Consider the following 144,179-nt stretch of genomic DNA (forward strand, 5'->3'; position numbering starts at 1 on the left):
CAACTACTCATGTAATAGTATTTGTTATTTGTACAGTGATGGATGTAAAAATCTGTATTGTAAGTATCCTTGCAAGATTTAATTTAGAAAAAAATACTTGTAGAAAACTCAGTGCAGAAACAAGTTTATTTGAAGAAAGAGAAAAGTGCAAAAGGAACAGTCTTTGATACAAGTAAAACTAAAGGTGTTTCGGAAAAAAAAAAAAAAAAGAAAAAAAAACCAATAATTTTAACTCTTTTAATATTATTGCTTTAATAAATGTATAAATTTAAATGTAATCTGGAAACTGAACAGATTTTATAGCCCAATTCCATTATTTAAACCACTCTGGGCTCTGACATTGAAAGCTACTATTCTCACTGGTGTCAAATTGTAAGGATGAGTGATAATTTCGTAACGGAAACACTGACTAATCTTAGAGTATATGGAAATTAATGGTGCCCCATAATGCATTAGCCAGCATGTTGCTGATAAATAGGAATAAAATATTATTGAGTAGTCTCAAAGATCAGCACAGGAAAGATCTCAGTTACAAAGTATCACAGAAAGAGCTAATTAGGTTTTCCTATTGCCTAAGGCTGAGCTGTGCATAGGTTGTTGTACCAGCAAAGCAGGAAAGGGTTGTGTCTGACTTCTGAAGAAGCAGTGAAACCAGGTCTCCACTGGATGTTCAGAAAGCAGGACAAAGGAGGAATCTTCAGCCTCTGCTATTCTCATGGTGTCGTTGGCTGAAATTTGTTGCTTACCTCAGCCCCCTAAACCCCAGCAGCTCAGCAGCAAGGACAAAATTACCATCTTCCCTGTGGACTCTGGCAGGCTGAAACGTGTTTCAGGTTGCACGTGAGGATTCTGCTGTTCTGTTGGGATGTTCACAGCAGCCAAATCTGTCCTTAGCACTGCTGTCCCACTTCTGGGGAGAATCAGACACTCCTGCCATACACTTTCCAAAGACAGGCATCCCTCGCTGTATGATCTTGAGAGCAAAAATGCAAATATCGTTGCGCCTCTCTCAAATGCGATTACAGTGACAACTCTCCTACCACCTACACACACGAATGGCATAAACAGAGCTGCTGATGCACAACAAACAGATGATAGAGATGAAAAAAGGGCTCTCTCACGTAACGTCTCTTCATAAAGCATATAATGTTATGGGCAACGCATGGTGACTTATATTGACTTCAGGCTGATTATTTTTATAATTACACCTGCAATGCAGCTTCCAAATCACTTCTGGTATAAGAGTGCATAGTATGGATACTTCATACTTATATGAGGGGCTTTGGAGATAAATAATCTCCTTAGAAGCGTAGTTATTATTAAAATAAAGATTGCATGATCATATATCAGACTCTTATTTCTGATTTAAACACAGCCATTGTTCATTAAGGTCTGGGTAGGGCCCTCGGCAGCCTCATCTGGAGAGTGATAGCCTGGTCCATGGCAGGGGGGTAGAACTGAAGGATCTTTAAGATCCCTTTCAACACAAAACATTCTGTGTTTCTACGCTAAATTTAGAATAGCAATGGCATATATTTATTGTAATCTAGGGAAAAAAGAAAAAAGAAAAAAGAGCAGGAAATTAATCTAAGCTATATCTGCTAAAAAATAAGTAATAATGATTAAAAAAATAGGGTATTCACATGAAGTGAGAGATGTAAAATTGCCTTCTGCAGCAGAGCTGACAGCTGCACCAAGCTGCCATCTTGCCTGTTGCTGGGCTGTGCTCCATCAGAGCTACACACACAGCCCCAAGCAGGCAGGTTTAGGGGACCTCTCCCGTGAGCAGGGATGTAATCAAAATTTGCTAGGGCACTGGTAAAAGCTGTTCAGCTCAACATTAGTTATTTAAATAAAATGCTGCGTGTTCCCGACTGATTATTATTTGAGAAATTATTCTTTCATTTTTGAATTACTTTTTATACCTGTGTCCTGAAAAATAAGAACGCTTCTATATTCTTTGAAGTGTCAGTCACCTAATTTTACAAAACCAACATTTTACCTAGGCTTCTGAAAATTCATCAAACTTTGTTTCTTAAACTTACGGTCAGGAGAGCCTAGTGGAAATGCATACACTGAAAGCTGCTGCAGGTTCTCTTTAAAACTGCTGTTCTTCAAGAGAGCTGACCCAGAAGTGACTTAGTGAAGTTAATGTCAACCCAGTTCATTGTTTCTGATACAATTATGAGTATACTACGTGACAGCTAGCATTTATTAGGAACTGTCATGTCTTTATATGTACAAGCCAATTCCAGATAAAGCAAAAGCATTTCTCTTTTTCTTGAGGACAGAACATTGAACCTGAGAATTCTGTTGCAGAAGGTAGCTTGTTGTGGAAGGTCAAAGAATGTTTTTTTTATGAATCCTCTGAGCATCCAGATTTTCAATTTCTTCTCCAGCTTGGACCTGGAAAGTGAGGATGAACAGGAGAGAGGAAGATTTGTAGTCTCCTTTCTGTTTCTTTTCTTTAATCTTTGATGGAAGACCTTTGCATAAATGCTTCCCTGAAAGTCTGACTGTTTGCTGCCTACCAGCAAATATATAATTAATATACACCTGTGTCAAATATAAATAGCAACATATATCCTCATGTAGCATTGATCTGCATTTTGCTGCCACCCACATGTGGATTGCTTTACTTCCAGCTGGTTGGGATGCACATCTATTAAAAGAACTCAACTCTGCAGCCATATTTTTCCTTGTGAAAATAATCTGCCCTGTCTGATAGCAGAAGTGTAATATTTCTAGCATTCAGTCTGTCTGTTTAAAACCTCCTTTTTAAAGCATGGTACAATAAAAATAAATAAGGAAAATAGAAGAGGAAGGGTTGGGAAAAGCTGCCCCCAGAACTCAGTGATGGATAAAACCATGAGGGCATGTTGTAATCCTAAAAAATAAAAATAAAAAAAAAAAATTGAAAGATCGACAATGAGGATTATGATTTCCTCTGCTTCAAATCTGCCTTTAATCTTGGTGCAGGCAACAATTTACCCTACATTTCTCTCCCTCTGTTTACTTTTTACTTATTCCTTCTTTTTCCTCTGTCATTTCCGGCGGTAAGATCGTAAATCTGTAGTAATATCTAAGTCTCAATTTTAATAACAATAGTAGTTCTAGATCTGACTTTCCCTGACTTTCCTGAGCACTTCTCAGCTGAGAAAAAAAGAAAGAGATCCCACTCTTCAGATGCTGAAGATATTGAAGACAGAAGGAAAAAATAAATTGTGACCTTATTGGCAAAAAGAAGCTATACCTATTAATCTGCACAGGGTCTGATGAAAGATCATGGAAGACACAAGAAAGTCGGAGGCAGAGAATCCTAGGCAATATGAGTACATCATAAATTTCAAGGTTTTCTCAAATTGGGGCTGGTAAGGCTTTAGCGATGAGTTCTAGACTTGCAAGTGAGTTCACTGATCAAGAAAGAGATCAGAGAAGGTTATTAGTCTTTCAAATAAAATGTTAATAAGAGTTTGAATAGAGGAGAATGTGCAGGGTGGTAGGTTTGAAGGAGTCACAGTTGTACTGGGAGCTGACAGCAGAAGAATCAATCTGGGCTGTTCTGAGAGGAAAAGGACAAAGTCAAGAAGAAGGAGAACTGTTACAAAGTGCAGGAAGTCTGCAAAATGAGTTTTCACACTTAGTTCAGCAGCAGGAGGGGAAGAGCAGGAGGAGAACAGACCCCAGGACGCAAAGACACCGTGATGTCAGGAAGAGAAAGGACACTGTGTCAGAGTGGACGTGAGAAATGGCATCAGTTTAAAAAGGAAGGAGAACTGTGAGAGATGGATGCAAACATGTCTGACAGGGTGAAAGGAGAAAGCTGGTGAGACTGAATTAAAATAGGTGATGAGTTAAGGGAAATAATTCAAAGAGTGAAAGGGATAGTGAGTCTATAGCAAGAGTCAGGGCATGCTGAACTGATGGAACGATTTGAAAGTGAGGTCAGAATCACTGACCTCCAGGGTCAGTATAGAAAATGAAGGATGAGGTAGGCAGCCCAGAGGTCTGCAGTAGGCGAGCAGCCAGAAGCTATCTGTAGTACCATAGGAAGGGGCTCTGCAGTGGGAGCCAGCTGGATGATAGTAGCAGCAGGGCAGCGTGCCCCTCAGCTTGCAGGCACGTGTGGGCCTTGAGCATACAAACTTGAGTAAGGCTATGGTTTACTTTCACTTGCTGAGACAAGTTGGGCTCTCCTGGCCTATAGCATGCACATGCAACTGCTCAGAAAGATCGAAACAAAACAGTTTTTCTTTAAATAAAAGCAAAAGACTTGTCTTGGGAAACGTTCCCTAGGGTGTATCTATAGAGCAGAAATGGTTTATTGTGGTCTAATTGTTAATTAGATCTGCTGAAGATAGTAGCTCCTCATAGTTCCTATGAGTTTTGTTAGTGGTCTTCTAGGTATTACCATAGGATTTTCCCTTTTCCACTGTGACATGGTTTCGAATTGTATTACTGACTTTCAGCACACCCAGTCATTATCTTGAATAGATAGGAATTAGTTTAAAAATGTGAATTTCTTCATGCATTGAATATCCTCAGCTAATAAACACTGCCTTAAATTTCTTCCGTTTTGCTTCTTTTTTCAGTTCATTTTAAGTGTCACTTCTTTACCACATCTTGACATTTAATATGAAGCATTTCATCTACCAGAAATACATCCGAGTTTTCAGTTCAAGAGTCCAATTAAGAAAATGCTCCCAAGTGTATTCATTTTCCTTTATTGAACTTCAAGTTCTCTGCAATGTCATGTACAAGTTTAAAATCAAGACGTTTGTGGAAGAAATAGTTCTAATCTAAAATATCACTGTGTCTGCCTCACTATGTTTCCCTACCCCCAACACCTGAGGCAAAATAGATACTGCATCATCGTCCAAGTTTGTCTTACTGCCCCTTTTTTATTTTTTATTTTTGTACAGGTATTTACGCAAGTATCACAAATGCTTGTATATTGGTAAAAGTGTTGATATTCTTTTTAATCCATATAAGGATAAGGACATATAAAAATGTAATATTGTTTAATGCAGTCTGTTAAAAAAAAAATGTATAAAAGTTTTGTTTTAATGACTTTCATACTTGTGTTAAACGACGGTTGGTGGACAGTAATGACAAAGATCAGGCTTTCTCCTGTGGGTGCTGGAACAAACTAAAGATACACAGCAACAAATAGGTAATCTATTTTGTAGAAAAATCTGTGTTGCTGTAGAGGAATTGTTGAGTCAGGGCCTGAACAACTGATCTACCACTTGTGGCAAGCATTGAGTCAGCTGTGGGAGCACAGGTGAAGGCAATTCAACTGTGTGACCAGAAGGGGTGGAGCCTGGCTGCACCTCTCCTAGACTCCATTTAAGTGTTGACTTCAACTCAGGAAGGGTTTCTCTCTGGAGATTCTTTTCTTGTGGAGTATTTTCTATGCACCTAGGATATGGGTAAATGTTTCATTTATTTTTTATTATTTCTTTCCATCACAATAATCTTTGTAGTTATAGAACCTGTAAAATACCAGCCTAATCATGCCACTCTGCTAATCGTATATTTGTTGAGTGTACAGTCACAAACTGATGCGTTTTCTAAAGCAGCTTAGGTATTTCTTCTGTTGTTCTGACTCTCTCCTCAGGAGACACAGTCTATTGTAGTACTCTGAGCGTGATAACATTTTTGTGTTGCTGTGGATTTTCATGGAAAATTGCAAAAAATAGGAATTGAAATACTAAAACCTTTCAACTTGAGAAGTTGTCGTAGTAGAGAAATTGATTATTGACTTGGATTGTTGCATGCAGCTGAAGCAGCTGGATCTCTTAGAGGAATTGGAACACTTTTAGTTCCCTTGGTATAATGTGTCCTTTCAATATGAGAAACCCATAACTTGTTCCACCAGGCAACTGACCATCCTGCCTATGGTACAAGAAGTTTCATGAAGATTCTTCCAATTGAATAATGCAATATCAGACAGGAATGTTTATTTGTTAAAACACTTGGAAACATTGAGGTTTTTTGCTTTAGCCTAGTATTGTTAGGATGAGTCATTACTTGTAGACTATTCTTCTGGGATTCAATATTATGCTTTATTTTTCATAAAAATAAAAGTTGGTAAGTGTGACATTTTACGAGTGGATGGATGCAAAATATGAGTGAAGGAATCTCTGTTTTCAGATGTATAAACAGGAGAGCATGTGGCAGTCTCATTGTCATTTCCTTGGTCCTCTGACCAGTGCAAACAGGAGACAATACATGGAAGGATGGCTATACGCTGAAGAAGAAGGGGAAGTGAAATACTGGTGAGTAGAACTTATATGTAATATGAAATTTTATGAAAACTTGATTTTGTAAATTGCTCTTGACAGTTTCATTTTCTTTACTGCTAATGCCATGTATTTCTAGAGTAGAAAATCTCCATCCTGTTTCACTGAGTGGCAGGGTGTTGGTTTGTTTTTTTTTTTCTTTTAACAGAGTTAGATACCTCTAACAGACATACAGGAGTAGAAACTCCATTCATGGCATGTGAGTTTTGGGATTAGAAGCCTTTGTCTTGATTTAATTTAAGGAGTTAATAGCAAGATTTGGTGGTAACAGTGCTAGTCCGGCTCTGAGGCCTTCCTTTTGAATGAGAGTTTACTCAATGTAAACACATGCAAAAAAAGAAAACTATACAAAATCAATTTATATGCAGTAAAACATTTTTTACATACATTTCTTTGGAGTTCAAGTCAGCGATGAACAGTTTAGGTCAGAATATATTCATTCAATTATTAATTTCTATTTATTTCTTTTTTATTTTTTATCGTATTTATTTTTTATTTATTAATGAAAATCTAAGTATTGGACTCAAAATTTAGGAGAGTCTTTTTCATGGTAAATAAAAAGCTTGTTACTGCTGTAACAAACAAACCTTTTTTAAGTGAGACTGTGTTAATACTATACTCTTTCTAGAGCTTTTCTAGTGGTTGCTAGCTGTTCAGGACTTTTAGCAGTTTGGCTTAGGGTAAACAACATAGCATCAGAAGTTCAAAGCTTGTTCAAGCAGTTTGAAATTGCAGTGATTCAGGTAACAGAACAATGTAGAAACCACTTGGGGTGTTCAAAACCAGACAGAAACAAGTGCCAAATGAATTAGAAAAGAATTTGATTTTACTCATTACTCCTTGAGTGACAATTTAGCTGAATAAAAAGCTGCTTGCTTTTTGCAGGCCAACTCAATTAGTACTCTGCATTGGCTGTGTTTTTTTCGCATACACAACCCATGGCTACCTGAGTGCAATTGGAGGGATGATCTTTGTCTTCCCTTTGTTGTTTGTGTTGATCAGGGTGCATACTTCCACTACCTGCCAGGCTCCTTTATGTCAGCTTCCATGAGGAAACAGTGTTAACTGTTGACTCGTGCGAGCTCTCTCTCACAGCATTTTCCCTGCCATATTTCAGTGATGAGAACACCTACTGTGGTGCGTTGGCTGCTTCATGCGCTTGTGCTCAGTTGCTTTGCCAATGTCTTCTGCCTGTATCTGGTGTCTAATGCAGCTTCTGGGAATCTGAAGGCTTCAGTTCTCCCAGCTAAGCTGGAGTGCTTCCATCCATGTTCTGTATGTTGAATTTTCATTAGAATGGGAGAGTGCTCTATTTTCTGAGTGTCTGCTCAGTTGCAATTCTGCTCAGAAAGCAGACTAAGTAACTTCTCCCTTACTGGACCATATTAGCCTCTGCATAAATTTTATTCACTTTGGGATGTTGAAGCTTTTATTAAGAGAACTTTGCTTTTCTGTAGCTATAAATCTATTGTATTAAAAGGCCAGACTAAGTCGTCTCTTGCATTTGGGAGGAATTTGATGTCAGATGACTTGGGAAACTGACTTGTGAAAGGACTGGCTTCGTGTAAGATGAAAAACAAATGCAATATTGTTTTTCAGTTCTTAATGGAGCTACCAGGTATGTTGGAAATTGAATTACAGTAGATTTACTGTGCTGGAGCATCCTGTGATACCATTAAAGTATCAGGATCTTTGTTCCCTTCCCCTAAAGGAAGATTAAAATGAGTAAAAGCCCTGGTACTATAAGGTTGGAATGCAAGTCTCATCTCTTCTACAGAACGTTCTTTGGTAACTGGAGCAGAAGCAGCAGCCTGCAGGGCCCTCAGGGCTGCAGGCAGACAACAAACCCCAGAGCAAGGCAGAGATTTCATTGCCCCTTAGACAGATTTCATGGTCCCAAGCAGCAGGCTGATAACATCACCTTCATCCAGCAGCAGTAGGAGACCAGGGGACTAATAATGGATGGTGAAACAGAGTCCAAAAGTAGCTGGACACTTAGTAGTACTGTCAGTATCTGGGAAAATAAAGAGCTACCTAAAGCACAGGTTTAACATGCAAGAAATAACTGTCATGACACGCACTGAACAGATTTAAGAGAGATTTGTCCCCTAATGATTAGCATGTCATTCAGTTTGTAAGCTCCAAATTCCAGAATGCTTGTAGGATACAAAAACTTCTGTGATACACTGGGCTAAAGCCAGATGAATAGCCTCTATAGTGCTGTCTGCAGCATTTGATCTTTGTAGCACACAGAGTTGAAAACTGGCTGTCCTTTTGACACAAACCGAATAATCCATATTTCTCATGTACTCTACAAATTTCTTCTTTGGCCTGAACTTTTCAAGCACCAGCTTTGTTGCTAGCTGCAAACCTCTGTGTTACTTTAGACCTCCTGCATGTTGTGATGTGTGGAAACCACACAGTAGTCTTGGAGCTCTTCACTTGTTTTGGTGTTGTCTTCTAAGCTAAGTGGATAACTCAGAGACTCAAGGTGCTCCAACTCCAAAGAGATAGCTTCTGTTCCCAAAATAGCAGGGAAAATAATGTTAGCAGCACGTCTCCAGAGTCACCCTATGGAAAATCACGCTAATGAGCAGCAAGCCAGAGGGATGCCCCCACAGCTAGGATGCAGGGTGTCAGGTGACCATTTCTACCCTTATTCTGCTTGTTGGGAGCATTTGTAGCTTTTCTAGAAGGTTATTTCTGTGCATGGGCCATCACAGGCAGCAGCTCTTCGTGGTCTGGCTTTGCTCATGACAGACTGTGTGAGGCCCACTCACTCATTAAGTCTCATGGAAAAAGATACAAACCTTTTATTGGCCATCTGGCGTGGAGATTTTCCATCCTTCGTGCCTGCATAAACTAGGCTGTATTTTAGTTTCGCTTCTAAAGTTCTCAGACTGTAATATCTTTCCTTTATTATCAAATATATATTTTTAATTTGGACCAGGGCTTCATCTTCTAATCTTCAGAAATTTATTTTTATTATCAAGTTTCACCTTGGTTGGTTCCTGCTGTTCCTTCCTCTGAAGTCATTGTGCTCTTTCTCATCTAGCCTTTTTCCATCTGGTAGATTTTCATAATTCACTGAAGATTTTTTAGAGCCATCTGAGTTTTTTGCATTCTCAGCCTTGCATGGAAGCACCTCAGGGTGTCCAAGGTCTTCCATATGATCCAGCTTAGCAGAAATGTCTTCCTGCAATTTTCCTTTAAGCTAGCTATGGATTTTGATGCATGCTTCTATTAAAATCTTTCACACAGATGCTAGCTTCCTCTTTCCTATAAAAGCCTTGACACAGAGAGCTCCATGTTGAAGAAACAAATTCACATCTTGTTTAGCCAAAATAGCTGTCGTGTCCGTTAAATTTCATGCAGAAAATGCCTTTTTAGAGTGAAACATAATGAATGGATGGTACTGCAGGCAAGGAGTTGTTCCTGCTGATCCTGCCCTGGGTGTGCTCATGGATTTGAAGATGAGAGTGGCAAACACTACCTTAGCAGCGGGCAGCTTCCCTCCTATGTGGGCACTGCTGTGCCAAACACAGAGGAGCACTTCTGAAACATATGTAATGCGAGTTTCTTTCTGTCCTTGAAGCCATAAGGCTTCTAATAAAGTGAAACGTGCATCCATGGATGGTAAATTTTTCTTCCCATTAAAGTATTTAGGACCTTGTATTAATAACACTATCCATTTCTCATGCTATTTCATGCACTGACACCCAGGTGCACTCTATTTCCTTCCTGAAAGATATCTCAGAGGTGTAGTCGTAGCTGTCATTTTGGATATAAATTTTCTATGTTGAGAGAGACAGAACTCTTAGTGTGGCTTCCAGATGTCCCAGCAGGGAGGGGCTTAGTGGTAGCAGCAGTATGCTGCTTTCAGCAGTGAGGGGAGTTCCCCAGAGAGGCACCACATGGAACAAAGGTATTCCTGCACACTCACACCTGTGTCATCAATCACTTCCACAATCCATTGGTCTTTGCTTTTTTCTCCATGCCTTGCTTCTTTTTTTGGTGCTTGAGCAATGTACGTATTTAGCAAAAAGGAAAGGGTAGGATTCTGTTTCTTGTGCTTTGCCAAAAACAAGTGTTACTGTAGAAAAAAGCCAGTTAGAAGGTTGCAAAATCTGCCTGCTTGGAAGTAACTTGCCCTGTAGGAGCCACACCTAATCTTATACATGGCTTTTTTGTTCCTTTTATAGGCATTTTTGGATACTAATTTGACCGTCATAGTCTCTGTTTAAACTAGAAGTGTTATTAAAATTATGAAATACATCATAGACTGTGAATTAAAGGGGAAAACATTGCTTAGAGGCACAGCAGCTGTAGAGAGGGGGGAAAAAAAAAAAAGAAAAAAAACCCATATTTTAACCAAGTGCAGCTCTTTGAGTCAGAAGAAACACAGAAGTGATGCTGGGATTGACCCTGGAGTTTGGGATGGATTCAGTTTCACTGAGTTCTTTTTGTTGATGTTGCAGCTCACTTTGGCACACTTAATCTCTCTCTTTGTTTTCATTTAAAAGTTCCAAAACTCATTCCACCCAAACTTGCCACTCTTCTTCCAATGAGTTGCAAAACAACTCTAGTTCCATTTTCACAAGTCCTTCCACTTATGTCTTAATAATTTTATCTATTTTCTGCAGCAATCAATGGTATATTTAGGGTTAACATTCTGTTTGGCGTTGTGGTTAATAATTTCCTGGGTAGATCTGTTGTTTATAGTACAATTTATCCTAAACTTGCTTAGCACGTTATTATTGAAATACTGTGTAAAATTAGTTAATGACTCTTACCTTGCTGTTTTCCACTAATGAAATAAAATAAAAAAAAAAGTATATGCCTGTACCTCATATACACAAGTCCTGCTTGAACACACAACACAATGTTTGCAGGTAGACCACCATAGTGCAGTCTTTTATTTGCTTATGTATTGGCTTCAAAAAAGCTTGAGATGTTTTTAAGGCCAAAAAAAATGATTCTTACTAGAATTCCTTCTTGGCTTGGCCTTAATTTGCCACACTTGAGGACAAGCAGGTACAGCCCACATTTCTGTAAGGATTAAATATTACTGCTGAGCTGCTCTAAAGTCTGTTTAGTCCTATAAACCATCACCGGAATCACTGGGTAACTTTAAGTTAGTAGTGGAAGCTTAGTGGAAACAGGCTACTTCCATTTGCAGCCATCTTAAAGATTTCTGAGGTTGCCCCACATTGTGGCTGTAGCAGCCTGTAGCTTAGAGAAACAGCAGTGCTTCAACACAATACAATTCATTTCTTCTAACTGTATCTAATATATATATTTCTATATAATAAGTATTCCTCAGAAAGGAAATTACTGTGGATCTAATTGCAGAAATTATAAGCCTAATTAAAACCACAAATCCCAAAAGAGTACGTAATTTCTTCAATCTTTAACTTTTCCTTGAAATTGAATTGTAATGCGTTTCCTTTTATGACTAGTATATAAAAAGTATCATTCCAAAAAAAATACAGAGTTAAGAATAAGAATTTCATACTTGTAGTGCAACAACTGTCTTTTGACTCAGAGAGGATTCGTTTTGATTCAATTAATCTTGGCCCAGCAAGTCTTATTCTATATGTTAGTTCATGGAGTTAGAATGATTAGAAAAGATGTTTGACACAGGGAGGCCAAGATAGTAAACTGACCAACATCTTCTGGTCTTTCCCCCCAATTGTTAGAAAGCAGCCTGTCTTACAGTTTTATTATGTAAAAAGAAGTTCTCACAAGGCGTAGAAAGCAGTAACATACTTTCTCCTACACTGTGAAAGGACTGTTTTTTTTTTTTTTTTTTTTTTTTTTTTTTTTTTTTTTTTTAATTAGGAGCATTTTTACAGTCAGGGAAAGACAAGGACTCTGGTATTGGCTCAGCTGGTCTCAAAGCTATGTGATGAGATTCCTTTTCTGCTGTTTTAAAAGAGTCATGGATCTCCATCCTTCCTTAATGAAACCTGCTCGTGCTGTAAATACTCACCATCTCCTTAGTAAACTCAAACATCAGGGTTTCAGTAGTTCTGAGGTACTACTTCTGTTTCTGTGGCTTACATACTGTTAAGCAATTTTGTTTACAAATTGTATCAGTCAGCAAAATGGTTTGTAATATCTACTTTTGGAGGTGAGGCTTATAGTAGCATTTGCTGCTTATGATACCATCAGAGCAAACTAAATTTTAGCACCTTGGAAGTAGTATTTGAGCTAAGTGTAACGTCTTATGATGAGAGAAAAAATTAGGAGTATAGTTAGTACTTTGTCTACATCGAGTCCTTCTGTTTGAAATTCTGGTTTTAAATAGAATCCCTTTGGTTGCCTTTCCACAAGAAAACTGGAAGTGGTTCAGTTGGATGAAATCTAATGGAAATGTAGACCTGCTTAGAGGAGAATTTGTGTAATGACAACCTGGGAAAACCAACCACTAATGATGAAAAAGAGTTTGAGTTGATTATTATTCAGTAGTGTAACAGGGAGAATCTTCTTAAAGTCATATGATGATGTGTAGCACAGACTGATAAATCAGACCTACTTTTACATTGCTCATTCCAAGGCCTAGAGAGATGTGCTCAATGCTTTCTCTTCTGATTTTATTTCTCTCTTGAAGCATTATTCTAATCATTTATTGACATTTTTTCTCCATGTTTTCATCTCCTCTCGTAAACGATCGGTTGTAGTGTAATTATAAACACCTTGATTTTAATACTCAATAAACAGAGGCATAAAAATGTAATGGACACTTGAGTGTTGTTATCAGCAAGAGAAAGAGAAAGGATTACTAATCTGGATCACTTTGTGCTCTTTTCTACAAACTATTGAAATAAAAGAAGTTTCATCCTGTTCAAGAGCAGCTTAAAATGTAGTGCTAGTATGGGGGCTGCTCCAAAATTAACACCTCTTTTAAGATGTTGGCCTACAACATCAGAAATGGATGTTGGTGTTATGGCAGTTGAGGCTGAATCTTCCCAACAATGTTCCATTACTTTTTGTTGCTGTGTGACAGATGGCAGCAGTAAAGCACTGATACCACGGTGTCTGACGTGGGAGTGTATGAAGCTAAGTGAGATCATTGAATTCCTCCATGCAGAAAAAATGGTGCACATTGATGTTCATTGACACTTGCCAAATGTTTATGGAGACCAAATGGTGGATATGAGCACAGAGAAACAGTGGGGGGTGCATTTCAGCAACAGCTGAATGGTTCACCTCCAGTGCTACAGATTAAGTGCATGGCATGCAGGTTCTTGCTCATCACTGGTGAAAATGTGTAGCTAAGGGTGTTGATAATACTGAAAAAGAATGCTTTGTAGTTGTGAATCTGCTCTATCGAACAGTGTTATTGTACTCTCTGTATCTATTGTAGTTTCCTCAGGAATAAATAGGAGGCATTACTTTCAGAGCAACCTGTGTAACATTTTCTTCCCATTTCACATGCTTTGCATGTTCGTTATGTATTTTACTCTCGTTTAAGGGGTAGGTGTGAGAAGTTGGATATTTTCATTCTGAATCTAGACAAGATTATAGATCAGTCATTTCTCAGCTGTTTACAGTGGGGTGTACTAGGTTATAGTTTCGTGCCATTAGGAAAACACTCATCCTTATATACACAAAATGAGAATCTCTCTCCTCTTACCTTGATAAACTGCAAGAAAATCTTTTTCTTATGAACTGGTGCTTATATTAAGTGCAAAGCTGTATCGCTTGTCCCATGGATCTGTATGTATTTCTAAGGCACCCATTACATTAATTGATGCAGTAAATGAATCCGATTCCGGAGACATGCAGAGCACAGCATGTTGTTGTTGAAGGATATTCTTTCTGTTCTTCTAGCTATGGTAATTATTTTAAGAACAGACATTTTCTTTAGTGCTCGATGTGTTATATTTAGACTCCAAGAGATGAAATATCTTACTGGAATTCTCACCACCAGGGCTACTGTCCACAGATCGTTTGTCTTCTGTGTGTCTCTGAAGTTGTCTGTTAATTATGATAGCAAAAGAATATGGAAGCTCAAATCTGACTTACCAAGAGATGTAACATTTGGAAATTATATCAGCTCTTTAATGACTTATTTTTGAATTAACTTCATCATAGAGAGAGGGAGTTTCAGGAAGCCTTCGAGTCTTGAGAAATGATAATTGCTTGTGGCACAGGTTAAAAAAAAAAAAAAAAAAGTGAAAGAAATTCCCTACCACAGCTAAACAAGTTGAGCTGGAAACAGATCAGAGAAAAGGGAGAAAATGAAAGCACCAAATAATGAATAAACAGGGGTTGTTGTTGTTGTTGTTGTTGTTTTTATATCAAACTAAAAGAATCCATTAAAATCTAAAGCATGGGAAAATTTATGAAAGCAAAATACTTCCTTAGACCAGAGAAAAAACAGATTGTGTAAACAGGCAAACGAGAGATGACTATTTCACATTCTTCTTACTGGAAAAAGAAAGGGGGGAAGGAGATTGTAATGTTTCTAATCACTGTGTATGCTCAAAATGTGATTTAGCTTATGGAGAGATGGAAGCTGTCTCTGTAAAATATTTAAAAAAAAAAAAAAAAAAAAAAAGGGAATGAATAGAGAGTCTGAGCAGAAACGGTTATCCCACTGGGAGAAAGATAAGCATGCATATAGTTGTTATATGTCACTTCCATAGAGAGATTTCTCATTCATTACCTCAGGTTAGAATAAACATTCGTGTAGACAACTGATAATATTTATTTTGCTTTCCAAATAAACAAAGAGAGGAGTCACATTGTTCCTTTCTGCCCAAAGTCTATTACACTTGTTTCTTGAAATTTGTTTTCTTTGTTGATTTAGGTGTGCTTTTCAAATTGTGAGGGGCTTCAAATATTTCTGCCCAAGGCCCTGCTTATCAAAATGATTAGTCAGAGGAGTTGTTTTTTTGGGGGGGAAGTAGTTAAATAGCACTCTCTGGCCTTACTTCTAGGAGCACACAGTGATGCACAAAGGTTTTCCCAGTGAGCTCCTCATTGCGTTACATCTTCATTGGCGGTAAGCAGCATGCTGTCCTTGCATCTTATGCCCATTTCATTTTGGGCACCTCTGAGGTGCCATCAGGCTGCAAGGGTGTCGCCTTTTGTGGAAAATACTCATATCTCTTTTGATAACTCAGGTAATTGGCTATAAGTACTTGTATTTTTCGGAGTTCATTTATTAAAAAATTGAGTTACGTATGCAAACTTGTCATACTGTGATTTCAATATTGCTTTGGCACTTTTTGTAGGTTATTCTCTTCTGTACTTACACTAGCATATCGTTTGGATATATTCTGCTCAGTTGTTGTCATTAAAATTAAACTAAAATAATCACCGTTCCAAAAACTGTGGCCTTTTGTGGAAAATCATGGGTTAAGAAATTTTCTTGGGCTGATTGAAATATTCTGATGGACATGTGAGGTGAGCAACCTAAAAGGATTTATTAATCCAAATGGAACATGAAGCTTAGCTGCAAGTGCAGGTTGGAATATAAAACTTCAGAACAAAATACACTTTTCTTCTCAGCAGTAATGAACCTTTAGCCTTGCAGTGTCCCAGGGGTGTGATTATCTCAGAAAAACTGTTTCCCCAGTTACGTCTTGTTGCATAAATAATCATCTCTTTGATGCAAAGGATAACTGTGGGAATTATGTAAGTTAAATATGTTCTCCAGCAGTCTGACTTGCAAGGGAATAAACAATTTGTTGATACTTAGAGTGCTTAAACCACTTCCTTTGGTTTCTGGGATTTTTATGCATTCTAGCCATACAAAAATAATCTAAATTTCATCAATAGTATTAATCTCTCTTTCTTCATGTCATTGTTTCTTATGTTTTTTGTTTTGTTTTATTTTATTTATTTATTTATTTATTTTTTTGCTAGATGTATGCAGCCAAAACCCTAGTTAATACTGTTGCTATTTAGCTCATATAGCTTTGTAACTTCACTTCAGCCATCACAGCACTGGAGAAAAGTGATGTCCTGAATATGGCAAAGCCAAACACGACAAACACATTAGTGCTATCACTATCGCTCTCAAATGAAGTATATTACCTAGGTGAAATCCATCTTGGTATGGAGAGAGCATAGAAGGCAACTTCATCCATCAGAATAATGCTTCAAGGAGCCATTACACAGCAGCTCATTTATACGTGTCCAAGCTATATATAAACCGGCTGCCTTGGCTACTCCTAACAGCACTACTGGTAGCACAAGCTGCAGAATGCAGCAGAGACAGGAATGTACTCCATGTGCTTCTTTCAAGCTCTCTGATTGTGGTAGCTCACTTTTGCTAAGTTTCCAAACTAACTAGACAACAACAGATGGATTCTGCATCCATGTCATCACTCTGTTCAGTGTGGTAGAGTTGGCTTCCGTGAAGAGGTTCCCGGGCCTCATGGTTCTCCATCCTCGGAATTGAATTGGTGAGAAACATCTCTAGAAGATCAGATTTTGAGTCCAGAGATCACAAGTTAGTGGTAGTGAGAAAAAATGATGGAGTCTGAGGACTCAGTCAGAATTGCCTGCACTTCTAATTTTATAGTGTAGTATTAATTCTCAAAATCAATTACAAAAATGTTTGAGTTCATAATGAAGTCATGTTCAGTGCTAGCAAGTCCCTCCTCACTTCTATGACTCATATGGTGTAATCATAGCTTATAGTTCCAAATTTCTCCACTCTGAGTTTCCAGGAGGTTTAAATAATAAATTAAAAGTTAAAAAATGCATCCCAATGTCTTGAAGTCTCTGAGCTGTAGAGATCTTTATTCTGTCATAAACATAAAAATGACATGAGTTGCCTTGCCCAACCATGTTCACATGTAACAGCATTTTGTATAAGTTACTCTGTTGTATTCAAGCTGATTCTGTCCCTAATTATTTACTGACCAACTGTAGCATTGTTCTCATTTTATAGGTCTCATTATATTCTGGTTGTCCATTCATACTTGTGACATTGTAACATCTGCAGTTTTGCAGTTCACAGAAGATACAAGTATTTCTATGAAGTTATCAAGTTTGTTTTCTGAGTGATGGATATTGCTTAGGTAGACTTGGTTACAAAAAGGAAGAAAAAGATACATTGGTGGAAAGGAATGATGAGGCTTCATCTGGCTTGAGAAGTGATTGTAAAAGCAAAACTCTTTTATTTTCCATGCTTCCCTGCGTAGTCAGCTTTGTTCTGTCCAGCAGGAGTAGGGAGTTGGTGGAAGAGAAAAGAGAATCTCAAGGTCAAAAGTGAAAAGGATTGTTAGTAGTCAGAAGGGACCAGGAGGTCTGTAGATGAGAGGTTAGAAAATTATCCAGGGAATGTAATGCCGATTAGTACATAGCAAGTTAACAGTGAGATTTGAGAAGTTTTAGGTTAAGGAAAAGCAAAATGTTGGTGGAAGATGTTTGGAAGAATGGTGTGGCTTTGGAGAAGTTCAGTTCTGTAGCTGCAAGAGGCAAGACTCTTTGAAATGAGCTTTGGAAATATTTAGTTAATAAGGCGGTGGGAGAAGGAATAGGGGAGAGTCTCTAAATGTATACAAAAGAATCAAGAGTGTTTAGCAGTGGCAGAAGAGGCAGATGGGGGAGTCTAGAAGAGCAGATGGTGGCAAGCAGGGAGGACAGAGCGAGCTCCAAGTCTGGGACTGCAGTCTCTCACAAAGCATTATTGGTTGATCTCACTTCTTCCCATTCTAGTTGTAATCAAAACAGTGAATCTAACTCCTAAGCTTCCCCTTGTTCTAAAAAGGAAAACATCAGCCTACACGTAAGAATGCATTGTGCATAGGGCAGGCTGGAATCACACACGTCCTTCCAGTCCTCTTCTAATTAGTGTGCTGAGAGTGATAAAGTCATGGTATCTCTTCCCAGATATGTTCAACTGAAAGAACATTTGCAGTGCCCTCTCCAGAATGTCTGGATTGTGGCCTAGAAGTTGAAATGGCAAATGAAGCTGATCATGCCTTTCTATATACCAGTGTATATATCTTTAGTCACAGAGCTTGGTTTTTGTACCTTTCAGATGTATGTTTGATTCAACCGTGTAAATCGGCTTTGGTGCTTCAAAGACATCTTGAAAAATGTTAGACTAATAACATTCCCTGTCTAAGTTAATTCTTTTCATAAAAAAGGTAACCACACTGTATTTGGGGAAGTATTTAGATTACCATATTAGACCAGAGCAGCAACCCCCCGTGCATGCAAACTGTTCTCCATTTCTTCTGATGCTAACAAAACTCCTTGTTTCTGTCACTTTTTCCATCCCCCACAACTCCCTAATTCCCATATGCCTCATTCTAGTGACTAAAAAAGAAACCACATGCATAATTCCTTCATTATTTTGGAATAATTCGAAAGCGTGTTTATAAGATCATCAATCACATTATTAAATAACAATAGGATTATAAAATCTCTTGGAGGAGTTAATTTTTCCAGCATAAATTCACTGAAAATTCTGGCATTCCTCTTCCATTTTAAAGTAGAGCTGTTAAACCATTTTATAATTAGGGGCCACTTGGATGGCCAGTGGCTGCTAAATGTAGATTAATACGATGCAAACCAGGTACATGCTGAAGCCATTTACTTCTATAGAATTGTTAAACTAGTTAGTGAATATGAGGTTTTCTAGATTATGTATCAATTAATGTTTGTTTTAGTCTCTGATATGAAAAGTGCACACTTGGAGCTTCTTCTGGTATCAATTTGATCCGGATAAGGTATGCTAACCAATATTTTTTCAGGCCAGCTTCACTCTTCGTATTCATACTTTGTAGACTTGGGGATGCATGATCCATGTTGAACTTGCAGAGACCTTCCAGAAAAAATGTGTTGGGATATGCTTGGACTCTCATACCCAACCTAAGCTTTTTAGAATTTTATTGCAATGTCTCCAGGCAGTTTTGATCCACCATGAGACATCTTTATTAATTCACGATTTCATGGAGCCACAACCACAGTGCATCCACAGGGCTTCAGAAATTCTGTGTTGATAGGACTTGGAAAGAATTCCTAGGCAGGATAATGGTTTCCTGCTGTATGCATTTTCTTATATACAGCACTACAAAAGCATAGCATCTGCATATGTCTGCAACTAGTAAACTGTTCTTAATGTTTCTGTTCAGTGAATTTCATTGTAGTTTCCGATCAGTCCACTTTTATCCTTTGGAAAATGGGATTTAAGCTACTATGTTGTTTTTTAGCAATACGTCACTGTATTTGCTGAAGAGCATAGAACATCCACTACGGAAGATGAAAGACACTGTCATGCTTTTGAAATGGTTAATTTTGTCTTTGTCAAATAAAAATATACATGCTTCTAAGCAAGCTGAATTTGAACAAGTGAGACAGTATCTATTGTGCTCTTGATCATTCTATTGTGACCAAGCACAATCTGCTCTGGAAGAAAACATTTCTTCTCTTCCTCTTAAATAGAAACATTTGATTTTTAGCTATGTGTCTTTAAATAACTTTAAATGTCATGGTGCCTCCTTTGAAATCTCTGTTCCTGCAGCCTGTGTTCCTGCCTTGCCCATACAGATCTTGTTTACCATGAGTAGTTGCTATTAGTATTCATTATGTGGTAGTTTCTAGGTGCTAATGGCAGTTACTATTTCGGATGTATTTAGCTTATTGTGTGTAATAATATAATTACTAAAATTAAAACCTTTTCTATCGGAGGTGCACGGGTATGAAGTGAAAAGCTTTGGAAAAGGAAGTTAAATCAACAAGAAGTGAGGAAAGTTATTCTGACAGCGAGACATTTCATATGTCAGCAAAGCAGAAGGAGAGGAAGGTGTAAATGTGAGAAGCCAAGGGAGCAGCAGGGTACTGCATTTGGTGTGTGAGATGACAGGGTTTAGCAGTAGGGGTGGTGAGGGAGATGGCTGGACGTGGAGATGCTATATGGGATGAATTGTCTGAATTTGCTAACAGCTTGTATGTTATGACAGAAATAAACTGTTGCAATCTTTTTTTTTCCTTTTTTTTCCCCACTATTGGAGTGGGCACATGTAAATTTCATATGGTGTTTGCTGTCAACTTCATCTTCTCAGCTAGCACCTTAGGATGTAAGCAATAACTTCTTCACCATATAAAATCCTCTTGTCTTAAATATCCTGCTTTTATTCTTTCCTTAGAGAGATAGGAGAAAGAAAGAGCACTAAACCTCACTTCTTTGTTTCAAGTTCTGCTTGTAAATATGCAGAAAGCTACAGAAAGTGGGAGGCGATGGAAGATAATAATCTACAGAGAAGAAATGAGACAATGTCAGCAAACCTTGGTATCTTTCAGGCGAGTAGGCAACCTGACAAACATAAATCACGTAAACTGTGCCAGCATTAAAAATGCAACTCCTTCTGCTTATAAACAGATCTGGATTGGTTTTGTTTGTGGCTGTTGGTTGGTTGTTTTTTACATTATCTGTCCTTTTAGAAAGGATAAACAAAAAAATCAGACATTTTATACTTATTTTTTATTTTTTTTAGCTTGCATTTCTCTGCTAGCAGTCTATTTGACTGAATTGTTTTGGAAGCTGAGTCAGAAACAAATAACTCATCCAATAAAGATCTTTATCTGCTGCCTATAATTAGCATTATTCAAGTATATCATGGAAATTCTGTCAGAAGGTGCCTAACAACCAGTATTTTGCAAAAACTTCAAGAAGGGATTGTGAGTATTAATTATATTTAAGCAAAATCTTTGCAGATTCTCATTACTTGGAAAGCTAATAAACCAGTTATTGATTTGTTAAAAACAAACAAACAAAAAAAAACCACAATACAACAACCTTCATTTGTATAGAATGTGAAATGATGAGATTGTTTGTAAATGATAGTGATGCAAGAGAGCTGTAAAGCAATTACAAGATATTAAGGTATACCTCTTTGGATATTCTGAAGATCTCACTTATGCAGTTTTTGCTGGTAATTTTTTCCTAAACTCCTCCTAACTCTTTGGCATGATTTGTAAAGCAAGATCACTAGAATTGAAATTATTCTGTTAGTTGATTTTAGTAACACCAATGGCAGAGAAATAGTATTTCCTTTCATACTTAGTAATTTCATGATTATGTGCTCTATGATCATAGTGCTCCCCTGTATGAGGAGCCGATAATGAACAAAACAGAGAAGCTGCAATAGATGAAAACTGGCATCTGTACACCAGCAGTTCCCTAGCAAGTCATTGGTGGTACTAATCTGTGGTGGTAGTGAACTGGGATAAGCTGAGATATCTGCAAAGTAATTAGCTGCTCTAACTGAAATAATGGCATAAAAAAGGTCAAACCAGTTCAGTTTCATTCATTAAAAGTTATCAGATTTATCCATCACATTTTTTAACATAAATCATTTGAGTTTGCCCTTATACTATGACTACCACCATTTTCCATGCAAGAAAATAAATGAATCTGTACTTACATTAAATGCATTTAATAGATTAGAAAATTAGGTTTCGTTTGCTGTCTGCTGGTGAAATAACTATCAGAACACGCAATAGTCCTTTCAAATGTAGAAAAAAGGGGAAAAGGTGATACAAAACTTAATTCTTTCATCTGGTATTAGTGCAACATATATTTTGAGTTTTAAAAAAAAATCTTTTGTTCTGATGATTGGTCATGTGTATATAATTTTTCAGTTAACCGAAAAAGAGATTTTTAGGAAAGGTAAGAACTATATCAGATGTAGAATAACTGTTGGTTTAATGCCTTCAGTAAATAGGCAGTGGTGATTCTGCCTTCACCTGGCCTACTTCTGTTGCTCCAGAGTCACGTTATGCTTAGCACAACCTGTAAGACAAAAATTGGGGCACAAATCTTTTTCTAGCTTTGTTTAGTCAAAAGGCGAGCAGTGTTCCCTCCTGCCAAACATCTCTGAGCACAGGCTTCACTGACGTTCTGCTCCTTCTTCCTCTGACCCGGTTACTGTCTGGCACAACATGGCAGAGTGTCAAAATAGTAGCATATGCTAGAAAATATCCATAATTCATCCCATACCTCTGCTGTCAGGCAATTTGTGCATGTTCATTTGGTTTTTCTTTAACAGCATATGCCATTTAGAAGCATCATGGGCTGTGAAATTCAGGTTCTCTTTTTGGATGTGTTTCTTTTGCTGTTTCCAAGATTTGTTATCTGGTAGAAAAAGGCTTTTTTCCGCCATTTTTTAAACTTATATTTCAGGACACAGAACTGGGAAATTGATTTTTCCACTACAGTCTAAAGAGTGCAGACTTCAGACTTGCCTCATCTTTGTTCCCAGATTCCCTGTCACTCCATGCTGCAAGTAGTATCTCCTCTGTATGGCTGATGACTTTCTCCATTGCTTTGTGTGTGCTGCCACAGCCTATGTCCCCTTGTCCTCATACCATTCGGTTGCAGTCCCTCTAACAGCCACACACACAGTACATAGTCAGTCTGGGGCTGGCCTGACCCTAAATGCGGGTGTCACTTGGGTTGCTATAGGAGAAACAATCGTGTGTATGAACGGCTGTTAACAACCAGCCAGGGTGCAGAAATGAGACTTGGGAAGGATTCAAGTTCAAGTCTTCAAGTTTTCGTTCTCCTAGGACAGGTGGCAATGTGTACTTTGGTCAGCTGAGATGAACTGCCTTGGTAAGCCCATCCTGTCACTGTTTCTGTGGCACTGAGCTCCTGAGACAGTAAACTGTGACATACAGTGCTCATAATTCAATTTATCTAAGTCATAACGTGATTTTTTTATCACTTGATTATTTCCAGTCTCATTTATTTTGTAGCCCCTGAAGTAAGGGAAAGGAAGGAGGTAAGCATAGGGTTTGTGTCTTGGGAGGCCTTGGATGTGTCCCTGGAGAGAAGGGACTGAATTGCAGCTGTGAAAACAAACTCAACTGCTGCCCTACAAGGGAAGTGTCAGGGCTTTATAGGTACTGGATATTGATACAAATTCTCAGCTTAGGGAATTTAATATGTTTTGTGCTGTATGTATCTGCTTGAGCTCAGCTCTTCCTCTGCCTGAATACCTTGGCAAGTGTTTCATATATAAAGCCAGTCCGGTCCTGAGGGGTTTCATCTGTTGGCTTTCAAAGCAGTGTTTTAGGGGCCTGGTTCAAGCTCAATATTGAACAGCAGGGACAAAGCTGGAAGCACAGGTTGCCAAATTCTGCCTTTGCTTTTCACATGTAACAGTCACCAAGTGACATTGAACAAAAAAACCGGATCTTTCCAGACCTGAGATTACACCTTGGGTTACAGATTTATCCTTGTCCTCATGCTCTCTTTCACTGGTCAAAAACTTTTGCATTATCTTTTTTCTGCACAGTGAAGCAGCTTCAGCAATAAGGTTGAAGTCTGTCCATTTTCCCAGTTGCAGCATGTGATTTGTAAGCTAGATTAATTTGTGCAGAAAACTTGTAGTTGAAGGGGAGGCCTCGACTCCCAAGCACCATATTCAGAGTGGGACTGTAATTGGTCAGAGTGAGGCAGCAGCTGTTAGAATTTGCTCCAAATATTTGTAAATTGTGTTCTACCAAGACAGGCTGTTGGTCCAGTAGCAGCCATACATGCTATGGCATTACCCCATGACTGAATGCAATGAGTGATGATTTTCAGCGTGTCCACCTCTGGACTTCTCTATGTAGCTGTGTTATGCAGAAATGTTCAAATTGCCAAGCTCCCATGTGCCTGAGCATCCCAGGGAGACTGCTTGGTCAGGACTAAGGGAACACTGAAGGATCAGAAAAATTATTCCATCACTGGGCAATGCTGCTCCCTCTGGGCTACAGCCCTCATTGCTCCTATCCGCTCAGTGTTATTATCTGTCTTCTTATGGCATTTCTTTAGACTGTGTGTTTTTCAGAGTCAGGAATTTACTGAGTAGATACACAATTTCTATGTTCCAGTGAGAGCTTTTGGGTGGTTCCGTATCATGCATGACAATAAATATCAGAAAGCTTAGTCTTCTCAAGAATACATGTATACCAAGAATTAGGAAAAATTACCAGAGAACTGATCGCTTATTGTTCATTCGACAAGCTCAAACTGATCCACAGTCTTGTGTTTTTCCATATCAAGTAAGCTATATAAAAATACTGTGTTTAAAGGGATGTTCAGAATTATTCCCTTAAGAGAGAGCCCAGTAGAGGGAAAAAGAAACTTCCAGTTTGGTTTCCAATTTGAGAGGTCCCTTTGTGATCCTTGATTTTGCAGTAATAAAACCTGAGAGCTGTTTTCCATCCTTTCATTTACACGTTTTTATCATGCACAGCATGATGCTTATAAACTGGACTGTAGCCACAGTTAGAACTCCTGTGGGGAGGATAAGTGCCCATTTTCCTAATAATAATAATGCATTTTCTAGCTTCCAGAAAATTAATCTCTCAGCAACTGCACCATTTCCTATTAACTGGATAACAGTTGATGGTGTTTTAGCTAAATAGGTAGGGTTTCTGGAGAAATGGGAAGATCCATTCTAATTCTGCAGTGCTCATACATTAGCGTTCTCAGTGCCTTTGTAGGCAAAATCTTCCCTGTAAATAGGCCCATTGAGTAGTAGGTAATAATGAGGTATCAGTGCTTCATTTCTTTCATCACTGAGTTGGGCTTTGAGATGCATGACTCAGGAAATATGCACTATGAAGACGTGGTGTTTGGTGATTGAGCAGAGTGGAACATGGCTTCCTTCTACAGCATCAGTAGTAGGGCGGGCCTGTGGAAAGCATCCAGAGACAGATCTTAAAAAGTTTCCTGCTTTTCCTGGAGGCAGTAACATCTCCTGCTTGAAGAGGCTGCAAAACAGTGAACTAAAAGTAATGTAAAGCTACTAGCTTGTTCAAAGACAGAGCAAGATCAGTCCTAGTCCAGAAAGTGGTGTGAAGCTGTGATAGGAAGATACTGTGCAGAACTAATATGGGACTTGTTTACAACTGCTGGGTTAGACATTTATATCAGGTGAGCAATTACTGTCTGATTTTCCATCTACTGCTTCTAAATTAAAGTAAGAGGTGTAATGCTTTGTGAAGGCCAAAATACTTTGGTCACAATAATTCAAATATCTCTGAAAAAGCAGAGTCTCAGGTAAAGTAAGATCTTCTAAGGCATCCCAGTATTGAGAAACAGAGAACAGACCAATAAATCACAAGCCAACTACAAGCAAATAGCTTTGTTGCCAGACTGTTTCTTACTAGCTGCTCTTACTTCCTATATAAGGTGGAATGTATAGAATTTGGTCTGGATCCAGATAACGCATTTGCCTGATTTTCTAAAGGCTTTGTTCTCTATCTTCTGCCTTCACCCTTTTCAGTCTTTCAGCATATGCAGAAGATGTTAAGTGAGCCAATCTATGTATCCAGTCTGGTCTGTGCATCAGACTCCTTATACTGAGTTCTTACTGGATTCTACCATATGTAACCTAGTTGAGATGTGTAATGCACTTGGAACACTGGAGCAAGAGATCTCTGCAAGACAAATGAATAAATACAAAGTAAGGAATGACACTTCAATATATAAATGGGGGCACGTAGGTGAAATAGTGCTTGGGAGTATGACCTCGGCATAACTGGTACTTCTGATACAAATCTGGTTTTACCATTTGGGTAATTGCTTTGTTCACTTGCATAATAATTAGATGAATGTGTTTAAGAGACATAGTTACTAATTCTTTAATGTACCGTGCCATTTCAGGAGAGGGACACAAACTCCCTACATCACAAATGTGGCTTTTTTTGTTGTTGTTTTTGTTTTGTTTTTAACTGTATGTTGGCTGTTCTAAAGTGTTTTTTTATCATCAATTTAATATACTTTATCATGTTGTGGAGTATCAGTATGTTCACGTAATCAGGCAAAAATATTCTTTTGTATGTATGCAAAATAGAAAAAGTGGTATCTGACTTAAATGGCCCTTTTGGTACATCTGTGAAACACAAATGTGTGCCTTCTCAAACACTGCACTGACGGTCTGTATCTCTTACTTAAAAAATTGATAAAAAAAGAAACTGAGGAAATCAGTCTAAAGCCACAGAGGGGTACCTCTGCCAAGTATTTCACTTGCTCTTGGTTTAGCTCTCATTTGAGAGGAGCACATGTGGACTTCACACAAAATGAGAACAGTGCTGATGTCTGTGTGGACTACCATCAAAACAGAAGTTCAGCCCCACTTTGTGCCAAGCAGTTTGATCTTTCTGTTGTAAAGTCTGAATGCTGTCTGCTTCCCACACCTGCTGCACAGATCAGAACCAGCATGCACCAGGCTGGTTTTGTCCTTCCCAAGGACTTTCAGCCACACTCATTAAAATTCCTGTTGCTCCTTAGATGTACAGGGAGCCACAAGGTGTTTCTGGGGAAAGCTCTGTGAAAGGCTTCTAACAACAAGCGCTGTGTAGGGCCACGAGTCTTGCTGCCCCTTGCTGTGCAGTGAGTGACAGTTGCCCTATTTCTTGGTCATGTTATCTTCTGTTCCACATTTTATTTTTAATGGAACCTACCTCCCATTTTCTCATCACCTAGGCATCAAACTTTGCACTTGCTGCACACAGATGTGGTAATATAATTTCAGTGTGTAGAGCAGAACTGTTCTTGTGCACCAGAAAGCACTGACTCATAATGTAAAACAGACTCTTGTGTCTTAACATTTTTATTTTCTTCATTAAGTAAAAGAGATATTTATTTTTTCATTTCTAAATGCATAGGTTTGTAAATCAGTCAGGCTAGCTTTCTTAATATTATTATTTGATGCATAGGTTTTAATTTGTTTAACATTTTTTAAATGAGGGTGCCTACAGCAAGCATAAGAATGATGCCTGTAAATACTGGGGAAATGCTCTAAATACTTCAGCTTTCACTAAAAACTACACATTTTTGTCCGGGTATTTGTGCATTGACTGTTCAAAGAGCCAACTCAAGATTTTATCCCGAAAAATATTTCCAAGGGATGGAAACACATTGTGAAAATAACAAACATATGTTAGCAGTGCGAATAACCAGTTCAGCAGCGTTTTCCTGGGTGCATTTTGGTTCCTATCTAGGCTATTGCAATGTTAATTTTAGAAACTCTAGCCCAGCAACAGACACTTAGGAACAGAGTGATGTACTGCAAACAGCAAGAATTTTAACTGCAGACTATGGCTTTATTTTCTTATTTATAGCTCCCTTCACTTTGTTATGTTTTATGAAATGTGTATCTTTGAGAGGGCCTGTCTTTGCTTTCGTGACCAACGGACCTATCTCCAGATTGCATCCCCCTACTTATCTTCAAATATTGAGCTTAAAAAAAGGCAAATCATAAAAACTTGGCACTGGGTTTTAAGTGCCATGCAAGGATTATCAAGAAATACTTAATTATCATTTTATTTAACTTTCAGCAACATTGGCTTTATTTTTGCTTTTAATAAATGTATGATTGTTTAGGAGAAAGCTTGGGGCAAACACAAGGAATTATGAACGCTTACCTCTGATCTGACGTGGAAATGACAAAGTCAAAATTTAAATATTCATTAGTACTACGCATTTAATGAGCAAAATTTAAGAATGTTAGTTGTTTGCTGGGGCTGAAAAATGTCAGTGTAGACAGACATTCACAAGTGGTACAAATTACAGTAGCTATATTGATTTTGTTTTGTTTCCCCAAAGTGAAGAAAAGGTATGCTTTCCTTATTACTGGCAGTATAACAGTGTTCTGAATGGACAGGCTCATCTCTGACTTCATTTTTTTATATATTCAGGTTGCTTTGCAATCACACTAGTATTTATTGAAAGCCAAAGCTCGTATATTTTTTTGTAGATGATAAAACCCAAAACATTTTAATGGGAAAATTACTGCGCTGTTTTGAGATCAGTACCTAAAGTATGCGAACATTTACATTAGGCTTTTTAAAATAAAGATTCGTATTAGCAATTTAATATTATAATGTTTTAACTAATATTTTTTCAACAGTTTACTGCAGTTAATAGAAACTGTAGTAAACTGAAATAAGTAGTTACAATTAACTGCCACCTGTTTAGGGTGATCTTTTAAGTTCTATTTTAATTCAGTTCATTATTCTCTCAAGATTTCATCTTTTTTTTCCTCCCCCTTTATTGTTTAGATTGGAAAATTTTAATAAGACAAAAATAATTAGAGGGGAAAAAAAAAATTTCCCACTCACTTCTACTTCCACTGTTGACCTCAAAATTAAAAAAAAAAAAAAAAGCTAGACTTGCACAAGAAATTATGGACATACACAAGACTCAGACATTAATGTATATGTACCCCAGGATGCAACATCTTAAGTGGAAAATGAAACTGGGAGATTGAAAACTATTTCTATGTGGCTTTTTTATTTCGGTATTGATTCTTTAGGCAGAAAGCCCTTCCATTTACATCTTGTTATTTAGACTCATAATAAAGATGCAAGAGCAAAGAGATATTTCTTTCCCATCTACTCTGCTCTATGCAAAGCTTCTTGTGCCTTTCTGCTTCATTTGCTTCATAGTGTCCTTAACTCTTTATTGCTTTTACTGCCATTATGAATCACTTTTTCATATTCAGTGTGCTCAGTCATTTTAATACAGTTATAATTGTAAGGTGCAAAATGTAAATCCCCATAATGTGTTGGAGGAAAAATGTGTCCAAGTCCCTTTGTTACACTGACAGGTTATAAAACCAGACTAGCTCAGTTTAATCAGGTTTAAATTTTAATGACACAAGCAAAACTCAAACTGAAGTAACTATTTTTCTGTTATTATTTCAGATGATTGCCACAAGTGAAAAACGTGTTTTTATTTATTGATGGTATCATTTCAGAACTATCTCAATGCGAACATCTCCTCTGGATAAAGCATTTCTTTAGTCATTAAATACTTCTCTGATATGATATCACTGTTCAAAGGTTACTTGCCCTCCTTTCTGATGACACATTTCCCCTTTTGACCCTGTGGGTGGTGATAACTTTGTCTTTTCATACTTCTCTGACCTTTCTCTTCTTTTTTATTCCCATGTTGTCCATCCTTCTCTTTTCTTCACTGTGTTGTTTGGGCATCAATTCTCTTCTCTGACCTCCTGTTCCTCCCCATATTGTCCAGCCTTATCTTTTCTCTGGCCTTTTTTTTTAATTCTCATAGTCTTTGTCCTTCTCTTGAACTTCTATTCTTTCATTACCTTCCCTTTTCTTTCCTGATATTGTAGAACCTCCTTTTCTTCGGCCTTCTGCTCTCCCCTGCCTCCCATTTTAACTGATCCCTTCTTCTCCAATGTATTCCCATCCCCATCTTCATATTCTCAGGCCTCTGTTTTCTCAAGCACCTTCTTATTTTTATTTACATCTTCCCTGGAGTCCTCCTTCATCCTTTTCTTTTCCATCAAGTTTTCTAGCCCTCCTCTTCCCCAGCTTCCTATGCTTTTCTTATTTTCCCCTGAACCTCTCCAGGTTCCTTCTGGTTTTTTGTTCATTTGTTTGCTTTTTTTTTTTTTTTTTTCCTCCCTTGAAAGTTCCCCAGCCTGGCTTCTTTTCCCTCCTGTACTCTCCCTTTTCCTTCCTTCCCCCTTGGGCACATCATATGCCATAGCAAGGCCAAATCCTCTGCAGACATTAATTTAATGTAAAATATTTCTGCCTCTAAAACTCAGAAAACTCCAACTTCTTCATTAGGAAGCTGTTAATACTGAAATGAACTATGATTTTTAAGTGTAAGTACAAGGATTGAAATTTCAGACTTAATTAAACAAGAAATGGATAGTGGTATCTTTTGATGTCTATAACTTTCATTTGACCTTAAAGAAGTTTCCTAGAGGTTAAAAAGTTCATGTCATGTTATCTATGTCCTGAATTACCTCAACTTTGAATACTACCAACTATTCAAATAATCAGAGTGAGCAAAATGGGAAAACAAACAAACAAAACAACTCCTTTATGTTTTGTTCAGACATGACAGCTAAGAAGGTTCAACAACTTTATTAAGGCTTTTTGGTTTCTTAAGATGTGCTTTGTAAAACAGAATGGCCTTCCTGGTGCCAGAAGTTTACTACATCAGGTAAAGAGGTGCAAGCCATGTACCTCAGTTAGAAGAAGGACTAAAGGAAGTTTGTTACAGAGGAGGAAGTGTCTGTCATTTTATTTTTAAGGTGCAATTGACAGGAAATAGAAAGAAAAATGGGGACTTCGGCCCATATTCTGTGGTTTGTTTTCTCATGTATGTGCTTATCAGTGGGATATGCAGAAATATTCATGTTACTCATGTTCTTCAGATGTGTGATTCTTCTGTCACACAGATCCTTACAAATCGCAGATGACTAAGTATAAACAAAGATAAGTATGGATAAAACTGCTCAAAAGATAAGACAGAATACGTTTAAAAAAAACCAAAAAACTGTAAAGACAATTTCGATACACAAAATGAAATTACAAATCATTTTTCGGATGAAATAATGTGAAAAGCAAAAATCAAGGCAATTTTATACTCTGATATATCACTGACCCGGTGGTGAAGACCTAATTGCTGTTTTGATTTGTTTTTGAATGGATTGTATATGTAAGCAACAGATTGTCAGTGTATATTAGGCAGCAGAATTCTGGTCATTAAAGGGAATGCAGCCCTTTAGACTTCTTAAATTCTAAACTGCAGGTCTGTCCTAACATTACATGACAGCTTGGTCTTTGTCTGAAACTGAAAGTATATATACATAAGTCACTTTGAAAGCCATGCCCCCTATTTATTTCCATGGAAGCTACAACAGATAGGACGATCATAAGAACAATATTTGATAAAGCAAATTCTCAGCTACAAAACACTCTTTTTCAAGACAGTCACAACCACAAGCTCTGCATTTTCACTAGCGATGAACAAGAGCCTCCATGCTGCACTCACAAAAATCTCAATGAGTAGAGGTGATCCACTGTCACTGTCACCACTGCTGAAGTACACCATTTACCACTTTGCTCTGTTCACATCCACTGCTTGGTCTCCATAAATGTTCAACAAGTGTTTATGAATGTCACTGGGTGCCATTTTTTTCCACCTGGAGGAGTTCAGTGACGCTCCTTTGCTTCATGTCAGATGCCGTTTTGTCAGACTGTCCCTCTGCTGCCATCTGTCACACAAACTGTTACAGAATATGTGTGAGAGGATTCAGCCTTTACTGCAATACTTCCAACATCTGTATTTGATGTTGCACATTGATGTCATATAATTGGAGGCATTACTTTCAGAGAAGCCCTCATCTTCTCTGGTTCTGTGACAGAACTGCAAATTTAACAGGGAAGGATGAGCTGTCCTTTTCAACATATTGGAAGGGGGCTGAAATCTCTGTGGGGAGTGTTTGTGTACCATATGCCTATCACAAATACTCTGATACCTACTTATCAAGATAGAGTAAGTTAGATTTAGCATTAGAAAACATCTTTGCACGGTAACAGAATGTTAGACATATTAGGAAAGTATTCTTACTTTTAATTACCTTGTAATGTTCATTGTTAATATATGAGACTATTTGAATTAGCAAGATATAATAAGCATGGATGTGCAGGAAGAGGGAAAGCGTTCCATGTTTTTGCAATTTAGCAATTTCTCATGAGGATAGACTTAAAGCTTAAATTCTAGGTAAGTACAAAAGAAAGCAGTATATCTGGGAGAGCGTAACAGGAAAGAGTATGAGAAATGGTCATGAATAAACGTCCACAGTTCTGAGGGCATGTTTTACCTTTATTACAACAGGATATAGAGACGCTGGCTTTGTCTTCCTGCTCTTTCTGTGCTTGCAAGTCAGGTTCATGCTACACCTCTTCTCAAATAGATATCACAGATCTCATGTGGTGGAGGATTGGTAGTGGGTGCAGTGCAGTAAATCCTGTTGTCCCAGTATTGGGTCGCCTTCTGTCATTTATGCAAATAAAGCCTATACTGGCCAAAGATGCAAAACTAGTTACAGATTATTTGGAGAACACTTGCAAGTGTTTGAACATTTAGCTTTATCAGAATTTGAAGTTTCCTTCAGCAGCAGGGTACATGATATTTTCCTGCAAATCTGGCAATGCTATGGGAACAAATACTGAACCCTGCTACATGAGGATTTCTCCAGATGGTGGTTGGGAAGGTCGTGAAGTAAAGAGCATACACACAGAAAATCATATTTTATAGAAAAGTTTATCTTTTTTTTTCCAACCTTGAAATCAATATTTTAAGATTTGAGTTTTAAATAATGACCACAAGGATTCTTATTTTTCATTTCATGAGTGTTTGTTGAATGTAGAATGTATTTCCTGTATGTGGAACACTGTTTTGGTCTCCAAAGCCATGAACTGCAAATGTTAAACTCAGGAGAACATGTTATGTTCTTGGGTTTTAAAGTGGTATCAGCTTCACGGTAGTAAATAGTATAGTTTAGAGAATGTGGATCAATACTCTGTTTTCAAGACATTTGATCATGATGAATGTAGCCAGTGTGAATCACTCTTATGTGTGTAAATGTATACGTGTGTGTATATTTTCACCATTTGTTCTTTCTTTCTTTTTCCAAAGGCATATTCTCTGCCAGTTTTAAAAGCTCAAAAAACATAGCAAGAGACACAGAGAATTCCTTGCAGTGTAGAACAAAAACAAACTGTATTGATCCAAGAAAATTCAAGATCAATGATATAAATTTTTGACTGGCATCTACCAGCAATTTTATGTGTATGACAAGAAATAATTTTAAGTGTATGCTAGTACAGAGTACAGTAAATAATGACAGTAGTTAGCTATTCAGTTCCTTATAGACTTTGATGTTTCATTGTGTATTTGACTTAATCAATTTTTAGAGAAACACATTTCTCAAAATTAGCGGGTTGAGTTATTAGTGTTGCATTCTCTTAACATGCTCTAGTAAAATGTCAACTGGAGAATGTTAATGTCCAAAGAAAAATAAAAATCCACATCAAACTCTGAAACCTAAGTTACCTTTTCTGTCTTCAGATAATGGCTTTTGTGTCCTCCAGTCCAAAGGCCATCTTTTCCAGTTGGAAATTCTTGGCTTAGAGGAAGGGAATCACAGAAGAAAGGTTTTCTGTTGTAGCTATCGTGACTTATAATTTACTCACAGTTCTCTTTCTATGTTCAAGTAAATCCATTGTTGTCCTTTATATATATGTATATATATATATATATGTATTATTAAAATATGTCTAATGTTATTCTTTCTGAGGTATTATAAATACAGTTGAACTAAAAATCTTAATTCATCACATTTCAAATTTGCAGTTTTCCAAATACTGATATGATAGAATTGCTTAGAGTAAAAAAGACAAACTAAGGACAAATGTAGCATGTCACCTGTGGTGGTTTTGATTTAAAAGCCTTTTTCAGGATCTTGTGTGATTTTATCATTCTTTTTAGCTGTTCTAAACTAATCATTCAGTCAGCTGCCTTTCTTCTTAGAAAACGGGGGAAACAACCTCTGAGAAAGCTATGAACAATCACCAGTAGGGGAAAGGTGACTTAAAATTAGTCCTTGCTTGTGATTACATCAGCATGTTTGCCATACATGACATTTTTTTTTTTTCTGAAAGTCATGTGAATATGAGGTATGATGATTCCTTAACAACTCAGCTCTTTCTGAATGTCTGAAATTCTCCACATTAGCCTGAAGTCTCAATGCAACATGTTAGGAAAAGAGCTTTCTTATGAATTTGTCTCTTCCTGTGATTATCTTATGACCAGATATTACAGTTCTTCCAAAGGATGGCAATATATCTTCTCCAGGACAACAACTGAAAATTCTCATTTTTTTTGTTGTTTTCTAAATAATTAAAATACAGTTGAAAATATCTTAAGTAAATTAACATAGCTAGTTCAAAACTGCTGAATGGATTAAACTGTCGTTCTTAGATTTCCATAGTCATCCAAAACAAAGGCATTTTCTTTTTTCTTGATTTTTTTGCACAGTCAGTATTTAAATGAATTTTGCTTTTCAAAATAATATTTACAGCACTAGAACAAAATGAAGTTTATGCAACAGTCATAAAAAGGTAACCTTTTTTTTTTTTTTCACTTCCACCTAGTTGATACATTCATTATATATTAATTTTGGTAGTTTATCTTGAAGGGAGTTCATAAGCAAGAGGAGAACTGACATGTTAAGCAATCTGATAGTGATAGAACAAAGGGGAATGGCTTTAAACTGAAAGTGTTGACCTAGGTTAGCTGTTAGGAAGATATTTTTACTCAGAAGGTGATGAGACACTGGAGCATGTTGCTCAGAGAGTTTGTGGATTTCCCATCCTTGGAGGCATTCAAGGCCAGGCTGGATGATGTGGTGGTTGACAGCCCTGTCCATGGCAGGAGAATTGAAACTAGAATTGAAAAAGAATTGAAATCTTTAAAGGTCTCCCTTAAATGATCTTAACTGAAAAACAAAAACAAAAACAAACAAAAAAAAAACCACAAAAACAAAATGGAAACAATTTGTGCAGCATTTACAGTGCAAAAGCTCAAAAAAAAAAAAAAAAGATCATTTGACGCATATTTTATTTTTGAAATGATACTACCTGTTTTCTTTTTTCCTCAAAGCTAAGTTTTGAGATTGATACTGGGAATAACAAGGATGACTGTATTTGTTGGATCTAGTTTATTCCACTGCAAAGCAGTGTAAATAATTATTGGCAGAATGTCAGAAATTCTTTGGGTATTATTACTTAAAGGTGACCAAATACGTTTTGCCAATTTTTCTTCAGATGTTGTCACTGAAGAGCTTAGTAGACATTCATGCAAATAGAAAGCCTCAGATGGTTTGAATCTTTCAATTCTCTGATTGTGAGTGCTTTGTATGCAGAATAAACACATGCCTAGAGTGTCTTAATCAAATGCGCTAGCCAGAGCTTCAGAGCTGTCAAGACATTTTTACTCCAGGCGGTGGTGGTCCTACAACTTGGTGTCTCGTGGTCCACAGTGTCAGAGATGACACCTACAGGGACTCTTTCCCACAGCTGGGCAACCCTTGCAGATCAGGTGCTGGATAGCCATGAGAAAAGTTCTTGTGAACACCACCACTCTTAAATTGAGTTAAAGTTCATGCTAAGGACAAGGAAGGCCATGTAGTTCCCGTGTGTTAAACCAAACCTTGTCTATGTGGCACATCTGATTTTATTACAAAAATTCATTAGATCCTGCTTGTCTTGTTTAATTTCTTCTTATTTGTGACCAAGAATTCGGGCAATCAATTCCTGTCAAGTGAGATAGCATCTGAAACATGCCACCTATGAAGCAATTATGTGAAAGTTACTCCTTCAGACTTGCTTTGCTTGTTGGAATCCCCATGAGAAGAGCTATAGCTCCAAAGTTCATAGAAAATGAGCATATTGGATGCAAGTACCCTTAAAGCTTTGCTTTCAAATTTTTTGTTTGATTTCTCCGCCTTACACATTTAGTTTATATGAAGATCATAGTAATTTATTTAGTTTGCAATACCAATTTGTGATTTTTTTTTTTCTTTTGAAGAACGAAAATGTTTATAATATATAAGGTATATATATAGTTCGACTGTTAGATGTGTGCAAAAGAACAAGGCTTAGCTGCTGTTTAGCCCACTGCTGTAACAGCCTCAGCTGGGTGTTTATAGACACGAATTCGTACTCTGGTGTGTAATCCACTTACTCATTTGGTCTTGCAGCTTTGTGTGGGAGAATCACATTTTCTTAGTGATTTTGGCAAGTAGATGTTCATTTCCTTTGTGGGAAATAAGGTTTGAAAATCTTCAACCAAGAGTTTACTTAAATAATAAAACACAAGCAGTTTCTGGAATTGAAATGATTATTTAAACTGATTAAACTGTGTGCTGCTGCTTATCAGAGTTTTGGAGTTTTTTAGTTAGGGAATCTATTCTTAGCAGCCTAAAGTTTGCATCGGTCAAAAAGACTTCATGTGGTTCATATGTGTGGGTTTTTTTGGAAAAAAGAAAATGGTAAATAAGTATCACTTGATTCTGTTTTGAGAGATTTTTCTTTGTGGTGTTCGCTAACAGTGAAACATCTGCAATAGATTTGAACACCGTCCCTTTTGCTGCATCACTATTGCATTAGAGGTTCAAATTTTTTGAACAATTTTTGGAAGGAACAGCTAAGTTTTTTCTGTGAAATGGTGTCTGAGGCAATGAGTAACTGTTTTGTATGAATATACAGGGATTTTATTTAGTGACCACAGCATATGAAATGCTATTTGAATGCCTTCTTGGATTCTCTGGGAGAAATGTGTGTATACATGTCTACGTGTTATTTATGACAGCTGGCAAAATAGTGATGGTAGCTTCAGGTTCTCCTGACATCCTGACAGGTATTTGCTCTGCATCGAGAAGCAGAATTTTTCAGACTAACATTTCTTTTGCTCACTGTGCATCTTCTGGTGCTACAAGAACAACCACAATCCAAAATAATGGCTGTGGAAGTGATGCTGTTATGCCTTCGAGAGTAGCTGCCCAACAAGACAAATAACTTCTAGAGTTTCTTAGTGACCAGATAGCCTCCAAATATGTGGCAGCTCCAGAAGGTGTCAAACAAATTGAGTTTTGGTGGCTTCCAGCAGAGTCAACAGTGTTTTAAAAAGTATGAAGGCTTTCACATGTTATTCCTATTCCAGCTCCATAAGAAGAAACTGCTTTTTCATAATGCCTAGCCCTAATTTCTCATGTTCTGTGGGAAAAGTCTATGTAATAAGGCTGCATGGCAAATAAATGCAAGGGGAATTTCTTTTTTTTCTCAAACAAATCAATACTCAAATTTGTAGCCCAAATCCACTCTCAGTGCTTTAATCAGAGGGTCCCAGATATTTCCCCTTTTACCTGATCTAAAATTCTGGAACTGTTACTATCTCGTATGCTTTACCTTTAGCTCAAACTGTCAGGTCTTCCTCAGCTAAAGGCAGCCCTTAGTAGAACCATCAATGGAAAGACCTACCAGAAAAGGGATAAAGGAAGAGGAGAGGCACTTGGAAATGTATTTTCTAATTTCATTAGGTTTCTTGGTGGATAGAATTGGAGGAGAAAAGTCTATCATCTTGCCTTCATCTAGATTTCTCTGCGTGTTGTACGTTTATGAAGGTGGCCGGTGCAAAGGAAAAATCCTCCTTGAGAACTCTCAGAAGAGAGAGATTTGTCGTCTTATTATTCTTGTAGGAGAGAATAATTTTCTTCTACGTGCAGGGCAGAGTCAGGAAAAAATCAAGTCAGAGTACCAGCTTCCAGTTTTCTACTGCCTTGAATCATGCAGTCCCATACTCAAGAACAGAGTAGAAATCCTTTCACTTTCTTAGCAGCAGCTTCTCAGATACATCCAGTCCCAAAGTGTAAATCTTCCTTTGTCAAATAGTTATCTCCGAAAATTGGATCCATTACTGGGACTACTAGCAAATGAAAAAAATATATATTTGATTCCAAGTTTCACACAGATTTTGAAAACAGACATCTCAGTTCTTCATTGTTCAGAAATAATAAACTTTTTTCCCAGATAGCTCAATTTTGATTCCACAAATACATGCTGTCTAGGGACAGCGGTTGCAACAACAGGTAAAATATTCAACAGAAATGTATATATGCTTGCAAAAATGTAAATCAAAAATGTTTGTATTTCCTGTGTTAGCATTGCTTCTGGAAGAAATTTTCTTGAATTTGGTGATGCTGAATGGAAAAGAAAGGCAGTTGTTAAATAGGCAAATGTTTGTATTTATGATAGAAGAAAAAGCAAATTCTGAAAACGTGCAAATGTTTATGAAGAATTAAGTAAGATCATGGTAGCTGCTAACAAGGACATTAGAAATTATTCTTGACTGCAAATATTACTACCTGTTTTCTGGAGACAGCATAGGCCCTCCTGTGCTTACTTTTAGCCGCATAACTAATTCAAACAAGTCTGGTAGGTTTTGATCAATGGCACAATCGTTACATAAGCATAGATGACTTCTAAAAGGATAGTCTACAAGTCTTTCTCTGCAACAGTCACTTGTTGGTGTGTGAGTGCAAAAACCTTTTTTCAAGTCAGTATTTAATTTTATCCTCAGTACCTTTCCAATATGCACCATGTGCAGCTGCAATCAAGAATTGTGAAAACTTTTCTCCTGGGACTGAAGTGCTTTAAAGAAAATATTGGTGGTCTTTGTAAGTAATAAAGGCAAAGGAACACAATGGCTAATCAAGCATTTACTTGGAATTTTTAACAGATTTCCGACTTAGTTAAAAACTTCATGAGCTTTCCATTTTTGATGGGAGCTAAATATAGGTAACCATGATGATGTGGCCCTCTAGTGCTTTGGAAAGGGTTAAGAATGTTCCAGCACCAGAGAAGTTAACTCTCAGGTAATTCAGAGGTAAACTGCAGCTGTTCCAATATTGAAATTGCTCAATCCTCAGCACTTCAGAGACATCACTCATTGAAACGCATGAACAGGTTTACCTCAGCTGCTTTATTTTCACAGTACATAAACAAGGGTTCGAGTAAGGACCTGCTCCTTCTTCCAGCGTGTTCTTCTGATGTGTGTCATGTAAGGGTTTGCCTGGTGCTCATCCCTGAGCTGTGTCAGGGAGTTAACAGCCCCAGTGCAAGGACTGGGTGATGCTGCTTTTGGCATACTGAGTTGACAGTGCAACATGGACAGGTTTGCAGAGCTCTGCTGACCAGGCTTTAGTGACACTGCAGCCAAGAGTAGCAGGGAAGGAGGCTCCAAGCAAACATACACAGGCATCCTGCTGTAGCTCATTCTGTAACAAATATCTCTGTGGCTACAGTAAGAATTTGAAGTGCATAAGGATTCCAAGAGCATGTCTGAAGTTAATGAGTTTAGAATGACAGAAAGATCAAATCAGATATATAAACATATATTTGTTAAGTATACCTGTTAAGTATATATAAACGTATACTGAACTGGTGAACACACCTTGACTATTGCTTTTAGTCAAGGAACCCTAAAATAAAGTTAGGAATGTTCTATGGCATTGGCAATACCTTGGTGCACTCTCAAGTTTTGTTTTGTTTTGTTTTTTTTAGTATATTTTTTTGTTGGGGTTTTTTACATTTAATTTTTTTTATTGGAACAAACTCTTTCAATTCAGATTAGGCAGAATATGCTTGGAAATATACATGCCTAAATAATTATTGATATATAATGTATAAGTACATTCTTTTGCATTGCTTAAAATAATATTGTACGTATTGATTTTTTAATTTAATTTTTATTATTTGTTAATGTATAACTGTACAGATATCATGTCAATTCAGTGGGTTGATACAATTAGAGAAACTTCTTTGGCCTATTGAACACAGCCGTTGTCTAAAATGACTGGCTCTGTTTCTCAGTAAATAGTGTTTGAGAAATATGAGAGTGGAAAAAAAAGGAAGTGTTGCTTTTTTTTTTCTTTCACACAGGCAAACACAATCTTGAAACAGAACTGTAACTCCAGCATAAACTAATGAAGTAAATAAGAGCAGAATTATGTCTCTCCTGACTGCCTACTTAATTCATGCTGTTGCTGTAGAGGTTTTCTTCTAATTCTTGAAATGTAAGAAATCTGAGTGAAGGATTTAGGTAATGCTAACTCATCTGGGTTTTAGGAGATTTTCACTCTGCTTAAATTTTGTAAATACTATTTTAATTAAAATAGATTATATTGGAGATTACTGGATCAGTAGATTACTGGAATTTATCATTCTTAAAACCCTTGAACCTGCTCATTCATAGGTAATTCATAAAAGGGAAAATAAGAAAATAAGGAAAAGGAAATAATTCACCTCATACGGTACCTAATAATGCCAATTTTATACCGAGTGTGATTGTCCAGAACAGGTTGTATATGAATGTTTTTTATTACTTTTACAGCAGTAATACAATAAAACCCCATACTTCTCTAAGAAATAGCTAAACATAATCAAAATAATAAGAAAGAAAGAAAAAAGAGTTTTAAAGCTGAAGGATGTAGTAAAAACCCTCTGATAAAGCCAGTAAAGTAGAAGTAATAGCACATTTTCGGTTTGAAGAATTCCGTTTTCTATTCAGAACACTCTTAAATGACAGTTTAGGACAGGCCTTATGGAAAAAAAAATAAATAAATAAAATTACTCTGCATACTGATATCAGGTAGCATGAACAGTGTTGGAATGGGTAAGGCGTGGTTATGCAGTTGAGTGTGTTTAGAGGTAAGATCTGATGTGCTCCTGGGCTGACCAGCTGTACCAGCTGTGCTCAGGGAGCTTAGCCGTGGACAAGGGACTAGGTTGGGGTTACTAGAGGATCTTTGCCCCAAAAATCTGTTGGACCAAAGAGTCTGCATCCAAAGGCCATGAAAGCTGATCAGTGACCTGCAGAGCTGCTCCTTGTCACATTCAAAGAAGGAAGACTCATCTTCAGAAACATTCAAAAGATACTACAGCTTCCTTTCTTCCCTAGGAAAATCGAGGAGGGAGTCCTCTTAAAGCATGTTTCTGGGTAGGTGCAGGAGAAGGTGGCTAGGAACAAATAGCTGGTGACTTAGAAGACGGAGTCTGGCTCCTTGCATTGGTACACAGTGGAGAGAATAAGAGCACTAAAGCAGGAGTGGATCTGCATGTATATAGGAAAAAACATATTCACCAGTTAGAGAGTCCAGCAGAGGCAACAGATTGTACAGTAAGTTTCTCAAGGATTTCAAGACCAATCTGTGTAAAATCCAGAGGAGCCTGGCCTGGTTTCAGATTGTCATTGCTTTGGACAGGAAGTTGAGCTGCAGACCACCTGAATTCCCTTCTGCCCTGATTCTCTTATTCAAGGAAAGGTACAGAATGGTCAAAAGATTTTGAAATCAATTTCCTATGAAGAAGTTGCCAGTAAAGAACTGAGCTAATGATATTTCTAGAAACAAATGAGAATAGAGTTTTCTTCTGGAGTGTTTTACGTGTATTGCTGGCCAAAGGGCAATCTGTAGGGAAAAGACTGTAACATGAATGTGAAAAACAAAACAACCAGTTGAGCAGACGTTGTCTTAGTCTAATCTGTTGTGTGAGGAGAAATAACTTGTAAGGTACAGTCTGTGGGTTACTTCTTATGTGATTTTTGATAAATTTTCCATACATTCTCAAATAAGTATGCTTAAATCAGATGTATTTTTTGAGAAAAAATGACTTTATCTGTGGGTAGTAAAACCAGTGTATCAGTGACTTCAAAAGGCTTTTTAAAAAGCTTTCTAAATTTTGTAAAATGTGGATTTTAATTCCATAGTTTTATAATGTCTCATTTAAAAACAGTTGGAGTGATTTTTAAGAAGACTGTAGAGCTCTGACCGGGAAAGAATGGCAAATGTCAAGTTTTCTTCAATGGCTTAGGAATCTGTTCATATGGCAGTTGATCCACAGTGAACAGAGATAAGCAAAGTATTCCTCATGTTTAAATGTCCAGACTTAAATATACTAATGTATTAGGAACAATTCTGAAATCTAAGAACAGTGGAGGTACAATTTTTCGGAAGCAGCAGTGTATTCTTTAAACTGTCTAATCCTCTTTGACTCTTCATTCCTTTGTCATCTTTTCTGGCCTCTTGTTGAACTTCTTTTAGGTCACCAAAGTAGGGCAATTGAAAGGGAAGGTGGCAGAATAGGACGAGCAAATTAGAGAAGAGAAAGAAAGTCAAGCAAGAGGCTGGAACTAATGAAATTTGACTCTCTTGCTTGGCTATGGTTTATAGGATCAGCCCTTGGGAAGTCTGCATTTTGCTGCTCCCTTCCGCACAGTGACAGGTTTATACTGCATTACTTCAAAGACATTGTAAGGATAAATACATTAGTGATTATGAAATACTGAGGCCCTACATGCCTGTATAATGAGACACGTAGGAAAAACGTGCGCAGTGAAAACAAAACAGACAACGGGATGCTGGGGGGAGGTAGGGAACAGTACTGGTAATTATGTCTAAAGAATACAAATGTACACTCCTATTCCATCTAAAAGAACAAAATTGTTTCTTCCAGTCAACAGCAACTAGTTATTAGTTAGCACTAATTCTGATCTTTTTTTCTGTCCTAATCAATTACGCTTTTAAATTACTTAAGTATGTCTTCTGCCTCTCATAACATTCTTTGTTGTAGAATGTCTGTTCCAAAAGAGTGGATCTTGAACCCTCATTCCTCTACTTTTTATCTAGGAAGACAATCTCCTTAGGAAGCATGTAGTCTATACTAAGTGAAAAAGCATCAGAAGTTACTTGTCTCGTAGACAGTTACATTATTTTGGGAAAGTAAAGCTGACCATCAGTAAAAATGAATTTTGCAAATTATTTTAACTACTTCTGTGTGCTCTGTAGTTTCAGTGGGGTTTTATTTCTCTGTTTAATTTCTTACGAGTTGTGTGTATCTGAAGTATGTGAAAATACTGCTTAGGTTTTCTCTTCATAATTTTTCATGATGTTTTTATAATTTGTCCATCTTAATGTCTATGGCATATCTATTAGGCAATTGGCAAGATGTTGGCAATGACTGCTCGCACTTAGAAAACTTAAGTTTCACTTAAGTTCTGACTTTCTGCCCATTTTATTTCTATTGTTGCAAGGTCACATTTTCTCTGATTTTTATGTGCAATTTGGCAGTACATTTAATGAAGAAGAAAATTTTGATCAGTGAAAGACACAAAGCAGAATTTAGAACTTTACCTGAAAACCTCAGTTATGTATGTAAATTTATTCCTATGTGATTATGTGTTCCTATGTGATTATACTCATTAAATTGTGAGTGCCTGTAAAAAGACTATTAAGAGACTAGGTTCAAAGTAGTATTGAATCTTTTGGTTGTTTCATCATGATACTTGAAAGGTTCTGAATCCCAATCCCATGACCTTAATTCTGAGTTTTCATTTCATTTATGTGTGCACACATGTGTGCGTATGTATTTGCTGTAAAAGAAGCCCTATAATGCCCTGGGTTGCTTTGAAATGATTTAGTTTTTGCTTATGCTATTGCTGCATACTCCCAGTTCAGTGATAGATAGCTTTTGATAAGCTAGTTTAGAAAAAGGACAATGGTTTTAAAACCTAACAACTTTGTTAAGAAACACTCTGTGCCCCCTGTTCATAAAAATATGTGCTGTCATTCATTAAATCAGGAAGAAAACTCCAAATGTCTGGAAAATAAATCTGTTTTTCTTTAGTATCTTCATGTGTTGCTAAGAACAGAAGTACTACTTATGTAAGGCTAACAGGTATTGCACTCTACTTGATTCTTTTATTTTTTTAAGTAGGTAATTTAAGCCACAGACATTGCCAGCTTTTAGAACAATGCATGTCAAATAAGATTTTATAATATACTTTCAAAAAGAAGTGAGGACTTTTATTCTTTTTGATAAGGAAATTGTATGTTTCAAAGAAATGTTGCATAGCGACACATAAAATATCTGAATGTTATTTCAAAACCATTTCCTGATGCACCACAACTGATTGAAAAGAGAGGAAAACTTTGAATGTGGGTTGTTGAATGCAGGCTGCTCAAAGATGAATCTACACTGTATCATTATTTCCACAGTTTTGGAAGAGTGCTCATTTTCTGTCCTCCTCTCAAATATGTAGTGGCTCTTAGTTACCTAAAAATGTCTTTTATGGCCATTAACATCCAAAAAATCATCAATAGGATAGTAGTTGCACAGAGTCAAATCTGTGATAGTTGCTATTGATGAGGATGCAATTAAAAGAAAGCAGCAATGGGAATCCAAAATAATAAGTGGAGAGATCACTGGATGGACATGATGGAATTTGCTCTGTGAACACATTTTTTTGATGATTGTAAGTCTGTATCCTTGAGGAAAGCTTTATTTATTAGAGATCCAACCCATCCAAATTTGTGTATCTTCATGTGTGATAAAGGGAAGTCTTAAACCACTGTCTAGTTACTGCTCTTTCACTTGGATAAGGGGATAATAATTCTGACAATAACTATCTTGTGCACAAGCGCATTATGAAGTTTATTCTCTTAAGAGAAATTTCTTGTTTCTAATCTGTGAAATTATATTAGGTACATCTCTGTGGAAATTGGAATAGTTCTGCCTTTTCAGAACCATCTCCATGAATTGAGTTGATTCATTCTATCATGTATCCAATGTATAAAAAGGTGGTAATTATTACTGTATTAATGTACATACAGACATACTTTTCCTTTATCCTCCAGTTGAAAATGTAGTGAAATATTAAGGCATAAATAGGGTGTTGGTACATCTACACTTTTGATAAGTGATATCTTCTGATACTAAATAAAGCAACCCTAAGATTTTGCATAAAAATAAATAACACGTGCTTATAATAAAGCTTGTGAACTGGTAGATGCCATTTCACCTTGTTGACAAATCCTTTCAATTACACATCCCAAACATCCAAATAAATAATATACAGCTCAGAACATTGTGTAAGGATGGAAGAAAAACAGTTTATCTGTTTCTCTTACAGGCTAGTTGTCTTTTTTTCCTTCAGTTCCATGTGATTGTTTTAGAGTCCATAAACCACAGTAATTATGGTTACATCTTTTGCTAAAATTACAAAGTAAATAAATCAAACTTGCACAAGGAAGTATCGTTAGGAGTCAACTGTTACTGTGTTGGTGATAGTGTTATAGATCATTTAAGCGAAGAACACATTTTCGACAAGATAAGGGTCGAGTCATTCAGCTTCTTTCCAGACTGCGAGAGCATCCTGAGAGTACTCAGAAAAGCCACACTTCCAGATACTTTTCATGTCCACCATGTTGTTCGCTGGCCAAAAATCTAGAAGACTTCATTGTCGTTCTATCATTAACTTAAATTTAAGGACTAGGAGGGTCTAATGTAGTAGAAGGTACATTATTATCTTGCTGGAAGACTGCTATAATTAAATTCTCCCAACTGAGACCTGTCCCCATTTTTCAAGTGAAGCATACGCTATAATCAGTTACACTAGCATTCAACTTGTTTCTCTGCAGATGACTATAAAAGTGAGCATATCATGGTTAAGCTGTGCTGTCATATGGGACAGGTCTTCTGAAACCACTAAAGCCATCAATTCTCCATTTTTCCCAACCTATTTTGATATCAGCTGATGCAGTCAATAAGAGGAAAAGATAGTGTGCTATTACAGCTTGGTTGTGCATATGGATATAAAGTATATGGATTGCTTTCAGGCTCCAGTATCTGTCTAATACCATGTTTGTCATGGCAGTCATGATTCAGTGTGCCGTCCCATGTATCCATACAAAGTCTTAGCATGAAGGGAGTTTTAGATCCACTTTGCCTAATTATTATGAAAGTCTGGATTTGCTCAAAGAAAAAGCTTGTAATGCAATGACTTTTAAAACACACTTCTTGTTCAGCTATCAATCTTTATCCATTTTGAAGGACACTTTATAGATATAAATTATGAGGTCTGTCAGGGGAAGGTTCATAGATGAATGGGTTCAGTCACTGGAATATCACTTCCTACAGGACTGACTGCTGAGTAACAGTAAATTATGTAGACTAAAGAAGTTTATAAAAGCCTGATCAATTCAATTAGCTCACTTCTGAATAGACAGCAGCATATGCAAAAACCAAGCATATGGTGTCACATCATAGGTTCAGAAATGTCAGTTTGACTATTACTATACAATTGAAAATTACTGATTTCCAATGTGGTTAAATACAGTATTAGAATAAAGCTGACTTGGCTTTAAAACTTCAGTACTTTTTAAAAATGTTATGCAGCTTCACCCAGAACAGTACACTAAAAGAAATAAAAAAGATGAAAGATAAAGCAATAACCTTTAAATTACATAAGCATTTTTTCCCACCTTGTTATCATCCAATAACTGTTCTGTGAAAGCCTTGACCTTTGTCATCTCTATCATTTTTGATCCCTTGTCTTAAATTCTCATATCATAAAAAGTATACTAGAACAATTGTGTTTTTTTTTTTCTGAAATGCTTGACCATCTGCTTTGAAATGTGTGGTGTAAGAAATAAGATTTTCATAATTTTTGCATAGCTGCCACCTCTGCTTGTAGCTGTTAGGTTCAATTATTCCTAGGCTCATTTCAAAAGCTTGGGAGACATATTTTCTCTTTAACTGTGAGCCGAGAGCTCATATGTCTACCTATGTTTATCTAGTGTTATGCAGGAAATAGATCCAAATGATGAAAGAAACAAGCCTTTGAATGCATGATTATTCTCTCCCATACTCACAGAAAGAACTTGAGATAATTTCCTTGGATGCTGTCCAATGTACATCTCAATATTTTTATTTTCAGATTTTTTATTTTTATTTATTTTTTAGATGCAGAAAGGAGTGATATATCTTACTATTTGTTATGAATAATGGTCTGTGTACGTTGAATTTCCAGCTTTCTCTATTCGAAGGTGTAACCTCGGTCTCATAAAGATGAAATATCTTCATATGCAGTAATTATTTCAGGATTACACTAGAGAATCATACATTTGATTTTCCCCAAATGTGGCTGGACTAAGTAAATCGAGATTGTAATGCCAAGGACAAAAATGAAATCTACATAGAATCAATTCCATCATTATGTATTTATTTAACAGTTTTGCTGATACACAATTTTCTTTGCACAGTCGGTGAATTTGTTTTTCTTCAGGTACTTGGGCAAATCATCATCTACTAGACATATGTGGTTTACAAATGGTGGTTGGAGGAAGACAAATAGAAGGAAAGCAAATTTCTATTTTACAGACATGGTTCAATTCAGTATTCATGTATGATTCAATTGCAAGTTTGGTTCAGTTTCAGAGAGAAACAGCATCTTTTATTTTTATTTTGCACATTTTTCTAAAGGAAAGGGATGTAATCTATCTGTAACGACTTAGCTTTCTGTTTTTGCTTAAACTTACTTTAGCTGAATACTCTGGAAGGAGTGTCTTCCTTCTACTTTGACTATAGAAATCTCAGTTGTCCTTTTATTCCCAATGGGAATTTTGTCCCTTGTCGAAAGACAGTTATTCTTCCTATTATTTTGCTTTTCTTTTGCTTCTGTTGTTTGTGATTTGGCATCAGAAAAGAAAGTGTTCATAATACATTCTTAAGGTGCAATACAAATTGATGATTCACCTGCATCTAGACTTCACTCACAATTCTTACCCCAGAAAGCAAGGCAAGGGTTTGTCGTCTTAAACTTTAAGCACATAGGAAATGCTAACACAAAGACAGTATTCTGATCGAATTTATCAGATATGTAGCCAAAGAAAATCAGCAAATGTCCCAGAATATTCTACGTAACGATTGCTTGCATATTTACATGGTTGATTTAGAGCCAATTCAAGTGGAGTCTAAACCCTATCAGTAGAGAGCCATGCACAATTTCTTAATAACAATAAAAATTGAGCACCTGAATAAGAAATTTGACCAAAAATTTTTAAAGCTCATGTACTCAGTTGTTTCATATTGAAAACTGTTGAGATATTTGCAATCAGATTTATCTTTTTTTTCAAAATCTGAAATACACTGATAATCTCTACGAAAGTTCATAAGCACATGAAGATGAGTGCTCAGACAGTTACGAAAGAGAGATGTATATTTACATCAAATTACCTTTAAAATTGCTCTAGGTAAATGAACAGGTACTTAATAATACAGGAAGAACAGGTAGTTTTCTCATACTTTTCACAATCAACTTACATGGTTTCTTCTTAATCATTGTGGGCACAGACATGGAGTTCTCTCTCATCTTTTTGTTTCAGGAAATATTGCTGCTGTTGTAGCTCAGAGTAACCATTACCATGTTATTCCTAAATGGATACTTACTTTTGCAAACAGAAATTATTTTTTTGAATGTTCCTAAAAAGATTGATAGATTTTTCTTGCTTTCTTTTCTCCCTCATACCTTAGATGAGATATTTTGTCCTTGAATTGTGTCCTAATTCCATTTAAGAAAAAAAAAAAAAAATCAAAGAAGAAAACCAGGAAAGGAAAGTTTGTGGTAAGCCCACAGCATAATATGCTTTGAAAATTGCATTGAATCGCCCACCTCAAATGACTCAACGAGTAGGTAGCAGCCCAGTCATTTCAAGTGGCTGTTTTCCAAATCAGTGATAACTTATCACATTTCACTTTGTGCAGACTTTCTTCTCATGAAAGGTGTATTTTAGAGCCTGGAGACAAAAAGTAGCATCAGTCTCAGAGTCTTGTATCAGAAGTGCTATTGCATCCCTATTGTTAAGCCCTGAATGGCAGTACAGACATAATAAACTTCACTATCTCTCTCAAAAAATACGTTTCACAAGTTGAAGGCCTGAAATGAAAATAAGCATCCTTGTGTATGGATATATACATACATCATAGTTGAAAATATGAGAATGTCAGAAACCTGTTGAAATCAGTTTAGTTGTATATTTTCTGTACTGATTGTAGTAATGTAATGCATTTTAACACAGTTCAATACTCATTGTGGTTTTTTGTATGTTTATTTTGGCTGGAAGGAATGGTTGGGGAACCTGCAATCTGGCAGTAGATCTTTTATGCTATGGAGAGTTTGTAGTAGCAGGGGATGGCCTTCCCAGGCCTCTGAACATATGGAAACATATTGATATGACTCATACACCTCTCTTTCAAGAAAAGATCTCCTCTCTGATGTGGAAACATCTCTGCATGGAGGTAAATGCACTTCTTCTATGAACTGGGAGGAGATTTCTGATTTTTTTGTTTGTTTGTTTTAGGTGATATATTTATGTAGGAATCACTTCTAAAGGATGCTACATGACAACTGAAGTCTTCCTTACACTACAATAATTTCTTTGTGTCAGGAGCTCTTCAGCAAGGAGTGTCAGCACAGCTGCTGGCTGTGTTTTTACCGGGTCTGGTTTTAAGGCAGGCCACAATTCAGATGTAAAATTATAGCTAAGAGTACGTGTGAGTGCAGTTGTTATCCCCTGGTTGATGAGGTCTCAGATAGGTGGATCAACAGGCACATCTGTACAGCCTGGTGCAAGATACATGATGAGTGGCTTCAGGAGTGTGGAGACAAGTGTTACAGCATGTTGAAGTGTTATTTTAAACAGTGCATCTTAAATTTTGGCAATAATATTTTACTTTTTTTTTTTTTTTTTTTTTTTTTTACTATTCTTGAAAGACTTTGTGCTAATATCACAAGCCACTGAGTATGATTATTTCCATATGTGATCTATTCTAATAACTGAAATCTGAATTCCTCAAATTGCTAGCACTTAGTCCTAGGATGATTGTAATGACTCTGTTATGTATCCTTCCCTGAATAATTTAAATATGATCTAATTTTTCACTCATTTTCTAATGTTGTTTTGATAGGTCATTATTGAGGCAGCCTGACACACCTAATGATAAGACAGTGATTCACTTGTCAATTGCTTTGCCAAATATTAATCATTTGTACAGAAATTTTGTATTACAGATGTCTATTTGAATACTTCTGTTGTTGTTGTTTGTTTGTTTTTGATTCAATTATGATGGTCTGTTCTTTTCCCATAATGAGGTAGAAAAGGTCTCCACACTGAGGTGCAGTGAAAATATGTTGATTGTTTCTTTGGGAATTTTAAAACTTTTAATGGTTTGGAACAATTAAATTGTTCAAAAGTTGTGCAGTGTCAAATATATTGCTTTTAGTCAAGTATTCCATCTCTCTCACAAAAAAAAAAAATAATAATAATTCAAAAATAAATAATTGGTTTTCATGAACCTAAGGATCATGGTTCATGGAATCAGTGAGTCTAGGAAAACAGGAAGGTAGCCCAGAAGTCTCTGTGGATGAAAGATCCTGGGAAGGGAAGAAAGTAGACAACAAAGAGGGGTTTCTGCTGAGACACTGAGGCTGGGAGCAGAAGGACATCCACTGCATGGATGCCTTGTTCAGGCAGCAACAATTTCCCCTCTTTGGGAGGATCTTAATAATCTTAATTTTCATTTAACGTGTGTTAAGTTCTTGAGATATTTCTGATGCCCGCAGAAACACATAATCAAGGCATGTACAGCAGGCATAAACCATACTTCTGTTTTTATGTGCTCTAATAATAGTGTGCTGTTGATGCAAGATATGTTTTTGCAAATGTTTACTGGTGTCTGAAAAGCAACAAAAATGTCACAAAATTACAGAAGGTATAAATACATTTTAAAAAGGCTGTTCCAAAAGTGATTTTATTACTTTGGCCCACAGTGTCAGAGGTGGATGTTGGTGGTATGGCTGTAGAAGATGAACCTTCTCACCAATATCCCATTACACTGTATTGTTGTGGGACAGATGGCAGTAGAGTGGCAGTCTGACAAATTGGCTTCTGAGTGGAAGTATGGATGAAGCAAAGACATGTTGCTCAATTCCTTTCATGCAGAAAAAATTGATTTTCATTGGTGCTTTCTGAATGTTTGTGGAGATTGAATAGCAGATGTGAGCAGAGTGAAAGTTGGACTGCATGGGCAACATTTTCCTAGCAAACAGTGCCATCATAGCAGCTGTGAAATGGTGGGTCACCTACACTGGTGCAGATTTCTTGAGTATGGCATGGAGGCTCTTGTTCATCTCTGGTAAAAATGTGGAGCCAGTGGTGGTGGCTATGTTGAAAAAAGAGTGTTTTGTCCTCAGAATTTGCTCTATCCAATAGCATTGCTCTCTTTGTATCTGTTGCAGTTTCCATGGAAATAAGTAGGAGGCATTACTTTCAGAGCTACTTATATAGTTTCAAGGCAGTGTGTGAACTTAGTAACGTTAATTAAAGAATAAGTATTAATGGATTTCAACATTCCTAGCGTGCTTTGAGGATTGATTAATAAGGGTAATGCAATGGAATAATTTTCAACATCATTACCTTGTCCCTTGAACCAGTCAAGCTTGAACCCTCAGGATTTGGCAATGCTGTAAAATAAACATTATTAAACACATCTGGCTTTCTGAAGAACAAAACTTTCATAATAATCAAAGTATTTAAATGTGCTGAACTGGAAAATAATGCAAAGAAAAAGGAGTAATTTAAGAAGATGGATTAGAAGAACTCTTAGCAGGAATTAGCATAATTTTCTTCAGCTTGGAAAATGTAGGTAGAAACTAAAGTTTAAGTCTGGATATGTGATGGGAAGATTGCATCTGACTGTAGCCAGCAAACTAGATAATAAGTCAGCTATAGTTACATATGTGTGAAGTACTTATAGGGTGAAGTTACTTATCAGATCTTTAATCAGATCTTTAAATGTATTAAGTATGTAAGAACATAACATGTATAGTATATATAAAATCCTTCAATATATACTAGAAAAATCATAGAATCATTAAGGTTGGAAAAGATCACTAAGATCATTAAGTCCAACCGTCAGCCCATCGCTACCATGCCCACTAAACCACGTCCCTCAATGCCACATCTCTACATTTCTTGAATCACCTCCAGGGATGATGACTCCACAGCTTCCCTGGACTATTCCAGTGCTTCACCATTCTTTCCAAGAATAATTTTTTCTTTAACGCTGTTATCTCTTGTCTTGTTAAAAACAGACATTCAGAGAGAGTTGCAAGGCAACTGAGAGGCAATCTACATGTTGTGATGCTGTACAATCATTTCAAGTACATCCCATAAGCACCTTACTACATGCACTGCTGGAGCAAAATTAGAGCAGCAATTTCTAGTTGTCTCCCCAAAGGTATCACAAGCAATCAAGTTCATGTTTCTGGCAAATACGTCTGGTAAACCTTAAAACAGGAACTTGATACAAGGATGTTCCCTTAGAAATACCAAAGGTCCGAAACCCAGGAGAACTTAGCCTTAAAGACAACTGCTATCAAATTGATTGTGTGAAATCTTGGATGGAGCTGAGGTTCTCTGAGGCCTTCCAGGACTGTGGTGATTCTGCATATGCTCATGTGGAGATATATGTCTTCAATACTGAAAACTGAAGTGTGATTCCCTTCAAGATCAGTCCAGCAGAGCATATGAATTTGGGCCTAGAATTTGGACTCGGTTTTGTTCTTTTTTTAACTAATTATCATTATGCAATGATTTAATTGTCTAACTCAGTGTCAGCACTATGCCTCTACGTAATCATGAAGATATTGCCTGTGAAGCCCAGTCTTATCTCATTATCATACGTTAGATGCTCTTACAACTATAATACTCTCAAAACAACAAAATAACAACAATAGGATCACAAAACTGCTTGGGCTCATGCAGATCGAAAGAGTATGAACTATCCAAAGGAAGGACAGGATATGGACTTTATTATAGACAGATCTTCAACAACTCTTCTGATGCTATCATTTTGCTTATTTACAAGACAGAAAGACGGGGACCATCCTGATAATACTAAAGCAAGGCTACTTGTTTGTTTGTTTGCTTGTTTATTTGTTGTATGTGCAGGTGTTTAGGCTTGATAGATGGACTGCAGATGAAAATGAGTCAGGTGGCTCCTGAGACGTTGCCTACATGTCATAAAGGCTGAAAAATCTCAAACCAAAAGCTGTGAAATGTAGGAACTGAATTCTCTCTTTTAGTGTAAGCAATTAGGAAGATTTGCTCTGAGTAGGAAATAATTCTTTGATTTAGGAGGGATATCTTTTGAAACACTGGAAAATGTATAGATATGTTTCCTGTCAGGGCTTATACCAAAGAAAGGAGGAATGATGTGTTGAAAAAATCTGGGCTTTTATTTTTCTCCTTTTCTTTTTCTCTGTACCTTTTTTTTCTTTTTCTTTTTCTTTTTTTTTTATTTTTTTTTATTTTTTTTTTTATTTTTTTTTATGCGTCTTAAGCTAAGATCACTATTAGAAAGTGATTAGAAATCTTAGAAAAATTTCACAAGCTCATAAGGCAACATTTTAATTTTTTAAATGAAATGTGAATCTTTTCAATCTGAATAGGATTATCTCACCTCTGTCAAATGTGCTACATTCTTCTGCGTTACTCTCACTTCCTCTGTGGTTTTTCTGAAGAGTATAATTCATCAGAAAAATTTAAACAGGAGTGTAATTCAACAGGAAAGAAAAATGAAAAGTGTAATATCTTAGTGTTTTATCACCATTAGAAAGAGGAAGCTTGAAAAATAAGTTGGCATGTGGACAAAGAATAGCAGGAAAAAAACTATTTTCAAATTGACATAATAAATAAATGTTATTGTAAACATAAAATAAAAGAGGAACATTGAGATATTCAAATAGTAGTTTGAATAGTTTCAATTTATCACGTGGAAATCATGTTGAAGAAACAGCTGGAATTCTTCTCTCATTTCCCAAAATCAACTTAAATAGTTGCAAGCTAATCATCACCCAGAACGAGGCTTTGCTTTAAGGTGAGGGAGACTACAGAGAACTGACACCCTTCTTTCAGAGACTTTGTTGTCCTCAATGCAGCATATCTTTTCTCTGGAAATGTCAGTCTAGTTTTTCAACTAGTTATCTAGTAGTTATCTAGCAATTTGGGAACTTGACTCTGGCCAAACAGTTCTGGGACGTGTTCAAGATCAGCCTCCAGGCTCTAAGAGTGAAAAGTCAATTGCCCTGTAAATGACATTAGCCCAAATATTACAATAATTAAAATAGACAAGGGATTTTTTCTTTTTTTAACCACAAGAGAAGTTTGGCTGTCATAAACTTTAGATGGTATGCTGTCAGATAATACGTAACAGTTTTAAGTATTTTCTGTTGTAATTTAATATTTTTCTGATCTGATCTGTCTGCGACTGGACAAGTAAAATTGTGCAGGTCCTGCCTGCTCCCTCTGCATCTATATATGTACTAATGTATTTGGATAATGCCTGCTCAAGTCTGTACATGATTTGTGTAGATTTAGTGGATTCATCTTCTGAAACAGATTTCCTGCCACCTTAGCTGTATTAAAGCTGATTTGCCTGTGCATCATAAAGTTCTCTCATTTCAGATAATCACAACAGGCTTATTACACCTCCCGTTGTAGAAACTGCAGCTGGGACTTGGCCAGGTTATCCTAAAAGTCACACATCCCTGGCAATTAAAATTGGTGGCATAGTGATGACAGCATGGATTAAAATGAAATGGCCCTTGAGATGTCACCCAGCAGTCTGCTAACTGGGCAGTCTCGAGAACAGTAAAGCTGGAAAACAGCCTGGCGTCACTCCTAAGCTATTTTAATGCCTCTGATTTATAGATCTGTTATTTTGTTTAGAGGATGAGAAAGAATAGCAAAGTAAACATGATGGAGAGGGCATCCACTTAAGGCTAAGGTCAATTACTCAAGGGAATACATGTGCGTAATTGTACACCTGATAACTAACAGCATAAATAGACTGTTGATTTATGTCATGAGTTTTAAACTGGATGCCTTTTATCCAAACAATTATAATAATAGGAGGTTGATTATTTGTGTTTGTTCCAAGTACTCGTGATGATCATCTTTGCAAAGATGCTGGAGAAAAATAGACTAGTGTTCTGCTTGGCAGATATCTTTTCTCATTAGATTTTAACTGGCATTATGGATAAACCTTTCATAGGTTAGGGCAGACAAGGAAGAATTTAATTCCCACATTCCTAGATCAGAGAATCTTCTGGCATCTCAAGCTGTTGAATAAAAACACCTATCTGTCTTGATAGTTCAGTGGCTTTTCATTAGCTGTGACGTTTTGCCATTCTTCTCTGTTCTTAGCATAACTAAAGTAATTAAGAGGTGATTTTTAAAGCTCTGCCTTAGAACTTGGGTTGATTAGGAGTTGGCAGAGCTGAGGAGGCTGATTTCTGTTAGGCAAATTAGAGGCTAAATCCCATGTTCCAGGCCAAAATCGTCACACCACTGAAATGGTCCCTGACAATGAAGTGAGAATGAAATAGAGGTGTGTCACAGAATTTTTCTATGCACCCATTGACATTCATCAACACTTGCTGAATGTTTATGGAGACCAAACGGTGAATGTGAGCACAGCAAAATGGTAGGTGGTGCATTTCAGCAGTGGTGACAGGGACAGTGAGTTACTTCCACTGGTGCAAATTTTTACATGCCTGGCATGCAGGCTCTTGTTCATTGCTGGTGACAGAGCAGAGCTAATGGTGGTTGAGAAATAGTGTTTTGTATTTGGGAATTTGTACTTTTAAACAGTGTTATTGTGCTCTTCGTATCTTTTGTAGTTGCCACGGAAATAATTGGAGATTTTACTTTCAGAGAAACCTTTGTGTATGGTAGACAAAACTTGAAATAGCTTGTTTGCTACTAATCACACTTCAGATGGATCTACCTAAGTTAGTTTTCTCTTTCTGTTTCACAGTAAGTCTTCATTATCCTTTGCAGATAAATACAGGCAGACATTTCATTGTTCTCTAATTTTCCTGTTCTGCCATTGACAAATCTGACTGAATTTTGTGTACTGTTTCCTTCAAACTCCTCTTTTCTGATTTTGGTTACTGTGACGTAATTCTGAGCTGAGTACATTTCAGCCTCAGCCTGGGTTATTCTCTTTTGCTCCAGAGTTGAGGAACATTACAGTAGTTATTACCTAGCCTCATAACACAATCACAAAATCCAGTTAAGCTTCATAACATGGTTCAGCTTTGTCAAAAACTACAATGACATCACTGTACTCACTTTAGATGGACTTCTTGAGGAACCATAAATGAAAAGAGTGCTTCTGTATTTCTGTACTCAGTATTTTCTTTGGCAGTTAAAAGGGTAACAATTCTGCCTTCCCCAGTAAAAGAGGCATTGTGATATGGGAATTATAGACACCTTTTAAAGTTTCTACAGTAGCGTGCAAAAGGCCTTGCTCAAAACACATTTTTCACTGAAACAGTTAAATGAGTGAGTGGTTTGAAGATACAGCTTTGGGAATTGTGATGTTTTTGCTGATCAAACACATTCCTTGAACAGGCCCTAACTTAATATTACCATTTATATTTGTTTGTGAGAGCAAAACAGAGAAATAGGTGACTAAATACTTTTTAGTCTGCTCTTGGTTCAAGTACAAAATTACACCTATGAAGGTGTAAGCCATGTTGAAGCCTGTTTATGCACTTAGAAAATCAGGAGCCTTTTATTCCCAATCATTAAACATATGTTTTATAAATTCAGCTGATATGTATTCTAGTACAAGCAAGAGGTCAATTTCTGAAGAGAGTGTGGTTATTACCTTAATAGCAGATTAGCACATTAAACATGTTAAAAGACAGTCCCTTGCTTCAGCAAATTGTGCATAGCTGTAGAGATAAGGTACATTTTCAGGGGACTTCTTAAATTCTATTTGGCGTGAACTGCTTCAGCTTCTGTCTTGCCAGTGGTATCTTAACTCCCTTGCTGTCCCTTCTTCAGTAAAATGCTGGATTTCATCGAGTGACCAAAGACTGAGGATGGCTCTGGAGCGATAGTAGGCAGAGAATGAACATAACCAGCTTTATTACAATTTAGACATTCACTCCTTAAGGAAGGGAATTACTTGCATACTTGTAATTTCTTCTGAATGATCCTTAACATAATGATAAAAAGCTTTGTCATTTCTCAGTTTCAGAAGTATTGCTAAATGAAATTTCATACCCACTTCTGGTCTTTCAGCAGTAAGTGTGGTTTTGGCAATGCCCATCCTGTTTCCCTCTTGCCCTACTCATCCTTCACAGGGAGTCTGGTAGGTGCCAGGCACAACTCAAAGCTTGTAGCTGCAGGTGGGGGTGGGTCAGACAGGTAAACTGCAATAGTGCAAGCTAACAGGGTGATAGGTCTGACTGCAGAAATTCCAACCCAGAGCACAGAATTAAGGAAGGGTTGCAGTTTATAACCTGTGAGTAGAATGGTGTTATGCTAATGCTTTGTTAGCAGCTGGAGATGGAAAACATCTTTGTTACTTCTTCTGAGAGTGCTTCCTAGCGTAAGTCAGCTTCTCCCATCTGACTCAGTCCTAAACCTATGCTCACCCTGCTGAAGGAATGTTTTGGAAAAGGCAAGGAAAATAAAGTCTCCAGAGAGCAAAATCAAGCAAAGGGGTGGTGTAATTCACTGACATAAGAGACTTGGTTTCAGGGGGGCTAAGCATTCACAACAAGTGAGAGAAGACAGAGAAAGCTGTGTTGCCTGCATTATACAGCCAAGCAACACACTTCTGATGTTAAAACAATGGTGGGATGAATAGGATGAGGTGCACAAAAGTGCTGCCTAACATTCTTGTAGATTACTCCACAACAAGAATTTCCCTTCTGTAAGCAAAGTCAGTGTTGATTTGGGAAGTTTCTTCAGGTTCCTAGTTTTGTCACTGTTTTCTTCTACAAGAATAAAATCTTGTCTTTTGGAAATGGCCTTTGAGGCGAAATCCATTGAATCAATTTATTTAAGATCAGTGAAAATCATACAGCTAATATCAGTGTCTGATTTTAGGAACAATTCTACCTTTCTACACTTTCCAGTGTTTTACATTACGAAATGATTGGATAAAATTCTCAGACTGTGCACACAATAATTGGAATGGTATTATCAATTATTATTTCATTATTGAAACCAGTAGGCCATGCATAAAAGGTATGCTACATTCTGCTTTGAAATCAGAAGGTCTTCTTGGTAATGAAAAAGATGGGTTTTAAAGGGCCTCATTTTCAAATTAGTTTTCAGTGAGTTTTTTTCAGTGAGGAAAAAAAAAAGTATTGACATTTTCTTTGGGAATGAAGAAATTAATCACACTGTAATATACATTCAAGGTAGAGTTGTTCATTACTTGTCTCATACAAGCTTAGCACTTCTGGTTTTTCTGAGTATGTTAAGAAGATGAAGTATAGAATGTAGACCTACTGTGAAAATCTGAGGTTAATTTTGCCCTTAGCTCAGTGTGCTGACCCATTCTTCAAGTGAAGTCCACACTTAAAATCTCTTATTTATGCAGTTAATAGAGTTCAACATTATTGTGTGATGCCGTTGACCTGAGAGCAGCCAATGGTTGTAACCAAGCTGAAGGCATGTGTATAAATATGCAGAGTTGTAGGAAGCATGCCTTAAGCCTGTGACTTAGCAAAGTCTATGAATTTTCAATGCGCTAAATGTAGTAAAATTTATTTGTTCAGAGACCAAGGCAAAACATTGAAATCTAAAGCTATTGATATCCTTTGTTTGAAATAAGAGAGCACAGTCAAAACAGACAAGTAATGTTTTAACAGAAATACAAGAGCAGCCACATACAGTCAGAGTCACCAGGGTTTTTACTTCTCATGCACTTTGGCATCACCTTTCCCTACGGAGGCATTTGCGAGTCTCAGTGTGTAAATGCAATCATTGCTCCATCTATGCTCTCTGCTTTTCACACTGCAAGGCTCTCTTACAAGAGCGGGTCATGTGAAGAGAGGCAGTTTCTCACCTCTCCCCCTCATTCTTTTGAATATGTAACATGATGGTACTTTTCTCTCTTAGTAGAATAATATTAAATCTATGAATGAAAGTTTTGGGAATATCATTCATGCCTTCTCATCATTCTGCTCTTCCATTCTTGCCATAATGTGGGTTATGGTAACAACTGTCCTGAAATATCAGCCTTGTTTTATGGACCTGTTCCTCACAAGAGCATGTGCAGAAGCTGTGCCCTTAAAGTAATGCTTCCTATATTATTCTAACTACCCATGACATCAGAGGTGGATGTTTGTTGAATGTTTATTGAGACCAAACAGTGGATATTGAGACAGCATAGTGAGGGGTGGGTGATGATGCATTTCATCAGTAGTGACTGCAACACTGGCTTACTCTGCTTGTGCAGATTTTTACAAGCACAATGTGCAGGCTCTTGTTCATCACTAGCAAAAAATGCACAGCTAAAGTGAGCTAAAGCGAGTATGTTGAAAGATGGTATTTTGCAGCTGACAATTTGCTTTATCAGTTAGTGATACTGTGCTCTTTGTATCTTATAGTTTCCATGGAAATAAATAGGAGATATTACTTTTGGAGCAACTCATGTATGAGATGCTCAGCTCTCTTCTCTTTTATGAGATGGTTTAAAAGATAGAAAGGATTGAACTCTGTAGTGAAATTCCAGAGCAAGAAATAAGCATCCTAATTTTACAACCAAACTCTTTGCTTCTCCCTGATCATTTTTTCCCCTTTATTCCCCTATCAAATCACATGTAGAAGTAATAAGAACCAAAAAAAAACAAAGTTGATTTTCTCAACAGTTCTTGTGCCAAATCTCCATTTTATTATCTATGGACTTTTCTGGCCATAAAATTTTGACCATCTATAGCTCTTCTTTTCATTTTTCTCCATTCATTATCATTAACTCATTAGTGAAAAGATTAAAACAAACAAACAAACAAGCAAAAAAAAAACCAACAACAACAACAACAAAAAAAAAACACAAGCATAGTATGGTAACACATTTCTACTTGTGAGGACCAAAAAATGCTTACATCCAACAGAGCAGCAGACACATTGGAAGCACACCAAAGGGAACAGGAGGAAGAGAGGTGTAACTGGGCTCTTGACAATGCAGAAGTTTGCCTGACTCTAATTCACTAATGGTAGGAAAGAGCTGAAATAAGGAAAAAAACACAAAAACATAGTCAAGGGAGGACTCTTTGCCTATGATTTTTGCTTTTCGTTAATGCTCAGAAAGGTCCTGCCAGTATCTATGTTTCTGTTAATCCTTGTTTAGCTTTTATTTTCTGTTAGTTGCAATCGGCCAGGTGATGTTCTAGTCATAAAAAGCTATGCTGCTTTTTAAGGGGATCTGTCTCTTAAGCAGCAAAGTCATTCATTAAAGTGAAAAATAAATAAGATAATATCTAACTCTTATGGCTGTACCTTTTCAACTTCATTCTAAGCATCCCATTCTTTTAAATTCCTTATTTTTATGCTCATGTTCATTTGACTTCCTTTGTAGGAGCCAAGATCACATGCTATAAGCAAAAGGAACTTGTGGCTGTCTCTTTGTGTGGTTGATTTCAGCTTACTCAGGTAATAAATAGGGTACTACAGGCTCTAAATCACACACAAGAGAAACTCTAGATGAGAGCTCTGACCAGCAACATTGTGTTCACATCTCTCATTTAAATCTACTGTAAAAGATACTATGAGAAAAACTGCTGTTAAAAAAGCAACAACCTCCAGTAACAAAAAGAAACAGGTTTGCAGGCATATGCCCAGCTAACTTCCATATCATAAACAGAATAATTTTAATTCATTACTTGCTAAATAGAAGGAAAGTTAAGCTTACCATAATACCTTTCTGAGTATGTGGTATATAATGGATTTCATGCTGAATGAAGCCTGAGAGATACCCCAGGAAGCAGAGCAGTAGCTTACAAAACAATGATGAAATCATTCTGTAACCTAGGAGGAGTTTATTTTTTTTTCCCACAGTTTAATTGCATGTTACAGTAATACATACAATTCTGCAATAAGGCATAAATTCAACTCGCTTCATTTTAAGTACTGTTTTTACAATTGTCCTCTGCTATTTTCTAATTATTTCACATGATACCACTAAAAAAATGCAAGATAAGTTCTTGGAAAAAGGTAAATAACTCAGCCCAGCCTAGCCTAGCATGAATATCTGAGTTATAAATGACTGTAAACTGAGAATAAAGATTTGGGAGAGATGGTTTGTATCTATTTCAGATTAGTAAATAGAAAACTTAAAGAATATTTCTGTTGTCTTGTTGTGCAGACTTAACTGGTATCAGAGATGAGATTTACTATGTTTAAATAAGGAGAAATCTTGGTGATACTGTACTGCCTTCTGGCTTATTCTCACACCTGACCACAAAAGACCAAAAGGATCTGTGTGGCAATATTACCCCAAAATGTCCTATTCTCCTCAGAAGTCCCAGCTATCAAGGGGACCTGCATGCTTGGAGGACTAGCAGGCAGCAGGCTGAGTTGGGTATTTGTGGCTATGGAAAGCTGAAAACCTGAAATGAATATTCTCTTTTATGTAGGTACTTTTGGATCTGGGTAGGGCTTTGTTCTTGGTGGTGGTTTCCTTTCTGTTTGTTTTAAAGTTGTAACTAACTTTTATAGAAAATAATAAAATTCTCAATAAGATATTAACACACAAACCAAGCAAAAAGATAGTTAAAAAAGGATATTTCCATGTCCATACAATTCTTAGCAACTCCAGAGTCAGCTGGTCGATTTTTAAAGAAGCAAGCAAAGAGCCACAGGCTTTTACAGTTACATTTGACCTAATGTGGGTCCTGAGGGTTATTCTTTTTCTTTTGCCAGAGAAGGCTTTTCGTGCATGTTTGCCTGCTGAAAGTATCACTGCCTGATCACTGCCCCGCAGCCTGGTCTAATCTTATTCATCTCCTGTGGTCCTGGATATAAAACCCCTCATCTGCTCTAATTTGAGCCCCAGGCCTAAGTCTGTTTCTCATAAGCCACCTCCCTCAGCTGCAGTCCTCCCTCCAGGCAGTATCATTACCATTCAGACACCTTTTTCTGCTCCTGGGCTATTTCTTATTAGCTCCATGTAATTCAGCACCTTTGCACTGCTCTGCTCTCTCTTGTTGGGTGGTACCATGTCAATGCTTGCTCTTTGCCTTCATTCATTCTCAGCCACTTCATCACTGTTTGACTGGCCAAGGGTTCAAGAAATTATATCTTTAGATCCTCTCTGTCCCAGATAATCCCATCAGTTTTTTAGGCAAGCATTTTCCAGAATGATAAAGAGTTCATAATACACAAATGAAGAATAGTAAATGAAGAATAAATGCCACATCATTAAACAAGCAGATGATTCACTATAACAACAATTGTTGTCAGTACTAAGGAATTACTGTGATAAGGCAATTGCTTAAGTATTTATTTAATGTTAGCTGTGTGTCATTGACTGATTGTCTGGGCTTAAAAAGTTTTCTGCTTTCAGAAGGGTTAAATAGAAACAAAGAGGTTTTATACTGGTGGAGTTGAGATAAGCAGAGATTCATCTGAGAAACATTCAATTATTCCAGACAGTAGTTAGTAAAAGAGATTAACTTTTGAACAATGTAATCAAACTAAAAAAATGCCAGATTTATCATAAATGACAAAAAAGCCCCTCATTGGCACAGAATCATGGGAACCCTTTGAAAGTCCAAATTTATTATAGGAGAGTTAAACCCTACAGGCAAAGTTAGGTCACTTATGAGAACAATTTATTTTTCATTAGCCTAAACCTGCCTGACCCGTTCATCTGTTTGTGTCCTATAAAATACCCTGTTAGAACATGTAGATGCAGTATCAGTAGAGGAAATTATATTGTCTCTTTGAACCTAAGAATTATTGGTGCAAATCAATGAAGATGGTCATATTCCCCAGAATCCCGCTGGCTGTCTGGAATGAGCTTTCAGGAAATGAAAAAGACTTGAGATACTATGAAAGATCATTCAAAATGGAAAATTTTACTCTGAAGTAGCCAGGAATGCTTTGAAAATAATGTTTTCCTTTGGTATAATGAGGAGTGAGTGCTGGAACACTCTTAAAGATATTGTAAGAAAACCAAAGTGATCTAAAAGCAGCAGCAATGACTTTGATTTCCTTACAAAATTTCCAAGTAGAGCTCATCTGCCTGCATCTTGAGGGTCAGGTGAAAGCAAGTCTCTGGAAATACCTATTCAAGAAGCTGACACCAACCTGTTCATTTTCTTGTCTGGGGTAGACTAAGGTGGTGACTCTGTATTTAAAAGTACCCCTTACTCATACACACAGTTTTGGGTTATGAAAAGGCAAAGTTCCTTTTCTTACAAATGAAAATAGTTCTTTTTCAGGGGAATTGTTTGCAGAGGTCACATTAAGCTGTTGTAAATTCTTGCTGCCCCGTTTTTGTGAATGGGAATATGTCTATTGTAACAGCTGAGGATTTGCCCATAATGCATGAACTAATTGTTGGATAGTAGCCAGGTAAGCACCATGTATTTTGTTGTTGTTCACTGCGTATAGAAAATATTCTGAAAATACTGAGCTGCAGAAAATGCTGGAAGGATTCTTTAAAACCACTGAAATTTGTAATGTGTTATGCAGGCTTATTTCTAGCACACATTGCTATTGTCAGTAAGAACTGCTAAGGACAGACATGCACTAAACCACAAACGTTTTCATGGAAATTCCTAGTCATTCTAATGATGAAAAACACATGTTTTTAGCTTACTTGTTTAATAAATATTTGGTTTCTAATAAATCTGAAAGTATTTAGACTGAGATCAAACATCTAAAGCCATTACAGCAAAGTCAGGATCCACTAATACTTACTGTGAGACCTTACAAATCCTATGGTGAACATTTAATTTTGCTGCTGCTATCATCTTCGTCATGGGCAGACTGAGCAGCTCCCCAGAGATGCTTGCTCTCTAGTGTCTCCCCAGAAGTGATTCCTTTCTTCTCTACCTTCCAAACTCAGAAGTGGAAAGGAAAGATTTTTCTTCTCTTTTCTCTGTCTCAGCCATTTTGTCAAAAACCTTTTCTTGTTGAAGATATTTAGTTTGTTTGGGCCAGGGATCTATTCCCTTTCATGTATGTGAAGGCTTAGCATCTGCTCCCTCATATCTTGGGCTCACCATCACCTGAAGCATGAGGTATGAGGCGTGAGGGCTGTTTTGTGACGAGGGAGGAGCAGCCTCAGAAACACTGAGAAGAAAAAAAGAATATAAAAAGAAGATAAAAAGCTAGGTCATGATCAAATTTTCTGGATTTTTTGGATGTTGATTAAGATCCACATTATATAAAATAATAAAATAGGCAGCCTTTTCTTGAAGTATTTCTTAAGACTGAAATGGTACAGCGTGCAGGAAGACTATCAGCATGACTGATGGGAACCTAAAAGACTCAGTGCAGGAAGATTTGTGGTATCTTCAAGGTAGTATTCCCTCTTAGGCAATATAAAGTTCAGTCTGGAACTTAGAAGATTAGAATTCATCCAACAATAGTTTATTTTCAGAGGAAGCTCCACTACTAGCATTCATCCCACCATAATTCTGCAGGAACACTGGGAAGTGAAAAATCCCAAGTGGTTCATGTGACCCTGTAAACTTGGAAGTAAGAATTTTCCTCCAAAGCTTTAAGTGTCAGGTTAAAAGAACTTCCTTTGCCAAAAGCAGATGGAAGTTGCCAAAGAGATCTTGTGAACAGTTTTGTTACCCTTCTGCTTTGGGATATTATCCCCACTGACAATGTAATTGCTGTGAGCAAAGATATGGTATAGGCCAAGTACCTCAAAAACAGATTTTGATTTTACCTCTGTGGTCCAGTGCAACTCCACTGATACTTTGGAGTCGTTTGTTACTGTAACAGTCTGAATCACATTTTTACTCCTGACTTTTCACAAAGAAATAGGAGAAATGGAGAGGTTGGGGGGTGGAAGGAAAGGAGAACAGTCAGTGCATGTGGTCCACAGGATAGTCCTCTCGTGTACTGCCACATCAGTTTGTGTTTTGTCAGGTTACAAGGGAAGGAATGCACTTCTGAAAGTAAAGTAAACATTTGTCTCTTAATTAATGGCTTCTGCTATTAAGCATTTCACACACTTGGAAAGCACAGATGCTTCAGGTAGAATTTACTATCTACTTATGCAGCACATTTCTGCTTATTTTGTTCCTTCAGATGTTTTCAGAAGGTTTAGGTTATGATTTTGAATTTCCAGACGTTTCTGCCAACACTAAAAAGCTATTCCCCAACTTTACATGAACTCCTCTGCAGTCTCTTTGCAGGAGAACAGTGTGCTACTTCATTCAAACTTAATGAGTTGAATAACTTGGCATCTAATTGGACTTTAGATCACTGCTTGTCTTGTTAATGCAGTGTTAAAACTGAAGGTGACCAGATGTAATCGCAGTAAAGTCTATTTCAGTACTCGGTATGCTACGTGAGATCATATTTTATTTCCTAATAAATAGACTTCACTTAGTGCTACAAAATCCCAAGTATTTCTTTGTGCAGGTAGCTGTTGAGCACTCCCCATGCTAATTTGTGATACAACATTAAATGATAATGAACCTAGAGTACTTAAAGTGCCAGAATACCCTGGGAAGATAGAAGGCTTCCAGAAGATAAAACTACAAGGTTTTTTTTTGTTGTTTTTTTTTTTAATTATTTTCTCTGAATTTTTTATCTATTCAACTGGTACAAGTTGGGCTTTATCCCATCTTACCATTTTGGGAACTAAATAGGTTGGCTAAATTGTATGTATTGTTATTACAGGCAGCTTTCTGTCACAGAATAAACTTTGGGTCAGCACAAGGATCTCAAAACCTATCCTAAAGAAAACAAGAAAAGCAGTGAGAATGAAAGGCCAAACCGTGATCCTGAATGGTAATGTGCAGTGGAGAGGAGTGAGAGGTGAAATGAAAAGCACTGCCAGTTTTTATGGAGAGAGAGGGAAGAATGTGGAACTGTTTGGGTTCTCTATTCGGCAGTACTCAAGCATGCGTCTATTTTGAGTGTGTTATTCCTTATCCAAAACTCAAATGTATAACATCCCTTTGGGTCTTGCAACAGGTGTAGGTCCTGCTTAACAATTTCGGTTGTACCTTGAGGCCTGAAAAACTGCTTTCTTGTTTGCCATTTTCCCAGAGCACTGACAGTGCCACTGAGTTGTTTGGGTTTTTTTGAACTCTTGCAAAACTGTGTGCCCTTGTTCTGTGCAGTCCATGCAGTGCAATTTAAGAGGAAATAGAAGGGAAAGAGACATGACTTGAACTGTGTCTGAAAGACTGATCCAGATTTGATTGCCGCCTTAACTTTTAAAGCTTTATAATCTGTTGGACAGAATACTGTAGGTGCTCATATGGCTTGAGAGTTAGATTTTGTGCCATACCATTTTATAGATGCAGTCTAGTGATTTATTCATAGGAGGAAACCATGAAGTATTAACTGTTTCAAGGAAAAAAATGTTTATATAGGTAAGGCAAGCATTTGGAACAGCAAGGCTGACTAGTAAACACCTAACCACATGCTTTGTCCTTAATCTTGGTTAAGTACTGCACCATATTTGTGTCACAGAAAAAAAATCTGAAATACTTTCTCACACTGCCAGTGATTTCTGTGCTTTATGAACTGTACCACAGGTAATATGTACAATTTGAAATGTTTGTGAAGCCTTAAGATTTAGGCTACCTAGATCTAGTGGTACTAAAAGTGAAATGCGATCAAGGTGGGACCATTCCTTTTGCCTTCAGACAGTAAGAATTCAGTCAGATACAGTCTGCTTGAAATAAATAAAAAAACCACTGGGGCATAGTCGGCAGGGTTACATTTTTCATACTTTTTCATCATTCCTCTAATATTCTATACATATTTTAAGGTGCTTGTCACTTCCAGCATCACAGAAAGTTATTATGCAGATACTTGATCTGCCCCAAAAGGAATTCAGCATTTCAAGAAAGCCATTAAATTATGCAATATCTTAGTCTATGACCATCTCTTCTTATCTCTATTACAGTTTCTGCCTATCTTCTGTTTATGCTCCCGTTTCACTACTTCCCCCCACACTCCCCATGTTTATTTGTATCTTAGTTAAAATTCAATAGGAGGATCTCTGGGAGAAGTATCAGGTCCACTCTTCCATTGATGCAACTCTGTGGTCTCTGAGAACGGAAATGAAAATAAGCTTGAATAAGAACAGTACTGATGGTTTTGCATGTGTCGTATCATATTCCTGTTAAATATTTTACTTTATGATTGGGATGAAAAAAAGTATTTTCTCTCTAAACCTTTCTGGAACACCTAGAAGAATGTTTGATCTTAAGATTTGCAAGTTCATGCAGCAGATTTCAACTGGAAGACCCTTGTCTACTAAAGCTACCAATAGACTCAAAAAAATAAACTGCTTAATTCACTTCCATAAATCATTTTTGTTCAGTCTGATTTGAATGTAAGCTTTCCTCATCTCCCCAGATTTATTTATGTGCTTTGTAGGTCTCTGTCTACCTCTACTCTCAGCTCAGAAGCTCCACTTTGGGCTTGAAATAGTTTTTGTGAAAGCTTTTGTTGATCCTGTCATTTTAGTAGCCAGAAAATAGCTATCCAGAAATAAAGGTTTCTGACAACTTTCACCCAGATCCACTGGTGATCTGGGATAACCAAGAAAAAGAAGAAAAAGAAAAAAAAAAAAAAAAAAAAAACCGAAAAAAAACCCATGGTGTTTGTAATCAATTGTTTGTAATCAATCAGTTGTTATCAATTCAGTATGAGGATCACAGAAAGTGCGGATTTATTGTCATTTGCCTAACCATTTTTAATATGCATATAATGGACTTGTGTAACTACCAGGAATCCTAGTTTTGGATAAATTAGAAATGCAACAGGAATGATGTCTCCTGGACTTGGTTACTTTTGCTCTTCTTGATCAGTTGAAAAATGTGGGGAGACTGTGAAGAGCATTTTATTCTAGTGTGAGTATCTGTGAGATGTATGCAGAAATCTCTGTGATTTCTTTGGCAAGGGCAAGGTCCAAGAGGAGCATTATGGGGTCTGTTTGAAGATTTAGAAGCTTATTATTTTCAATAAATCAGCAGTCTCCCATAGTGCAGCACCCCTCTCTTAATGTTTCTAATTCAGTTTGTTGCTTTCCCAGGGAAAGTGAAGTACTCATACATTGAATAAATGGTAGAATTATGAACTGCCTCAAAGCTTACAGAGTGGCAAGTTTTCCAGAGCTACCTGTTCTCTGTGTGGGCAGGCAGCATATGTGGCTGTAGGGGGGACAGGGTGGGAGAAGTCTCAAAGTGCCTGGCTGCTCCTAGTTCCTGCTCTTGTCTGGAGTCACTCAGAGGGTGCACGTTCATTGAACCCTTGCTCAGTAGGAATGGCTGGCACACTTGTATCTTTAGCTCCTCAACCTAGAGAAACAGGCAGTGAGAATTTGTCCTCTCCAACACTACCAGTAGAGTAATTTAGGATATTAGAATTTTTATTTATTTATTTATTTTCAGAAAGACTGGTAATGCATTGGAACAGGCTGCCCAGGGAGGTGATGGAGTCACCATCCCTGGAGGTGTTCAAGAAACTTGGAGATGTGGCACTGAGAAACATAATTAGTGGGGATGGGCTGACAGACTAAATGGTGTTCAAAGTCTTCCCCGCCCTTAATGATTCTATGGTTGTTTAATGATTCTGCGGACTGCCTCCAGATCAGATGTTATCATTACTTGTTTACCTCGTTCGTGCTATGTGGATGGAGTTTATTTTAGTTGATTTTAATATTTCCGTATTAAATCAAAGCAAGTGAATCTGTCTTCTGGTTTGTAGCGGCTGATTTGCTTGAACAGGTTTGCATGTTATTATATACATCCACAAGCTCACACAGAGAAATGCAATGTGTAATAGTAGGTCTTTCTGTCATGCAGGAGCTCTTTATCTATCTTTTTCCCTTATAATCAGTCATTGAGGCACCACTGAGCCTGATCTGTGAGGCAGAGGGACCAAATAACAACAGTGATTGCATCAGTGCCCGATACTCTCCTCTGTAGCTAACCTGAGGTATTGAGAGTTTAAAATGACAAGCTGGGCAAAGTCCACAGCTTTTGTGCAAAGATGGAAATATCTGAAAGATTTGCTGGAGAGTCAAGTGGTCCCAGAAGACCTGCGGACAACAATCAGTCTCCAAAGACATGGGTGTTTTTTGCAGATAATTGCCTGCTTAGAAAAATCAGCAATAACCTGATTCCAGGAGATAGTGCAAGCTCTAAAATGGTGGTTGGGTTTAGATACGGTGTATCTCACAACATCAGACCAAAGAGTAGGAAATTGTCTGCAGAACTCCTTTGTTTAAAGAAAAGCTTCATTTCTGTAATTTTTAAGGCTCTTCTGGGAACTGTAATGTGTGCTCCCTTTAGATTCAAAAATCTGGATACTGTTACTGAGTTTCTGAACTTCAACTTTTTAAGCAGAAAATATTGATAGGAATGTATATAGTTTGCTCCAATAGCAATGCCTCTTATTTATTTCCATGGAAACTACAGGATACAATGAGCACAATAACGCTGTTTCTCAGTTCCATGACACTACATGTCACAAGTTCAACCTCCACTGCCATATAACCAAAGATCTGATTCTGATGTTGTGGGCAAACATAATTAAAAAGGAGGCAGTACTTTTGAAGCATCCCTTGTAATTCGTACAGTAAACAACTGTCTGTGAGACTGTGAAGGAGTGAATTGTTAAAACGGCTTCAACATGTAAAGGGTGTATAAAAATCTCACAAAAGTCTCAGGTGTGAACTTAGTAATGACACTGCACAGTGCAGTAGTCTAATAGGTCCTTTATTGTAGACACCTGCATCCAAAGGATCCCCTTGGGATCATCACTTGCTTACCCAGGGAATTTTTTTACGAGTTAGATATCAGCATCCACAAGTTTTATGGACTGAAATAGAAAGGTGTTTCCTGATATAATCTTTATAGACCAACAGTTTGGTGAGCAATATAGTATTTAGTAGTACTGTTGGGGTACAGAGGGAGGTAATTTGTCAGATCCTGGCTAGAATCATCTTTTGTTGGTGTGCACTGAGGAAGGGTACAGAAGCATGAGACACCCCTGACATAGCCTCAGGTGTTAATTGTTGGCTTAAAATCATCTGCACTATTCTCAGACTTCAATAAATACTCTTAAACTGACTTTACTGAGAAATTCCAATAATATTGCATTCTATATCAAATGAAAGCAGCATCATTAATGACACACTAATGAATACCGCATGAATTAATAATAATCGGCTACTTTTTGAAGTGTCTCTGGCTTCCATCTGTTTCTTAGATCACTTCAAATAATTAATTGCTTAATGCGTTTCACCTTTGACAGACAGAAATAAATTGCAGATTAAAAATACCTGTGCTGGTAGCCAGCAGACCCAAATAAGCAGCAGTACAGCTTTCCCTGCTCATCTAGGGGAGCAATGGGCTTTGCCTTGCTGAGGTTACCTTGTCCGGGTAGTCAGACACAGATAAAAAAGGCTGATGATGTATCACTCGCTGCAGTGGGAAGCTCTCCTGGGCCCTCAGGTTTTTTGTGAATTTGATTCCCTCAACAGCACTGGATCAACAGCTCTGTAGTCCTTTTTCTCTGTAGAGTAGCTGCTGGACAACAGCTGTACATTTTTCCTTTAACTGCCCTATGTTAGTAGGACCCAAGGTAGTGAAACAAAGCCTTCTGTCCTTCCTTTTAGATGAGTTTGGGGTGTTAAATATCTTTGGTAGTGTCACCTTCCTGTTGAGAGTTGCCCTGACGTCTCTGTGGCAGATGAGCAACAAAAACCCGTGGACCTGGGGTAAATGAGAGTGACAGCCTTATGAAAAAAATGCTATAACAGAGCATTCTTTATTCTGAAAACTGCCTCGCCTTCAGAATTTTAATAATACTATTTATATTGTTTTTATGTATTAATTAAAGAACTCAATTTATTTGAGGCTGTATCTCTTTATCTGTGCTGTAAAGGTGAAGTAAATTATTCAAACAATGCTGTAGTGACCAGAGAATGCATTAGAAGCACATAAGTTTTTAATCAGTGTGAGAGTGGGCTAGCCAGTTGAGATTTTTTCATCTCAGAAGATTTGAAAGTTGCAGATTTAGTGATCTTTTCATTCCAGAAAATATGGGAAAGTGTCTGGGATAGACTGCAATGGCAGTAATCCTCTCACTAGCGTGTGTTCTGCTTCACTGCACAAGTGTCAACCTCATTAAGGGGCTGCATGCAAGAACGTTTCTTTCCTAAACACTGTAAGTGACAATACTTGTATATTCTCTAGGCAATGGCTCTTCAGCGTACTTCCATTTCGTGAATCACCAGAAAATCCTTGCAGAATGCTCCCCAGACAATGCAGACTCTCACAGGTTTAATGCTGCAAGGTGGAAGGGACAGGTCTCTGCCTGGTGAGTCTACATTCCCCAAAGGTCAGGCTGGTGGCAGCAGCAATCCTGGGGCTAGCAGTGTTGGGCTGTACTGCCAGGAGGATTCCTGACCTCCAGCCAGCTCCTCTAGCACCAGGACTCTGTGTTTAGGCAGGGATTAGAAGAAAGCCAGGTCTTAGTGGTAAGGGAGAAAAAGGCACCGGTCTGGGAGCCAAAGGATTTGCAGTTCCCATCACTCAGGTGGCATTGCAGTGGTTGAGACCTCTCACTGCTGGGCTGTCCAGCTCCATTCATGAGTGTGTGAGATCGGAAAGTAGGGGCTGTGAGCAGGAAGCAGGGCCAATGGTCAACCTTGCAGAGAAGAGCATGGAAGTGAGGAGAGACTAAACTAGGAGGGAAAGTGAAGGAGAAGGTAGTTGTGTCTAGAAAAATATATGAGGCAGAAACAGGAAAGGAAAGCAAACAAACAAAAGAATAATGGGCAAGCAAACTAGAAGTAAAGCAATAACAACATAGGGCATAAGCTCAGAAGTGTTTTGCAGTGGTATTACAAAACAGAAACTCCACTGGGGAAAGGAGGGCAAGCATTGGGTTAAGAGAAGAGGCAAGATTTCACTGTGCCTAAAAGCATCTTGTTGAGATGAATTTTCTTTATGCATCCATACCCTTTACCTAAGTGCAGTGAGAATATTTTGAGGGTTGTTGGGTATAAAATGTATTTATGATTTCCTGCTCTCGTATAAATGTGTACTTTGTTCAAAAATTGTTTTTCTTATTTACCCAGGGCAGGTACTTATACCACCAATGTTAAATGTCACTTCTATCCACTAGAAATATTTTGTTCCGGGTAATAGCCCAATGCCTTTAAAATTCAGAATATTATGCTTTAGTTAAAAATAATGGCCAATATAACTGTATTTCACAATGAATAAGTGTATTAATTTTGAGGCAAATCACACTAGATACTGTTTGCTGCTCAATTCCCTTTGAATTTCAATGAATAATAACTTGCTTTAAAATAAAGGACAATTTTAATGTATCCAACAGTGATTAAGTGAGCTAATTACAGGCAATAAATACATTTTTATTGAAATGTGAATGACTACACTTGTCATTGGCTCCCACAAGTATGCCATTCTCATTTGAATTATATACCTTAACATGTATCAACTAATTATATATTTGTGTTTCATTCTTAATTTATAAAAAATAAGTTAGGCAGGATTTCATCAGATCTAATTTTCTCAGGTCATTGAGGGTAAAGCTCCATTTGACCTAAATGGAAGCTACATTCGTTCTGCATTTTAAGGCGCAGAAACAGTTTGTTTACCTTATTTTGCAAAACATGGTGTACAGCGCTAGGAGCTAAGCATTAGTTTAAAAGGGTGAAAGCAAGGAAAGAAAGGAAAAAATAAAAATAAAAAAGAAAAACAATGCCAGCCCATGGCAGCACTAACCCAGGCAAGGTCAGCTTCTTGTCTGTGTTGCCTGAGAGGCATCCTCCCAGGTGAGCTAGCAGGCTTTAGGCTGCTGTTGGCCCCCAATTAAAATCTAGACCCTCTTCAGAGTAATGCCTCTTCTCACCCGTAGAAAGAAACTTTAGGCTGCATGCTCTGTGGAGCTCTTTGTTCTCCTAACTCAATAAATGCTGCATAAACATCTTTAACTTCCCGAAGTCGCAGAGGTGCCGAGCAGTCCCCTTGCCCACCATTGCCTACAAGAATGATGGACATGAGACAGACTTCTGTGTGGTTCACTTAAATATAACACTCATTTAATGTCTTAGGATAATCACTCTCCAGACAAAATATAGGTACAAAGTTGTTCTGTGTCCTCTGAGATTCCCTGAAGTGAGAAGAATTTAAGCCCTAAAGGCACTGAAATCAATGTTGCCGTCCCAGCCCTGGCAGCAGCTCAGCCTGACCTCAGGGGAGAGCTCGCTTTTTGACAGCGTACGTATCACCTGCAGGCACAAAGGCTGTACCATGATGCTCTGGACCTGTGATCAGGTGAAAAAAATCAGATGCTGTCATCTTAAGTTTTAATTTTGCTTGGTGTAAGTCTCAGCAACGTTCATTCAAACCTAGCTGTTTATGCGCTTATGCCTGCTAGTAAATTCATTTGCTGGAATATTAATGGAAAGGGAGCACAAAGGGTACAATCAGTCTAAGTTAATTTCAAAACTGAAATAAATGATTGTGCATAGGATGTTTTTCTTCAGAACTCACCATTTCTAATTAGGATGCAATATGACACGCCGTTTTCACATTTCATATGCTGCATATTTCAAGTAGAAAATCTAGACTCTCGAGATGATGGCTGGCAACTCGAGAGAAAGAAAAACATAAACAACTTGGAGAAAAAAATGAATATAATGAAAATAATCTTGAAAATATTCCAAAGCTAAGTCATTTCAGAAAGTGTTCGAAATATGGACTGTGAATTTTGGTTTTCCATAATACAGATAGAATCAGTGCAAGCAGAATATTGACTACAGGTTAAGCTTGCCTTATTGATAAAGAACTTTTGCAATCTCCTCCTCCTGAGATATCCATCATGGGGTTCCTATCAATCCTGCAAAAAAAAATTTCATCATTAGCAAAGTTCCATTTTTCAATTCAACAGTCTGAAAAAATTTCTCATCAACTGGGTTTCTAGGGAATCTCAGCTATTGTTTTTTTTTCAGCTATTGCCTTTTTCCTTTTCTTTAGCTGTAACAATATCAACTGATTAATATTAGTTTCTTTAGCATTATTGAAGAAGACACTATATTTAATGAATAGTACCTTCAGTAAATGCTGTTATTGAACTAAAATTAAAAAATAAAATACAGAGTCTATGAGAGATAATTTATGTACCAAAACATAAAATACCCAAACAAGAGTGAAAAATATTGGATATTAGGAAATACTTCTTCTCTGAGAGTGGTCAGGCACTGAAGTAAGCTGCCCAGGGAGGGGGTGGAGTCACCCTCCCTGGAGATGTTCAAGAAATGCAGAGATGTTGTACTGAAGGACATGGTTAGTGGGAAACATTGGTGATAGGTGGATTGTTGGACTGAATGATCTTAGAGATCTTTTCCTACCTTAGCGATTTTATGATTCTGTGATGTGTCTTCTAGTAAGAACATGCAGCACGCATTCCAAAGCACTTATCTATAGTTTGAATAAAAATAACGAAGTTAATATGGTATTCAGGTCTTATTTTGCTCTTGTAATTAACTGGTTGATGTAAAACACATTTAAAAAATAGTATTTCCCTTTGGCACCTAGCAGCTGCCGGTGTAAGGGACATAGACAAGCAGTGAGTTTATGGTTATTTCAAATCAACATTGAACTATTTCACTTGTAGATGGTAGTAACAGTCATAACAATGCAACAAAGCTCATGTTTTCCAGATACGTACTGATGGAAATATTAACATGAATTGTTAGAACTCTTCTGTCAGAACTAAGTAGGACTGAACAATCCTTCTTGCACAGGTATGGATACTTTTATCAGAAGTATCAGGAAAGAGTAGTGTCAGCAGTGACTTAAAGGCTATATTCAGCTCAGAAACTCATTTGACATATAATCAGAAGCTGCAAATCGAAACACTGAACAAATGAAACACTGCTGCAACCTTTTCCCATACATATAAAGCAAAAGATCAATCTGTTTTCAATACTTCAAGTTTAAACTATCTGTAACTCAAACAGGCGTGAAAAATCACGTCATTTAAACAGCACAGCCTCCATTTAAAATTTTTGAAGTGGTACCCTTTCATCCTGTAATCTGCAGGGATAGGAATGGTTTGTTTTTACTACATTTAATAACAGGAGAGAGCTTGATCATTAATGCTTAACTTAGGAAAGCATCAAGCTCTTCAGTAATGTCAAGGCTAATTGTGCATTTCATTAACTTATTCTATGAAAGTTGTGCAACTCATACCCAATTCAATGGTGATATTTCTTTCTTCAAGATAGTTAAATGGCAGTGTAACAAATTGACAGAAGAATTATATTTTGCCCTGAAGAAGAAAAAAGATAGGTTGTAAAATTTGTAAGAGAAGTTAACAAAGTCTTATTAGCTGTGTAGTAGCCTATGGTGATTTCGCTTTGCTGTCAGAAGGATAAATTCTTGAAAACTGTCTGTAGAATATGATCCCTTAAGAAATCAGATGTGCGTTACAGCTTGGTATGTACACGTAAACATGAGACATTTCCCCTGCACATTCAATTGAGTGTGAGTTTGAGTCTTCTTTTGCTTTCATCTTACTGGCAACTCACAAGTGTTAGTTACCATCTAAGAGAGTTTCCAGTGAGCGCAGAACTCTTCCCAGAAAAGTTTCTTTATTTGAATATCTCTCTTGCTTTCAGAATTCCCTGTCACTAAGGATTGCTGTGCATATGCTAAAAGGTTCTGGTTCAGACTTTTCATAGAATATATTCAGCTTTGAATCTCATCTGGTAATGGAATATGCTATTAACATGACAAAAGCAAACTTCATGTATTATAAAATTATGCATCACTGTGATTATTTAGAAATACAATATGCCTATAAGTGCATTTAAATTACAGTAAGCAAAACAGCTCTTTATGAAGAGTTGGGTGGTGTTGGGTTTGGGGTGATTTTTCTTTTTAATGGACTGAACCACCCACTGAAAGATTTCTGGTTTCTTGGATGATTCATTAATGCTTCCTTCATTTTCCAATTTCTATGGGACCATCTGGCCCATCTTTGAAGAAAGGCATTTAGCTGTAAATATATTTTACAGTCTTTCTCAATTTAAAAGTAGTTGCCCAGCTGCTTCACAGAAACTGTCAGCAACTGGTAAACTCCTCAGAATTGCCAGCCTTCATTAGTAATCCAATCAGGATGTAGTTTAAAATACTGCAAATCCGATTATGCTCCATTGGACAGGAATTGGAGCGACATGATGTGCCGGGTTATTTTATTTTGCATCTGTGATTGCGGTTAATCCGAGAGATGCATGCACTTTCTTTTGAAGGGAGGACACTTAGACTGAGATTGGCTGTGCCCATGTACATATGTGGTCATGCGTGTACGTTCCTCAAATTGAATACAGTTCAGGTTTTAGCCGTCTCACTGAATGAAATTCAGTGTCAGGCATTGGCAGGGTGAGTTATATGTAATATTGGCTGTGTTTTGAATTCCTGTTCTATCCGGTCTAGATTAATTAGAACTGTAAATTTGGTTGTTTTTGTTGTTGTTGTTGTTGTTGTTTTTTCTGGTTTCAGTGGATTTTAGATCGGTCTTTCTTTCTTCCTATTATCTTCTCTACTATCAAAACCATATTTCTCTAACAGCTAGCAGTGCCACTGACAGTACAGTAAAAATCTGGAGGTAAGACAACAAGGCAGATACTTGGCCATATTAAGCACTTGCTTTAGTACGTCATTTCTGGAGTTGAAAGACTCTAGTACAACATGCAGGTGAGAATATTTGTAAGAAAAACCATCTAGTTAAAATTATTTTTTACGCATAAGACTCTTATGCATTAGAGACAAGCTGTACAAGGACTTGGATAGATGGGGAATTCTGTGTTTATTTATAAGGTATATGTACATAGAAAACTTCACATTTTATAATGGACTATACTCTTAGAGTTATTAATTTCAGTAATATTAAATCTTCTCATGGAACATCCTATGTGAGTAAACCTTATCCTCTCTTGCTAGAACTTATTTCTTACAGTAAGTTTTCACTGTATTACACTCAAAGGTAACTCTGAACTTTGTGCTCCATACAGATATTCTGGCTTACTCGTTGCTATAATAAAAGAAAACAGGAAACTGAATACCTGCTACTCAGCTATAGAAATCACATCATTTGTTAAAGGTTGAAAAGTCTTTTGGTTTCTGTCAGTCAAATGCAATCAGGTCTTATGGAGCTTTCATCAATTGTGCTTTATATGTCTGTAATTAGATGAGCCTGCAGGATCAGCTCTGAAACTATGAAGGAAACATGAAAACTTTATGTAAAAGTTCTATGAAACATTGATACGCTACTTCCAGTTGAACCAGAGTTTTCTTTGGTGTGAGATATAAAGGAAAATGTTAACAGAATAATGCAGCGTCAGAGAAGTTTGTCTGGTACTTATTTTAAAGTGGAAGTTAGAAGTAGATAATAATGCAAAGATAGATTCTGACAGCTCTACACAATTGTGTCTTTGAGATCTATTCAGTTGACAGGACAGATGGAGAGTATGTAAGTGAGTAAAAGAGAAGAGAGGCAGAAATTGTTTTGGGGGTTGAAATCACTCAAATAGTTCTTCACTAGTTTTTTCCAATCTGGAAAGTAATAAAAAAAACACTAAAACCAGAGGTCTTGGTGTTGTGCAGAGATTAAAGTTTAGTAAGTATCTTTTGCTCTTGGAAAACAGCATGATAATAAATCTAATTTCCATCACAAAAGGAAATCATCTTACTGTTCATTGTTCAGTGTACTTGAATCCTTCAAGTAATATTTGTGGTTGGCACTAGGGAAGAAATCATGGTTTGCTAGAAGTGACAACTATCAATTATTGGACGTTTGTTACAGTAATTTTCCTTAATTAAATACATTGTTTATGGAATTATTGGCACCCAGCAGAAAGTTTCAAGATAGCTATTTTTCTCTTAGACAGTTGCATGGAATTATTTGAGTGTATTTGCTTCATTAAATTCAGAGAGATCTGCTCATTTTTAATTTCATGTACCTCTCCATTTTTGCCTACTATTGGTATGATCTGTGAAGACTTCGGCTTTTCAACTAAATACACCAGTTCAGTTCCTTCCAGGCATAGTTTGAAGACTCATCCTACTGGATAATTACGTATTTCATGGCATTTTTATGAGCTTTTGCTTCATAGCTTGTGGATGCCTGTATTTCATATGCTTTATAGTCCATGAAATAAAAGGGTTGTGTTGCAGTACGTTCAACAGCTTATACATATAGCCTGAATGCTAATTTTTTGGAATTGAGATTATAAAGAAGTGAGATAGTTTCCTCTTGCAGTTGGGAGTCCAGAGTGACTCTACTGAAGTGAATGGAGCTGTGCTAATGTAAAGCCTTTGAAAATCTGGTTGGTCTCTGTATGTAGTATAATTCCCAGTGGAATTTCTTCCAATCTCAATGGAATTAAATTTTTTTTGTCTTCGTATATTTCTGCTAGCAATGAGGGTACTCTTGTATAATGGGAGCACAGAATAGTCTGCAGTTACAGACTACTCTACTAAAATAAACAGTAATGTACAACAGCTTTTCTTCTACTGAAAAACTAATATGTGAAGTAGGCATTACATCAGTATGCACTCAGCTATCAGAAAAGTAAGTAAAAGGGAAATGAAAATGGTACATGAAGGGAGGAAGGAGAAAGGGAGGAAGATGCAATCCAGCTGTCATCTCCAAAAAATGATCCAAAGGAACAGCTGCTGTCAATTCTCGAGTGTGAGAAAAACAGCTCCCATGTTCATGTGAAGGCTGCTAGTCATGTTTAAATATTAGATGTACTTTTGTTTAACTATTCAGTAAAGAACAGTTATCTATTTTCATTCCTGCTGGATTTGGTGATTGATCCTTTATTCAGGTCTTCATAAAATATCCACCAAGATCTGCCACTGAGTTTGCTCTTTTGACTGTGATAGTGATAATTTTATTAACCTAATATTAAATTTAAAAAAAAAAAAAAGCACAAAAAAAACAGTGAAATGTTTATATTCAGAAAACCCTGGTTAAAACCTACGCTTCATAAGTTGTTAGATGATACTGCTATAGATAAAGCTCAGGCATTATATATGTAGAATATATTCCATATTTCTGGTGCAGACATCCTTCATGATTTTCTGCCATAAGTATAATACACAGAGACTTAATAATTTCTTTTTTTTCTCTTCTGGCCTGTTCCCAGTTCCTCTCTTTAACACCACCCAAATTAGCAGTGGGAAAGTGAGATTAAAAAGGATGTGGGGCATGATACTCATTCTTCTACTTCAACTTCTGTTCAAGTCATGACATGTTTAGCTCACAAATTAGGTATTGTTAAGGTTTAAGAGCTTTCTATTGTATTTAAGTATAAAATAAGTACATACATGCAAAACACACATACACACTTATATAATTTATAGATTTATATGCAATTTGCTTAGCAATTGATTTTCAGCATAGCTTATACAAAAATTCAAGGACATTGATTTGACAAAATGGAAAGTGTATGCTATACACTTGATAAAACACTCAAAGTAAAATTCTCTTTAAAGCTAGCTAAGAAAAAGTAACATATTTCTACTGAAATCCAGAAGTTGTGCTTGGGGAGATTGCACAAAGAAGATAAGGCTCTGTTCCAGTATTATCTTTAAGAAATTAAATGTAGCTGATTAGATATCTTTGATTTGATCCATTTTACAAGGTTTCAGCTCTCTCATGTGAGAGCCTCTGTCCTTTTGGTACTCTACAGACACAACACTGGAATGCTTTATTTAAACATTATATGAAAGCTTACTGACTTCTCTGTATATTCAGTGGACACCATAAGAAAATGTGCAGTATTTTGGCACTTCTTTCAGCTCTTACAAAAATCACAGAACATAAATAATAAAATAACCCAACGGAAAATTCTACAGAACTTGAAATTATAAAACCTCACACTTGGTAAAGATGGAAATCACTGATTTTTTTATTTTTTTATTTTTAATGATTCTTCTGTATTTTGTTAGTGAAATAAATGGAACTACCAGAGGCTGCTTTTTTGATGACTGCAGTGATAAACCTGCATGCTGTAGCAGGAGATGACCTCTGTAACCAATTGGTTAGCTGAAAGCTGACGGTCTGAAATACTGAATTTTAACATCATTTCCTCTTTGATTATGGGTGATCTAAAAGGGGTTCTAATCCCAGGTGACTTCTAGTGATAAAAAACTGTATCAAAGAAAATGAAAAGAACTTACAACATACCACTTGCAACTGCAAAAAGTCCCAGGGACTACATAAGAGAAATAAAAGCAGTTTTTCAGCAACTGTAAGCATGTAACTGGACATAAGAGTGACTTTGATCCTGATATATAAGTGGAGAAAAGAAAGCAGCTTTAGAATTCTGGACATGGTCTCTGAAATGGTTGAAATAATAAATGAAGAAAAAAAAAAAGGCATTCTAATGTATTTTTGCAACCTAACTCTTGACTTCCTTTGGCTTTACTTTTGAATGGTTTACTTTGTGTTTTTAATTAGAGTTAAAGTCTATTTTACAAAACTCCTCTTTTAATTCTGGTCTCTATTTTTATATTGATACATTAAAAGTAAATATAAAAAATCTACAGAATCAAACCATAATTGACTTAAAGTGAGCACTTAAAGTTTCTTTTTTACTATTCAACGTTTAATTTGAACCTGCGACACTTGGAAAAAAATCTGAATCTAAACCATACATAACAGGACATGCACTGATTTCTGTGTTTTCCATTTTACATAGTGGACATTGATTTGCATTCCTAATAAGGCAATTAATAACATGGTAAAAGGAAGAGTGATAGTCATCCGGCGTATCTTTAATAAGTAGGCATATCACTTATTAACTACGATGTTTTTAGTCACTTACTGCAAAATTTGCTGTGGGTATAGTGTGTACATACCTAGAGCATAGTACAAAGGAAGAGATTTTTGTGACATTTTTACTGGTCTTAATAAAAATCCGTATTTTATCTCAAATACTACTTACTGTGCCTGAGTAAGACAAGAATGTTACTTTCAAGTTTGCTAATTCTCATTTAGAATTTCTTCATTGTGGAAAACATGAGTAAAATGCGTTAGAAATTCAGTGGTGAAGTGCATTGCAATTTTATTGGCTAGAGTAATTCAGCAAGACAGCAAACACAACTTACAAAAGCAGAAAATAGCAGGTCAGAACCTCCATCCTCTCAGTGTACTTTAATATAAATAATAGTAATGGTGTTACCAGCTGGAGGGCAGGAAGAATCCACCTGAATGATGTTCTCATTGAAACAGGTTGCCCAAGGAGGTTGTGGATGCCCCATCCCTGGAGGCATTCAAGGCCAAACTGGATGTGGCTCTGGACAGCCTGGTCTGGTGGTTGATGACCCTGCACATAGCAGGGAATTGAAAGAAGATGATCATTGTGGTCCTTTTCAACACAGGCCATTCTATGATTCTGTGTTTGCAGTTTGGGATTTTGGGAATGTTCAGAAGGAATTGATCAGCAGATAGGAAGCAAATGGTATGAAAATGTGAACTGACACATGGTTACCACCATAGCATGGGTGGAAACAAAATTTTAACACTGGAAAACACAATCATTAATGATGTAAATATAGTCAGCACCAAACTTACTGCATTCAGATTCATCAAGAATCAGTGTTAACCTCTCTTCTTGTTCTTTATCCACTTACATTTTTTTCAAGATGTAGTTTGAAGTGTAAGTAAGTGTAGCATGATTATATACCAACCTATTTCACATTACTATTAAATAGATTAGATACTATGTAGATGAAACTACAGATCTCAGATGGTTTTTGATAGCTGCCTGAATTTTCTCTTCATTCTTTCTATGTTTGAACAACTTCAGGATAATTCATGTCATGGGGCGTTGCTTCTTCTGGAAATTGCGCACTTGTCTTTTTAGGGAGTCACTATCATTGTTTACTGTCACCTTCAGTAAACAGTATGCTCTTTCATTTTGAGGGCATCTGAAAGACCATCATAATTGTTTAAATAGAGTACCTCTTCTTCACATCCACAAATGTTAGTGCAGACCCTGTTTGTTCTGCCAGATCTGTACAGGCACCATCTCTATCCCTTGATACTCTTGTCTACTCACTATAGTCTCAAATAACATTTTCAATAGGAATTCTGTATTAGAATCATAAGTTGAAGACTGTTTCAACAAAACAAAATCCTAGGTTAGTAATGAAGCTGATAGGCAGCATCTGAAATTATCTGTGCTAAACTTTTTCCTGGGCCTCGTCTCTATGAGCTTGAAAAAAAAATATTTAATAAATAATGAATACTCTGTGGCAATTCAAGTTTCTACTATTTTCTGGTTAGCCATTGGTAAAGTTTGAAGACAGAGCAAGAGCAATGATGATCTCTGTGAATTAAGTGTTGCCTTGCTTCTAGGTGAGGTTTAAAGAGCAAGGACTAGTATCTTATAGAGCCATCCACTCCTCCTAGTGACCAAGGAAACTGAGACATGGCTTTCTCTCCTGTTTTCTCATGACCACAGTGATGCTGCCTTATCTTCAACCCTAGCACCCCCATAGGTATGATGATACAGGCATTTTCAAGCAAAGGTTGCTTTCTTTTCTTGCCTCTGCTCCTAATTTCCCATTTCAGATATGTTCACTCTACAGTCTTTCTCAATTTTTCTCTCGTAAGACTGCTGTTCTGATTTGTGATCAATAATTCATCTCCACGTATCTCATGTCAATTAAGCACAGTGAGTAAACCCATTTTTGTACAGAATTACTGCTGTAATTTGAGTAATGTTTGTCTCCATGTAGCAGAGTTTGAATGAATTATTAGTTTGAATAACTGATGAAATTTGCTGGGATGTGATCAGCATACGTTCCAAAAAATAAATGGATTTGTTATTTCTTCAGTACCCTCCTCTCTTTGAGAAAATCAATGAAGGATCATGTATTAAGATCTGCATCTCTACATGAAATGTATATATGTACATTTCTTTTACTTACACTCTAGAAAAATTTCAACCAAATTTGTTTCCACATTTTATGATTACTTATTATCCTGACATACATACTTGGGAAAATAACTTGATCTTGAGGTAAGGGTCCAGGCATAAATCAGTTTGACATATTCTGTCTCCATGGTTAGGAGTGGCATTGAGAGGAAGGTAACCTAATTTTAAAGTTAAAAAATAACATGGGCCACAGAAACTGAAACAGTGATGAGTAAAAATTGTTATTCAGTGTGTAAACTTGAATATAGATGAAGACATACCTGAGAGAAGAATCTAAGTGGAAAAAAAATAAAATAAAATCCAGCATCAGTTCATATTTGTTCCTTGAGGTCTGACTGTGTCCACAGAAAATGAATAAAAGAAATTGTGAATCTGTTACTGTTACAATTCCAGGCTTTTGCCTTTTAATGCACTGAGTCCAGTGTATATTTAAATACATGTAATTGGAGATCAGGAAGATTCCTTTTAATATTTCTTACCCTCACTGCCAAGTGTAATGCTTCAGTATTGGAATGACATACACATTGCTGTTGAAATCAATAGGGAATCAGGTCAAGAAAACACGGCTCTTTATATCCTAGGATGCTCTGCTTTATTAAGAGGCAATCTTGACGAGGTCGATTCCACTGTAACAAATCTGCAAAAACTTCACTTTGGCACAACATTTACCTCAATCTTTTTTTTGCTGTATGGTAGAGGAGCTGATACCTAAGATTCAGTACTACCACAGTTCGAATCACAGTAGGAATAATAAACTTCACATGCTCATTCATTTTTTTTGGATTAGCATGCTGTCATGGTAAAATTAACTTCCTTATCCTGAGCCCAGTGCTTTCTGACAGTGTTCTTTAAGTTATTCCACAGGTGGAAGGTTGAATGTATAATACAAATTCACTTAAGTTATCTGAATTCACCAATTATTTAGTTTTAGCAGTGTGATAAAGGAATGAATTGAAATCACAGCACAAGTACAAAATATACTAAGCAGAATAGCAACAGTGATATACAGCTGTATCACAATAAAATGTGAGCTTCATTACAAGTCATTAAAATATGGTCACTAACAAGATGTTGCACATCTCAGTTGGTAAGAAGGAATTTATGAGTTAAAGCCAACACAACCCTAGTGCTTTTCTTAAAGGTTTTCTGTTCCTTGTTTGATATTCATACTCTTGACTCTGGGTAAGTCATGAATACACCCATATTGCAGTCTGGTTAACTCAGGAAGACAAATATTTGACTCATTTCGTTAACTTGAAGACAAAAAATTACACAACAAGTTGATTTTTTTCAGCTGAAGTAGCTGAGAAAAACATAAATCATAAACATTGCCCTCTGGCTCCCTGAATTTTAGGAAAAATTCAGCTTCCTTTGTAGTGGCTGTGGTCAGTCACTCTGTGTTCTTCCCTGAGGACCTCACACTTGCCCATTTCAGAGACAATTGTTCACTGGTTCAACATACTCTTACTCAAATTCCTGCTGTGATAGATCCTGACCTCCTTCACTTCCAGCATAGAGATTTCCATCTTCTTCCAGTTGTTTTCTCTATTATCAGGTCACAAACATCTGTTACAATGGTCTAGTCCAGTAACAGGTGAATTCACATAGAGAGCAACTGAAATATTTAGGGACACAGTTACAGGATTTTGAAGTTAGCCAAATTGACTCCCTTTTTTCTTAGATATCTACTGCACACCGTTTAGAACAAAGAAACTGACAGTGTTTGAAATGTTTGAGATGATTCTTGTGAATGTTTTTGAACCAAAAATAAACCAAAAATAACAGTGATGAGATTATCAAGAATAAAAATCCCAAATGAAAATGTTCTGTTTTGTTTTGTTTCCTGATGAGTATTGGCTGGTTTAAATTGTTGCAGAGCAGCAAATGTTGTGCCAGTTTGGGCAAAGAGTTTATTTAGGAAATTGCAGCTGTGTTTGCCTGGAGTTCCAAGTCTCACGTCTTCCTTTGTGCTTGTAGTGGGATCTGTACAGGGAGAAAAGGCACAAGCAAGTACTACATGCACTTGTACCTGCTATCTGCATATCCAGTGTGCCACAGGATGCCATGACCTTCCACAGCGACTGCATTTCATGTGTATAGATGCTGGATCAAGAACACATGGGGGAATATGCTTGCCATCAGTCTCTGCTTATCTTCTTAGGTGGACACACGTTAAGGATTCACAGTTTTGTGTGGTTTAGTGGATAAATGTCACGGTATGCTGTCTGCTGTTACCAAGGAAACTTGTGATACAGACCTTAGAAACCACCTGGGAAAGAATTAATGAGCAGTTAACTTAGTTTTAGATTTACCTGAGCAAAATTATTTGTGTGAAAAATGAGGGTTCTTTCGCACCAAAGGCTTCTAGTGAAACCATGATTAAGGTCCATTTTAGAGTAACTTAACTGATTATTTTGAAAGATGTTTCCAAAAATTGGGGTATTTTCTCGCGTATTTTCTAACACATTGAAGCTTACAGATGTTAAAATCCAAAATGTTTTCTCTTCAGCAAGACTGTAAAAGAAAGGCTGAAAAAGACCTCTGTGTTCTTCTAATCCCGGGAGAGGAGCAGTTACAGCTGAACAATTCTTGTCCGATTCTGGTTTAACCAACTCTTGAAAATATAAATTCCTCCACTTAGCCAATTTAATTCCTTCTTTGTGTTCTCAATGATAGATTTCTCTTAATGTATTACCTAAACCTCTGCATTTTACACACATCACTTCCATCTTATTCCCCAATGGTTGTTGAAGGCAATTTATTAGGATCTTTGCCAGAGTAATGTCTTCTCATACGTATGCCTGGTGTTGTTCCTTTGTCCTTTGTTTTTTTCTTTTTTCTATTCAAGACTGAGCAGTTCTCTCCAAATTTCTTCTTTATTTCAATTCAGTCTATCCTTGCAGACAAAATCACTATAAAAAAAACAACTGTAAACTAGGAAGCAGTCCTCCACTTAGCTTTACTCTTGGAGAAGTTTTATTGAAATCTGAGACTGCGTTCTAGATTCCTTCTTGTGTGAAGGAAATCCAGCCATCCATTCAAACAGGATGTATTGCAAACCCCAGAATGCTATTTTGATAAAATTCAATAATTGATTCAGTGGAGAACATTTTTCAAATACCTTGAGCATAACTAGTCTATAACATAATCACAGGTAAATATGATTGCTTCTGCTTCTTATATCTACATTTACTGGATTACCTTTATTTGCTCTTCATTTTTAAAGCGGATTTAATTCATCTTTATTGTCAACTGCTTGTGGCTAGGGTCTTATTTTGAAAACTAATGTTTATACATCAAAGCATATAGTTATTTGGAAATGTTATATCCTCATCATTACCACTCAATTATAAGTGGAATGTTTGTTCTTGAGCAAATCATACTGAAGAAAGCAATACCAGGAGTTAAATCATGTAACTAAGCATATTTGCACTTGAGGTTCATGTTCAACTGGCTTTATTTTTGCAAAATAAAGGATGGCCTACTTTTCCAAATATTGCTATTAAAAAGAGAGTTCACAGCAAATTAAAGAAATCCCATGAGAAGTAATTTATTTTGTTGCATCTACACGTAAAAGAATGACAAGTTTGCAAGCAACAACTTCATTTTCCTATGTTGATTTTGAGGCATGTACTGTTGTATGCACGGATACGAGCCATTGTCTTGTAGTTGGGGATGCCAGATTCCCTCAACTGATCCTGTGGGTCAATAGAGAATCTCCAAGTCTTTCTCATTGGTCCCAAGACTGAAGCTCACTGGTCTGTCATGCTTTAATTACTATTGAGAACTAATCCTTTTTCATCATGATATTGTGCATGTAGGAACACCATCTCTCTGCTTGTTCAGTTCATCCAAGATGCACAAGTGTACACAGCACCAACTCCTGTCACTCAAAAAGAGGGATTTGGCCCTAGAGCTGCAGTACAGCTGAGATGATGTTCTTTCCTTGAATTGTCTCTGCAGTATCTAGTAGGGTACAGCCTACTAGAAGAAAATTGTAATATGGCCACTTAGAAATTATGGAAGCTCTTCAGAATATTCTAACATCTGCTTGAGTTGTGCAGATATTTAAGCACAGTTTAACAACCTAAAAGTGACTACAAATTTATTACTAATTTTAAAAGAGAAGGGGGTAAAAAAGCTTGAGAAAATAGATTTAAGCTCAAAAACATGTCTTTCTGTTTGGAAAAGCTTATGTGACAGGAGTTTATTACTCCTATTCTTGAATGTCTACACTGCCCAGGTAGTTATTTTTCACTTGGTTCTTCTTGAACTGGTACACATATCCTATTTAAAGCTGCTATTTCAAAGCAAACAAAACCTGTGATATTTAGAAGCAATAAGGATTTGTTCTGGGCCTAAGAACGAGGCAAAAAAAGCAGTTTCCTTAGCCAGTCATATGAGACTGACACTCTTCTCAATTGCTCAGTCTGAGAGCATTTATCGTTTCCCAAGGATTTTGTTTAAGTTCCTTTTCAATACAGTACTATGCGAGAGTGAGAAATAACAATTTTTGTGTTAAATGCACTGAGCATTGTTAGCTATGAGGCATCAGTTTAATTTTGATTGGTTACTGAAAATGAGAGACTACGCTAAATGAAATTAGCTGGCTGTGTTCCAGTAACATCCTTTCACTCTATATTTGTCTACATTGAAACAGAATGCATGTTTAAACTGGATAAATATTTATTTCATTTGTGTAATGGCTGATCTACAAATTAGTCAATATATCTTTTCACCCCTGCATCGTAGTCAATTTGTATTCTGTTTTTTATTGTAAGGGTACTTCACTGGTCATTTTTTTCTACTAAATTAAGATTAAAATAATGTGCAGGATGTATCCACACATCCTGCTGACCCAGTCAAAAGAAAAAGAATTCAGGAAGGATTTGTCACTTGAACTGGGACCACTCCTGACAGGACCCTCTGTACCTTGTATACATTTCTGTTCTAGTATGGTACAGGTCTATAACACTATGTGTTGCTGTTTAGACTGTTTTGTGGGCACTCATGTTTCTCATTTTTTATGGTTACCAGAACAACATAAACATCTTTGGGTATTACAGTGAAACATTCTGGGCATTAGAGTGCAGCAGGAGGAGCAAGAAATACGAATTATCCTCTAAAATTAAATCTCTGATAGCTTTTTCTGAGCTCTAAATATACATACAGTAACCTCCAAATACAAGAGCAGTCTTTTCCTCTGAAGTTGAGAGATAATCTTTCTTAATCTTTAAAGGCTGCGTGGTGATTTTCACCGTAATATTCCGAACTGTATGCATACATATTGTCTGTGACATGTGGCTAGATTGCATTCGAGAAATGGTGCATCCTTCGTTACTGCTCAAAAAATTCCAGGGAAATTAATCTGTTTAGACCCTGCAATGTCAAAATTACACAATTCCTTACATTCCTCATTTGCTTTCAATGTTAACAAAAAAAAAAAAAAAAAAAAACCCTGTTCTTTTAACTTCAAGGTTGTGCTAGTAGTAATGCTACTTAGGGATCTAATAGCGCACGCTCTTTTCACAAACACTTTAGCAGCATAGTGTAATCTGAATATATATCTCTGTTTTCTGTGGAAGTTTTTAAACCACGGTGAAAAGATTACCATGTTCTGGTTTGATGCATAATTATTATAACTACTATGTCTATTTACAAACTTATTTTGTCTGCTTCTAGTATAGAAACACAACATTCCAAGTAAAGAAGGAATGAAAGGTTATCCTCACATGGCTCCCAAGTTGATACTTTTCCAAAGATAAGTAATATGAAGTAGTAAAAACATTTGATCTTTAATGTAAGTAATAAGAAAAGAAACTGAAAACTGGCATTCGATTCCCTGTATCTGCACCTGCAGAGTACATTGGGAAGACTCTAGTGAATTCTATAAACTTTAGTTAGCAGTTGAAAGCATTTAAATGTCTTGAAAAGACAACAGAAATCTGGCAGTCACTCTGTCCTCTGACAAGTGAGTGAAAAGATTGTTAAGGCTATTTTCTTAATGCTAAAGGAACAGTTTCAGTATTCACTCTCCTTAACTAAAGTAAACCAATGTAAAAATTTCATCCTGAATATCAAGAATGACTGCTGGTAGGAAGATATAAAAGTCTTGAAAACTTTGGAGCAATTCACAGTCAATAAATGAATAAACTAGGAAAATACAAAGTATGACCGTGTTGCATCTCAAACCAACTAGTAAGCTTTTATCTTTGTGCAGATATTCATGATAGCCAAGAAAGAAACCAGTACTTTTAACCTTAAACATCTGCAGGAACAGAAAGAAAATGTATCAAATGCATAAATGATCTCTAAAAAAGTAAGTCTTAAAAGCAAAGTTACAATGTGTAGCCCTGGAGGTAATGGCAGAAGAATGTATTTCTTGTTGTTGTTTGTTTGTTCTTTAGCAATACCAGTACATGGTTGTCATACATTTGCCTGTACAATTAACTTGCCAGTGCCATAGGAGAAACTGTAGAATCATAGAATCATAGAATCACCAAGGTTGGAAAAGACCTAAAAGATCATCCAGTCCAACCGTTCACCTATTCCCAATAGCTCCTACTAAACCATGTCCCTCAACACAACATCCAGTCTTTCCTTGAACACCCCCAGGGTCGGTGACTCCACCACCTCCCTGGGCATCCGTTCCAGTGCCTGACCACCCTTTCTGAAAAGTAATACTTCCTCATGTCCAGCCTGAATCTCCCCTGCCGTAGCTTGAAGCCATTCCCCCTGGTCCTATCACACGAGAGAAGAGGCTGACCCCCAGCTCACTACAACCTCCCTTCAGGAAGTTATAGAGAGCAATGAGGTCTCCCCTGAGCCTCCTCTTCTCCAGGCTGAACATTCCCAGCTCCTAATGTACTTTGTGCTTTACTCATTTTGTGCTCATCGTACCAAGGTACTGATTGTCAAAGCCAGGAAAAGCATAAGGCTCTTAGTCAGAAACATTTGCTCCACAAGGAGGATGGCAATGAAAGAAATAATAAAAGTGGAATATTCTTCTAGCGACCTGTGGTATCACTTTAGAGTTTAATAGGAGATTAACTGAACTCTTCTTGGGGAAAGGGAATTCTGGTGTGAGCCTGGAACTGTGAGAGGTTATCAAGAAACACAGATTTAGTTGACAAAATATCATGCCAATGTACCATGCTCATTACTAGCAAGATAAAACGATGAACATTCTGCAGGACAGACCAAAGAAATATTCTGACCACTGAGTTTATTTGGTCAGAACGGCTTTGTATCTATCAGAGCTGATCCCTTCTAAATGAACATTGCCATAGGTCTTCATAATCTTCCACAAAATGAGGTGTTACTGTACTTGTGGAGTAACATTTGAAAAAGAATTATGCTCCCAGCAGCCTGCTTGTTATTTTTACACTAGGAACACTTTTAGCAGTAACGCTATCCCTAGGACCAAGAGACAATTACTGTCCTAAAAAACAAAGATGATCGGTATTTCTGCAACAAGAGAGCTCCTTCCCTTCCCAGGCATGCAAATGCAGGAATGGTATAATAACAGGATGATAATAATCTTGAGGTGATACCATGGAATGAACAAGTTGGAACAGTTTGTCTTAGTTCTGTCATCCAACAACACTTCATAACCCAAAGGACGTGGTATTAATCAGTGGGTCTGAAATGTAAATGAAGTAAATTCTGACAGCTTTTGATCAAAGGCAAAGAGAAGGATGGAAAGCTTCTCAGATAAGTCTCTAAGGGAGCAGTCAGAATTAGTCAGATAAACAGAACTAAAGTAAAATATATTCACATCCCAAATTTGACTAAATTTAGCTTTGACAAAAGAATCCAGAGTTTGCCTTAATTCAGTGTAATTATAACTGGTTCAGAAAGTAGCAGTGGGCTAATGCTTTTCTGTGGCAGACTTTCTGTCCACTGAAAACCTGTTCAATAAGGTGTGGGCAACAAGATGACACCATCAAAGGGATTGTGAACCCTTTGATGGGTGCCAAGAGAGACAGTTTCTAAATGGGTATTCAGTTACTGACTGGTAGTTCAGAAGAATAAGGTTAATACTTCTGCCTCTGAAAACTCTGAATTAGAGATGACTGACTAAAGATTCATTTAAAAAGCAAGCAGCTGGAGTTTGACTTTAGAACACTTTAGTGTAAGTCCCATTGCAGGTTTGTGTTGTTTTTTTTTCCCTTAGTAATGGGTTTGTTACTACCATTAAGTGCCAGACTAAAGATGTTTCAGAATCTTACATTCATAGATGATACGCCATAAAATCATCCATTTATTTTGTTAAACAACAAAACTAAACAAAGCACAAGAACTTGGGACTGTTGAACAATTTACTGTGGGAAATTGTCTTGACTGAATTGGCTTCATAACCACCAAAGTCATTACTCAATTTTTAAATTGTAAGTTAGGGAAAAAAAGAAGCAGAATTCTGTTTTCACTTAACTGAAATTTCAACGATTTCTAAATAAGTAATTTATATACTGTTGCAAACTGTATGTTATAAATAGAACATTTTAAACACTGTATTTCTGAAAGTTGCTGTTAGAATCAACTGACCTTGTTATGGAGTACATTCTGGATGTTCTACCTCTGGTAGGGCATTTTCCAAGCTGTGAAACTCAGACCATTACAGAAACTTGGTGTGACTTCAGTATGTTTGGGAGGGTTGAGGTAGTCCTTCATGGCAATCACTCAGATTGCCTTCTAAAGCTCTCACAGCCTGTTAAGCCAACAAATAGGCTGTGGAGATGGGTGTTTGAGGATTTTCAGCATCCTGTTGGGTCCCAGAGCCAAGCAGCTGAAAATCTAGGGCTTTCTCCACCTCCTTTCCTTCTTCACTCCTACTAGAAAGCTCTCAGTGAAGGAAACATTAGGGGGTGAAAGCTGATTAATGATTTTTCTTAGTTTCCATGCTGGCTATCAATGAGCAGTAGAAATAACATCAGACCTGACTACTCTGGTCAGATTAACAGAATCACAGTGATATTTCTCTGTCTCAGGTCTCTGGAGGGCAACAGGAAAACCAAGCTGAATTATGCATCACTTTTAATTAGCAGCTGCCGGGACAGCAGTTTGCCATCTGCAGGCAAAGACTGCAGGTTGCATATATGATCTTGGTAATTTCAGATTTCATTCTTTTACAATCAAAATAAGTTTCATTAAGACTTTTAGGAGCTTTGATTTTTATTTTTTTTTAAATTGGAGAATTTATTTCTATCAGGTTTTTTTGTTTGTTTGTTTGTTTTTTAAGATTAATTTATTACATGGAAAATGGGTGAATATTTTAAATTAATCCAAGTGTATCCATCCTTCCTAGGAATTCGCATGGTTAAATATGGGTCCATACACTGCTTCATAGCCTATTCATCAAACCTAAACATGTAGAAAGGAGGTCTGTATTTCAATATATTTTTTTGCTGTTGTATCAGTGCTGCATTCCCAATTGTAATACTCAATTCTCAATCTTACAGGTTTTTGATGGTTTTGTTTGTTTGTTTTGTGTATGTTTGTGCTGTGGTTTTGGTGTTACTTCTTTTTTCTACAAGCTGCACATTGTGCCTTTGAAAACACAGTAGATCTTTCAGGATAAAAGACGTAAGGAAGATACATTATTAATATTTCTCAAATATTCATTAATGAATCTTCCAGTGTACATTTAATAATAAATATACATTTACTGAGAGAAGTTCACTTCCGGTTTTTGAAAAGTGTTTATAAGAGAAAGTGTAAGATCAGCAATTGAAAAGGTAATATGTTTGCTAACGTTATTTCCTTTATCTTGGAAAAATCCTTTTATGGCATTCCTTAGTATTAGAACACAGTGCATTCTCACTGTGAAAGTGAGAATATCGGTGAAGTAACCTAAGTAGTGGAGAGACAGTGAAAAGTCCCTCACTCACTAATTTCAGTAATCATCACAGAATCAGAGAATTGTATGGTCAGAAGGGATCTCTGGAGATCATATAATCCCTGCTAAAGCAGGTTCCCCACAACAGATCACATAGGAAAGCATGCAAATGGGTCTTGAGCATTTCCAGAGTCAGAGACCTCACAGTCTTTCTGGGCAGTCTGTTTTAGTGCTCTGTTGCTATTAAAGTAGAGAATTTTTTCCTCATGTTCATATGGAATTCACTGAATTTATTTGTGCCTGTTGCCCATTGTCTTGTCACTGGACACTACCAAAAAGAGTCTGGCCCCATCCGTTTAAGACCCTCCCTTTAGATATTTGTAAGTATTGCTAAGACCCTCCTCAGTCTTCTCCAGGCTCAGGTCTCTCAGTCTTTCTTCGCACAAGAGATGCTCCAATCCCATAATTATCTCTGTGGCCCTTTGCTGGGCTCTTTCTAGGAAATTCCTGTCTTTTTTGAACTGAAGAGACCAGAAATGAACAGTGGATTCCAGACATAATCTCACCAGGGCAGAGGAGAGGTGGAGGATCATCTCCCTCAAACCACTAGCCATATTCTTTTTCATCATCCCAGGGAAACATCATCCTTCTTGGCCACAGGACACACTGTTGTCCACCAGGAACATCCAAGTCCTTTTCCACAAAGCTCCTCTCCAGCAGATCAACCCCATTAATACACGTGGTTATTCCTCCCCAGGTGTAGAGCTCTGCTCTAGCCTTTGTTAAACCTCACAAGATTCCTCTCCCAAAAAACTCTCAAACCTGTCTATGTATCACTGGAGATTAGATTTTGGCTTAATGTATACTTTAAGAATTTGAGCACTGAGAATTGTAAAAATAATATCAAGCATATCTACCTATACCATATCATGTTATTGGCTTTTTAGAATAATTTAAGATGGGCCAAATTTTTCAAAATTTGACATACATCCCTCAAAAGATAATGTAAGTTATAGGAACCTCTTCTACAAAGGTATGTAAACACAGATATGGAGTCTATCCCACAAACAGGAAGATTATTCTTAATTTCTTTGTGTCTAACTGCACTCAAAATATGCAGTTTTGTACGTTCATGAATGAATTCAAGGTCAAGTGCAGCATTTTAGTTATCGAATAAATAGGTCCTAAGGATACTTCTATCTTCTGCATTAAAAAATAAATAAAAATCACAGTATTCAATTTTAAGGGAGCAAGCATGATGTGATTTACCGTGTCTGGCTCAGAGTCTTCAGATTACCTTTCTTTTACTCTGGACAATAATTTTTCCATGGCAGCTGGACCATAAACTATGTATTTATTTTTTTTTTTTTCCTTTTGTATTTTACTCTCCATTTACTTGAGTACTTCATAACTCATTTTATATTTGTTTTGTAGAAGGCACATGTCATCAACATGCTAGAGCTCACACTTGGGAATAGTGCATATATATTTCATGTGGCTCTCTAAAATATCCAACTCCTGGGAACACCGGGCTTTTTCCTTGCTTTATAAATCCAATAATCCTGATTTAAATATCTTTGCTCTTGATTTTTCTTTAGACAGGCTGCTGTATGCCTTCTCTCTATATAGAGAATATAGAGAATCTGGAGAATATATTCAAAATTCTTTCAAGCTTCAATTTTTCTTTCAACCTGAGGTTTAAGTTACAAAATCTTGTATTAGAAGTGTGTCTTTAGGAACAGAGGTATGGAGAGGCTGGTGTGCAGCTGTATCTTACCAGGAGAGTGCCTCTGGAGACCCTACTTTCCGAGTGATATAGATGCAGCGAGGCAGGACGTTTCTTCCTGTAAAGGGGAAAGGGTTCCTGAGGAAATGAGAGTCTGTCCTGAAACAGACAAGACTGTGAACGCTCAAGGACAACTGAGCAACCTGCTTTCCCTACTTTCCAGAATATATGAAGAAACAATTTGGCACGAGTAGAGACTACATATACTCCTTTGTAGCCTTTGTCTCTGAAAAGCTCAATATATATGTTAGGATCATTTATCACTACTTTCTATAACTCCATTCAAGTCATTGTTTGACTGTGGTTTTATCTTAATTTACAATATTTTGGCTTTAGCTTGTTTCATACTAAACATCAGAGCTAGAAGAAATAAGAAAAACTAATAGGCTAAGATTAAACTGGGAGATTTATTCCTGATTTTATGTTGTAGAGAGTTAAGAGCAATAAAACAGCAGCGAGTTAAAAATAGTAAAAAAAATCTCTGCCATAAAGAACACTTGCTTTTATTTTTTTTAAATACCATTCAAGAACATCTTTTCAGTTGGTTCATAAAACTGAAGTGGTCCAGGAATGATACAACGTATAATTAGTAGGAATGGTGGATGTAACTGATTCTTTTCAGCTGTTACTTTCATTAAACTTTGTGTTCAGTTATCAAACTCCATTTTACAAAATCCTTGGAGGAGGGGGACCTTGCAGATACTTTCTAAAGTATCCAGAAAACAAATGCAAGGATATTATTGACTATTTCAAATTCTCTACACAGGTTACTGTATATCTAGAGGAACGTTGTCAGAGTGGCAAGAAAAGATGAAAATCAGCAGTGTGAAGTTAAAATTTTAGTGCAGAAATTAGTTTTTTCTCATATTTTGTGAATGTATTTTGCTTTTTAATTGAACACAATTTCCAGCTGTCATCTTTAGCATTCCTCCATTCTCAGCTGTTGTCTCATAAATGGCTAGAGAATGCTCTTTCTCTATTTAGTACTAATTAATTTTGTTAATTAAATGTCACCCTGCCTTTTTCCTTATTAGAGTTTTTGTACCAAAATGATTCCCAGGACATTGCTGCTAAAATCACTGAAGATTAAAAAGAAAGGATGGAAATTGAATGTGCAAGCACTAGGGAATTCATTAAATGCCTTGTAAGACTTGCAAAAGCCTCTTGACAAGCAGGGTGGGAACTATAAGGCACTTTCCTCCAGGAGTGAGCTCATGAGCTAGCCTTCTCTGTCAGATGCTGTGCTGGTGGGCAGCACTATCACAAACTGATGAACCCAAGAACCAGTGTCAACTCGTAATCCTATTCTGGAATTTCTTACTATAGCAATTACATTGACTGGGAATGTTGTAATACTAATTACATAGAACCAGTGGACAAACATCTTGTTATTTGTTTTTAGACCTGAAGTAGCAAGTACATGGGGGAAGAAAATGAGAAAGGAAGACTTTGCTTCCTCCAATTTGCCAGCTGTGCATCCATCCACTAAAAAAGCCTTGTATTTGTTTCTGGGGGCATGCTGATGTGTGTATGTGGCAGTTGACATAAAGATTACTGCTTTTTGAACCCTCTGTAGCCCACAGCACAGTGTAATGCATATGTTAATAATGTTTTTCTGCTGTGCTGGAGGGTTTAGCTACTTTTTGCTGGTGTGATAGCCAAGCATACACCAATTGTGTTAACATGGAAAACTGCCAGCGAGGAACATAATCCAGGATATTATCAGGAGAAACATGCAATCCTTATTGATTTCTTGACACTAGCATTAATAACAGAGGCAAGGTTTCCGTCCCCAAGATTTTAGTCAGCATGTTGTGCTAGTTCTTATTGTCATTCATCATTCTCCAAAGACTCTTGTGGGAGTAGGGAGAAAGAGGACAAATGCATCCAGCTGTGTTTCTGTGGGCTGCTTCTGCTCAGTTTTTCTCACTGCCTTGGCCTGGGACTAGGAACTGCTGCATGCCCTGCACCTGGGAGAAACACCTGGTATTGGGACCAGGCTTAGGTGATGCAGGAAGGCAGTTTTCTGTCAGTTTTCATGGCTGCTGAATCAGTTCAGAGCTTTTTACAGAGTCCACTTATGCACATTCTTGAAATGCACAGGGATGGCCTGTTTGTCAGTGGCGATATGGCTAGGGATTACCCCATGTACTAATGTACTAACAAATTAAACCTGCACTACTCTTCTAAATATCAACCATTTCCAGGCCACATCTAGAAATGTTCAGTGAGGGCTAGGGAGTACAAGCAATTGGAGTTGTTCATAGAATGTTCATAGAATCACACAGGTTGGAAAAAAACCTATAAGATTGAGTCCAACCACATTCTAACCATACTACCCTACCTCTAACAACCCTCTGCTAAATCATGTCTCTGAGCACCACATCCAAATGGTTTTTAAACACATTCAGGGATGGTGACTCAACCACATCCCTGGGGAGCCTATTCCAGTGCTTAACAACCTTTCTGTTAAGAAGTTTTTAGGTTGGATATCAGGGAACTTACCCTGGCACAACTCAAGACCGTTTCCCCTCATCCTGTCACCTGTCACCAGTGAGAAGAGACCAGCCCCTCTCTTGCTGTAAATACCTTTCAACTATTGGAAAAGGGCAATAAGGTCTCCCCTAGCCTCCTTTTCTCCAGACTAAACAGCCCCAGATGCTTCAGTCTCTCCTTGTAGGGCACGTAGTTGATATAATTTAGCTCTCTGAAACAGTATAATTGAACAAGAAGACCACATAAAGCATCTCTTGCTATCAGAAGCCTCTCTTTCTTCCCTCTCCCTCTGTGAGGAAAACATACCTATTTTGGAAATACAGCCGAGATCAACCCCATGTCCTGTAGTAAAATAGGTCTTAATTTAGATTTGCTTCTTGAACTTCTAAAATTTAAATATGTATGCATGAAGGCACAGAATCCAATGGCTGCTAATCTCATTAGTTCATTAGTGTTAGCTTATTAGATACTTTAGTTTGTATATTACTTAGTAAAGATTATGTGACACTTCTCATCTGATTCTTCAATAGAAAAAAAAGCTTGCAGTTACTATCTGGGGAGTATATGTACTACCCAGGCTGCAAGGAGAGGTTTTGTTTTGTTTTTGACAGGAGTGAGAAACCAAGGTGAACAGGAAAAACAATATATCATCAAAACATTTGTAATGTAAAATGTATAATATGAGGAAAAAATTATATATCTGGATTTTAAGTAAGATAGCCTAATTCTAGGAGTATAGTAGATTTATCAAATGAATCCTTTCAGGGGATTTCAGGATTCGGTCCTTCAACACCTGGCCAGTGAATATCCACTTTTCTTGAAGCTCCTTTCATTGCCAGCATGCATGCTTACACAGGACAATCCAAAGTGTTCTCCACAGGTTAATGAACAGCTTTGGTAAATGAAGAAGCTAAAGCAGATCAACCACTGCTATCCAGTCTATCTGCTTGCTGTGCAGATACAGCATGGGATGCATTTTTTTTGGCAAGTTTGTACCATCTTTAGAGATGCTGAAACTCGTCTCTATCAATGTCCAAATTCAAGAAAGCCAGCCCCTCATTTTCTTCATGTTTTATAAAATTATATTTCAGTAAAGATCACTTTCTATGGTTTAAATCCTAAGCAGTTTGTGAACAGAATCAAACTGAGCTAATCTATTTTGTAAGTATTTCAAAATAAAATGCCTTCCCAGAGTTTTGGATAGATTATCCACAATAAATAAATAAATAAATAAATGTGCAAGCACAAACATTTTTCAACCAAGTTCTTTACAATCAGTGTTCAGCCAGCTCTGGAGATGTGGCATTGTTATAATGGTGATCAGGAGAAAAAAATCACTTGTGAGGAGAGTTTCAAGAACATGGTAACCTTTCATGAATTAAAAAGTGGTGAAGAAAAAGACAAAGATGTAAAGCAGATTTTAAAAAAGTAATACTAACTACAAATATCTTGGCATTCCTGAAAGAAATAGAAGAAAGCTGCCCAATTATGTCAGAAAAAAGCTGGCTAATAATATTATATTATTATATAAATGTTATGTTTTTCACTGCATAATAACTTGGAAAGAACTAATGTATTGTTCATATCCTAAACTTGTATCTGGCCTGTGGTTATAACATCACTGGGAAATTACTTAGAAATAAACTACAGAATGTGTACTATTAAGATAATCTTCCTGCACTGCCAAAACCATACAGTCGATAGCATAATAGTAATGCCCTATAATATCCTATACTCCTGATGTTGACATGCTAAGGATACTGAATACCACTATGCCCAAACAGCTCTCATGGGAAGCTAATCCATGAATACAGGTGTTTGAGATAAACTGGTTTCAAGACACAAGACAAAATTAGGTTGCCTGTGTGGATGGACAAGAGGAGTATTATAACCTGCTCTTGGTAACGGGCTGTCATCAATTACCTCTCTCCTGTACAGGTCAACAGGGGAGTAGAGAATTCAAAGGCATCGCTGTAGCCAGCAAGATCTAAACCTCAATCATGTCATTGATCCACCCTCAAATGCCCTTTCCTGCGAGTTCCTCAAGGCAAGTTAAATACAGTTATTTTTTCTGACTTCTCACTGTTAGATCTTGTACACGGTCTCACAGAAATGGAGTCAGCATCTCTGCTGCAGTGTATGCTGTACCTGTTCTATTGGCTTGCATTCAGCAAGTTTAAGTCAATTCCAATCATTTTCCAACTTAAGAGCCAGGGTGCATTTGGTGCCTTACAGCATAATGCCAGCCTAAAGAGAACTGTTGCAGGAGATTAACTTGTAGGAACTTCATCCTAGCTGAAGGAGAGAGCACAAAAATAAGAAGGAAATGAAAGCAAGGTGTAAGGTTAAAATATAAACATCAGGAGATCATTTTAGAACTTGGTGGGAACTGGTTGAAGTGGAGAAACTTGAAACAGACAATCAAAAAATGCTGGGGTTGTAGGAGAGATGGTGATAAAATATTACACACCTTATGGTCATGTCTGAAAATACAATCCTTCTGTCTGTGGAGATATGAGAAAAAAAATGAAACCTGAACTCTGGGTTTGCTACATTCCTATGCAGTCAAAAACTGGGGGATTTGAGGGATCCTGGGAACTGAACAGAGCACTGAAAAAAAAAAAAAACAAAAAACACTGTAACAGCTTCTGCAAATAGCAGAACTTTTGTATGAAAAGTGGGACTTGGTTACAAAACCCCCGTGTCTGAAATTCAGTTATTTTCTTAGAAGGAGGTTAGTGGATCTAAAAAGACAAACAAATAAAAAGAGAAATTTGGGGTTAAATGAGAATAGAAAAAAGTTTGCATAGATGATCAGTGACCCATTGATTATATGGTAACCCCTAAAAAGACTGAAGCTTTCCAAATCCTAGTGATAACAGAAAGAGTCAAAGGTAGCACTCTCACATGTAGGTAACAAGCTAAGGTATACACTACAGCAGAACTGAACAAAGCACAGTGCACAGTTGATAGCTGGATAACTGGGAAGCTAATATTGAAATGTGTGAAAGATATAAAACTCTCACATCAGAACTACCTGACCTGAGCACTCAGACCTATCTGCAATACAGGGGAAAAAACATCAGTGGGCAATTACTTATGGCAATTACATACAACTCTGAGTATTTGCTTCCAACATGAGTGACACAGGAGAAGAGATTTTTTGCCACTCAGCACTGTCCTTACCATCTTCTCCTTCATATCCCTAGTAAGCATGGTTTGAGTGATTCCTTGTGAGCGCCATCTGTACAATCAATGAATGTACACATGGTATCCAGGAGTCTGTCTGATGTAATTATGATGCTAGAGTAAGGAAAAGAAGACATTCCCCCTATCCTGGGCTCACATAAAAAACTCCAGTGGAGTATATCTCCAGAAGAGCTCCTTCCCCCTGGCAGTCAGTTTTTAAATGGGTCTTCTGGCAGCACAGGTGAATTGCCTTCACCTGTGCTCCTGTGGCTGACTCATTGTCACCTCAGGTGATCAATCAGAGGTTCAGGCTGTGATTCAGTAGCCCCATACACCATCCTATTGCCTTCTGTTTCACTTTCATACATCAGCAGTATTTCTGTTTCTAAAGTGCAGTCGTTGGCTAGGAGTAACAAAGTCTAAGAAAACGTTATAATATGTGATTTGCAAACAGAGATTATTTTCTTCTCTAAGATGTTATAGAATTAGCTGAAAACCCATAATTTAACCAGAAATTAAAACCCAAAACAAATATGGTGGAATATATTATTTGAGAGCATTGTACACATCTCAAGCAGTTGGTTACATAAAGTTTGGTGCATTTCTGTAGTATTTTCTGTTATTTTTCATTACAATGCTAAAACTTTAGTGCCATATTTCCTCTATTTGTTTATTTCTTGTATACAACCGTTGTTCCTGACAACATAGACATACGAATATAAGATCACTGGTAATATCTATGTGCATTAAGTGAATCATATGTAGCAATTTTGGTTTTGAAGTCTGTACTGAGAAATGTAGTCTCCTACAAAGATATTCAGAATAGCAATGGATGTGCAATTGTGTCCAGCGTTATCCAGGATGAAAGGTATTGGTTTGAAATTTTAAGTTTGCAAAAGTAAAACTTCTTTAATGGAGCCTGTCTCAAAAACTAAAGAAATAGTTTGGCACAGAACAGTTCTGTAGGTAAAACAGAGGTAAACTGTGAAATGAAAACAAACAGTAAGCTCATGAAAAATGAGACAGTTGAGTTGTGCTATGTTTCATAAAGCCTGTAATCCATCATCTTTGTTTTTAACATATTTAGAATTGTTTGGTTAGCTTTCCTTGGGAAGGTAAACTAAGATGCTGACATAGCTGCTGGAATATTCACATGTTGATGCAAAAGTAGGGAGGAGCACGTTACAGTCTGCAGGTTATTGTTGGGTTCTCATGTTGCTCCCAAAAATCAGGTTTTCAGTTTCACTCTTGCACGTGAGAAATAACAACATGAATTCCATGACAAGCACGAAGTGCTTGTGATTGACGAATTTCAAGAGCTCTTTGTTTTCTTTCTTCTTTTTCTCACTTAAGGAGAGAAAAGAACCTTAGTGTTTCCACCATAACTTCAGCTCTGTTCAGATCTACCCTGGGGGAGAGCAGCAGTACAGATTTTTGCTTTGCAAAATTACACGTGCACATGTAAATACAGATGTAGATGCACATAGTACAGACACATGTTATGCATGCATGCTTGTTTGTAATACCCCGAACTATCATCTCCTGCTGTCTTAATACTAAATGTAGCCAATCCACATGTATTTGTTTTTACCTGTCAAAACATTATAAACATCTATGTGAATATGAAATCCATCATATTAATCTTCCTCCTTGCTGTTTTCAGGAAAGTATTTTTAAATGTACATATTGTTACTTTTAGTGAAATCGTATCTGTTATTGCATAACAAAGTACAATATATATTTTTTTGTAATCTACTAGACTTTAATGAATGTGTGCTTTAATACTTAGCAAAAGAAAAACAAAGCCATATTCAGATGGGCTGCGTTTGATATTTTACAATCATGCATTTGAAAAGATAAAATGCAAGCAGCTGAAAGATGTGAAAATCAGGCTATCACAGTGAACACATTGTCTCTCCCAGTGCACTATATCTCAATATTGGAGTGTCAGGTTTAAGAAAGTTACCATACAGTTAGCCCATCTTAATAGATATATTCCTGCTTCATGACATCAGCCCTATGTAGTTACACTTCATTTTACCATAGGACTTATAGCAACACTGCATAATCAAATATGAATGAGCTCCCAGAGTCTTTCCATGCAGAAAGACAAAATAATTTAATTAAAGAGAGCACAGAGTTCCCCAGAAGCACAAAAACCATACCAGGAAAGATTTTCTTTGAAAAAGGGAGTAGTCAAAGTTACTGAAAATTTGAAATTCACAAAATTCACTCACAGAACGACACTATAAATGCAGGGGAAATCAAGTCAATTGAAGTTAATTGAGATGTGTAGAGAAAGAATAAAACAGTGATAGATTAACATTCGGTAATTTTTCTGTCAACAGTTTTTCAGGAAGTATATGAATATACTAACTTGCCATTTGGTTACAACAGACATTAACCAGACTGCTAGCTCGTTAGACTTCATAATGCAAAGAAGATTTTATGCATTTTTTATGCATTCTAGCATATGTCCTCCAACACAACTATTGCTGATCCCCCAGCCATTTCAGTTTCAACTGAAATTGCAGTTAGATTTGCAGTTGATATTGACAGTCATCACGTGAACACAGTGTGTGAACACAGTAAATTGTGTGTGTATTGGCTAAAATAACCCAAACCTATTCTTTCTTGGGTGAATTATAAAAAAAAAAATAATATTAATTCAAGAAGGGTGCAATAATAAACTGTATTCTGGAATATATTTTTCTTTGAAAGTGTTTCTACGTTACTCCATCCTCCTGATGCAACAATTAGTGAATGGTAAAGGTAGCTTGTGACAGGAAAATTCCACATGAAGCCCTGGCCAAGTGCAAGTTGAGTGACTTTTGCCTTTAATGTGGCCAGTTTTTTTCTCAACATGCCATCTATGTGAATTTACAGACCCAATCCTACAAGTTTCTTCCATACTATTGTATATACAACCGTGCAAGGCTTTTCAGTTTTTTGTTTGTTTGTTTTGGTTTGGTTTGGTTTTTTTTTGTGGAAAGTTTGCAAAGGGAAATAAACAAAGATACATGGAGAAAATATTTAGCTATTCTTTTCCTTTTCCTTACACCAAAGATCAATAATAATAAATCTTGGCTCTCAAAATGTAATATATAGCAGTGACGGTGTCTTGGTGGGGTTTTGTTGAAATCATTAAGTCAAGCCAGTTCTGCAGAATCTAATCCTTACTGCACACTGTTTAATACAAAGCATCTTCTACTACAAACCTCCGCTCATGTTATTAAAGATCATCACAAAATATTATGGCTTTACAGATTTTACTGAAAAGTCAATTCTCCTTCCAGTGTCCAGTAATTTTTTTATGGCTAGGATTTTGTCTGTTTAGGAAGGCTTTGCTCTGTGAGGCAGATTTGAGGTATGACAGTATGCCCACTACATGTTTAAATAAATGTTAAGATTTTCCCTGGAGAAACTTAATAAAAATGAAGAAGTGGTAGTCTGCTCAGTTAAATTAGGGTTAGGATAATACATAGCTCATTCCAAAAGTAACACTTCCTATTTATTTCCATGGAGTACAAGGAGCACCATAACACTGTTTGATAGAACAAATTCTTAATTACAGAACACTGTCTTCCAACATAGTCGCCATTATTAGCTGATTCACGTGGATGAGCTGATAGAGGCACTTTCCATTTCATGGCATGATAGGTGTGCATAGCCATCCAGAACGTGGCTTGGCTTTTACATCTCTGTCTCCACTGCCGAAATGCACCACTCACATCTTCACTGTTCTCATACGCACTGTTTGGTCTCTGTAAATGTTCAGCAAATGTCAGTGACTGTCATTGGAAACCATTTTTTCTGCATGGAGGAATTCAGTGATACACCTTTGCTTCATCTGCACTTCCACATCAGATGCCATTCTGTCAGACTGTCCCTTTGCTGCCTTCTATCACATGGCAACAAGGTTTAATGGGATGCTGGTGAGGAGGTGCAAGCCGTACTGGTATGCCATTGACAGCCATGTCTGATGGTAGGCCAACACTATAAAATAGGAGGCATTACTTTTGGAGCAGGCCTCATATTTGTAACCATGAAGAAGTAACCCTTTTCTCTTGAAGAGTTTTTAAACTTCCTCTGTTCTTGAACCTACTTCCTTGGTGTTGCAGTGTCACAAATGTTTCTTCGTAACAGTGAACTTAAGAATTGAATTTGGATTGCAACTACAGCTTAATTATCAAAGTTTTTTTTTGTGGCAAAAACAACATTAACAGGACAAATATGTGTTTTCCAGTGATTGTGTCAGACAATGGGAATAACAGTGTGATGATAACCACTCTTACAAACCTCTGGCAGTGACTCACAGGGATATTTGAACAAAGCAGTCAGGAGTCACTAATGGATTGAAATATACCTTCCCCCCAATGGAATATCTCATAAATATGTATGAAAGTATTCAGCATTATCAAAATAGTGGAGATTACTGACATGGCTTATTGATGTATTTTGTAGTCAATAAGTTGTTTTAAAAACTCTCAGGAAGAGAAAGGAAATAGTAATGCATGCTTTTATTTCCTATTGAGCTACTTTACACCATCAAGGACAAAGTTCACCACAGCCATATGTTTCCCCTCTGTGTTTTGCTTTCTCATTTCTTCCCCAACTCTATTTGTCAAAGAAATGTCAAATGTACAAGACAACAGAATACAAAATGCTTGATATGAGGATTCTGCAAGCCAACTTCAGAAAATAATTTTGAGAACAAAATCTTACAGAATATTTGCAAAATTATTTTTTAGCATAATTGTATGTGAAAATATTTTCTGTTTTCATTCAGCTATTGTAAATACTTCTTCTGCTTCTTCTTAGCTGTGCTGTCACACCAAACAGAATAAGGTACATATTCAAAGGACAGGAATAAAGATATAACTGATAGTAAGCAGGAATGGATCTAGATAATAGAGGATATAATAGCTGACAAACTACACAAAAATCTGGGGGAATAAGATCCATAAATCAAAGATGCTAATTGTTACTTCCACTACTTGTTAAGATGAAATATGACACTAGCTAGGCATTTTCTCAGCATGATCTCTCATAAACAGATGTCCAATGCCTTGGGTAAACCTGTACAAACTGAGAAGTATCTACTGACTGCATCATTAGTCTTCTTCTGATTTCAAGCCAGGGATGCTGAAAAACAAATTAGTCAACTGATCCTTGCTAAAGTCGAGTTTTATTAAGCAAAAGCATTTGTTGAAGGGTAGAGAGGAACACTGGCTGTACGCTGAACTTAATATAACAAAATCCCAATGAGAAAATATTCCTGCAGGTTTGAATTTGAGCAATTACTTGCAAACTTGATATTCTTTTTCCTGTGTCCAGGTCATAACATACACTCATCTTTTCTATAAAGCATGTACCTTGGATATGTTAGCAATATGAATATGCTTGGGAATAGAACAACTGATATTCAAGTAAAATGTCACATTTTTCCAACATCGTTATTCACAGGTACTGTGTTCATCACTGTTTTCTCAGTTACACCTAATAAAAGAAGTTAAATGAGTCCCCAGGTCACCCATATGTGAATTCTTAGCTCTAATAAGCCAGGAGGTAACAATAAGCAGCAAAACTACATTCAGTTTCTCAAGGCAATATAGTCTGTAAAGTGACTGATGCATTTAGAGACATTTCCTTCTAAAAGTGTACAGAATTAACGTGTTCTTCAATGTGTTTAACAATTGCTTTTTTATAAGATTTGATAAGTGTTCTGTACATATCAAAAAGGAAAAGGAATTATTTAGGGACGGGCTTATTGGAAAAAATGAAAAATGATAGAATCAAATCAAGAAAGGGATTATTTAGGCTTGTATCAGGAATAGAATTCTGACTGAATGATTAGGTCATGGAAAAATAAAAGACTTAATGGAAGAGAGACATTATGAGCTCTTATCTGTATATTTCTAATAAAAATAATATCTAGAAAATTAAATTCAAGAAATAATTATGCATTAAAGGATGAGTAGGTCTGGATTAGATCAATTTAGCGTTTCTTCCTATCTCTACTATCTATATCTCTGTGCTTACTTTGTATGAAAACAAACCCCAATGAATTGCCAGAAACTAATCACCGAGGACGTAAGTGGCCTTAAAAGAAGAATTTACAAATTGCAAATAGACTTAAAATAAGGAGGGTTATTGTTTTATAGTCATTTTTAAGCTTTTGTTGTTAGATGAGAAAACAAACAAAAAAAAAAACAGGGACTAAAAGAAAACACTGTTGTACAGAAAAGCCTTTTATCCCCAGCAGTCCTTCTTGCAAAATTCACACTGAATGCTTTCAATTGCAAAGCTGCAAGTGACCAAATAAGTCAGTTAGATATTACTTCAGTATCTCTTTACCACTGGCTGCTTTAAGAATTAAATTAAGTAGGAGCTGATGTATCTGACCATAATGGCTCTAATAGACATCTGCCTGAGTTCAGATTGAATAAAACCAGGGTAGGAAGAAAGGAGTACAGACCCTTAATGAGGAACATCCCCATGACACAGAAGGATGTAGAGACACACTCCTGCTTCTTCCCTTAAGTCCAGTAGGAGTTTGGCCTTGGCTCCAAGAGCAGTAACACCGAGCTGCAAGCCTCCTGCTCCAGCTGGAAAGGAGCTATGACTGTGCAGGAGGTTCAGAGCTTCTGCTCCACCAACCATCTGTACCCCTTCCAGCACTTGCACTTCTGAGGGTGCTCTGCACACTTATTCCTGATCCAGAATTGCTCTCTTTTCACACAACGTTGGATTGCTGAATTTATGGTGTTGTATTAGGGGTAGCTATACATTAAAACAGTTCAGTACACACAAAAGATTTCTTTCTCTTTGTAAATAATATCCAGAATTACAAGGTCTGTTACTCTTGCTTGCTTGGTAATGCATTGGAGGTACTCTGATTTTTCCCAACAGTATTTCTTTTCTAAATTCATTACCTTATAAATATTAATGATGCATTTTTAGAAAGAGGTTTGATTAGCAGTTTCATTAGCTATGAGTAGACAGCAGAATAGCAAAGTGTCAATGTTTAACTTTGTCTCCTAAGGTATGATACTTAAAAATAACATTAAAAAATCATAATTACAAAGAAGACAGTGCTTATTAATAGAGAACAAAGAGCATTTTTTCTTTCTAACTCTTTGGCCTATTTCACGTTTTATACTAACAAAGTAATATTAATTGGATAAAATGCTGTTAATTTTATAACAAGGCTAAGTATCTTCCAAATCTAGGAGCTTTTGGAAAAAAAACATTATGATATTGAAATAGGTATATTTAAGACCAAGGAGTTTATATGTGAAATATGATAAATCCCTGTCTTCTTAAGTGCATGCTTTGCCAGCAACATATATATATATACATACATATATAATTTTATTTTTGGGTGTAGTCTTCATCAAATCTGGGCATTAACTGCAAAGTAACCATCAAATACTGCACATGATATGACAGGCTATACAGAAAAATACATTTAGTTACATTATTTCATGAAATCATAGAATGGTTTAAGATGGAAGGGACCTTTAAGATCATGTATTTCCAACCCTCTGCTATAAGCAGGGACACCTCCCTCTAGACCAGGTTGCTTTGATGTCATTTTTATCACTGCATGACTTTAGCATATCTTTGGTTATCACTATTAACATGAAGCAACAACTGGAAGCTTTTATCTACTGTCAGCCATTTTTTGTTGTAACACCTACCTTCATTTTAATTATATTCTCTTCCGAAACTAGGTAATGAGTACAAGCAGTTCAGATGTAAGCTTATTTGAATTTGTGAGTACAGTTTGTCTACAGTAACTCTAACTGCTAAAATACAGTAACCAGACTTTCTAGAGGTATAAACTAGCATGTAATGTGTTACAGTTTCCCATTGTAGGAAATGTTGGATAACTGTTTTAAAACATCTTCAGAAGCTGAATGCTTGCTAAATACAAAGCCTGCAGGTTACCAAACAAAAATTAATGTATAAAAATATTCACATACAAAGCAATTATTTAATATTTTTGTTATAATTATTAACTGCAAGACTTGGGTGCTTCTTGTTCTGTGTCAACTGTGTTTTCCACAGTGTTAGAAAATAGTTATTTCAAATACTGCTTCATATTGCTGAACGAGCTAGGGCTCAATAAACAGCATGTCTAGATTGAGCTGCATATTGGATAGTGTAAAGCTGTAATTTCAAATTTCATAATATTTTAACTTCAATTCCCAATCAAAACTGCTCTAGAAGGCCTCTTTTCACAATATGTCCCTCCCACGAGTAATGGAAATTTCTGATGTTAAAAAGCTGTGCACAATAATGTAAGCTTGTACATCTAATTTTGTATGCAAGTTCTCACTGCACATGAAAGTACCTGGTTACTGTGCCTCTGGGCAGCACAACAAAACTCTCGGCACAGCATTGTGCTGGAAATGGCTCTTACATTAACTTTATTAAATATTTAACTTCAGAAAATCTTAACAGAAACACTGCAACCCTCATTTTCCATGGATCATAGAATCATAGAATGGTCTGGGTTGGAAAGGACCTTAAAGATCGTCTTGTTCTAACCCCCCTGCCGTGGGCAGAAATGCCCATGTAGTCCATTAATCTCAAATAGTGCTGAAATCAGAGCATCAGGCTCCACAGCCAAATTATTTCAGATGAAATATATGAATCTAGCTTTCCTAGACAATTTTCCCATCTGCTGACCCAGAAATTTTAGGATCTTAGATTGAAACCTGCCAAAATAAAGATGCGTTTGCTTTCAGTGGCACTTACTGACATATCTTGATAATTATTCCAATTCTTGTATTATTCTTCTAAGGAAAAAAGGAGAAAAGATTGCCTCTTTTAACTGATAGCTAGCATTAAAATAGTTCCACACACTCTACTGTGTGGAAACAGGAGAAATCCCACCAAATGTTTTACAAAGCTAGTAGACAAGCATGGAACGTGGGGCCATGGCTTTAGAGAGGCACTCATGCAATTATAGCTGCCATAGATTAAGCACAATCTCAATTTAAACGTCACAGATTTTAAATAGCAATACAGGAGATCCAGTTTATGCGCACTTCCATTCGGCATTCAGAAAAAAATATGAAAGAAAAACTACAAAAGGGATAATTTTACCAAGAAAATAGAATGCATCAGGTAGAAGAACCTGAAAGTTCCGAATGTGCAAATCTTATAAACTCGCCTACGTTCATCCTTATTGCTTGCAAAGTTGGGAAGTACAAGCAACAGCTGCTTAGAGTCAGGATGGAAAATGATAAAGGGTAGAAAAGGAAAGGAAGTTGTAAAAGATATCTTATTCTCAGAGTACCTACTGAAACGTGGAAGAGTCTGTCATCTGGCACCCATCAAGATATAAACCCTGGCAACAAACACAAATAAATCCCAGAAGGAAGTTAGCAGTATTTCAAAGACACCAAAATAAGTTCACAGTTAGCTAGCAGTGGGTTGGTCACAAAAGTTTATCATTAAGGATATATGAAATGTATTTTCTGTGATTAAGCAGTCAAGAGACTTAACCCTTTCTTCCCTTGCTTCTTACAATGCTTCATTTGTTTTCAGTGAGTCTTTGATTATAAGCTACACAACATCCATGAACCACTCATTAACTCTGTCCTGTTATAGTGGGTGCTTTGCCATTTGAATCATATGCTGTTTTTTCAGACTCGCACTTGGATGAGTAAAATATTTGGTCAGAGAGAAAAAGAAATACAGCTAAGATGCTTAAAATTTCCTTTTGTTGTGAATATTACCTCTTCACGATGGCTGTGCAGGTATTAATATAGGAAACTGCAGTTCTTCAAACATTTGTGCAGAATCTTAATAGCCCAGATGTTCATGAATAGTAAACAAAAAGCAGCAAAAACATGAATGAATGGAGCAGCTGCTGAGAATGCAGAAGAATGTTTGCAAACATCATTTTGAAATATGCAATCAGTCCTGGTTCAGAGGGAAAACTTGGATAGCCAACAAGAAGTTTGAATAAGCAACTGAACATGTCGACAGTATTATATATTCTACCAAGCTTTGAAGCTATTCAGCAGAAACAGAAATCTCCTGATCTCTTATGATTATTTTTCACTTCCAAATGGGTCAAAACTAGAGCAAGAAAAATGTTATCAAGTTGGTGTATTGCTAAGAGGTCGCAGAGCTTTACGTACATGTACACATTTTTGCTCATTAATCTGACTGCCTTACTTTTGGGTCCTTTAGGTACATGGGCCCTAAATTTCTAATTTATGAACTGTTTGCTCTCAGAAATTAGGCTTAATTGGAGATCAAGTGACTGGGATATTTCACCCACCCCTCTCTCCTGAAATTCTGAAAAAATAAGCTATTTACAGGGTTGGTAAATGGGATGGTGTAATTTTTATTATTCTAGTTGCCATGTCCTATTGTTTATAAAAAATCTGCCATGGAGCTGTTATTTAGTCTGCTTCTGGAAAACGTTCTGCCCAAATGAGGCCAGGAAACCAGACAGCAGGGGATTTTACCTTAATTTACTGCACTCTGAATTTCTCTGTTTAAAAATTTGATGCTGTCATTTCTGTCATTTATAAAACATGGAATCAAAATTTAAAGCCCCTGTTGCATTTTTGCTGTGCTTAACTGTAGGTATGGGTAGATATGTCCAACACTGCTGGATAGCCATCTGGCCAACATTCTCTGGTCATTTATTCATCAAAATTATCCCGGTGTTGGTTCCAAGCTGAACACCTGCAAACTGCAGCAGTGTGCATTTCCTCTCCTTCTTCTGTCTTCTGTCTCCAGGATTGTGCTCTGCAGGTATATCAGCAACTGATCTTGACAAACTGATGGTACAGAATGAATTACAATTCAGAAGGAAGACTAACAATAGGCATATTGAGTGATTTATGTTATTTTCCATTAACAGTTTCTGAAATGTTTTTGGCCAGTTTTTTGTTTCACATTTTGGCAATAACATTAATACGAGGAAGCAAAAGGCCCACTCCTTTGTGTGTACACACACAAGCTGGTTTCAGCCATGGTCAAACATCAGAAATTGCCAATAGTAGAGGTGAGTTTTGATGGCATACAGGCATTGTGTAGCAGAATTTTTATCTCCAGAGAGTGAGGAGTGTTTTGATCTTTGTTCAAATGTTGTTGCCGATTCAGATTTTGCATTTAATGGACCTTGTCAAAAGCCCAATGAAGCCAATGCAAAGATCACATTAAGCTTTAATAAACTCCAGTTTATGCCCTTAACAGAATGAATACCCTTATGAGCATAGGGACATAGCAATATGACAAACGCACTGGGCCACAGGAAAGTAATAGTTTGTGTACAAATAAAGTATTTCAATTATTTTGTAATTTTATCATCTTAAATTCATGTTGCCAGACTAAAATCAGCTTTCATTTAACCTAAAGGCAAAGCTAATGCTTAAGTAGCCTGGAGTTCATCCTCGCAGGTTTTACATTTTGTGGAAGCATGTTGAGTCTAGAATAATAAAGATGTTACTCTATGCTGACATACAGATATCATTACAATTTGGATATTTCCCTTATTTGATTGTTTGTTTTAATTTAAGATGAATATTTTCAGTCCTGTTTTAAATAAATATGCTCTAAAATTTCCATCTGCCTACAGAAAATAAGCTGTCTTGCATGTCATAATCTATTTGATTAGCCCTAGCTACCCTTCCAAGCTTTCTTTGTAAAAATATACGCACACAAAATGTTCATTTTAGGTCCATTTTAGTTCCAGTTCTCTTGGTGTAAAATGTTCCGCTGGATACCTCATTTGCTGTTACCAGTTCTGTATCATCTATATCATTTATCTTCTCTTGCAAATCTGGCTGTCCACCTTAGAGTCTTTCAGCAGGAGATGAGGGAAAAAAAAAACCACACTTCAAAGTGTTTTGAAACCAATTTACAGAATGGTGCTAATGAAATGAGTGGAAAGATTGGGGTCTTATGCTGTGAAGACTTGGCATCAGCAGAAGGGCTGAATTTTCTCTAGTGTCTGTGAATTCAGGTGAAATCTCTGAGCTATCAATATCAAGAGATACTGGTTTAATTTCTCAATCTTCAGGGAAACTAGCCAAAAAATACCAGCCAGAAGTGAAATATTGAGCAGCATTGTCTTCATGATTCTACTTTAATCTCTATGAGGACAGGCAGCTTTGCTGATATCGGTAGGAGCTTATTTAGGAATATTTTCATATATTGTGTGACAGAAGTAGGTTATCAAGTAATGCAAGACACATGATCTCACATATTATAATATCTATGAATCAGGTGGAACGAGGTTTCACATAAAACAGCTTATACTTTTCCAGCTATTCCTTTTGATTTGTTGTTTTGCATATCTAATGCTTGTCCACTGTCGCTTAATTAGGAGATGCCAGATAATTTATCAATGAGTGGTTGACATTTTTTAGCTTATTTTCTTCTTTGAAATCCCACATGCTGTATTTTTAAATGAAAATAAATGATTATAGTATAACTAGTCATAAAGCATTTTTTTTTTCCCAGAGTAGTGTGTCATGAAAGGGCATATGCATAGAGCTAAGTGTCTAAAATGAGATCTTTATAGCCAGCCTAGACACAGAGAACAATGGACTGAAAGTGGTCACTAATGACATTGTTAATGATAGATACCATTACCTTAGAACAGATGTCAAAGTGAAATAGCATTATAGCCTTCAAGATGGACTGCCTTGTCCTTCTCAGTAAATCTATTAAGGTGGCTTGCAAGAACAAAACAGCGGGGTGTTTCTTTTATCTCCTTTTTCTGAAATGCAAAACATTTTGTGCCATGGATGTAACTCATTTACCCGCAAAAGGCTCAAGGTACAAATATTGTGTGGAGTTGAACAGAAGTGACTAGACAGAAGATTGGTTTGTGGAGATGTATTTAATATAAAAATCAAATTCTGACTGCACAAAGACAAAAATGTAATTAATCTAGACAAAGATAAAAAGCTAAAATGCTGTCAGTGCAATCTAGGAGGAGCAGGAACTTTGAATTGCTGTAGCTGCACCTAAAAGACTGCAGAGAAATTTGCTTGCTGATACGTGATAGGTATAGGGCTTAACTTTAAGAAACTGTGTTTATTTCTAATCTGGGAGATGTGAATTCCCATGTCTGCTTGCCTACAAATCTCTGTAAGTGTGGTTGTGTGTAGGAATAAATATAGCCATGAATTTCTTTAGAAAGGTAAGGATAAATGGCATTGCTGTGGTAAATATATCAAGAGAAAAAGTGACCTATGGCTCTCATCTTATTTCATTGTTTGCCTTTTAAAGCTGTTAATATGAAAGGTAGATTTTATTCTAAAATTTCATGTGAAATCATGTACATGTGTAAACACACATATATGAAACAGACATATGAAGATTAAAAAAAAAAAAAGAATAAGAGCACTGATGAAAGAAAAGCCCCCAATTTTCTATTTTATTCACTTATCACTCAGCAAAGTACACTTTTGCCATGTAACAGATTGTTGAAATGTGCATCAAATTAAACTTGATACAATATGAATTGTATTTTTTGTGGGCAGTCTTAAAGTACAGAGTATAGAAAGTGACTTCAGAAGGCTGTGGTTTGAAATATCATATTGAATACTAGTTGCAAATACACATCATATAAGCTATGGCTGAATTCTTTCTAGAATATGACTTCCTTCTATCTGTTGGTTGTGTCTACTATAGTATTCATTTCTATGTGTGCTTATATTTTTGGTTTAATAATGAGAAAAAGAATGGGCACTGTTTTTTGGCTAGAACTGTAATTTAAATTACCACATCTGACAAACAAAATTGAGATATCTATCCACCAAGCCTAAAAATGAATACATAAAATACTCGTATGTTTTGCACCAGTTTCATCTCAGTGATGTTCAAGGCCTCTGGATCATCAGCTACTGTTGTGGATTGATTTTATTATTGTGGCTCTGCAAAGCACTTTGCAAGATAACGAGGATGGCACCTATGTTAGGAGGATGGCTAGGGCACATGTAGATGCTTTTAAACTCTCAGAATTGTGCAATAAAATTTAATCTGCGATTTTTATTGGGATTTGCAGCATGTCTTGGAACAGGAAGCATTATGATTTTGCTATGGGATAAACAGTGGAGAAGAGAGATTATGGATCATAAAAACTTGATCCAACATTCAGTGAATATGGGGTTGTTTCAGTTTGTACTATTTCAATGAGCTCTGGACCAAGCTCCAGGAATTTGTCTCAAACCAAAGTTCTCCATACTCACAGAAATATTTCCTCACTCAGAGAGAGAAAACGTGGGTCCAAATTTTGCAGCATTTCTGCATACAAATCAGGGGAACTTGTTATTACTCTCAGTTATTTCAGTCTTCAGTAATAAACAGAACATGTACCTCACTTTACATTTTGCTTCAGGTACCATTATGTTATCTTAGAGGGGAAATTTTTATCTGTTGTGATGAATCTTACCAAAAGAATCAGCAGAGGAGAGGTAAATGGAAATCACTGTTCTCACACTCCACAGTGCCTGTTGTACTCTGCAGTACTCTGCAGTACGCTGCAGTACTGGCTGCAGCTGGGGAAACATGAAGAATGTACGCAGACCCACCTGTCCCAGTGCCTTCTTCCAACATCCCAAATCTAATTTCAAGGCAAACAATGGTGTTGGGCACAGAATTGGAATCAACTGCAGTTTTACTGTCATGGAGAGAGCTGCTCATTTGCAAAGCGACAGTAAACACGAGTTAAGTAGAATAGAAGCCTAATGAGCAACCAGAGGGGCAAGACAGTGATTTTCAGGAAGCCTGGTGGGACTTGTTTGCTTGAGACAGGATCTTCAATTAACAGCTTTCTGCTGGTTATTGTCAGCACCTGTATCAGTTGCTGCTTATTGGGACCTCAAAATGCTACAGGAAATGTCATTTGGCTTTAGATTGGAGACTTTTACTTTTTCTTCCATGTTACCACATTGTACCATATTTTTAGATCCTTGGCACTAGCAAGGTGACACTAACAGGAATTCGAGTTCCTGCAGAGGATTTTTATGAGCGAGCGTGCTTGTGACATCCAGACGTTTAGCAAATATTAGAATGTTGCCAGTCTAACAGACTCTGTTATATATTGTTTCAAATTTAAAAAAAGAAAAAGCACATATATTTAATTGACAACCCTTTGAGACAGGAAATGGCATTTTTTAAGCATTTCTGCTTCTATGTTCAAAATGTCTCCAACATCTGAATACTTCTTTTCTAAACAAGACAGTGAGCATGACAGAAAGCCACGCGTTTTTTTTTTTTCTCTTTTATGAGTTTGAAAAAGATTCAGAGGAAATAGCCGTGTGGGTAACACATATGTGCATGAAAGTAAAGAAGAATATGTAACAGAGACTTCATACCCCTGCCTTCAGTAATCCTCTCCTTAACGCTTCATTTCTTCAAAAATTGTTTCTGACTCCAAAACCAGCCATCTCTCTTCCAAAATTACATCCATCTCCAAGTCACTTCCACTATGGTTCTGATTTTGAGTGGGCTGTCTGAACGTGCCTCTGAATGTATTTGAGGACAGTACATCTAAGGAAGTACTGTCTGAAGTAAGTTTTTTAGGAAAGCTGGATTAATCAGAGATGGGGAGGTATTGTGTGCAAGAAAATGTGGTCCTGAAGATCTCACACTATTTTCTTAAGTTCTGGGAAGAAGCTCAGTTAGTATCTGGCCCTCTGTATGTTAGTGTAAAACTGCAAGCAGACCTATTGTTAGTCCACAAATTCCTAGGAATATATATATATATTAAAATATCCCAATTTGCTTGGCCAAAAGTACAAGTAGAGTGATGTTAGGTTGATCCAACTTCTGAGATGACTGTTCTCAGTCAGTTTTATGTCTAATCATCTTCCATAGCTTCACCCTGAGAAAGATGAATTATCTTTCTCTGCTGATGGAAATTAAAACAAATGGTTGACATTTGATCTGTTGGAGTACCAGACCATATTTTACTATGCCTTTAAAACAGACTGTCATAATCTTGAATGTAACCATTAACTTCACCTCAGCCTGAGCTGTGGAAGCTCGCATACTGTCCCACAAATGCTGATAAAATCCTTCTCCTTCCATACAACATCCTCTAGAAGAACTAGGTTGTTCATTTATGTACCAAAATAACTCTCTGATTTCTGGTTTCATAGGAACTGTTTTATCCAACCAGTGATAATATTGAAAATGATGTGCCTGTCTGAGCTGTTTTGAACACAAAAAGTGGAGAAGAAGGATATCAGCATATTTGCCTTCTTCGAGAACTGCAGCTAAGTTACAAAGAAAATTCTCTCTGCCAAATACTCAGAAAATGTACACGATTTTTTTTCTGTCTCTCCTGAAGGGAGAATAAATGAAGATGTCACCCTTGAGTTTCTGACAATTCTTGAGCTTTTAATAAATAATGAGGAAGTCCAAGGTCAACAAGCTAATTTCTGAAGTATTTCTTTTATTGTTCTCCTGTTTCCTCAAATGACGAGACATTTTGACAAAGATAACCCACTCCCTTCTGAATGTTGAAGAGAAACAGAGGTCTTCTCTGTATGTTCTAACCTTTAACCCCAAGAGATTTTGTAGGAAGGTACTTTACCAGTTGTTCAAGTTAAATCATTCATGAGCCATTTATTTCTTTTTTCTTATGACCATTGTGTTTCATCTTAATGTACCAGATGGACCTGCTTTAAAAGTGTCACACTCAAAGACTACTTCTGAGAGATTTAGGACAGACCAAAAGAGGTCCACAAGCAGAAACAACTATGTATGAGCTTGTATGAAATGTTCTGATTACCCTCATTCCATTTTGTCTCTAATACTGTATCATCAGTCTTTAAGTCAGATGACTTAGATGTCCTAAAGCCTTTCACAGAATCGTTGGAACTTTTAGTTCCAGTTCTTTGTCTTAGGTAAGACGAGATTTTCTTATTTCTAGTGAAATAATAGAATGAGCTTATTGTCTTCAAATATATCTTTTCTTTCTTTTCACATCTGGCAAGAGAATCTATATCTTTTATCTAAAATCATATCATTGTAAAATGAGATGAAGTGGAACAAAGAATTCTCTGACCTATGGTGGTCTTCAAATATTGAGCAAAACCAACTATTTTTTCCAATTGGATAAAAGCTTTTTTCCCTGTTTTCTCCTCTTGACAGTTTAGGCACTTGGACTCAGTGATTTATATTCAATGTAAGTGTCAGTAAGAAGCTGTCAGAATTGGGAGATATTGACATTTTTTAGTCAAGCTGTGGATGAAAATAGAAAAGATAAAAACTAACACCATAAAACAAAGTGTAGAATCCTGTTCGTACTGCAGTCAATAGCAGATTTCCTAAGATTTCACCCAAGGGATTTTTAAAAGCATATAGGTGACGCAGGAGCCCTCATAATATGGTTTTAGAGTGGAAAGCTATACAAACATTTTGTGAAGTTTCTGATTTCGACCCAAGTTCAAGTATTAACTGATACAGTACACTGTGATTTGCCCTTCTTGATGTCTACAGTGTAGGTAGCCAACAACTCAAAGAACCCAAAATACCAAGGGCAAAAATCTATTAAGATTATTCAAATGGGAGGCAATGTACCTAACTACTATCAAAAGTTGTCTATGCTTCTTTACTAACAATTCTTATTTGAAGACATAGGAAAACCAAGTTTCTTCACTGAATTCCTGCAAGTCATATAGTAAGAATTGTATTTTGCATTCTTTATGGTCCAGACTTTCCAGTTGTGGGGAATTGTGTGCTATACTCAAACTGCAGAGAAACTCAGATTTAGACACAGAGTGCTTAGAAAATCTTCTTTCTGTTATTAACGATAAAATCATGATAATTAAATGATGTATAGTCATCAGTTTTTGACTGCATCTGTACAGAATGATCAAGAAACAGTAAAAAGAAACAAAAATACAGTCATAGAAGTCCTCTACCACTGAAGTTTATCCTTTCTGAAATATTCACTCTTTATGGATATGGTCAAAATTCATTTATACCACAGTCACCAAGTTTGCATTAGTGATTCACACAGTTCTGTCCACACAGCACCAGTTCTTTATTATTTTATATTCTGTGACCAACACAAGGAGGGATTTAGTCAGCTAATTAACTCAAAGAAGTGAAATAACAAACAGCATATATAACAGTCATGAGCAATAAGGTATCGGGATTGCGCTTTTTATGTCTCCCTGATTTAACATCCCCAGATGTTTTGATTTCTATTTTTTTAGTAATTCCTCAGTAATAGTAATAATAATACTCAATTTATTTTGGATGAAAGTCTGTAGAAAGGGTTTTCTCTCAGCATAATAAGGACATTTCCAATGACATCTCTTCATTTATGAGAGAAGAAATTATACTTGTAATATATATTTGTTTTTTGAAAGTCAACAGCTCATTCTGTAGTGCAGTCTCTGGCTTCCAGAGCTGAGATTAATTTCATGTGCCTTAAATATTACCTGTGGCTTTCTTTTGTCCTTTATCGAAAACAATAACTCTTAGGATCACTGCCTTTCATCCCTTCTGCAATTTGAACTTGGCTACAGGACAGTTAGTTGGATACAAACACGTCTTCATATTGTCTCATATCTTTTCTCTCAAATCCAGCATGTCTTCCAGCTTTACTATCTTTCTCATCTCTTTCTTTCCACTCCCAAGGAAGCATTCTTCCCAGCTCTTGCCCACTGTGCTCCTCAGTTGATTCACAGAGTGCTAACTGTTGGCTCAATGCAGTGTCTGTGTTGTGGCCCTGGCACTGGAGGTGAACTGGGGCAGGCCAACACGGTTGTAGTGAGTCTTTTCTGGGGATTGTGACTGGTTATAGGTTAACAAGGAAGAGCCAGATAGACAGAAAACAAAGACTAGCCTGCTTGATCCTTTCATGTAGGCCAAGCACAGTTACACCTAATATTAATACACTCTTTGTGAACAAAAATACGTTCTACTGCCATGTTGCTTACTTTTTCCTAGTGAACGGTTACCTACTGTAGTGATCACCTTTACCATCTTCAGCTAAAGCAAAACTTCCAGCAAGAAGAAAAAAGAGAATCGTTTGTTAGCCTTATGACACGTGAATAAATAAATGCGACGTTTTCCTGTTGCAAAAGGCTGCAAATCCAAACTTCAGTGCCCTATGATCAAAGGCTCCAGAGCACGTTTGTATCTCTTGGTGGGAGCAAATCTATATCCTATAGCAGAATTCCCATGTGACAGAACATCTGCAGCTGTGACAGAAGTGCTAGACCTGGGTTGGGTTGTGCATGAATTTTGGATAGATCAAAATGAGGACCAATGCATCTTGTTTACGAGACACTGATTATATTCAAACTGTGAGAATATAATGCAGAGAAAACAGTGCTCTCTTATTTCTGCCTGTCAAAATAGCTTTTGCAAAGAGGAAAGCTTAGTAAAGTCACTGGAAGCCTAATGAAGGCTGAGAATAAGAAACTTCTTAACTATGTACCCATGTTAATTACATCTCCTCCCGGTCTGTTAATCACAAGAGGTAATGTCAACCATTGCCTTGTCTGAGTTGTTTTACGCTCCCAGCCCTTAGACACACCCAGTTTGGAATGACTTACTGTATGAATGCTAATATCTGCAGCATGTAGAGGAGACTAACAGCAGACAGAAGCCCTTACATAGTGACTGGATGACATGGGTGAGGTCTCAGAGGATCACAGGGGTCTTAGCAATATGATCATTCATTTTGAATTCCTTTTAATCACGGGTATTAGTGTCAGTGCAAATTCTTGTTAAGGGCAGCTCTTTTTCTCTTTTCCCAGCCTATTTTGCAAAGATGATTTTATTGAATTGTTGGTAAATGGTATGTGGATATTCAGCTTGGTGAAAACATCCTCTTGGTATGACCCATACCAAGGTTGGGTTGTATGCAGGTTTTGTAGAAACTCGTCAGGAAATCACTAAAAATAAAGATGAAATTGATCTTCCAGTGTAATTGTACAGCTTCAAAAGCAAGTAGGCACAAATGAAGAGAGCAGACATTTCAAATTCTTTCCAACTTGCAAATATTATTTCCTTACAGAGAAAAGGAATACATTAATAGGGTATATATAGTGGCTCCAAATCTAAAACATACAGCTACTGAAACAAATGGCAGGGTGCGCAACTATAGGGCTGTCAGTGCTAGTAGCAAGCATTTAAAAATATTTTTCCTACCTGGTATCTTTTGGACAATACACAACTGAAAAAGTGAGACATACATTTAGTGCAAACTATATCTCGAGTTACATCCAGTGTAGCAGAATAGCTGCTTTTCCCCTGCTGTCATGCACTGTAGCCTTGATGCAGTTGGCATTTAGTGTGTTGTCATGAAAAAACAAACAAACAAAAACAAAAACAAAAAACAAAAACAAACAAAAAAATCAAGCAGTTCATTACAGCACTTTTCCAGATTCAGACAGAGTTACTAAATGGTGGGATTATTCAGGCTGGAAGGACCTCAGATAGTCACCTTGCCCAAGCTCCTTCTCAAAGCTTTTACTTTTCCTGCTGCTGATGCTCTAGCCTCTCCTCAGTTAACACCCCTTTAATTGACCTGAGTGTTTGTGGAACAGAAGAAAGCCCTTTCCTCCTGGTCTTGGGCTCCTTATCTCCTACAAAGCAGCTTTGACTGGGGGTCTCTCTTTTCTCTGCTCACATCTCCATCATCCATCACACTCCTGTGTAAGAGGCAGGCATAATCTGGCACTCAGTGAATTGAATGAAGTACTGAACCGGGAGCAGTAGCAAATCCCAGCATCCCACTGCAGATATAAGTTTTAGTAAATAAGTGGAAGCATTTCATATAATTAAATACAGTCTTGAAAAACCAGAAAAAAAAATACCCTAATTTAGAAAATTATTCAGAGTGGCACATAAAGCATGCTGCCTAAGTGTATTTCATAGTGATATTGCAACAGAGGCACACATCTGAATACATTCATGAAAGATCACAATTATTCATCATATGATCTTTCAATCCGTTTCTTTTTAGGACATGTTTTTGTGGACATTGCTTTAATAGCTTCATCATATCCACCTCCACATGCCCACCTCCCTGTCCCCTCAAAATTCTCATTTAACCAGGGTTCTCATTTTATCAATCACATTTTGTAATAGAAGTCAGGTTTGTGTGTCCCTAGTGGCTAAGCATTTCCATCCCTATATCAAGAATTAAGCATCTCCTGAGAAGGAAAGAGAGGTCAAGTGCTGTAATAAACTGAATTCCATCAAGAATGTGAAAAAATGCTGCTCTGACCAAAGCTAAATGGAAGTATAACTGGTTTGAGATGTGATCTGAAAGTATAATGAATCAGTTGAAGCTATTGCTAGAGTTTATGTCCACTGTAGTTGATTCTTCCTCACTCCCTCTGACACTGCTATTTACTCTGAATCCCACTGAAAACTCTTTATACATACATGATGTATTCAGAGGACCAGGGCCACAGCCAGTTTCAGGAGCCATAATTCCATAACATGTAGTTATGCCTTTGAACTCTGTACTTTAAAACAATAATAAACCATTGGGGATGAAATCTGACTGAGAAAGAAGCATAAAATAGGTATAAGCAGGCGGATATTGAATAAGAAAATAGTTTCACTGTACTTCTGGTCCAGAAGGAAAAGTGACTGACGAATCTGTCAGCCAGTGCCTGTAGTTCAATAGGTGAAATGTTTGCCCCATTAATAGCACTGGGAAATCTCTTATTGATTTCAGCGGAAATGGTATTTTCTCCGTACTTCACAGCATACCACAGCCATTTTTTTCCATTTTGTATATTAAATTACAAGAGGAATGAAAAGCAGGAGAACAAAGGGCTTCAGTATTTTGCAGAAACACAATGCTGTCTGTATTGGCTTGCTGTAATATTTCTTTTTTTTGCAAGAATTTGCAGATTTTTTAATGAAATTTTTTAAAAATGGACTCCCCAGATATTCTGAATAACCATCTGAATGACTGCAATGCATAAATTCTTGATATTTATTCTGATCACAGTATGTATTATTTGAAGCAAAATTTATTTTTGTTTTGAATCCAGTGAAATGTAATATATTGTTGTATGTTACTGCATTCAGCATAAGAAAGACATGGACTGTTAGAGCAGGTCCAGAGCAGGCCACAAGGATAGTCAGAGGGCTGGAACACCTCTCTGTAAAGAGAGGCTGAGAACACTGATGTTGTTCAGCCTGATGAAGACTTTGAGGAGACCTCATTGTTGCCCTCCAGTACCTGAAGGGAGCCTGAAAGAAAGCTAAAGAGGTACTGTTTACATGGCCACGTAGTGATAGGAAAATGGATAATAGTTTTAAACCAAATGAGACTAGATGTAGATTAGATCTCTGGAAGAATTTTTTTTATTCAAAGAGTGCTGAGGCATTGGCACAGCTGCCCAGAGAAGTTGTGGATGCCTTCTCCCTGGAGGCACTGAAGGCCAGGTTGGATGGGGCCCTGGGCAACCTGGTCAGGAGGGAAATGTCCCTGCCTATGGCAGGAGGCTGGAACTGAGTGAGCTGTAAGGTTCCTTCCAACCTAAGCCATTTTTATTTCTGATTGAATAGTGTTGACTGCGATCGTTAAAAATTTGTTATTAAAATATTGCTTCATGTGCAAACTGCAGCAATTGTGGCTGAGGAGAAATCAGGATTTTATCGTTACTTACTTACATTACCAGTAGTTGGGAAACGATGATGTATGGAATTCCATGTAAATTAATACAGGTAAATTTATCCTTAACTTGTGAAGATGGCGCATCAACTGTAAATACTGATGAGAAATTTCTTGAATTTCTAAAAAAATCCTTGAATAACTTCCATTCCCATTCTTTCTTACGAAGATCACGTCTGAAAATATGACTTGCTAATCTCATATTACTCCTGAACTGCTTCTCCTAAGTCTGCTACTTCTTGTATACTGACAGAAAGTATGCTTACTTTTTCCAGTTATATCAAATGAAAATGTCAGAGCTGCTATATGCTCTTGCAAGCCTCGTCTCTGCTGTGTTGTACAACTACAAAATAAAGACAATCCAGGGCATTATTATGATTGCCATCCATTTCAGATTTTCAAAAGTGCTGGAGATGATTGGTGGGTATTACTGCACAGTGATGTGTTGTACTCTCAAAATAGTTGTTATTGATGTACTGAGAGCCTTTGGAACTACCCACAAGTTTTTTGGCCTGTGTAGTGCTCTACCTACCTGCATTATTAGATAAAATATATATGTTTGGAAGTTTCTTTTTCTAGAAGAAATTTTTTGCCTAACAGTAAAGAGAACTTCCTTACATAACTTCACAAAAGGCAGAAACAATCATCACTGCACGTAAAAGTGTTGTGTGTTGAGTTCTCTGAATCAGGCCAGGTAAAACTTCAGCTGATGTTTTCCTGCTGATCGTGAATATTAATTTCTCAGAATGCCCCAACATTGCTGAAATAAATATTTTCTAGTGAAAAATATTTTCTTATTATAACTTTCAGCCAACAGTTTTATTATCATTACTTTGTGTATTTCACGCAAAAAATATTGAATCCTAGGTCACAGTTTTCACTTTTTTCTCCCTTCTCAGGAATAACACTTTTACCTCAAAGATGAACCTACTTACGTTATTTTTAGAATGAATGCCAAGGCAAAATCAATTTTATTTTAATAATATTTATATGGAAGTTAATAAGAATTTTTTTTTGCTTATTATTTTTAATATAATTTAAACGTAGCACAAATGCAATTGTAAAAGATGCATTTTAAGATTTCTGGACAAAGAAAATTTTGTTTCAGCTCTTCTCTACAGTCACTCTTTCACATCCTTAAATCACAGACTGATGTCTACTTAGGAGTAAAAGTGTGAATAACAATAATCAACCTAAAAGGAATAGATTGAGAATATTAACATTGTGATATTTTCTCTCAGGAAAATAGGAAAATAAAACAGATGTCAAGTTGCACTATTCTAAAATAATTTTATTTATTAAAAAAAAAGAAATTGTTTGTGTCTGTTCAAAAATCAAGGCTGGTGTAGGCCAGCAACCTTTGTCTTTCAATAAATGTTGAATTCAGTTCCATTTGCCCATATATCATGCTTTTTTATTCCTGAAAGAGACAATATGGAAAAGTGACTTTTTGAAGGTCAACAAAGCAGTAAGTTAAAATCCATATTTCCTGTGCTGTGTGTAAGTGTATGAGACATGAGGATTGAGTATGTGATGCAGATAAATGAGACAGTGAGATTTCACTATGGACCTGCTTTTGCAAAACTGCTATTAGACAGGAAATTAGTGTATATGATGGAGATAGATTTACATTTCCTTAGCTCTAAGTTGCTCATGTGGATTACGCTTTATGAAATAGTGGAAAAATTCTTGAAGAGTCTACAAAACGTCATGCTATGCATCTGTTTGGGAGCCTTATGGGAGATTATCACCACAGCTGTAGGAATTGTGAGGCTGGGGAGAAAGGTAATGCATATAGATATGGGCACTCACAGTCTGCTCGTACCTCAAGTGTGTGTGTGTGAATGTGCCAGAGCTCCCAGCATGTACGTGCTTGTGTCCTTTGGACACCAACATTTCTGTCTGTGTGAAAGGCTTGCAGCAGCATCATGATTTAGATATTTGTTCTTGGACTGATTCCTACTTTCATTCACTGGAAATGCAATGAGTTTCTCAGAATTTTGTCTTGTCTTCCTTTAAACGTCCATTTGATGTAATGAAGATGTAAAGTAAGTCTTAAATGTAATTTCTGTGGCACTTATAGGAAAAAAGTTCTGAAATCCCTTCTTAGAGCTTTAAAACTAATCTCTTCGTTGCAAACTCATGCAGGCGTGATCTCACCTTTTGGCTTAAAAATCATTTCATCTTGCCAAAGAGTGTTGCTGCTCCTCACCTTTTAAATGTAATTTGATCTTCTCATGCAGCTCTAACAATAAGATTTTGTGATGGACTGGAGGCAATCACAGAAAATAACTACTTGGCACAAGGGAATGTAGAATGACTGATAATTTTACAGAAAAAAAATATACAATTACTTGGCTTTTGAGGCTGTCCTTGCTTAAAACATGTAAGCAGAACAAAGTTTTTAAAGACTTTTTTTGTTCTCTTTCCCTATTTCTTAATCTTCCATAGTGAGCATATACTCTTTATCTATTTGCAAATAATTTTACCCTCATGAAAAGGTATGACAGACTTTTTCCAAATATTTCTTAAAGGTGTGCAAAAATCCCTTCCAGATCCTCCACCCCCCCTCCGCCCTTGCTGACCAATGCTTCTTCACATGGCTAAAAATCTAGGATCTATACCAAATGCTAGATCCTTTTTCTGTATCCCCAACTAATTTAAACCTGACGCAGTAGAATCATAACTGCAGCTCATAACTCAGTTACTAGTCCTTAGTCCTTGGTACGTGACTGTCTCTTTTAAGGTAAAGGAAGCAGTAAAGATGTGCTGTAAATTATTTAGGGCAATATATGTGTAATGAGAAAAACTGTGTCACTTAGCAACTGCTACTGACATTATATTTAATGATTATAGTGTTTTAGCACTGTAGCTGGTACTTGTCAATTCACTTCTGTTCCAAAAGTAAGTACCTTTGGGCAATTAGGTTTTAGATGTGAAACGCATCATGGCAGTGAAGACAGCTCCCCATACCATCAGTGCCCTGGAAGATATAAAACTGTGATGAGCTCTGAAAAATACATCTGAGTTTTGGAGAAAAGTGTGCTTAATGGAGCTATATACAGAGTACTCACCAATATGTGATAAACTGGTACAGTCTTTAGAATTCATATTTCTAGCAAAAGTATAAAATTCAGTATATAAACAGGAAAGAAAAAAAAAAAAGAAGGAAAAAAGATAGAAACCCTGTTTTTTTTTCATGTGTGTCATTCACTTGTTTATCAGCAGATATTTATAAGTGAAGAATTTTTTCCTGATTGTATTCATCATTCAAATTATATATTTAAACTCACTTCTTTGGATGTCTCAGTTTCAAGTAATATCACTTTAAAAAGTATAAATCAATTCAAAATTTGCCTCTGCAATCTTGAGCCAAAATGGAATTTATAATGTTCCAACTTTCAGTCTGCATGACTATTAGCATTAATTGCTTCCTGAGAATACTGCAAACAGGGCATATTAAGATTTCTTTTCTCCTTAGTAGAACTCTAACACCATCATTATGGAAGGTTGATATAAATTTTGTTGTTCAGTGGGCAGAATTTTAAAGTATTTGAATTCAAGTAAGTGTATTACAAGCTGTGTTCAGACTGCTAAGCACCTTGAATATTCCATGCATGTAGAAATATTTTTCCTCATTCTTTTCCCTAGTAATATAATGCTAAATCCAATCCGTAAAATAAAATTGTCAAATAACCCTTCCAGACAAAAAGATGGTAACTATACAAGATTGTGAGGAAATACCAAAGTTTTCATCTAGAATTGTTACATAAAAGGGAATCAAAATTTTATCACCCTAGCAAAGTATCTTTTGAGTTGCACTATGTAGAAGGTACTGAGAAACCAGGAAGAAAATTTCATTGTTTGATGCAAAAAAGAAATGACTGTAGTAATGCTGTGGCAGTTTATACAGACGAATTTCTGTGATCAAATCTGAAACAAGAGTCACACAATATTCATTTTAAGCGCTCTACCGTATGATTTAGAAAACGAAACTGATGAGAAAGCAGCAATTGCAAAGGCTTGGCAGTATGTTGTGTCAGTAAGCATGTGCTTAAAAATCACCTTATTAAGCCCCTCTGAATTGGTAATCCAGTCCTTGTAAATAAATGTCATCCCTGTCCAAAACCTCATCCTCACTGTCTACACTGGCTAGTTCTAACTCCAAATGAATGGGATTTTCAGCAGGTTTGAGAAGTTAACACATTTCCTAAGAAGGACTGGAATGAATTTCAGAGCTGAAATTATTCCCACAGTGAGACTTGCCAGAATACAGGCCATATGCCAAGAGAACTAGAGTGAGATATCCTCTGCTGTTGCGCTGTCACAAGTAGATAGAGGTGGTCTTGCTGGCATGCAGCTTCCGAGCCGCTCACATTTTTACACTTTTCACCAACAACACACTGCTCTTCGCCCACTATTGAACAGCCAACTAAGGAGCAATCTGCTCTTAATGTGTGGGTCACAGCTTTCTAAATTACCTTGTTTCTGTACTTACACAAAACACAACTTTCTGAGGTGTAGTAATAACACAGATATGATATTATCTATCATAGCTGCTGGAAAAAGCATAACACCTGAGAAAAAATGTTGTTTTTCTCTTTGGAAGATCGAGCACAATTTACCAGCATCTGAAACTTTCTTTCCCCGTCACTCATTCCAAATTACCACCTCATCTGAGTCGCACATTCCTTCAGATGCGCTAGTTGTTCTCCCAGATCTACCAATATCCCTTCCATTTTCTCAGTGTATGTACATAGGTCATTCTTCTCCACATCTATTTCTTGATCTGAATGAAGATAGTCAAGACAGGGAATATTATTAGCAGTCTGTGAACACTCTCCTGCTGCTTTCTTTTCCCCTAACATTCATGTACCCATCCCTATGGGAGATTAGAGAGAACTTTGTGATTCAAGACTGACATTTCTTTTAGCAGAGAAGTGGCTTTTTTTCCCCTCTGGATTCTCAGCAATAAATGACTGAAAATTTAGATATTCCTGGGCATTCGTATTCAAGTGCACTGTGTAGGGTCTAAAGTGCAGTGCTAATGATAATAACGGTCATTACTAGTATTACTGTAATCATAATGTTAGATTCTTACAAATTCATCTGTACCTTTAATAAATTTGAAGGAATAATTAAAAGACACTTTCATATAGATGAGTGCTTTAAGAATTAGTCTTCTGAACATTTGATTTCTTGTTTTATTAAATGAAAAGTTGAAGGTAATTAAAGAAACTCATAAGAATTTCTGCTTCTCCTTAAAAGGGTTTCAAGACAAAGACCTATTTCCTGTCCCTAAAATCTTTTTCTATTTTTGTGTCCTTATCTCTGTATCCAAACTAATGTTCAGGAATAGCTTCTATGTTATGTTTCTATGCAACATGCTATAATTCACATAATGTTTAGGGAAGACTTATAATATTAGTTACTATGACTGGGATGTTGTTTTGCAGATTTGGCAGGACTTGTAATTATGTATTGCTGTATATTTGCTCTAGATTGTACTCTTAAGGAATTTAACCAATTAATAAATTGCATGCCTAATAGCTAAGGGGAGGTGTGAGAAGAACCATCTCAAGATGAAGGAGATATAGCAGGTAATACTGAATGTCTGGTGTTCTGAAATCCATCCATCCTTTCTCTGTTGGTCAGTGGAACTCAATGCTGAAATATCAAACCTGTTTGCTTGACACTGCACATTGAAGGGAGTAATCCAAACAAGATTTTGGTATTTCATTAGGAACAGGAAGGTGGCTGCTTTCCTGTGGTCTATGCTGTCAGGGCTTGTACTCCAATTCTGCCCACTTTATTTGGTACTATGGTATTTCTGAATGTTGAGAAAGCACCAGGTATTTCATAAAAACACTGCCTAGCTTCGAGAAATGCTTTCAAAATGGTGGTAATTTTCTTAAATTCAAACAGATACACTGCAGTGTGTCTCTGGAGATGTTTTAATCCATCCTTCTAAAGTCTGAGAAACACATTTTGTCATATTAACATTGTTTGCTAGGTTAAAGGTACAGATCAACTGGGAAGTTCTATCTATCTATCTATCCATCTGTTTTATCAATCTAAATTTTGTACTGATTGGATTGAGGACTTTTGCACACGCTCTCTTTCACTGAGAATGAATACTTTTAATAACTTGAAATATTCTGTCATACATTCCCCATGGAGCATGTTCCCATTTCCCAAGAGTTTCTATAGTATCCAAATTTATTTTATATTCTGACATATGTTCAATAATGCTAGTTAGTATTTACGAGTTAGGAGCAAAATCTGTCTTCTATATGTGAGATCACAAAAAGCAACTTTTAAAAAGTAAAGCGTTATTTCTCTGTTCTCTTCCATTACCCTGTACCACTGATTGGCACAACTAGCCAGAGCTGCACATTGAGAGGCAGTGCCAGCGGCAGTGGAGAGGGAAAAATGCCTTCTTTGGATCAGAGAGGCATGAATGATTTTGAAATAATGCAATCAGTAGCCAGCCATGAAAAAAATCATTTGAAAGTTAAATGAAAAGCAAAGGTGAAAGTGCAAGGGAGAAAAAAAATAGAGTAAATAAGAGGATTGGTCTTTCCTATAGCCAAATATAGGGAGAAGAGGGTGTGGATTCAGAACGACATGTTATCAATCCAATTTCTAAAAGGCTTTAACTAATGGTATTTTCATACTGTTTCGACAGGGACACTGGAATGAGTCCTTTTAGCCCAGAAGGTGTTTTAAATAAGTTTTCCCTGAAGAGCAATGCATATCCTAAGCCACTTTGGAAGTAAGCAGTTCTGAATTCTGAATATAAAACATTCTTTATTAAACAAAAACCAATGGAAAATCCTTCTGGGCCTGGTGCTTTTCCAGTTTTAACATTTGTGACTGTTGTATCTCTAGTTTTTTGCCTTCCAAGGACTTCTTTTTTTAAATAAGAGAAGCAATAATAAAATTGCAAACATCTGCACTGATTCAACTGAATGTGGCATAAAACTTCTGAAGTCAGGCATTGATAGTCAATGCAGCATTACGCCTTTCTAAAATAGCAACCATTTTTATTTGGCAGGTTTTTTGGATAAGCATCTAAACAGCAACTTGTTAGGCCCAGTGCCGGACCTTTCCCAAAAACTCATGGAAATAAAGAGCTTTTGTATCTCATTGACTTCAGACATACACATTAATAAAGATCCATAGTTCCTACAAGTAAAAATCATAATGTTTATCATAACTGAAAGCTCTGATTTCTGCTACTTTGTCATTTTACCACTCATGTAATTAAAATACACGCAAAAGCACACCAACTAAAAAAAATGCATTGCTTGCCAACAAAATGTTAAAGAAGAGCCTGTCAAAGCTCTCTGAAAATATAAATAAAGAAAAGTAAAACCTGTGAAGTTGCAGGGTGTAAACTACCAGTGCAGAGACTGGGGGTGCATTAGCTTATTAAGTGAGAGCAAACAGAACACATCTGAAAGGCCAAACTTTTCTGTAGCACAAGGTCTTTGAAAATAAATTCAAAGCCATTCTTGTTTTCAGCTACTTCCTGAAAATCTACAAAGTTATTTGGGTCATTGCAAATAGACGGCATTGCAGAAAAGGAAGAGACCCTTATGTGTAGAGCTATGTAACCTTGAAATAGAAGGTAGGCTCAGACCTCCACAGCAGATTGCCTTGGGTATCATGGGGAGAGGCACTACCTTTACTGCAGTGCAAACTGAGTACTTCATTTAGATCAACAGCATGGATAAGCACCATGTGGCATTCAGATTTGCAAAAAAGGTGCAAGTAAATAAGATCATCCATAGTTACTGAAAAACAAGAGCTCATATCTAACTTCAGTGAACTGGCTTATGTTCCTATCTGGAAGCACTTGTTCTACACAATTGTTTATTTGGTCGAATTTTTTTCATCATTTCTTTTTAATCTAAGAGGGAATCTCACTTCTCTTGCCTTGGTATGACACAATCTGTGCCATGGCTTCAATTCAGGTTCTTTGTGGCATGCATCTTCCTCATGCAAAGCTCCTGAAGCATGGCCATTTCAATAGTCTAAGTGCTGATCTATTTTTTTGTTCCATTTAATTGGATTATTTAGACTCCTTCCATTCCAGAGGGCACATTGAACTGTTGGAATCATCGATCACAAGCAAGGAGACAGACCATGTGTAGTTACTTAGCACTGAGCTGAAAAGCCAACATAACTCAAGTCAGATTTTTCAATGAGCAGACTGAGCAGGGTGCTGTAGCAATAAAATGGAAAGGAATGTTTCCAGAGCTCCACTGGAGAGCAGTGCTGAACTGGCTGCCTCAGCTGCGCCAACGTAAGAACACTGCCCGAAGCAGTGCCTCCTGTAACTTCTGCCTCCCAACTCCCCCCTGTTCTTACTCAACAGCGGGTTTTGACAGTTTCACACATTCAAGAATATGATTCTTGCTCTTCCCAATTTAAGAGCTACTGAGATGCTTTTCTACTTGTACAGTATCTGGAATGGAAAAGAGAACTGAGAAAAGCATTACTGAGAAAGTAAAGTTGAACACTACTTTGCGAAAAAAAAAAAAAGAAGGTACTAGCAGAAGTAGACAGTTGATAGCCTGTAGTTCTTAGACTGATTCCAATGTACAAGCAAGTAACACCCAGCGTTGAGCCCCAGTACCTTGTAAGATACTCAAAATTGATTTTTTTACAGAAAAATAAATAAAAAACAACTCTTCATAAAGATTTTATGCAAACTCACAATATAAAATTGAAATACTAACCCCAGAGTAAGCTACAACATGAAACACAGCCCTTTGATGTAACTAGGCTGCTTCACTAGACATGACTATGTCATGAATAAATCAGCAGTGTATCAAATAATATATAATAACTCCATTAACATAGAGGCCTTGGAGGAGACATGTATCATGTTACTCACAAGAAGTGAGAGAATTTGAGGTCCCTGTTTGTTTGCAATAATGCAGATAGAGAACATGATCAGGTGTAAATGGTTCCAGGAATTACGCTGCAAGTTCACTAGGAGAATGCCTTCTACCCTTTCTACTAGGAGAAAACAGGCAGCATTTTCAAAAATCTGGAAATCTTTCAAACATTAAAGAAAAACATGCCGTGGCGTCAGTAGTGGAGCTGGCTATTGTAGAGCTTAATCCAAAAAATATTCATTCAGAACAGGAAAGAGCTAAGTCTATTAGGAGAGTGTTAGTGATTTATTTGCTTTTTTATGGAGTCATGTAGTGGGTAAAGGCAGCTAATCTTGTTGGACTCCATTAAGGAAGTCTCCTCAGGCTTCAGAAAGCCATGCACACCCACCTGGGCTTCACAAGCGGCATGACTGGAAATTTCACGTGATGTTCACAGTCTATTTGCATGGGTGTGGAAGCAGACTTGCATTAATAATACCTCTATCAAGGGCCTAAAAAATCCTGATCACATCATTAGACATGCTCCCCGGACATTTTTTTCTGCATCAGAAGTATTTCCCAACTACTTCCTTTATTTTTGTCACATCCACAATGTTTTCAATAATTGCTTTATAGTACAGCTGAAGTTTGAGAGTGAATTTTTATTTTTTAATTATTCTTCTTCTTCTCACATGAGGAGAATGAAGAATTTTAAATATATCTAACAGTATCTGACTTCCAGAGATAGATGCTACTCTTAAATCTTGGAGGTTCAAGGTATAGGTCTCTTCTAACTCAGGATGTTCTATGATTCTCTGAATCTTCAGAAAAGCAGCCATGGGAGGACCAGAGGCAGGATTTCCACCAGAGAGGAAGTAAAGTCTGGATTAATTTTGTTACCATTTGACTCCACTTAAGGAGACCTAGAGAGCTAAATCTGTAGTTCCCACAACCCAGGAACTACACTGGAAATGTTTTATATATCCTATAACTTGACATCACCAAATAGTAATTAGAAGCTGTAGACCTGTGGGATATGTGTGTCCATGTCGAGGTCCTTTCAGGTCTCAGGGAAAGGCTTGTATTGCAAGATAAATGCTTTCTTTCTGAGTTTGCTCTTTCTTTTACCAGCCCAGAGAGGCTGCGTTTAAATTGTGAAAGCACACTGTGAGATTATCAGGGGGAGGATGGCTGCACGCCAGCAAGTACATCTCCATCTCTGAAAGATAAAAGCAGGCTCTTCCAGTGAGTGGCCAAGTCACTCTAAGAGGTAAAAGCCAGAGCTGGTTCCTATCTCTGACCCAAACACTGCATCAGATGCAGGCAGGGCTCCAAATGGCCCTTTCCATGATGTTGATGCCTGTGCTGCAGGCAGCTCAGCTGCAGGACCACGGCCCTTTCTGGGTCCCCCATGTTCCAACTTGTCAGTGAAACCCACACATCCCTGCAGTGTATTTGGGATGTGGTAATGCAGCCTCACAGGAACGCAGCTCCCCTAAAGTTTGGATGAATGAAAAAAAAATGAGTTTGGCATCATTCAAGCAATACATTAATGAAGCCCTTTGAAATGGGAATTCCAGTATAATTCAGCATGATTTTAAATACTTTAAAATGTGTAAGCCTAAATGGCAAAGGGAATTGTATGCTGTAGTTTGTGATAAATGTTCTGTGCAACATACTGGTTTGTGCTGCCCCACTTACCCAATGCTCAGTGGAATTAAGTAGTTAAATTTATGTGCATGGTACTGAAACTGTAATGCTGAGTGTCAACCTCAAGCCTGTTTTCTACCAAAGCATAATAAAAATACCAGTGGAAAAACTCTCCCAAACCTCAGACTGGAAAAAGGACTGCCAGTTAAGCAGAAAACATAAAACACCTTTGGTTCTCCTGATCAACCTGTCAGAGCCCAATCTGTTGTGGCACAGCAAAAGCACAGCGGGGAAGGGGTCGTGCCTTGCTCTCCTCTCATTTTGACAGAGGTGAGAGTCTGGGCGCAGAGAGCCTGCCTGCTCTGCTAACTGAGTGGCTTTTCTGCAAGTGGAGGTGGGACGTGAGGGCTTTCTGCCTCCTGGGAGGTCCCACGTTGCCCACCATCCTTCTTCCTGGTGTGGAAGTTCTCTTAATTCCCCTTTACACTCTGGACTGTGAATGTACTTGCTTGTCCTTAGTGTATGAAGGACAATACTAAGCAGCGTACTGCTTTCTCTAAGTTTATGTTCTAGGGTTTCTGAAGCTGTGGTGAAACTGCTTATAATTTCCTGTGGTAAGGAGAAGGTGAAGAAGGTTGAGTAGGTGCCTGCTGCCTCACACAGCCAGCCATGCACACAGGGCAGCACTGGCTGACCTCCATTTCCCCAGCCACGATGTGTGGATTCCTTGTGTGACCCGGAGGAACAGCAGCAAGAGTAGTCCTCAAAGCATGAGCCTTCCTGCAAAAGCCATTTGTAGGGGACCTGAACATCCCCCTCCCCTTTTGAACAAGAAAGAATCACTGATTGCAGTTATAAATGAGAGAAAGAGCCGCATCTGCGAGGGTCGATATGGCAGGCCATCTCAAGTCCCCCTGCACGCAGCTCTGGTGAGGCTGCATTTTGAGTACGGTGCTCAATTCTGGGCTCTTCACTACAAAGAAGACCTATAGGAGTGTGTTCAGAGAAAGGCAATGAATCTGTGAGGGTTCTGGACCACAATTCTTACGGAAAGCACCTGAAGGAACTGAGACTGTTCAGTCGGGAGAAGAGGAGGCTCAGGGGAGACCCTTATCACTCTCTGGAACTGCCTGAAGGGAGGCTGTGCTGAGGTGGGGGTCAGCCTCTTCTCCCACACAACAGCATTAGGACGAGAGGGAATGGCCTTAACTCGCACCAGGGGAGGTTCAGGTTGGGTATTAGGAAAAGCTTGACCTCAAAAAGAGTTCTGGAGCCCAGGAGCAGGCTGCCCAGGGAGGTGGCGTAGTCACTGGAAGGAAATGCATAGGTGTGGTACTTGGGGACATGATTTAGTGGACAATAATTGGTGGTAAGTGGGTGGTTAGACTAGATGATTTTAGAGGTCTTTTCCAACATTAATGACTATGATTCTTGTTGTTAGCGGTCTTCAGTGCTGAGACACTAAAGGAAACAATCTGGAGATTGTAAGAAAGCGTTAAACACAAAGCACACTGCACCAAATTCCTTAGGGAGAGATTGTGGAGGTGAGTTAGTGTCTGTGGAATAACTCCACTTGTGTTAGATCAGGGGAGTGCGTTACTCCTGAGCCAGAGACACAGGAGCTGAAAAATCGGGGAATGCAGATCTGATGTGAGAGGCCCTGATTGGGGATTTGTGGAAAATCTGTGAGTTTAAGGAGGCAACGAGTTTACCAATGGGTATTTGCCAGTTTTTACAGTGCCTTTTCATGTGGCTGTCCCAATTTCTGTCTGACTGTATATGGATTAGTAAGTTTTCTGACTACACCTTCATGAATTCTAGAGATTGTCTTCAAAATATTGAGCAAATAAATGCATGTGTTATGTATACTGAAGTATATCTTGAGTGCTAATACCTGCAGTTGTATGCAGGGCAAGTAGTCTCTTAAATATAACTTGTTTGTCTGGCACCTCCAACCTGAGTTTGCTCTTTTTGCTGCGAGATTTTGGTTGAGCTTCAAGTTAGTGATGAACAATTACAGTACAATTTTAGCAGACCTTAGTTTTCATGGAAAACTAGTTTTGTAAAGAGTGGAACTGGTGTAATGATTGCTGTAAGACTTCATAGAAAATATGGGGAAAGAGAGACATTTGCATTATTTAAGCAGCTCTTCCTGAAATAAAGCCTCATGAGTGTGTTTTTCTGGTAGGCCCCTGGGATGCCTCTAGCCTCCAGCTAGGAGCCTGAGATGTATCAACACATCAAAATGGTGAGCGTGTTTTCCTTTCCCTGCTGCCTCACTGTTTTCAGTTTCCTCAAAAGCAGTGACTCCTTAGTTCTGTTTTCACTTTAGTCTGCTCTTTGCTTTTACTTCTTCAACTGGGTCAGACGCAGTGTCTTTCATTTTCCTTTTTTTTTTGTTTGTTTGTTTTTTTTTTTTAAATCAACAATAACAACAAAAACGTATTACTTTCATACTTCAAATTATTAGCAAATCTGTTTGTTTGAGTTTGACTAAGGCAGTCTCAGACTGCTTTTGTTCTCTGTTCTTAGCTCAAATATGTGAGGCAGAGTGTTTAATGTGTGTGTGAAACTAAAGCTTATGTTGAAAAAGCATTTTAAAAACACAAAACACTTTTTTTTTTTCCTCCCCTCCCCTGTTTCATAAAGCAATTGAGGATGTGAGGCAATGTGTATTAAAATCCACTGATTCAAATAGACACAGGAAATTTTTGAAGGTGTACTTAATTCCTTTTCCAATATCTCAGGAGCTAAACAAGATTTGTTATTTCAGCAGTTCTGGTTTTCCAGATCTAGAATAAAAAGTTTTAACAGTTAATTCACTGAAAAGATTCTCCAAAGCTTATAAGTGAGGATTATGTATTTTTGATTTTTGAATTCTTGACTGAAATACGGAAATACTTTGCATTTACTTAAGAAAAAATTTAAAAAAAAAAAAATCATGTCAGGTTACATCTTTCTACATAAGTTTTTTTTGAACTCTCTGAGTTCCTGAATTTGAATGTGAGATTCCTGGTGACTTGCAGCCAAACTGAGAACAGGGCATTCTGAATAAAACATAAAATGTTTTGCACTGTCAGAACCCGAATACTGAAACTTTGAGATACCACAACAACTTCTGTGTCAATGTGTGGCACCGTCATGAACAGAAGAAAATTAACAGCAAAAAAAAAAAGCCAAGGGGGCACATATAAGTGTGATTGTTTGGGGAGAAGAACAAAGGAGGCTGTTACATGTTCGATCAGAGTGATGGATTCTGACACATCAAGAGGGCAAAGCACTTTCTGGAAGGCAAGTTTTCTCTTGCTCCTTCTTACTACTCTGTTTTTTCTTGCCAAGTCCCCACAGGTATCTTTCAGAGTAACAGTACATACTTGGAAAGATTAAAAAAAGTGAGGGAAATTTTCTGCACTTACAGACTCCTCTGCCGGCACCAAAAGCATGACATACCTCTTGTCTCATTTTCTTTAAGTTTAAATAAATAAAAATGCACAAACAGGAAAAACACTTCTACTTCTTAAAGAAATGTTAGTTTTAATGCCACAGGGAGAAGGCAGACACTACCCAAAAAGAAGAAGATGATGATTTGAAGACAGTTATGATCTCCTCCACTCTGGCGCTAGTTCTGACCAAGCCGTGGCCTGGAGTCACAGAATCACAGAATTGTAGAGGCTGGAAGGGAACCTCTAGAGATTGAGTCCAAACCCCCTCCCAGCTTCATCCCTCACCAAAGGCAGGTCTTGCCTTGTGCCACCTTTATACAGCCTTTCTTTAAGCCCTTTGCATCAATGAAATCCTCATACAGCAAAGCCTCTGGGATCCTGTAGCAAATCCTTTAGACCCATTGCAATCATTCAGTTAAAGCTAAGCGTTTGGGGCTGTCCTGTTGCACCAAGGTCAGAGGAATAACAGATTTCTAACAGGAAGGGCAGCCCCTCTTTCATTCTGAAAATGGTGCTGTGAACAATGCTGTTTTTCCCTTTGCATTTGGTATTATTTCTCAATGCTAGGAATGTGGGTGGTACTTTCACAGCAACAGTCTCAGGAAAAGCAAATATACATGCCAAATGCAGTCTGACATTAGTTTGTTTTTTTCTTCCCACCCTCCTCACCCCAACACAAGCTGTTGAGAGAAATAAATGTTGAGGTTAGAGACAAAGAAGACCCCGTACTTATTTATTTTATTTTATTTTATTTGGGAAGCAGGTGATGGTGTTTCTTATAGAGTTATTCACCAAACAGTTCTGACAACAATTCTGTTTTGACAGCCTTCAAAACACTTTTCCAAAGCATGATTGTGTTTTTATTTAGTTTTTGCCTTAATAGAAATTCTTGGTGGCAAGTATACCTGCATACTATTTTAGGTAATGCCATTAGATAGAGCAGTGACAAGTTAGCAAGCATGTAATATCCTAAGGCAAACAGATTTGTATGTTCTTTTTCAGACTGGATGATTATGTCGCACTCTCTAAAGACATTTTAGATCGGTAAGAATGTCTCCTCAGGGAATCATAGTGATAACTACTTTTGACAAGTAGTAATAACAGAAGTTTAGTCCAACCATGAAATGAAAGACTCACGCTGAAGCCGGGATTACTGGTAGTGGACTGCAGGGGCACTGTAATTGCACATCACTCGTTTTAGTGACGGCACAGCTGCCTTCACTCTATCTATACTTGTGATTTCAGAATTGCCTGTTTCCTGGTATCAGGCAAAAAGCATAATATTGATTTGAGGAGATCAGTGGGAAGGAGCATTGTTTTAACTTACTAGTAGGTAAGATAAATTCCTTCTGCAGAAAGCCATCGCTTGGATTTTGTGTTACAGTTCTAAATACAGGGAAAATTCCCAAATTCTTTGTGTGACTTTATTGATTGACATCACTCCCAGCTAATTAGAAACAACTTGCAGGACATTTCAGTAGCTTAGTAAAGTGGCAGGATCTCCCAGGCAGGCGTATCATGATATTTCTGAGTGAACGATTGCAATGATGAGTCTTCTTCGGCTCTTCATTGTTGTTACTTTACTGAACCTTCAAAAGCTGTCATTATTACACATTGGCAGAGCTACAGAACGGTTGATAAATCTATATTCAAGTTGTGTTTAAGATCAATATTATAGCAGTTACTATGCTAAATCAATATTTACCAAGTTGCTAGCTTCTAGTGCCTGACATGCTGCAATTATTCCTCTTTTCATATATAACACAGAAACCTAATGCAATGCTCACTGAAGTCAAGGGAGACTCATTGATCTCAGGCTCTGGATCACCCCTTGCTTCCTTTTATTTACTCATATTTGTCACAGAATTGTACAGAAAACTGTACACAACAGAGGGCCTGTTTGGTCTCTATATCATGTTGTAACGTATGTACTCTGATTTTCTGCTAGCACAGAGTTGTTAAATTGCTGCTGTTGGATTTTGGTATTATTTTTATATTTGGTATTTTTATATTTGGTATTATTTGGTATTATTTTGATACTGTTATACAGACACAGTCTGTATTAACTAGACTGAAAAAAAGTTTAAAAAATAGCCCATCAATTCTGATGATACAGCAGTTCAGAATCAAGACATCTGAGACAGACCAAGACTAATTATCAAAATAGACTTGTATAATCATTTACGCTTCCATAAATAACCTTCTATTAGGATACCTCTTTCAAAAAGTGTGTTAATTGGGGTCTGCTCATGGGAAGGACTGACTAATTGAACTGGCATGAGTCTGATAGCACGTTTTATCATTAAAATGTTAACTATTAAAATCAGTATTACACTGCAAATATTGTCCTTCTTTCAATTGAACTAGTCTCTCTGACACATGCCAGCTCAATTAGTAGCTTGCTTTCATGAGTAGACCTCAATTAACACACACTTTTCTTAAAGAAATATTCCACAGTTTAAATTAGCACATTTACATTAGAAGTAATTATACTGGTTTTGGTTGTTAGCTCCTAATTTTTGCAACGATTAAATATCCTTAAATGAAAAATAACATTTGTTGATTAATTACTCAAATCCTACTGAATGTTTGTAGAAAGTCTTCATATACAGAAAACAGAAAAGTTAAGAACACAACCAGGGGTATGGAAGAGAGGAGTTCCTGACATTTTTTAAAATGAGTTCTGGTATAGGAGCTGTTAGGTCAGGGCTTTAAGTGGTGATGGAGCACCTGGTGAAGGGCTGTGTTTGCCCAGAGAGCAAAATTGTTTGCACCTGTGTTTTCCAGCTGACCAGAAGGGGTGGGCTGAGAGTGGAGCAACCCACGGCTTGTATAAAGGCCAACCACTGAAGAGTGAGTATTTTTTGGACTTGGGCTGCTATGTGGAGGAGTGCTGCATTGATAGAGGGACCTTTCATTAGCTTGGTGAGTCTGGTTCTTTTTTATCTTTATGATTATTAGTTTATTTGTATGTGCTTTGTTTGGTATGACTAAGAACCTGCCTGATGTAATTTCACTCTTTGTGAGCAGAATGCTTCCTGCTACAATGGGATGTTCTTTGGCTATTTTTGTGGTGTGGTAAACTTAATTTTTTATGACTTGCGTATTTGGCTTAGCAATGACTTTCAAAGCAAAACTGCATGAGGTGGCAACCAATTCAAACACTTCATCTGTAAGATAGGTAAGCTTGTTTTCTTTTGTGAGTGCAAATACTTGAGAAGGCATGTTTATCACTATGCAGATACGATGAAAATCTAATCTAAAATATCATCCATGAACAGAAAAACCACAGGGAAATGATGAGATGGAATTAATAGAAGCCTTTATTTTTATGAAGGAGACTATTCTCAGGTAATTTTTTAGAGATCTAGAGAAATGGCTGCAGTGTCTCTATCAATGCATTAAGAAATATACATGGTGCTTGAATAACTTGTACTTTACACTCTTTTCTGTTATTGGCTTTCCATATAATGATATAAAGTAAGCCATGCTTAAAGCTTGGTTATACTTGAGGATTATTGCTGCTTTGAAGTAGGGCTTTTGCTTTAGAATCAAGGAAGTTTTCAAGTGAAAAAGGCTTTGATACTATAACTCATATAAACTGTACAGAAGTTTTACACAGTTTACTTATACATTTGGAGAGGATCACTAAATTTAATATCTGTATGATGCATCATTAAGTCTCCTTATAGGTCTGTAACTTGCCTTTGAAGCATAACTTGTGGCTAGCCAGATCATTCCTTCCCAGAAGGCACCTAGTCTTCAAGAGATACAAACCACTATTTTTCTTTGGAGAATATTGCAATAATTAATCATTAGTGTATAAAACTGTCTAATTATGCACCTGGACTTCACACAGCTTTGGTTTCTAACTTCTGAGTCTACCTAATCTTTGTTGGGGAGGGTGGGGTTGCTCTTAAGTTATTCTTTCTCTTTGAAGAGGTATTTCACAATGTTCTTGTCACTTGCTTAGCTAATAAAAACATCCACGGGGCAGAGAGGATAAATACTGTTATTCTTGAGTCCCTCCTATGGTTGATCAATGTCTTTAATCACCAAAGCATTCTTCTTTGAAAGATATGTATATATCCAGTGAAAGTGTGGTTCTGTACTTGTTAATCTCCTTTCAGTAACTCTGTTTTACAGAATTGCTACCTATGTGATGTGAGGTTTGCTGAAACTCAGTTGAAAGAGGATGAGAAAGTTTGGAAGTAATCAGATTGTGGTTAAGAGTGATTTTTATTAGTCCTCCTCCGTGTGGATGATGTGGAAGAGAAAGTTTATTTTAAGTGAAGCATCTGTTAGGAGCAGGCACGTGTGTCATGTAGTACAGCATCTGACATGAAACCTTACTCAGAAATAATGCAATCCTCTGGAGGCAAGTCCAGCAGAAATATCATCCAAGATCTCTGTGATTCCACCTGTGCTGCAGTACGCAGGCTGAGAGCCACTTGGAGCTCAGCCTTCAAAGGGAAGATGTAGGGTCACAGGAGAGCTGTGATGATAACATCTCATGGGGAGGGGGGGAAAGAATTAATCCATTTCAGGGTAAATGTGCATAGATCAGTGGAGGAACTAAAAGCCAAAGAAAGAAAAAATCATTTTGCAAACCAGGAATCTCTTTCTGGAAATAAGTAACTACATGCTGTAGACTGAGTCTTGAAAGTAGAACTGCTTAATCAAGGGAATATAGTGTGTGGTCTGCGGTCTTGTATATTTATGTCCAGATGTTTCATTAACTAGTGACACATAGACAACAGTCAGATGGAGGGCTTCAGATCCTTAGACATGTACGTGAGTCAAATTATTACCCATTAAATGATGGCAACAACAGTGTTGATATAGTGCTGCAAGTGCATTAAATTCCTTACAGACTAAGAACAAAACACAGAGCCTACTGTCGAAGTTCCTGTTGAGTTCAGCTCAGGTGAATCTTTAAACAGAGTCATATTTAAGTTGAAGAGTAAAAGTATGAATTCAGCATGGTAGTGAGACCCATTTTGAGGAAGAGTGCTTTTACTTTAGAGAAAGTACTTCAGTGTTTTTCCAGCTGCTTACTCACCTGTGGTTCAGGAGAGATTTGCTGTTTTGTTTTCTCAGCCAGCACCTGAGTGTGCTTGGGGCTGTAATGTTACAGATCTCATTTCTGTGCCATCATGGATAAGAAAGGAGTAGACACAGGAAAAAGAGCAAAAATGATAGCTGCAGATGATATTACTTCAGGATCTAAAAAACAGCAAAATGAAAAGTTATGGCCTGCCTTCTTCTCTGGGAGGGATTCTTGGATTTGCAAATGTTATTTGATGTTCTAAAGCTGAATTTATTATTCTGAATGGGGGGAACATGTTGTTAATGGAAGACCAACCTTAAGCTGTGGAGAAGGACTTAAATTCAGTTAGAAATATGAATAGTTTATATACGGTTACGTTACTGGCAAGAAGGTATTTTGTCATCTTCTTTTACTGTACTGAAGGTGAATTTGTGATCCCAGATGTGATCTCCTGTTCAGTAGTAGTCTTTAACAAGGATGCAACTGAAATGACTGATGAGGTCTTTTCTCAACTGTATGATGTGAGAAGACTGATTTGGAAAAGCAAATTCTTTGTTCAACTAGGTGATCAAACTAAGAAATAAACATGAATACCATCTTAAAAAGACTGAAAGCAGAGAAAAGGAGCTACATGTAATTATAACATCAACAAATAACTGCTTTGTACTGAATTTGTCGTTATTTCGGAGTTTAGTTGGTAAAGATTCACCTAATACTGGAATCAGTGAGAAGTTCAATAATCCTCTGTTATTCGGACATATAATTCAAAGCTGCCCACGCAGAAGACTAAGGTGAAGAGGTATCTTTCAGGTTGTTGTTTTTTTTTTTTTAAACTAAGTTTCCTTAACACTGCTCAATAGGTACCGTTAAGTTACTTGATAATCCTAAAGTATCTAGAATGGCAACAGCTATGAGATGAAATGTGTAACCACAGGCCTCAGAGAGGAGCCCTGTTGTCTTGTTCAAAAGAGGCTGCTACATTTTTGTATGTTTGTTTTCTAGTTTATCTTGCATCTCTTCCTACAGTGTGTCTGTAGTCCCCCATGGTCACAATGTTGTAAGGAATCTACCCAGAGTGGAGAGCGATACTTTGTCCTAACAGTGCAAACAGCTGTCTTCTAACATTGAAGCATGTAACAAGGTATAAAAGAAAAAGTTCTGCTCATGTGCAGTTAACAAATGCAGTGTGACCATTGGGTGATCCATTAGATAGCCAAAATGCACACAGCTGGAGTTTTTTGAGATGGCATTTGATATCATCATTGTTAGCCTTCATATAATGCAATATTTATTACAGTAAGGGAAGAAGGGAGTATTTTTAGCTGCTTCTTGAGTAACTTATCTCCATGGCAACCCCTTACTTGCCTGCACTGTTGCTGCTATATAGAATGTTGTCACATTAATAATAAATGGAACACATCTAACACATTTGGCTGCCGACTGGCTTCCAGCCACATTTCTCTTGTTCCAGTTGAAGGCTTTGCAAAGCTTAGGGTCCATAAGCAAATTTCATTCATTTTGTTTCTTAGAGAAAATTGCCTTGGATTATATTAAAGCACTCAGGAGGTTTCATCAATGTATGCATCGTGTTTGTTGGGTTGAGTTTTTTGTTGTTGTTTCTAGTTCCACTTGAAAATGCCAAGGAAATCTGTGAACAAATACAATTAGAAAAGCTAGAAAGCCAGCAGCTGTGGAGTAATTTTATTTGACTTGCATTTGTAGGGATAAGAAAATGGCATTTTTTAAAATTGCTTATGAGGAACCCCTGTGACTTGCTTTTGAAGAACAAAGCTTTCATTAATGGGAACTTGAAGCAAGAGCTTTCCAAGTGAGATCCTAGGCTTGCTGATCATTTACACAGGCTTACTAAAAGCGGTTGCAAGTGGTCAACACTCTTCCATTTTTTTCATCTTAATATATGGATTTCAAATTTGGCAAATGCTTGTTATAAAGCTGAAAATAAAAGACAAAGGAACAAAGTTTCAGCTTAAATTACGTGTATTTTTCTATAGATATTAACACTAGTGAACAATACGGATGCAGCTATTCAAGATCGTGTTTTGAGGCTTAAATATTCCCTGCTTGGCATGAGAAACCACTTGGAGACTTTGTTAATGGTGCTATGCAGAAGTACTTAAATGTTGCATACTCACATCTAAATGACTTAGTTTCCATTTCTTCTGCCCTTTCTCCTTCTCATCTCAAACCTTGATTCATTTGTAACTGCATGGAAGACAACAACAACTGCATTCATGTTTTATTACATGATCACACTACCTCTTTATGCAGACAACCTTCAGTTTCTTTAATGCCTCAATTGACACCTTCCATAATAATTCCCATGCGTGCCCATAGAAATAAGGACTAAATCTTATGAAACACCTCTTGTTTTTTAGTTTTTGATTTTTACACAATAATTAACTGATCTTGGATCTTGTATATACTGATATAATTCCCAACTGTCCCCCACCTCAGATCCGAGACTTAAACAAAACAGTTGTTTCACCTGCTCATTTAGTTTTTCATCAGTATTCTGCTGTATGTTAAACTTAGTGGACGGGATTTAATAATTGCAGAATCACAGAATGGCCAGGGTTGGGAGGGATCA

This window comes from Tympanuchus pallidicinctus, unplaced genomic scaffold (genome assembly GCF_026119805.1).
Source record: "Tympanuchus pallidicinctus isolate F22 unplaced genomic scaffold, pur_lepc_1.0 scaffold15, whole genome shotgun sequence".
NCBI classification, from domain to species: Eukaryota; Metazoa; Chordata; class Aves; order Galliformes; family Phasianidae; genus Tympanuchus; species Tympanuchus pallidicinctus.